General features: G+C 39.0%; 1 protein-coding gene and 2 pseudogenes across 1 annotated transcript; all 3 read left to right on the forward strand.

Moving 5' to 3' along the window:
• The first annotated feature begins 270 nt into the window (after positions 1-270).
• Positions 271-92,208, forward strand: LOC143649239 (uncharacterized). Its single transcript, XM_077119407.1, has 12 exons — positions 271-342; positions 7,435-7,523; positions 8,430-8,556; positions 9,572-9,654; positions 10,231-11,301; positions 65,561-65,742; positions 65,790-65,980; positions 86,871-86,908; positions 87,498-87,624; positions 88,041-88,127; positions 88,588-88,670; positions 89,694-92,208. Exons 2-12 carry the CDS (start codon positions 7,491-7,493, stop codon positions 90,801-90,803), a joined length of 3,132 nt encoding a protein of 1,043 aa, XP_076975522.1. The 5' UTR covers positions 271-342; positions 7,435-7,490; the 3' UTR covers positions 90,804-92,208.
• Positions 24,017-29,578, forward strand: LOC143650736 (EP300-interacting inhibitor of differentiation 1-like; annotated as a pseudogene).
• Positions 92,209-102,935: 10,727 nt separating the features above from the next.
• LOC143649240 (occludin pseudogene) lies at positions 102,936-103,706 on the forward strand (annotated as a pseudogene).
• Positions 103,707-108,100: the final 4,394 nt, after the last annotated feature.

Raw genomic sequence — 108,100 nt, forward strand, 5'->3', positions numbered from 1 at the left:
TAGGTTAAAAACTAATCCAAGTACGCCAGTCTTTGGGTGTCAGAGTTAAGAATCAAATTCCTGCTCTCAAGGAGACTCGGGCTGTGGAGGGAATGAAAAAATCTCCAGGCCCTACCACAGCCCTACCTTCCAGGTTAGGTTATCATCGCCAGCTTGGTCTGAACCCCCTGGAAGGCATCTGCAAGGGAGCAAAACAGTTCTCCCTTTATTCCGCTGGGAGAAGCGCCTTATAACTCCACCTCTCTGTGCCCCGCCCTTTGACCGGAAGTGGCCGTGCGTGCCGTGCGTGCTTGAGGGGCGCGCCAGCCGCCCTCTTAGTTTGCCTTTTCGCCTGTTTGTGAGGTAAGTGTCGCTGAGTATCGCCTGGCCCAGGTGTAGCCAGGACTGAGGTGCCAGCCAGAGGGCGTAGGCATCGCGGGCAGATCCCGCCTCTTGGGCCTCCTGCTGGGGGCGGTCCCCAGCCGCTTTCCCTCCATCGCGAGCTCCATCCACCCTGTCCTCCCGCGCCTTCTGTGTTCGCGAAGTAGCGGCGCTGTCCCGGGGTTGGGGCAGCCGTTCGGGCGCGGGTCCCGCCGAGTGGAAACGGTTTGGCGAAGGCGGTCGGGGGCGCCGGCAGGATCGTCTCTCCTTGTGTCCTACCCTTCAGAAGCGTGCAGTGCCACAGCGATGTCCTTTCTTCTCGGGCTCTCCGGGCCCAGCGCCTTCTTATCACTTACAAGATTCTGGCATTTGCCCATGAGCGCAGGCTATGGCTGTCGGTTATTGAAACTGGATAAATTATATTCCGGTGAAAAGATCAGGTTTTTCGGAAGCACGTATGTCTGTTGAAAGTAAATGCACTAGTGACCGAATGCATATAAATCCAAAATTTTTGAGGGAAAGCTTGACTGATCAGCTTTTTCTCAATTCATCTGTGTCTACTTCACATTTCCAGGGCCATGCAAATCTCTGGAGCTTTATAATATAGAAGTCTCTAGTCGGAGAGAGTATGCAGGCTTATTGATGTTGCTAGAAGAGGTTAGAACTGAATTTACCATAAACCAGATGAGGTTTTCTTTTTTCTTTTTTTGTATGTTGTGTGGCGGGTCACATTTCATTCTTTTCCCATGTGAGTATCCCCGTTATTGCAGCACCGTTTGTTGAAAGTTATTTTTGCTGGTTTCTTTTGTTTGTTTTGGAGAGTGCATGGTCCAGAAATCAAACCGGGGTCTCCCCGAGGCAGGCGAGAATTCTACCACTGAACTACCCTCTCGTGTCCACAAGATGAGTTTTGAGGTGGATTTTCTCCTAGATATTAATTTTGTAATTCTTATTTAAAGGTAATCTATAGCTCAGTAAATGAGCACCTTTAAACCCAATTGTTAAGATTTTGCCTCATTTGTCTGTGCATATGTAGATACGTTATTATGTTGAATAACTTAATGATAAAGTGCAGACATTCAGTTCACCATTTAGTCTTCAGCATGCATCTTCTGAGAATAAGGGTATGCACCTGCCCCCCTTTCCCAAAGTCTTCTTTGTCCCAGCCAAGAATACACACCATCTCCAGTTGCTGAGTGTATTTATTAATACTTTGGGTTTTGGAGCTAGGATCCAACCATGATTTGCACATTTAATTTTGGTTTAGACCTCTTTAATCTGTTTTACACCCACCTGTTTATTTATCTATCAATTTATTTATTTATAAATAGCAGTGACTAGGAAGGTTCTGGGAGAATTATCTTGTAAAATGCTCAGTATTCAGATGTCACATTGTTTTCTCCTGATTTTAATAGATTGTCTCTTTTATTTTTTGTAAAGTGAATGTTGGGTCTAGAGCAGCACTGATACAAAGGTATTATATGTGAATTATTTATGTATGTTTGAAATTAATGACTAATGTCAATATAGAATTATTAATTAAAAGCTTCACATTTCTTCTGTGCAAAGAGTTTGAAATCTGGTGTGTATTTTGTATTTGCTATTTCAGTTTGGACACTAAATTTTCATTGGCAATTTTAAATCTGTGTTTAAATTCACTATTGTAAAAGTAGATTTACAAAAACCCAGGTTGTTCCAAACATATTTAAAAGGTTTTCAATAACTTAGTCAAATTTATTTTTAAACTTTGTTTACATTCAATAAAACTTACAATTCCATTCCTCAGTTGCATTATCTGTATTTCATGGTGCTAGTGGCTAGCATGTTTGACTGAGGCCTATATACTTGAAATTTCCTAGGCAATGTTGTGTACTTCATATTCCTTTTCCTCACAGTGAGTGAGGAGCAAGAGAAATTAGGTATAAAGAGCAGGTGATATGCAAGTGGACAAGTCTGCCAACTTTGTTGTAGGTCCTTACAGATCCACTGTTAAGATTTTCTTGACATTTCTGCCCTTCTTTGTTCTCCACTCCACCAAGTTTTCACTGGGGTAAATGCCCCTATGGAAATGTCAAGAAATTGGTCCCAATTGAATAGGGAGTCCAGCAGGGAAATTAAGCAGTCTAGGCAATAAAGGGTGGGTGTATTAGGTTTACAGTGGGTTGAGCAAAAGCTGCCTACTTTATGTCAACTGACACCCCCCCCACCTTTTCTTTTTTTAACATTTGTGGAGTCATAAAGCAAAGAGACCTCCAAGGTCTTTCCTCAGCCCTGCTCCAAGGTAAAAGGGTCCCTGTCCCTACAGGAGCATGAATTTTTATTGCAGGAGTGATGAATTGCAAAATCACCATAAGGCAGCTACTGTATAGTAATAGTTCAAATAGAAAACTTACTTGAGTGGTTATCTTTTTTATTCCCTGAATAAGACCACTTTACCCTGAACTTCACAATTTCACAAAAGTCAGTTTTGAATATAATTGTAGATTTCAAGGTGAAAGCAAAATAACAAAGATTATAGTCTAGAAGAATATCTTCGTGACTTTTGGAGTTGGGAAATAATTCTTTAAATAATATAAATATTACTATATACAAAAGAAAAGCTAAAGTGAACTGTTAAAGTTGAGATATTTTTATCAAAAATTCCTTTAGGAAAGCCTTATAGTGGAAGAAGAGATTTGCAACAATGAAATGGTAAAGCGCTCATATCCAGAATATATAGGAACTCATACATCCTCAAAAAAGTTGAACGTAGAATGACCATATGAACCAGTAAATCTGCTTCTGTATATGTATTTAAGTAATTGAGAATAGGAACTCAAACAGATATTTGTACACCAGTGTATGTAACAGTATTATTCACGATATTCAAAAGGTAGTACAATTCAAGTGTCCATAAACAGATAAATAGATAAACAAAATGTTATATAACCATAACATGGAATATTATTCAGCCATAAAATTAATGAGGTTCTGATTCACACTATAATACGAGTGAACCTTGAAAACAAGGTTAAATGAAATAAGCCAGACATGGAAGGACAAATATTGTATGATTCCACTTATATGAGGATTTCAGAATTAGGCAAGTTCATAGAGACAGAAACTAGAATAGAGGCTACCAGGGGCTGAAGGATGTTGGGCCATCAGGAATTTTTGCATAAACGGTATAGAGTTTTTGTTTGGGATGATTGTAAAAATTGTAGAAATAGATAATGATGATGTACAATATTGTGAATGTACTTAATACCACTGAATTGTACACTTAAAAGTGGTTAAAATGGTAAGTTCTATATTATATATATATATTTTTTACCATGATAAAAAATTGTTTAAAAGAACTCTTAGTTCAAACATCCAGTAGAAAAGTGAGTAAGAGGCTTGAATAGTCTCTTCAGAAAAGTGATTATGTTAATGGACAATAAGCATGGAAAAAAAAGAAAGTGTTCATCCTTATAGGTAACTAGACAAATGGAAATTAAACCTACGGCACACAGGTCAGAATAGCTAAACTCAGGAAAAGTGACAATACCAAGTATTTTGAAGAGAAAGTGGAGAAACTGGTATTTGCATAAACTCCTGGGGGGGGGGGGGTCTTTTCTAGTTTACTAGCTGCCAGAATGCAATATACCAGAAACGGAATGGCTTTTAAAAAGGGGAATTTAATAAGTTGCTAGTTTATAGTTCTAAGGCCAAGAAAATGTTCCAATTAAAGCAAGTCTATAGAAATGTCCAATCTAAGGCATCCAGGGACAGATACCTTGATTCAAGAATGTTGATGAAGTTCGGAGTTTCTCTCTCAAGTGAAAAGGCACACGGAGAACATGGTTAGGGTTTCTCTCTCATCTGGAAAGGCACGTGGTTAACACAGTGTCATCTGCTAGCTTTCTTTTCGGGCTTCCTGTTTCAGGAAGCTCCCTGGGAGGTATTTTCCTTCTTTATCTCCAAAGGTCACTTGCTGGTGGACTCTCTGCTTCGTGATGCTGCAGCATTCTCTACTATCTCTCAGTCTCCAGCTTTCTCCAGAATGTTTCCTCTTTTATAGGATTCCAGTAAACTAATCAAGACCCACCCAGCTTCACAACCACGCTTGATTGAGTCACATCTCCAGGGAGATGATCTAATCACAGATTCAAACATACAGTACTGAATAAGGATTAGAAGAAACAGCTGCCTTTACAAAATGGGATGAGGAGTAAAATGTGGTTCTTCCAGGGTACCTACATCCTTTCAAACCAGCACAGGGTCTAAACTGGAAATTCATTTTGAAAGACTGTTTTCCAGTATCAACCAAATTTGAACATGGAATATACCTTGAAAAAGCCCAAAATTGAACATGTTTAAAATGTCCATCAGTGTAATAATAGATAAATATATTGTGGTATATTATTTACATTATGGAGTAATCGCCAATAAAAAAAAAGCTACAGTTAAATACAAAACTGTGGATGGATTTCACAAATAATTTTGAGTGAAATAAGCCAGACAAAAGAATATATACTGTGTACTTTTATTAATGTGATGTTCAAAAAAGAGGCATAGTTAATTTATGGTACTAGAAGTCAGGGTAATGCTTCCTTATGAGGAGAGCAGAGAGGGCAATTATTTAGATGTGACAAAAGAAACACCCCAGGGGCGCAGAAATTAATGTTAATGCACTATAAGTTTGTATTTGCTGCATTTTTCAATGTATGCTAATTCCTTAAAGTGATTAAAAAGTGAATTTGGCTGTAATCTCCAAATGTTTGAAAGAAAAACAAAATGAATATAAAGAAAACATAAGTAAGTTAGGAATAAAAGTAAAAGCAAAATTTAATGAAGAGAAAATGAAACTGGTCAGTAATCTAAGAGGTAGCTTTGAGGAAAATAGACACACTATGGGTAGAGTCTGATTGAGCACTCCAGCCACTACATACATTTTCTCTCCACTAAGAACTGGGTGGGAAGGGTCAGACTTCTTATATTGGTGTTTCTAACCTGATCTCCTGTTGAAGCAGATAAACATTTTAAATATATTCTGAGTTTTTCTGTGAACTATGGAATTTGTATTCTAATGTTTGTAATCAAAAGGCGAATGTGACATTTTTAGACAAGCCAAGTGTCAGTCTTGCAGAGATTTTTCTGAATTGATTATTTTCTTTTTCTATCATTATCAATCCTGGGTTTTGAAAGTATAAATGTATATGTGCGTATGTGTATTTGTGTGTCATCTACTTGACTTTTTTTCACAGTTATGATCAATTGATAAAATACATATTTATGTGATTATTATCTTTGGATTGTGAGATATCAAAGGTGGGGGCATTTTCTGTATAGTTCACTGCTTTCTCCTCAATGCCTAGAGTATTGCCTGACATAGAGCCTTTACCACATATTTGTGGAATATATGAAGGCAAAAGCCGGAGGAATTCAGAGATGTCTAAATTCAGAACCATTTGTGTTCAGGATTCCCAAGACCAACCCCAGGCTCCATGATTTGCTAAAACTCACAGGACCAAAAGTTGCTATATTCACAGTTACAGTTTATTACAGAAACAGAATAGAGATTCAGATTTGCAAAGGGAAAAAGACACATGGGGCAAAGTACAGGGAAAAAGACACATGGGGTAAAATACAGGAAGAACCTGGCAAAAGCTTCCAGGTCTCATTCCCATTAGAGCTGCATGGACAGTGCTTTATTCTCCCCAAAACAGTATTAGACAACACATGTAAAGTCTTGCCAATCAGGGAAGCTCACCCAGATGGTATCCTGGGTTTTACTGGGAATCAGTCATGTAGGCATATAGTGCCCAAATGGCTGACCTTAGCTATTCAGACCAGTCCCTGAGAGAACAAATTTATACAACTTGGCCCAAAGTCAGGCATTAAAGAAAACAGGAGTTTACCATAAATTAGGTGTCACACTATATCAGTGTTGCCCAAGGCCACAGGCATGCTAAAATGTTCTTATCAGGCAAGAAATTCCATGGGGTTAGAGGAGCTAAGGGCTAGTCTGAGCAAAGTCTTTTCTCAGAAACCTGCAGGATTTGAGCAACCCAGGCTGCTGAGTTAACCCGTTCCTACACACCATTTCATGACCATCTTCCAGTCATGCTGGGAAATAACTGCTCTAGGGATTTAGGATTTTGAGACAATAACCTGCATTTAAGCCCTGGCTTACCACTTCCTAACTGGGTGCTATGGGCCCAGTACTACTCCTTTCTGAACTTGGGTTTCCTCAGCTATTGTATGACAATAATAATAACTGTTTTGAAGGTCATATGAACTTATCCTATTGCTGTCTCTGGCACACAATTGAGTACTCAGTAAACAGGAGTTGTTAAATTATTTCTGTTCTTACGGTGTAATACTTTGCAGCTTTAATGGTCTTCACTTATGTAACTTCATCTTCTGCAGAGAAATAGCTAATGAATGATTCTGGATGACATTGGAGTAATACCTGGTGCTTACTGATTAGTGATATTATGAGGTAAGACTGTCCAGCATTTCAGAGGACTAGAGATTGACCTATCTTCAAAATATAGACATTGTCCTCAAGAGGCTTTGGGAACAAGAAGTGTTCAAGCAGAGTTCACTATCAGGTTCACAGAATGCCAGTTGTTGATCATTCCCCTTATGGTTAAGTTCTCAGTTTAAGTAGCTCAGAGATTCTGTTTTAGGTAGCCCACACATAGCACAGCAGGTCTTATGATCAGAGTCTAATCCATACTGCCTCATACCATGTAGGAGGTGGCTGAAGTATATGAGAATATCCTGATTTCCTGAGTCTTGAGATTTGGGAAGGAGTAACTAGGAGAGCTTTGTGGGAGATGTGCCAATTAATCACCTTCTGAGTTTAATCATTTTTGGCAAAAGACAGCTTTACCTCTCTGTTTCTTTATGTGTAAAAGAGGACTATTAAACTACTGCTGATCATATGGTCCTAAACCCCTTTTGTTGCTGCAGTTGAGACAGGCCTTTTGGGCATTTTGTGGCAATTATGAGGGTACATGGAGTGGTGTCCAGGCTTGTGAATGTGGAAATTTTGTTATTTTATTTATTTGCCTGAATTTTCACAGCTTAGTTTTTCTTCTTAAGGTCATCTTTCTCAAGATCTTTTCGGTCTTCATGAGGAAAAATCCGAGGAGGAAAGGATGATGGCTAGGTGGCCAGCAAATTGTCCTCAGGTAAGTAGGAGATTGATTTTCTTATATAGTCACATGTCTCTTCCTATGAGGTACACACCTTTCTTTCTAATGGGATGGAACTTCTTCAAGAAACATGCCTGCCTGGAGACTTAGTTCCCAGTCATATTTCCTTAGATCTCAGGGTCTCTCATATTATTACAAAATTATATAAATGAGATAATCCTATTATCCCAATATTTACTGATTCATTCTGACTCTTATCCATCCTGGTTGTATGCTATCATTTCACTGTGATAGTAAGAGAGAGAATCAATGTGTGTTACTCTCAGAATTTGTGCACTCATTGAAGAAATAACTCATTAATCAGCATTTTGGTTTTTGTTGTTTTAATAATGGGAATTTATTAGCCCATGGTTTTGAGGCTAAGATATAGTCCAAATTAAGGCATCATTAAGGTAATGCTTTCTTCCTAAAGACTGGTGTTTTGGGGCTTAGCTGCTGGAGATCCTTGGTCCTTGAATCCTCTGTTAGATGGAGTACTCATGGCAGCCTCTCTGTTCTCTTTGGGTTCTATTAAATTTTAGCTTGCTTCTTGTGGCTTTATCTCTGTCTGAGTTTCATTCTTGGTCAGCATTTTTGAGTGTTTGTGTGCCCAGGACTGTGCTATAACCTTTCTAGTAGGTAAAAATGAGATCAGAAGAACACACGGTCTTGTCTTGTTGAGATAAATCTAGTCAGTTCAAGAGATGCCTTAAAGCCATGTGACTAGGTGAGATCACCAGAGAATATGTATAGACAGAAGGGGAGTGAGGATGAGCAAGCCCTGAGATTGAAGATGAATAACTGTGGAAACTTGTCTACACATTTGGACTCCCTTCCTCCTTCTCCAGTTAATATTTGTAGAGATGGTACTTGGCTGAGGCCAGTCCATGTTTGATTGTTTAGAACTCAGTGACATTTGAGGATGTGGCTGTGGACTTCACCCAGGAGGAATGGACATTGTTGGATCAAACTCAGAGAACTCTGTACAGAGACGTGATGCTGGAGAACTACAAGAATCTGGTTGCATTAGGTAAGGAAGATACCAGTCCTTTGGGTACTTTTTTCCTGAAACAGATATTTCATAAGTAATTATATTTACTGGATCTATGCTGATTAATAGCAGTACAGTGGTAAACAGGCAGGTGTGGTTTCCAGTCTTACTGAATTTATTGTCTACTGTCTGCTGAATGTAAAGATCTCTTCCTTGCACTGACTTTATTTTCTCTATAGAGAAAAGACGGCTTCTTAAATATATATACAAGCTTGAGCCTGGGCTTCAAGGGCAAAGACCACCAATAGTTCTGGGGCCCAATAAATGCATTTGTTACATTTCAGTTTCATTTGAAAATTTACTGATTCATTAGGTTTGGCTTTGGTGTTTTGTTGTTTCTCAAGTTATAGTTGACAGTATGAAGAATCCCGGGAGAGCAGAATCTCTAATGTATGGAAGTTGTTAAACCTTGCATGTTTTTCTTACATCATGCAACTTTACCTGTGAACAGGACATCAACTGTAAAGACCTGGTCTACTCTTACAGGTGGAAAGAGGGAGAGGGCTGAGGATAGTGAAGAGAGTCCTTTAAGATGAGGAAAATATACATACAATTTTTTATGAACCAGTCCAAGTCTATAAGATATGTAGTCCATTTGGAAATGTTAAGTACAAAATTTTATAAGGTGTACTTTTTTTGAAAATGCTGAGACCATTTATTTTTTTAAATTCCTTGGGCTTGGGTAACTTGAATTTCCTTTTCTATCAAGTTTTTTTCCCCCTTATTATGCCTCTTTCTGTTCTCTATTGCTCTTTGTGTTTATACAGTCATTTCTTAGAAAATCACCTATTTGACCATAGGACCTTATCATTGTCAAACTCTTGAAATAGCCAAACTCCTCATCTCTATATTTTCTTTTGATTTTTATCTTCTTTTTTAAATTAAATTTCAAGTAATTATTTGAAATTAAGTGAACATTGGCTTTGAATTATGTACATCTTCATTCAGTTATTTCTTTAGCCAAAAACTTAATTACTTTTTCATTTTATTTCAGAATGGGAGATTTATCTTAATACCAAATGGTCAGCACCTCAGCAGAATACATTGCAGGGGAAAACATCCAATGTGGTGTGTATGGTAAGATTCACAGTGTATAATTCCTTACATTCCACATAAGAAGGAAATTGGAAATTCCATAAATTATAGAAACACAGTAACCCAAAGAGGCATTTGAGATTAGTGTAGTCAGTTCTACGTCTCTGAGTATCATGAATTTGGAAAACATTCTAAACTCAAAACTTATTTCTTGACCGAGTTCCCTCAACTAAATATTTTCATAAATGTAAAACTCAGATAAACTTTTTTTTTTTTTTTTACAAGTAGAGCCTGAAGCATTCGGGTACGCGGTTCCCTTCAGATAAACTTTTTGATAAATATCCAGTCAAAAGCAATTACCAGCTAAACTGTGTAAAATAAGTAAAGAGTATAATAGAAATTTCTGGCAGAACTGTCATTTCATTGTACATGATAGCACTCGGCGCAGGAGCTTATGCATGTATTGAAAATTTGTTTCAAACAGACAAAACACAACCACAAAAATATTCAATCATACTTATGTTTCTGTACATATAACAGAATTTGGGTTTGTGGGGAGAACCTCTGAATGTAATAAATCTGGAGAACTTTTATAAGTCCTCATTAATCTGTCAACAGGAGAGAAACTACATTGGAGAGGAATTATATAACTTTGACCTATGCAAGAAAGCCATGAGTGAACACTCATGCCTTAACACTTACAAGAAAATTTACATGAGAAAGAAAACTTATGATTGTAATAATTGTGGAAATGCCTTCAGAGTGAATTCTACCTTTACCTTGCACGAGAAAACCCATACTGGAAACAAACCTCACAAATGTGATCAATGTGGAACAACCTTCAGCCAAAATATATTGCCTCTGGTACACAAGAAAATGCACACTCAAGAGAAACCATGTGGACAAGATTTTACTTCCTCTTCACACTTTATAGAACATGTAAGAATTCATGGTGGAAAGAAGCTGTATGCTTGTAAAAAATGTGGGAAAGCCTTTACTCGTTCCACAAGCCTTTTTGTACACATGCGAATTCACAGTGGAGAAAAACCATATGAATGTAGTAAATGTGGAAAAACGTTCACTAACTCCTCAGGTCTTACAATACATGGCAGAACTCACACTGGAGAGAAGCCTTATGAGTGTAAGAAATGTGGGAAAGCCTTTGCTAGTTCTGCAAACCTTACTGTACATGTGAGAACTCACACGGGTGAGAAGCCTTATCAGTGTAAGGAATGTGGGAAAACCTTTCATAATTCCACTTGCTGTAAGAGTCACATGCAAACTCACCCTGGAATTAAACCCTATGATTGTAAACAATGTGGGAAAGCCTTTATTCGATCCTCATTTCTTATTCAGCATTTAAGAATTCACAGTGGAGAAAGACCTTTTGAATGTAAGGAATGTGGGAAAGCCTTTAGATATTCCTCATACCTTAATCAACATAAAAGAACCCACACTGGAGAGAAGCCATATAAATGTAAAATATGTGGGAGAGCCTTCACTGTTTCATCAAGCCTTACAGTACATATAAGAACTCATACTGGAGAACGGCCCTTTGAATGTAAGGAATGTGGGAAAGCCTTTACTCGATCTACATATCTTATTCAACATTTAAGAACTCATGGTGGCGAGAAACCATATGCAAGGAATGCACAGAAGTCTTTATTAATTACTCATGCCTTACTGAAAGTATAGACTGTTCACTCTAGAGAGAAGCTTATGCTTGTAAATAATGTGAGAAAGCTTCCATGACTTTCTCACACCTATTGAACATTCACTAATTGTTGGAGGATGTAACCTAATTGTAAGGAAAATGCATAAGCCATCCTTGGTTTCTCAAGTGCTAACGCAAGTTGAAGAGAAATCATATGAATTAAGGAATGTTGGGAAACTTGGCTCATTTCACAGACTTCAATATTCATCCATGTACACATCCTAAAACACAAATTTTAAATGTAAGGAATGTAGGAAAACCTTCACTCAATCATCATTCCTTACTAAGATATTTGGACTGTGTAAAAAACAAAACAACAGTATGAATGTGAGAAAGCGTTCCCTCAAGACTTACTGAACATGTGAGAAAGCACATTAGAATATACATGTATGCTCTGTGGATATAAGGAATGTATTGTAGCCTTTAGCTCTGTCTTACACCTTGATACTCAACTGAGATCTCATAGATGTGAAAATCTTATGAATATAAGAAATATAGCAAAATATTATGCTCATCACTGAAAAGCATGAGAGCACACATTACCAAAAAATCCCGTGAGTAAAGGGGATGTGGAAAATCCTGTGATTGTTCCTTCTCATCAGTAATCATAATTCATGCTGAAGAGGAACTGTGAATATATTTGATATGGAAAAAGCCACATTTAGTTACTATACATATAAAACCTGGTGAGATACTTTGATTCTAAAAATATATGGGAATAGTTTGAGTAAATATACATCATAAGATAGATATGAAAGCACATAGTGGATATTGAAACCTGAAAGAGTAAGGAATTTGGGAAAGTTTTTAGGTACAACTTTTGACTTACTGTACATGAGAATTCCTACTGTAAAGTATAGCCAAATAAATGTTTATTTAGATCTATTTACTTTTCTGTGTATTTTTCTCAAGATAGGCCCTTAGCCCCTATTTTCCTTTTATTATTTGTAATATAAAGCTTCGGTGTTGTAAAAGGTCATCTAAGAATTTTATGTGTATCACCCAAGTTTCGCTTTCAAATATTGTATACTTTTATGATTTATGTATTTATGTATTAAATACATTTATAAATGATTTAATAGGCAATGAAAAAGTATTTAGAGTTGTTTCTTGGTACTGATTTGTAATGTAACCTACTTTGCCAAATACGGGTTTCTTTCTGTTTCAGATTCCTAAATAATTGGTTGGAAAATCATTCTTACCTGGTGGCCAGATTCTAGCTGATTTCTGCCCAATATCTATTTTCTTTTTATTATGAACTGTTCCATGTTTTCTTGTGATTTAGGTTTATTCTTTAAAAAGGTACTCTAGTGCCCTGCCTTTTTTTTTTTCCTTCCTATTATGGGAGGCTGTTTACTCAATTGTGGTTGACACATATGCATTAAGATTAATATATGTACACATCCTAAAACACAAATTATAAACATATTTTGATTATTGATGTAAAGACTCTTGAAGATGGGGATTAGCTCATCTAGCTTCTTATCTTCACCTTTTGATCTTGGCTATTCCTTGTTCTTCTCTCTGTAAATCAGATAATGTACCTCATATTGAGAGTACAGATATTCTATGGAGAGGAAACATGTCACAGGCATTACTGCTGCTGGGAAGCACAAAAATTCTTGTTCCATGTGGTATCTGTACATGCCATTGAATAACTTTCAGGAGGGAAGGAGAGTGACGTTATAGGGAAGGGGCATTCAGTGGTTTCCAGTGGTAAGGAACAACAAATTGTGCTCAACAGCAAAAACCTAGAATACCTAATATAGTAAAAAGCAATGACTTGTAATAAAAACAGAAAATAGAATTTCCAAGCTCAACAAAGTTTTTTTTAACTTTTTTATTAATTAAAAAAATTTAACAAACCATTTAGATATCATTCCATTCTACATATACAATCAGTAATTCTTAATATCATCACATAGTTACATATTCTTCATTTCTTAGTACATTTGCATTGATTTAGAAAAAGAAATAAAAAGACAACAGAAAAAGGAATAAAATGATAATAGAGAAAGAAAAGACTATACATACCATACCCCTTACCCCTCGCTTTCATTTACCACTATTTCAAACTGAATTTATTTTAACATTTGTTCCCCCTATTATTTATTTTTATTCCATATGTTCTACTCTTCTGTTGATATAGTAGCTAAAAGGAGCATCAGACATAAGGTTTTCACATTCACAGATTCTCACTGTGAAAGCTCTATCATTGTTCAATCATCATCAAGAAACATGGCTACTGGAACACAGCACTACATTTTCAGGCAATTCCCTCCAGCCTCTCCACTACGTCTTGAACAACAAGGTGATATTTACTTAATGCGTAAGAATAACCTCCAGGATAACCTCTCAACTCTGTTTGGAATCTCCCAGCCATTGACACTTTGTCTCATTTTACTCTTCCCCCTTTTGGTGGAGAAGTTTCTCTCAATCCCTTGATGTTAATTCTCGCTCATTCTAGGGTTTTTCTCAGTCCCTTGATGCTGAGTCTCAGCTCATTCCAGGATCTCTGTCCCTCATTGCCAGGAAGGTCCACACCCCTAGGAGTCATGTCCCACGCAGAGAGGGGGAGGGTGGTGAGACTGCTCGTCATGTTGGCTGGAGAGACGGGCCACATCTGAGCAACAAAAGAGGCTCTCTTGGGGGTGACTCTTAGGCCTAAATTTTAAGTAGACTTGACCTATCTTTTGTGGGGTTAAGTTTCATGTGAACAAACCCCAAGACTCAGCCTATAGCTTTGGTTATCCACACTGCTTGTGAGAATATCAAGAATTCAACTTGGGGAAGTTGAATTTCTCCCCACTCTCACCATTCCGTGGAGGGGGCTTGCAAATACTTTTCCAGTCACTGATCCAATCATTCTGGGATTCATCGATGGATCACTGTGGACAAACCAACAAAATCTCATGTGCTACCTGAGATTCCAAGTACTTATGCCATTCAATCAAACTATCTACATGAGTTATATTAGGAAATGCTCTAGTCAAAATATAAATTTTGTAACAAATAAACATTTTTTGCTTTAGTCTCACACATAAGGTGACATTTTAAAGTATTAATTATCATCTATTTTCAGCACCCTGCAATAATGACATTCCTTTGTTCTTCCTCATGCCACAACATTTTAAAAATTTGTACATTGTACATTTCACTATTATTATACACTCTAGGCATTCCTAGATTATACCATCTCGATCTTTAACATCTATCTTTCTTTCTGGTTTCATTTATGTCCCCAGCCCTCCTCCCTCTGTCATTCTCACATGCAGCTTCATTCAGTGTTTTAACGTAATTACATTACAATTAGGTAGTATTGTGCTGTCCATTTCTGAGTTTTTGTATCCAGTCCTGTTGCACAGTCTGTATCCCTTCAGCTCCAATTACCCACTATCTTACCCTATTTCTATCTCCTGATGGTCTCTGTTACCAACGACATATTCCGGTTTATTCATTAATGTCAGTTCATATCAGTGAGACCATACAGTATTTGTCCTTTAGTTTTTGGCTAGTCTCACTCAGCATAATGTTCTCAAGGTCCAACCATGTTGTTACATACTTCATAAGTTTATTCTGTCTTAGAGCTGCATAATATTCCATCGTATGTATATACCACAGTTTGTTTAGCCACTCGTCTGTTGTTGGACATTTTGGCTGTTTCCATCTCCTTGCAATTGTAAATAATGCTGCTATAAACATTGGTGTACAAATGTCCATTTGTTTCTTTGCCCTTAATTCCTCTGAGTAGATACCTAGCAATGGTATTGCTGGGTCATATGGCAATTCTATATTCATTTTTTTGAGGAAGCACCAAACTGCGTTCCACAGTGGTTGCACCATTTGACATTCCCACCAACAGTGAATAAGTGTGCCTCTTTCTCCACATCCTCTCCAGCCCTTGTCTTTTCCTGTTTTGTTGATAATGGCCATTCTGGTGGGTGTGAGATGATATCTCATTGTGGTTTTGATTTGCATTTCTCTAATGGCCAGGGACATTGAGCATCTCTTCATGTGCCTTTTGGCCATTTGTATTTCCTCTTCTGAGAAGTGTCTGTTCAAGTCTTTTTCCCATTTTGTAATTGGATTGGCTGTCTTTTTGTTGTTGAGTTGAACAATCTCTTTATAAATTCTAGATACTAGATCTTTATCTGATATGTTGTTTCCAAATATTGTCTCCCATTGTGTAGGCTGTCTTTTTACTTTCTTGATGAAGTTCTTCGATGCACAAAAATGTTTAATTTTGAGGAGCTCCCATTTATTTATTTATTTCTTCAGTGCTCTTGCTTTAGGTGTAAGGTCCATAAAACCGCCTCCAATTATAAGATTCATAAGATATCTCCCTACATTTTCCTCTAACTTTTATTGTCTTAGACCTAATGTTTAGATCTTTGATCCATTTTGAGTTAACTTTTGTATAGGGTGTGAGATACCAGTCCTCTTTCATTCTTTTGCATATAGATATCCAGTTCACTAGGCACCATTTATTGAAGAGACTGTTCTGTCCCAGGTGAGTTGGCTTGACTGCCTTATCAAAGATCAATTGTCTGTAGATGAGAAGGTCTATATCTGAGCACTCTATTCGATTCCATTGGTCAATATATGTATCTTTATGCCAGTACCTTGCTGTTTTGACCACTGTGGCTTCATAATATGCCTTAAAGTCAGGCAGGATGAGATCTCCAGCTTTGTTTTTTTTCCTCAAGATACTTTTAGCAATTTGGGGCAACCTGCCCTTCCAGATAAATTTGCTTATTGGTTTTTCTGTTTCTGAAAAGTCAGTTGTTGGGATTTTGATTGGTATTGCATTGAATCTGTAAATCAATTTAGGTAGAATAGACATCTTAACTATATTTAGTCTTCCAATCCATGAACATAGTATGCCCTTCCATCTATTTAGGTCTTCTGTCATTTCTTTTAACAGTTTCTTGTAGTTTTCTTTGTATAGGTCTTTTGTCTCTTTAGTTAAATTTATTCCTAGGTATTTTATTCTTTTAGTTGCAATTGTAAATGGGATTCGTTTCTTGATTTCCCTCTCAGCTTGTTCATTACTAGTGTATAGAAACACTACAGATTTTTGAATGTTGATCTTGTAACCCGCCACTTTGTTGTACTCGTTTATTAGCTCTAGTAGTTTTGCTGTGGATTTTTCAGGGTTTTCGACGTATAGTATCATATCATCTGCAAACAGTGAGTTTTACTTCTTCTTTCCAATTTTGATGCCTTGTATTTCTTTTTCTTGTCTAATTGCTCTGGCTAGAACTTCCAACATGGTATTGAATAACAGTGGTGATAGTGAACATCCTTGTCTTGTTCCTGATCTTAGGGGGAAAGTTTTCAATTTTTCCCCATTGAGGATGATATTAGCTGTGGGTTTTTCATATATTCCCTTTATCATTTTAAGGAAGTTCCCTTGTATTCCTATCTTTTGAAGTGTTTTCAACAGGAAAGGGTGTTGAATCTTGTCAAATGCCTTCTCTGCATCAATTGAGATGATCATGTGATTTTTCTGCTTTGATTTGTTGATATGGTATATTACATTAATTGATTTTCTTATGTTGAACCATCCTTGCATACCTGGGATGAATCCTACTTGGTCATGGTGTATAATTCTTTTAATGTGTTGCTGGATTCAATTTGCTAGAATTTTGTTGAGGATTTTTGCATCTATATTCATTAGAGAGATTGGTCTGTAGTTTTCTTTTTTTGTAATATCTTTGCCTGGTTTTGGTATGAGCGTGATGTTGACTTCATAGAATGAATTACTAGCTTTCCCTCCCCTTCAATTTTTTTGAAGAGTTTGAGCAGGGTTGGTACTAATTCTTTCTGGAATGTTTGGTAGAATTCACATGTGAAGCCGTCTGGTCCTGGATTTTTCTTTTTCGGAAGCTTTTGAATGATTGATTCAATTTCTTTACTTGTGATTGGTTTGTTGAAGTAATCTAATTCTTCTTGAGTCAAAGTTGGTTGTTCATACCTTTCTAGGAACTTGTCCATTTCATCTACATTGTTGTATTTATTAGCATAAAGTTGTTCGTAGTATCCTGTTATTACCTCCTTTATTTCTGTGAGGTCAGTGGTTATGTCTCCTCTTCCAGTTCTGATCTTGTTTATTTGCATCCTCTCTCTTCTTCTTTTAGTCAGTCTTGCTAAGGGCCCATCAATCTTATTGATTTTCTCATAGAACCAACTTCTGGTCTTATTGATTTTCTCAATTGTTTTCATGTTCTCAATTTCATTTATTTCTGCTCTAATCTTTGTTGTTTCTTTCCTTTTGCTTGCTTTGGGGTTAGTTTGCTGTTCTTTCTCCAGTTTTTCCAAGTGGACAGTTAATTCCTGAATTTTTGCCCTTTCTTCTTCTTTTTTTTTTAGAGGCAATCAGACAACGAAGTCTCTCTCTCTCTTTTTTTTTTTAATGTGGGCAGGCACCAGGAATCAAACCCAGGTCCTCTGGCATGGCAGGCAAGCATTCTTGCCTGCTGAGCCACCGTGGCCCACCCCCCTTTCTTCTTTTTTGATATAGGCATTTAGGGCAATATATTTCCGTCTTTGCACTGCCTTTGCTGCGTCCCATAAGTTTTGATATGTTGTGTTTTCATTTTCATTACCCTCTAGATATTTACTAATTTCTCTTGTAATTTCTTCCTTGACCCACTGGTTGCTTAAGAGTGTGTTGTTGAGCCTCCACATATTTGTGAATTTTCTGGCACTCTGCCTATTACTGATTTCCAACTTCATTCCTTTATGATCTGAGAAAGTGTTGTGTATGATTTCAATCTTTTTAAATTTTCAACAAGGTTTTGAAATGATGTTTTTAAAAAATTCAATTTAATTTCATATGTAAAAAATTAAAAAATTATAAATTAAAATATAGAAAAATACACATATTAATATAGCTGGACTTCCTATATTAATATACCATAGGTTATAAGATATATGTTTTATATAGGTAAAGAATAACAGAAATTTTTAAGTATAGAGAAAGTATCCTCACTGTCTCCAACTACCATTCTCTTATCTCCAGAACCATTCCAATAAAACTTGTCTACACCAGTCCACAGAATTACGTTTTGTCAGGATCACCAATACCTTGCATTTCGCTAATTTTTTTGGTGAAGTTCCAATCTAAATTTAATTTCACTTCTCGAAGAATTGATCACTCCCTGCTTCTTTTGTTTTCATTCAGATTACTTTTAAATTCTAATTCATTGGCTACCATTTTTATACTATTTCTTCTTTGCTCTTGATCTCCCCAAATTCTTAAATTTGGAATTTCTCAGAACTCATATTCATTCATTTAGGTGGCTTTTCTGCATCAGTCAATCATGTGTTTTTCCCCTTTGATGTGTCAATGTGGTGTGTCACATTAATGTTCTTGTGTTGAACCACCCTTGCATGCCTGGATTAAGCCCACCTCACCTAGTGTATAATTCCTTTGGTGTCCCACTTGATTTTGGTGTATAATACCTTTGATATATTGTTGAATTTGATTTGCAAGTATTTTACATCTGTATTCATTAGAGATATTGCTATATAGTTTTCTTTTCATGTATCCTTATCTGGTGTTGGTGTTAGAGTAATGTTGGCTTCATAGAATGAGTTTCCAAATTTTTAGAAGAGACTGAGCAGAATCAGTATTAATTCTCTTTGGAATGATTAATAGAATTCAGTTGTGAAGCCATTCGGCCCTGGGCTTTAATTTGCTGAGAGTTTTTTAATGACTGATTTCAATTTCTTTTAATTTGTTAGTTGAGGTCTTCTGTCTCTTCTGGAGTCACTGTAGGTTGTTTGTGCTTCTAGGAATGTGTCCATGTCATTTTAGTTCATAGTGTCCTCTTATCCCATTTATTTTTGTGGGGTCAGTAATGAGGTCCCCTTTCTCATTTCTTCTTTTATATTTTATCACCTATGTTAGGGTTCTCTAGAGAAATAGAATCAACAAGAGATATATGTAAATATGAGATTTATAAGGTGTCTCATGCAACCATGAGAATGGAAGTGTCCAAAATCTGTAGGGCAGCTGTGAAGCTGGCAGCTCTGATGAAGGATCTGGATGAACTCCACAGGAGTAGCTCACTGTCTGAAAAAGAAGCAGTGAAAAAATCTATTTACTTTCTTAAAAGCCTTCAACTGATTGGATTATCTTGTTGTGGAAGGCATGCCTTAGTTGATCACAGATGCAATCAGTCACAGCTGCAATAAACTGATGATTTATCAAGCAGCCATAAAATATCCTTGCACTAATGGTCAGTCAGGCCAGTGACTGACCATCACTTGGCCAAGTTGATGCCAGAACATAACCATTACATCATCTCTATGTTTCTTTGTCAATCTAGTGGCAACATCAGATTTTGTTAATGCTCCACTGTTTTTAAATTTTCAATTTCATTTATTTGTGCTCTAATCTTTCTTATTTTCTCCTGTTTGCTTTGGGATTAGTTTACTGGTCTTTTTTGTTCCTCCACGTGTACCTTTGTTTGATATTAGCTCTTTCTTCTTTTTTATTTTAGGCATTTGGGGCTATATATTTCCCTCTCAACACTGCCTTTGCTCCATCCCGTAAGTTTTTGTATGTTGTGTTTTTGTTTTCATTCATCTAAAAACATGTATGGATTTCTCTTCCAATTTTTTTCTTTGACCACTGATTGTTAGAGTGTGTTGTTTCACTTCCTTATATTTGTGGATTTTCCAGTTCTCCACCTATTCATTTCCTGCTTCATTCCCTTATGTTTAGAGAAAGTGTTTTGTATAGTTTCAGTCTTTTAAAATTCATTGAGGTTTTTTTTTTGTGACCCAGCCATTGACTGTCCTGGGCAATGATCCACTGGCTTTTGGGAAGATTATATATCTTGCAGTTAGCAGTACAAGTATATTTCTAGTAGGTCTTATTCATGTGTCATATTGTTCAAGGTCTCTGTTTCCTTATTGATGCTCTGAATGTTCTATCTGTTGATGGATGTGGTATATTTTAGTGTCTATTAATTGTAGAGATATCTCTTTCTATCTTGAGTTTTGCCAGTGTTTCTCTGATGTATTTTGGGGCATGATTGCTTGGTACCTAAATATTTATGGCTGTTATTTCTTCTTGGTGAATTTCCCCTTTTATTAATATATCATGTCGTTCTTTGTGTCTTACAACAATTTTGCATTTAAAATATATATTTTTCTGATATTAGTACAGCTATCCATGTTCTCTTAGTTATTGTTTGTGTGGAATGTTTTTCCAACCTTTCACTTACAACCTTTTTGTGTGTGGTCTAAGGTGCAGCTCTTGTTGATAGCTTATAGGTGTGCCATACTTTTTAATTATTCTGCTAATTTGTATCTTTTGTTTGAGGAGTTAAAGCCATTAACTTTCAATGTCATTACTATAAAGGCAGTACTTACTTAATCTTTGATTTTATGTTATATCTTTTTTTGTCTCCTTTTATTCTTTTAGTTAGCCTTCTGTGCCAGTTTGAAAAGATTTATGTACCTTAGAAAAGCCATGTTTTAATCCTAATGAAGCTTGTGGGAGCAACAGTTTCTTCTAATCCCTATTCAGTATTGTATGTTGGAAACTTTAATTAGATAACTCCATGGAGATGTGACTCAATCAAGTGTGAGTATTGAACATGATTAAATGGAGACATGTCTCTACCCATTCTATGTGAGTCTTGATTAGTTTACAGGAATTCTGTAAAAGAGGAGAGAATGCCTTTTGAGAATGATGAGAAAGCCACAACAGAGCCAAGCATGGCCACAAGCCTGAGAGAACCACAGAGTCCACCAACCAGCAACCTTTGGAGATTCTGAAAAAGCAGAGAAGGATGATGGAATGCTGCAGCCATGAGAAGCAGAGAGTTCACCAGCCAGTGACTTTTGGAGATGAAGGAAAATGCCTCCTGGGGAGCTTCATAAAGCAAGAAGCTTGGGGAGGAAGCTTGTAGGTGATGCCATATTCACCATGTGCCTTCCTAGATGAGAGAGAAACTCTGAACATCATCAGCCTTCTTGAATCAAGGTATCTTTCCATTGATGCCTTAAATTAGACATTTGTATGACTTTGCTTTACTTGGAACACTTTCATGGCCTTAGAACTGTAAACTTGTAACTTATTAAATTTCCCCTTTTAAAGGCCATTCTGTTTCTGGTATATTGCATTCCAACAGCTAGCAAACTAGAATACCTTACTAATAATCTTCATTTCTACACTCTCCTCCATGCCTCTCTCTCTCTCTCTCTTCACCTCTCTGTCTGCACAACTCCCTTTAATATTTCTTGTTGGATAGGTCTCTTCTTGATGAGCTCTTTTAGTTTCTGTTTTATCTGTGGACATTTTAAACCCTCCATTTTTGTAGGACAGTTTTACTAGGTAAAGTATTCTTGCCTAGTGGTTTTCTCTTTCACTTCCTTAAATATATCACACTATTCCCTCTCACCTCTGGTTTCTGATGAGAAATTTGCATTCAGTCTTATTGCAGTTCACTTGTATGTGACAATTCTCTTTTCTGTTGCTGCTTTAAGGATTCTTTGTTTATCTTTGGAATTTTACATTCTGATTAGCATGTGTCTCAGAGTGGCCTTTTATAATTTATTCTGTTTGAAGTATGTTGTACTTCTTAAACTTGTATATTTATGTCTTTCATAAGAGTTGAGTAATATTCAGAGATTACTTCCTCTATTCTTTCTGCCCCCTTTCCCTTTTCTTCTCTCTTTGGGACATCCACAGCACTCAGGTTTGCCCGTTGTGCTGTTATTAAAATTTCTGAGAACGTGTTTAGTTTTTCCCATTCTTTTATCTGTGTGTTGTACCTGTAAGATGTCAGTGGTTCTGTCTTTCAGTTCATTCATTCTTTTTTCTGCCTGTCCAAATGTGCTATTATATGTCTATAGTGTATTTTTAATCTCTTACCTTGTGCTTTTCATTTCCATAATTCCTGTTGTGTTGCTTTTCATGCTTTTAAATTCTTCTTCATCCCACCCAGTTTCTTCTTATTAGCCATATTTTCTGTCATCTCCTTGAATTGATTTAAGCAATTTGATTAGCTGTTCCAAATTCTGTGAATCCTCTGAAGTTTTGGGCCATATCTTCCTTTTTCTTAGTATTCCTTGTAATTTTTTTGGTGATATCTAGGCATTTTCTAACCCTTATGAGTTTACTGTGAAGGTCAGTTTCTCTCCTTGCCTAGGGTTTTATTGTTGACTTTGTGTTAAGGCTCTCCTTTGATACTTAGTTCAACTTATTCTAGGCCTTTAGAATTGTCCTTAACTGATCAGATTTTTTTCAGTTCTTTGTTTCTTGCCTGCGTATGTGGTATGCTTTTCAAGATTGCACTATTTTTGGAATTGTTTCTCCTCCAGGAGAAAGCTTCCTTTATTCTGTTTCTTCTTTGTCTTTTCTGTATTTTTTTATTTTGCCTCTACAATACTTTTTACATTCCTTTCATTTCCTCTAGCTGCTTTTGCCTGGATGTTACATTATTGGAGAAGAGTCACCCTGGGGAGAACTTTCCCAAGTTAGTATTTCCCAGTCAAAATAGGGCTGTGTTCCAGAAATGGGGCACAGACCAGCTCCACAAAGCCCTATGGGGGCCATTAAAGACACCAGAAATGGTTTTGATGAGTTCCATAAGCTGCACTTTTCTAGCCTGTCCAGCAGATTGTACCATTCATCAGTCTTTCCCTGCAGATTTGAGGAGGTCTTTACACCTCTACTCCCTCCACCCCTACTGGGTCTGGTTTGAAACAATGGCAGTGGCCATCCCTGTCTAGGGTAGGCTGAAAGAAGAACTCAGGGCCAGGACCCAAATTGTCTGAATTCACCAAAGGCTGTGTCAGTGCTTGGCTCTGCCTCCCTCCCCCATCTCCCATGGGAAGAGGACTTCTACGTCTGTCTCCTTCCATGGTAACTAGTCCAATACTGGACCCAAGGCAGTCTGCCTTAAGAGTGGGTGATGGTCACTGATGTCTTCCATGGAGGTAAGTACTCACAGATGGAGGTAGTACTCACTCTTTACTGCAGTTTTTTTAGCCTCGTTATCTTGTTCTTTCCTGGAGAATATATAATGCTCCCCTGGCCTCCAGGACCCCTGAACTGTTGTTTCAGGCAGTTCCTGCCTGTGCAATATCTGTTTTGAATAGGACCTGGAGGTCCCTATTTAACCATTTTCCCCAAAAGTTGAAAGTGTCTCCATATCTCTTAGTTCCATCTCCTATAACTCAGTGAGTCCACCTGATTCTGTTGTAGTCTGGAAACTCCCAATGCACTAAACTGGGATATTTGTAGGGTTCACCTCATTTGATTTCCATCTCTCATGGATAACTGCCCTTTTTCCTGATGTCCATTGTCTCCCAAACCATTGTTTCATACAGTTTTGGTTCAGGCAAGAAGGTAACTCTAATTCTTATTAATCCATCATGGCTGGTACTTGAAATACCTTGTTTAGTGAATTTTGTGAATTCTTTATATATTTAGGACAAAAGTCCTTTGTCAAGTAAATGCTCTGGAAATATTTTTCCCAATGTATGACTTATCTTCATTTTCTTCAAAGTGTTTCTCAAAGACAATATATTCTTGGTTTAAATGAATCTGAGTTTATCAATGATTTTTTAAAAGTATTTTTTATTGTGAAATATACCATATATGCAGAAAAGTGATAGATTTCAAAGTACACTTTAACAAGTAATTATAGAACAAACTTCAAAGTATGATATAGATTACAGTTCCATAATTTCAGGTATTTCCTTCTAGCTGCTATATACACTGGAGAATAAAAAGAAATATCAATATAGTGATTTAGTAGTCATACTCATTTGTTAAATTCCATCTTCTCTTTTATAACTCCTCTCTCTCATTTGATCTTTTTCTCAGTCTTTAGGGATATTTGGGCCATGACCATTTGTTTTAGTTTGCTAATGCTGCTGGGATGCAATATACCAGAAATGGAATGTCTTGTAAAGTGGATTTAAAATAAGTTGAAAATTTACTGTTCTAAGGCCATGAAAATGTCCAAACTTAAAAACATTCAAAGACAGATACCTTGATTCTGAAGAAAAGGCCAGATGGCATCTGGGATTCCTCTGTTAATGGGAGGCACATGGCCAGAATCTGCTGGTCCTTGTTCCTGATTCTATTGCTTCCAGCCTCTGTTTTCAGTGACTTCCTCTCTAAGCATCTGTGGGCCTTCACTTAGCTTCTCCATGGCAAAACTCTAGGTTCTGGCTCACTTAGCATCTCATGGGAAGGCACATGGTGACATCTGCTGGGCTGTGCATTTCTAAACATCTGTATCAAGACATCTTTCTCTGTCAACATTCCAAGCATCTATGAATGTCTGTGTCTATGTTGGCTGCAGTTCTTGTCTAGTTTCTGTCACCTCTCTCAGCTCTTGGCATCTCCTAGGGCCTCTGACTTTCCAAGTGTCTGTGTCTAAGCTTTCTCCATAATGTCTCCCCTTTTAAAGGACTCCAGTAAACTAATAAACACCCGCCTTGAATGGGCAAATTCACATTTCCATCTAATCAAAAGGTCACATCTGGGTGAAAGATGCTTTGACTGAGAAGTAGACTGGTGGATGTTGAAATATACATATAATCAAATATTGTGCTGCTACAAAAAGTTGTGAGGCATGTAACATTGTGAATGAACCTATGGAACATTTTGTAATGTAAAATAAGCCAGAAGCAAAAGAGCAAATATTGTATGATCTCATTTAGAAAATATTTATAAGAAAACTTTGGCCTAGATTGTAAGTTCTTATAGCAGTCACATTTAGTCCATGGTGGTAATTGTTATTTCTGGATTTTAAGAGGCTGTTTTATTTATGTACAACCTGGTATTTAGAGATAAGAATGAAGCCAATCAGGTTGGGATTAAGGTAATTTAGAATACAGGGGTAAGGAAGACATTGCCTATATTTTAGAACCTCATCTACTCTTTGAAGCCAGAGGAAGAGTTGTTTATTTTGTCCAGATCCCAAATTTGCTATAGCACATAATTTAAGTCAGACCTGTCCAGATAGATATTTAAACGATCCAAACACAGGAAACCCAGAATAGGAATGAAGGTTTGTAATTCTGTATAGCTTAATGTAATGCCTGGATATATCCCAGAGTATATTAAGCCAGATAATCAAAAAGTATTGTCAGAATCTAGACAAGATGGTGACTTAGTTAGGGGTGGAATGTAGTTCATCTCCAGAGTAACTAGTAAATAGCCAGAAGCAGTACAGAACAACTTCTGGGGCCACATCAATGACTGAACACACAGCATATCAGCTGTCTGGACAAGCTAGACCTGCTGGAATCCCATCCAGAACCATGAGTCCCCCAAGCTGCAGAGGCTGGTGACCCCCCCATAGGCTGGTTCCCAGCAGGGGAAGGAAAGAGACTTTACTAACAGCAAGGGGCTGAGCTCAACAAAGCTCCAGTTGTGGAATTAAGAAATTCTGACTAGTAATAATAGTTCCCCAACTCAGCTAAACCTTGAATAAAAGCTAAAGTTACTAGGTTTTGCCCCAGTGCAGAGGAGGCAGGGCTGATGGGGTTGGGGGTGGGGAAAGGTGTTTTTGGATTGGCCAGCATAAAATACTTGAAAAGGTCTGGACCCTAAAAAAAAGAGGGGTCACATTGGACCTGGAAATACATAGAGCAGTTTACCAACTTAAGCTCTTTACTAACAAATCTGAAGAATGGGGGTCCTGCTCTGAAAAGGGTTTTTTTCCCTTTGTTTCTATGGATTAACTGCTGTCAGGCTCCAGCTGCCCTAAGCAAGGGTGAAATTAAGCTTGTCTGAGAGACAAAGGCTGGTCAGGTGAAAGGAGGTAATTCCCTGGAGGCTTTGACTTCCCCAGGAGAGGGGTGGGGCCCAGCTCAGGTGGAATCCCTTCCTCAAGGAATTCAGACCCCCAGGGACTGGAAAACTGAAGCAATTAAAGCCAGCATAGAAGCTCTCTTCTGTCTCAGCCATTCCCCCAGCAGGAAGAGTCTGCTGAAGTTAAAGGCACCACATCACTTTATGCTGGTGGGACCTGCAGGCAGACAAGTGCCACATACTGGGCAGGATAGGAAAAACACGGAGTCTAGAGGCTTCATAGGAAAGTGTGTCAACCTGCTGGATCTCACCCTCAGGGAAAACTGATACAGACGACTCCTGAGAGGAGGCCAGTGTGGTCTGTGAAAATCTGACTAAGGTCTATAATACCTGAGTAGACCCTCCTAAGGGGGAAAAAAAGGCATCATATAGGCAGGACAAGAAACAAGAAAACAAGAACTGAAAAATTCTGATCTGTTAAACAAAACCTATGCTAGAAGTCTGGAATAAGTTGACCTGAATGACAAAGCATGGTTAGAGAACAAGGCCATTCGGCAAGAAAATCCTAGGTAAAAGAGTGAAAACAATCTCCAGAATAAACTAAGTAAGGAAATTAAATGTCTAGATGCCAGTAAAAAATAATTACTTATACTAGGAAAATTGAAGATATGTCCCAGTCAAAGGAATAAACCAACAATTCAAATGAGATACAGGAATTGAAACAATTAATTCAGGATGTTTGAAGAGACCTGGAAAATCTCATCAAAAATTGAATCAGGTCTTCTGGGAAGATGGCCAACTAGAATAGATCGAGATTAGCCCTGCTCCACAGAAAAGTTAGAGAAGGGACAAGAGGGCAACTGAAGTGGCAATTTGGGAGTGCAGTGGATCTGGGAGAGCCTTCTGCACCACAAGCAGCAGCCCCAGTTGCAGAGGCCAAGGAAATAGAAGGCAGAAAGCTGGAGCCTGGCACGGAGGCATAGAGCCACAGAACCATGGGACTGCATGACAGGAGCATGGGACAAGGAAGTGTAACACTGACTTGCTGCCATAGCTCTACACACGCCCACAAATGGCCCTGTGCCTTAGACTAGTGCACACCAGGGTTATGCCCCCCAGACTGGTACACTCACATAGCTACATCCTTCCTGGCCACTGGGCACCCACATTCACAAGCATCAGTATAACATCCCCCAAACTGTGCCCATATCTTCCCTGAAGCAAATCACGATACTCAGTGCTCCATGATGTGCTCTGCTCCCTGCTATACAAGCATCTGATAATACGAGACCTTAAACTACTGAAAGAAATAAACTCCCCAAATAAATCAATCAGGATATTTACATGCCACAAAGACAGCAGAAGATCACTAAGCATATCACAATGCAGACAGATATAGTCCTGCCTAATGACCAAATTAAAGCACCAGAGGAGACACAGACATTGTAACAACTAATTAAAGATGTTCATGCAACTCTGCTTAATAAAATAAGTGGGATAGCAAATGGCATAAAGGACATCAAGAAGACAGTAGGAGAGCACAAAGAGGAATTTGAAAGAATGAATAGAAAAATAGTGGAAATCACAGAGATTAAAGACTCTGTTGACCAAATAAAAACATACTAGAAGCATACAACACCAGATTTGAAGAGACAGAAGAAAGAATAAGTGATATAGGGGACACAATTTTGTAGACTCAAAACAGCAAATAGCAAGAAAGATGGAAAAAATTGAATGGGAACTCAGGGAAATGATAGACAAAACAAAGCACACAAATATAAGAATCATTGGTGTCCCAGAAGGAAAAGAGAGGAGTAAAGGGCTAGGAAGAGTAGTTGAGGATATAATGGGGGAAAACTTCCCAACCCTTATAAAGGACATAAATATACAAGTCAAAGAAGCCCAAAGAACTCCAAACAGAATAAATCCAATAGGCCTTCCCCAAGGCACATACTTATCAATCTTTCAAATGTTGAAGAGAAGCAGAAAATCCTGAAGTGATAAGAGAAAAACAATCTACTACATACAAGGGAACTCAAGACTGAGTTCTGACTACTCATCTGGCAACCTGGAGGCGAGAAAGCAGTGGTATGATATATTCAAGATCCTGAAAGAGAAAGACTTCCAGCCAAGAATTCTGTACCCAACCAAATTGTCCTTCAAAACTGAGGTAGAATCTAGCTGAAAATGCTTTGCTAGTAGTCAGGCAGCTTTTAAGATGTTGGAAATGTCTGTGCTATCTGAACTGTATGAAGAGAGCAGTGACCTGCAGATGGATGTGATACCTGGTAAGAATGATCTTCCACAGATGGAGGTAGGCAGCGGGAGCTGGGAGCCATCACTGAGCCCCTGCTGCAACAGGGCCCCACCACAGCTCTAGGAGGAAGGCCCAATGGAGGATGGGGCCCAGCCAGTGGCGGAGCCAGCAGGAAAACAGAGCCTTGCAACCAGTCCCAATGCTGGGGACTAGCCAGACCAGATTGCAGCCCCAGACTTCAAGAGTGAGGATGGGGGAGAGGAATTTGATGACTGAGAGGACAACTATGACTATCTGGAAGAGGAGCAGCTGAGTGGTGCAGGCTACAGACTGTCAGCAGCCCTCAAAGAAGCCAACAAGATGTTTCTGAGAACTTCCAGAGCAAGAGAAGCAGCCCTAGATGGTGGGTTTCAGATACATTATGAGAAGACCCCATTTGATCAGTTGGCTCTCAGCAAAGAGCTCTTTTCACTTATGGTTGTCAATCATCTAACCAAAGAACTCAGCTGTGATGAGATTATCAATAGAGAGTAGTTAAAAGCTGTTAGAAGAGGAGGAAACTACTTGAGGAGAGACCCAACATACCACTGTCTTTGGGGTTCATTCCAAATAGTTCTGTACCTGTGAAAAATTTGATCTTCAGAAAAAATCTTTTTGTTTCTGTTTTGCAGAATAGAGAATAGGGCAGTGACTGCACAGTTGGAATAAAAGGAAAAAGGATATGAGGAGTGTTGAAACCTCTTTTTAAGAATATCTTGTAACACCTATGTCTTTGAATTTGATATTGATCCCAGATTATATTCCCTGCATTGGGGAAAATCTTTCCCATCTGCTTCACTGTAAGGAATGGTTTTACAAGAATAAGTCATGACTGAGGCAATCTGCCAACAAAGAGCCCACTGATGTTAACTGTGTATTGAAGAAAATATAAACAAAATGTCCATTCTAGGTTTCAAGATGTCTTTGAGTTATCTGGACTGAAAGCCTATTGAGAAAACTTTGAAAATTCCAACTTTGTGATCCATTCAAGTTATAGTTATCAAAAGCTAGATTATTTGTGTAATATAGTTTTCAGTATCCCAACAGGATGAACCAATCCAAAAAGAAATATATATCACATGTGCTGTATCTTTTTTTTAATCTTTTTTTTTATTAATTAAAAAAAGAATTAACAAAACAATTAGAAATCATTCCAATCTACATGTACAATCAGTAATTCTTAATAACATCACATGGTTGCATATTCATCATTTCTTAGTACATTTGCATCGATTTAGAAAAAGAAATAAAAAGACAACAGAATAAGAATTAAAACAATAATAGAAAGAAAAAAAGCAAAAAACCTATACCTCACATGCAGCTTCATTCAGTGTTTTAACATAATTGCATTACAATTGGGTAGTATTGTGCTGTCCATTTCTGAGTTTTTATATCCAGTCCCGTTGTACAGTCTGTATCCCTTCAGCTCCAATTACCCGTTCTCTTTTTTATTTTTTTTTAATTAATGGAAAAAAAGAAATTAACCCAACATTTAGAGATCATACCATTCTACATATGCAATCAGTAATTCTTAACATCATCACATAGATGCATGATCATCATTTCTTAGTACATTTGCACTGGTTTAGAAGAACTAGCAACATAACCGAAAAAGATATAGAATGTTAATACAGAGAAAAAAAAATAAAAGTAATAATAGTAAAATCAAAACAAAACAAAACAAAACAAAACAAAAACCTATAGCTCAGATGCAGCTTCATTCAGTGTTTTAACCTGATTACTTTACAATTAGGTATTATTGTGCTGTCCATTTCTGAGTTTTTGTATCTAGTCCTGTTACACCGTCTGTATCCCTTCAACTCCAATTGGCCATTATCTTACCCTGTTTCTACCTCCTGCTGGACTCTGATATCAAGGACATATTCCAAATTTATTCTCGAATGTCCATTCACATCAGTGGGACCATACAGTATTTGTCCTTTAGTTTCTGGCTAGACTCACTCAGCATAATGTTCTCTAGGTCCATCCATGTTATTACATGCTTCATAAGTTTATCCTGTCTTAAAGCTGCATAGTATTCCATCGTATGTATATACCACAGTTTGTTTAGCCACTCTTCTGTTGATGGAGATTTCGGCTGTTTCCATCTCTTTGCAATTGTAAATAACGCTGCTATAAACATTGGTGTACAAATGTCCGTTTGTGTCTTTGCCCTTAAGTCCTTTGAGTAGATTCCCAGCAATGGTATTGCTGGGTCGTACGGCAATTCTATATTCAGCTTTTTGAGGAACCGCCAAACTGCCTTCCACAGTGGTTGCACCATTTGACATTCCCACCAACAGTGGATAAGTGTGCCTCTTTCTCCGCATCCTCTCCAGCACTTGTCATTTTCTGTTTTGTTAATAATGGCCATTCTGGTGGGTGTGAGATGATATCTCATTGTGGTTTTGATTTGCATTTCTCTAATGGCCAGGGACATTGAGCATCTCTTCATGTGCCTTTTGGCCATTTGTATTTCCTCTTCTGATAGGTGTCTGTTCAAGTCTTTTTCCCATTTTGTAATTGGGTTGGCTGACTTTTTGTTGTTGAGATGAACAATCTCTTTATAAATTCTGGATACTAGACCTTTATCTGATATATCATTTCCAAATATTGTCTCCCATTGTGTAGGCTGTCTTTCTACTTTCTTGATGAAGTTCTTTGATGCACAAAGGTGTTTAATTTTGAGGAGCTCCCATTTATTTATTTCCTTCTTCAGTGTTCTTGCTTTAGGTTTAAGGTCCATAAAACTGCCTCCAGTTGTAAGATCCATAAGATATCTCCCAACATTTTCTTCTATCTGTTTTATAGTCTTAGACCTAATGTTTAGATCTTTGATCCATTTTGAGTTAACTTTTGTATAGGGTGTGAGAGATGGGTTTTCTTTCATTCTTTTGCATATGGATATCCAGTTCTCTAGGCACCATTTATTGAAGAGACTGCTCTGTCCCAGGTGAGTTGGATTGACTGCCTTATCAAAGATCAAATGTCCATAGATGAGAGGGTCTATATCTGAGCACTCTATTCGATTCCATTGGTCGATATATCTATCTTTATGCCAATACCATGCTGTTTTGACCACTGTGGCTTCATAATATGCCTTAAAGTCAGGCAGCGCGAGACCTCCAGCTTCGTTTTTTTTCCTCAAGATGTTTTTAGCAATTCGGGACACCCTGCCCTTCCAGATAAATTTGCTTATTGGTTTTTCTATTTCTGAAAAATAAGTTGTTGGGATTTTGATTGGTATTGCATTGAATCTGTAAATCAATTTAGGTAGGATTGACATCTTAACTATATTTAGTCTTCCAATCCATGAACACGGTATGCCCTTCCATCTGTTTAGGTCTTCTGTGATTTCTTTTAGCAGTTTTTTGTAGTTTTCTTTATATAGGTTTTTTGTCTCTTTAGTTAAATTTATTCCTAGGTATTTTATTCTTTTAGTTGCAATTGTAAATGGGATTCGTTTCTTGATTTCCCCCTCAGCTTGTTCATTCCTAGTGTATAGAAATGCTACAGATTTTTGAATGTTGATCTTGTAACCTCCTACTTTGCTGTACTCATTTATTAGCTCTAGTAGTTTTGTTGTGGATTTTTCCAGGTTTTCGACGTATAGTATCATATCATCTGCAAACAGTGATAGTTTTACTTCTTCCTTTCCAATTTTGATGCCTTGTATTTCTTTTTCTTGTCTAATTGCTCTGGCTAGAACCTCCAACACAATGTTGAATAATAGTGATGATAGTGGACATCCTTGTCTTGTTCCTGATCTTAGGGGGAAAGTTTTCAACTTTTCCCCATTGAGGATGATATTAGCTGTGGGTTTTTCATATATTCCCTCTATCATTTTAAGGAAGTTCCCTTGTATTCCTATCTTTTGAAGTGTTTTCAACAGGAAAGGATGTTGAATCTTGTCAAATGCCTTCTCTGCATCAATTGAGATGATCATGTGATTTTTCTGCTTTGATTTGTTGATATGGTGTATTACATTAATTGATTTTCTTATGTTGAACCATCCTTGCATACCTGGGATGAATCCTACTTGGTCATGATGTATAATTCTTTTAATGTGTTGTTGGATACGATTTGCTAGAATTTTATTGAGGATTTTTGCATCTATATTCATTAGAGAGATTGGTCTGTAGTTTTCTTTTTTTGTAATATCTTTGCCTGGTTTTGGTATGAGGGTGATGTTGGCTTCATAGAATGAATTAGGCAGTTTTCCCTCCACTTCGATTTTTTTGAAGAGTTTAAGGAGAATTGGTACTAATTCTTTCTGGAACGTTTGGTAGAATTCACATGTGAAGCCATCTGGTCCTGTACTTTTCTTTTTAGGAAGCTTTTGAATGACTGCTTCAATTTCTTTACTTGTGATTGGTTTGTTGAGGTCATCTATGTCTTCTTGAGTCAAAGTTGGTTATTCATGTCTTTCCAGGAACCCGTCCATTTCATCTAAATTGTTATATTTATTAGTGTAAAGTTGTTTATAGTATCCTGTTATTACCTCCTTTATTTCTGTGAGGTCAGTAGTTATGTCTCCTCTTCCATTTCTGATCTTATTTATTTGCATCCTCTCTCTTCTTCTTTTTGTCAATCTTGATAAGGGCCCATCAATCTTATGGATTTTCTCATAGAACCAACTTCTGGTCTTATTGATTTTCTCTACTGTTTTCATATTTTCAATTTCATTTATTTCTGCTCTGATCTTTGTTATTTCTTTCCTTTTGCTTGCTTTGGGATTAGTTTGCTGTTCTTTCTCCAGTTCTTCCAAGTGAACAGTTAATTCCTGCATTTTTGCCTTTTCTTCTTTTCTGATATAGGCATTTAGGGCAATAAATTTCCCTCTTAGCACTGCCTTTGCTGCATCCCATAAGTTTTGCTATGTTGTGTTTTCATTTTCATTTGCCTCGAGGTATTTACTAATTTCTCTTGCAATTTCTTCTTTGGCCCAGTCGTTGTTTAAGAGTGTGTTGTTGAGCCTCCAGGTATTTGTGAATTTTCTGGCATTCCGCCTATTATTGATTTCCAACTTCATTCCTTTATGATCCGAGAAAGTGTTGTGTATGATTTCAGTCTTTTAAAATTTGTTAAGACTTGCTTTGTGACCGAGCATATGGTCTATCTTTGAGAATGATCCATGAGCACTTGAGAAAAATGTGTATCCTGCTGTTGTGGGATGTAATGTCCTATAAATGTCTGTTAAGTCTAGCTCATTTATAGTAATATTCAGATTCTCTATTTCTTTATTGATCCTCTGTCTAGATGTTCTGTCCATTGATGAGAGTGGGGAATTGAAGTCTCCAACTATTATGGTATTTGTGTCTATTTCCCTTTTCAGTGTTTGCAGTGTATTCCTCACGTATTTTGGGACATTCTGGTTCGGTGCGTAAATATTTATGATTGTTATGTCTTCTTGTTTAATTGTTCCTTTTATTAGTATATAGTGTCCTTCTTTGTCTCTTTTAACTGTTTTACATTTGAAGTCTAACTTGTTGGATATTAGTATAGCCACTCCTGCTATTTTCTGGTTGTTATTTGCATGAAATATCTTTTCCCAACCTTTCACTTTCAACCTATGTTTATCTTTGGGTCTAAGATGTGTTTCCTGTAGACAGCATATAGAAGGATCCTGTTTTTTAATCCATTCTGCCATTCTATGTCTTTTGATTGGGGAATTCAGTCCATTAACATTTAGTGTTATTACTATTTCGATAATATTTTCCTCTGCCATTTTGCCTTTTGTATTATATATATCATATCTGACTTTCCTTCTTTCTACACTCTTCTCCATACCTCTCTCTCCTGTCTCTTTGTATCTGACTCTAGTGCTCCCTTTAGTATTTCTTGCAGAGCTGGTCTCTTGGTCACAAATTCTCTCAGTGACTTTTTGTCTGAGAATGTTTTAATTTCTCCCTCATTTTTGAAGGACAATTTTGCTGGATATAGGAGTCTTGGTTGGCAGTTTTTCTCTTTTAGTAGTTTAAATATATCATCCCACTGTCTTCTAGCCTCCATGGTTTCTGCTGAGAAATCTACACATAGTCTTATTGGGTTTCCCTTGTATGTGATGGATTGTTTTTCTCTTGCTGCTTTCAAGATCCTCTCTTTCCCTTTGACCTCTGACATTCTAACTAGTAAATGTCTTGGAGAACGCCTATTTGGGTCTAATCTCTTTGGGGTGTGCTGCACTTCTTGGATCTATAATTTTAGGTCTTTCATAAGAGTTGGGAAATTTTCAGTGAAAATTTCTTCCATTAGTTTTTCTCCTCCTTTTCCCTTCTCTTCTCCTTCTGAGACACCCACAACACATATATTTGTGCGCTTCATATTGTCCTTGAGTTCCCTGATACCCTGTTCAAATTTTTCCATTCTTTTCCCAATAGTTTCTGTTTGTTTTTGGAATTCAGATGTTCCATCCTCCAAATCACTAATTCTATCTTCTGTCTCTTTGAATCTTTCATTGTAGGTATCCATTGTTTTTTCTATCTTTTCTACTTTGTCCTTCACTTCCATAAGTTCTGTGATTTGTTTTTTCAGTTTTTCTATTTCTTCTTTATGTTCAGCCCATGTCTTCTTCATGTCCTCCCTCAATTTATCGATTCCGTTTTTGAAGAGGTTTTCCATTTCTGTTCGTATATTCAGCATTAGTTGTCTCAGCTCCTGTATCTCATTTGAACTATTGGTTTGTTCCTTTGACTGGGCCATATTTTCAATTATTTGAGCATGATCCGTTATCTTCTGTTGGCGTCTGCGCATTTAGACAGATTTCCCTGGGTATTGGATCCAAAAGTTTGGAAGATTTTTCTGTGAAATCTCTGGGTTCTGTTTTTCTTATCCTGCCCAGTAGGTGGCGCTCGTGGCACACGTTTGTCTGCGGGTCCCACCAGCAAAAGGTGCTGTGGGACCTTTAACTTTGGAAAACTCTCGCCGTCCGGGAGGTTCGCTAGCCGAAGCGGCTTGAGCCGGCCCGGGGTCCGAACGCAGGGAGGGTTGCTGGCCGCCGCAGCCCGGGAAAGAGCCTGTCCGAATTTCCTAGTCGGCCCGGGGCGACAAGCGTGGAGGGAGGGTGCCAGCGGCAGCGGCCCGCCCGGGAGAGTGCACGTTCCCGGGAAGTCACGGGTTTGGAAGGGGCCTCCCCCACCCGTCACCGTTCTCCGCGGCCTGGGGATTTCCGATCCAATTCTCTCAGGTGGTCCGGGGGGCCGCGCGTGGTGTCGGCGCCAGTCGGGACCGCCTCTCCAGTTCTCCCAGCCGGCCCGGGAAGGGGGAAGGGAGTGACTCCGGCCGCTTGCCCCCCCGCCCGGTGAGGCCCGCGCGCGTCGGTGATCTCACCCGAGCTGCTTCTCTCAGCCAGTCAGCCGTTCCAGGATGGGGTACGCTGTCTTTTTTATCTCTCTGTGCTGTATCTTAAAATGCATTTCCAAGAGCATCTGAAACTTTGTTTGTACTTGTATCTTCGTCATTTGTAAAGCTATGAGCTATAATTCCAGAGATTCAATTGTCATGGCCATTAAAAAAATTAAGACCAATTTGAAATTAAGATGTGTTTAATAATGTTTCAAATGTAAACATTAAAATGTATGTGAAAATACAAAGAAAATAAACTTATTTCTAGCATCATTATATATTAGGGAAAATTTGTTTTGCTTTCTCTATATTTTTCATTTAACTTGACAGGGAAAATATTAGTTGAACTTTATACTATAGGAAATGTTAGTAAAAATTGTCAATAAAAAGAAAGCTGTTCATCTTGAACTGAAGAAAAGACTTTATGAGCAATTTTGCCATCAACATTTAAAGGTTTTAAACCTTCCCAGAAGTTCACTTCAGTATTTACTGTTTCCCTTAGTCTCCTCTCTAATTAAGCTTGTTATTCATTATGCACCAGCATTTGAGATAATAATATTTCTTGTTCTGTCAAAAAAAAAAATTGAAGGAGAGATTAAAGTTTTCACAGACAAAGAAATCCTAAATTTGTCAACAAGAGACCAGCCCTACAAGAAATACTAAAAGGAGTTCTGCCAGCTGAAAAAAAAAAAAAAAAGAAAGGAGAGGGAGGTCTAGAGGAGGGCACAGAATTGAAGAGTACCACTAAGGGTAATTTAAAGAATACAAAAAGAAAGAGGGAAAATAAAATATAGATCTGACAAATAAAAAAAGATGGTGGAATCAAGAAACACATTTTCAGTAATAACTCTGAATGTTAATGGACTAAACTTACCCATTAAAAGATACAGATTGGCAGAATGGATTAAGAAACATAATCCAGCTATATGCTGCTTACAAGAGACTCATCTTCGAAACAGGGATACAGATAGATTGAAAGTGAAAGGATGGAAAAAGATTTTCAATGCAAGTTGTAACCAAAAGAAAGCAGTAGTAGGTATACTAATATTAGACAATAGACTTTAAATGTAAAGACATCATAAGAGACAAAGAAGGATACTATATACCAATTAAAGGGTTAATTCACCAAGAAGATAGGACAATCACAAATGTTTATGCTCCCAGTCAAGGTGCTCCAGAATATATGAGACAGACATTGGCAAAACTGAAGGGAGCAATAGATGTTTCAACAATAATAGTAGGAGACTTCAATACACCACTCTCCTCTATAGATAGAAAAACTGGACCAAAGATTAACAAAGAAATAGAAGAGTTAAATAATTTGATAATGAATTAGAGCTAACAGATGTATATAGGTCATTGCACCCCAAAGCACAAGAGTATACATTCTCTAGTGCACATGGAACATTCTCCAGGATAGACCATATGCTGGGACATGAAACAGGTCTTTATAAATTTAAAAATATTGAAATTATTCAAAGCATTTTCTCTGATCACAATAGGATGAAGCTGGATATGAATAACCACCGAAGACTGAGAACATTCACAAATCTGTGGAGATTAAATAACACACTCATACAACCAGTGGGTCAAAGAAGAATTTGCTAGAGAAATCAGTAGCTATTTGGAACTGAATGAAAATGAGAATACAACTTTTCAGAACTTATGGAATGCAGACAGGTTGTACTGAGAGGAAAATTTATTGCCCTAAATGCCTACATTAAAAAAGAAGAAAGAGCAAAAATCGACGTCTTACCAGGAAACCTGAAAGAACATGAAAAAAACAGCAAACCAACCCCAAAGCAAATAGAAGAGAAATAGCAAAGATTCAAGCAGAGTTAAATGAATGGGAGATCAAAAGAGCAATAGAAAGAATCAATAAGGTCTAGAGTTGGTTCTTTGAGAAAATCAGTAAAATTGATGAGCCAGTAGCAAGACTGACAAAGAAAAAAGAGAGAGGATGCAAATAAACAAAATCAGAAATGACAAGGGATGTGTTACCCCCGACCCTGAAGAAATGAAATCAGAAGAGGATACTATGCACAAGTACATGTCAAAAAACTAGACAACTTAGATGAAATGGACAAATTCGTGGAGACACACAAATAAGGTACACTGTTTTCTTCAGGAAGAAATATAAGATCTCAACAAACCAGTCACAAGTAAAGAGATTCATTCCGCCATCAAAAATCTTCCTACAATGGAAAGCCCAGGGTTAGATGGCTTCACAGGGGTATTTTATCAAACATTCCAGAAAGAATTAACACCAATCCTGCTCAAACTTTTCCTGATAATTGAGAAAGAAGAAACTCTACCTAACTGATTTTATGAAGCTAATATCATTTTAATACCAAAACTGGATAAAGATGCTATAAGGAATACTACAGACCAATCTCCCTAATGAGCATAGATGCAAAAATTCTCAAAATACTAGCAAATCAAATCCAACAGCATATTAAAAGAATTATATACCATGACCAAATGGACTTTGTATCAGGAATGCAAGGGTGATTCAAGAGAAGAAAATCAATTATTGTAATACAGCACAATAACAAATCAAAAGTGAAAAATCACATGACCATCTCAATTGATGCTGAAAATTTTTTTACAAAATTCAGCATCCTTTTCTGATAAAAAACACTCCAAGAGGTAGGAATCAAAGGTAACTACCTCAATATGATAAAGGGAATATGTGAAAAACTGATAGCCAGGATCTACTTAATGTAGAGAGAATGAAAGCCTTCTCCCTAAGATCAGGTACAAGACAAGGATGCCTACTGTCACCACTGTTATTCACCATTGTGCTAGAAGTTCTAGCTAGAACAATCAGGCAGGATGAAGAAAGAACAGGCAGCCAGATTGGAAAGGAAGAAGTAAAACTCATTATTTGCAGATGATATGATACTATAAGATCCTGAGAAATCTACAGCAAAATTACTAGAGTTAATAAATTCAGCAAGGTGGCAGGATATGAAATTAATGTGCAAAAATCAGTAACATTTCTATACACAAGCAATGACCCTAGCTGAGGGTCAGTTAAGGAAAAAAATCCATTTAAAATAGTAGCTAAAAGAATCAAATACTTTGGATTGAACTTTACCTAGAGATGTAAAGGACTTGAACACAGAAAACTGCATAACATTGCTAAAAGAAATCAAGGGCGATCTAAATTAGGTGGAAAGACATTCCCTTCTCATGGATAGGAATGCTAAATAGTTAAGATGTCACTTCTCCCAAAGTTGATACACATATTCAACACACTATCAGTCAAAATTCCAACATCCTACTTTGAAGATTTGGAAAAGCTAACTACCAAATTCATCTGGAAAGGAGAGAGACCCCAAATAGCTTAAAGCATCCTAAAAAAGAAGAACAATCTGAGAGGATTAACACTCCCTGACTTTAAAACCTATCATAAAGCCACAGTGGTGAAAATAGCATTGTACTCGCACAAAGACACAAGCATTGATCAAAGGAATCAAATCAAGAGTGCAGAAATCGACCACCAAATCTTTGGTCAGCTGATTTTTAACAAAACCCCAAATCCTCTGAACTGGGACAAAATAGTCTTTGCAATAATTGAGCATGGAAGAACTGGATATCAATAGCCAAGAGAATGAAAGAGGACCCCTATCTTATACCCAACACAAAAATTAACTCAGAGTGGATCAAACACCTAAATATAAGAATTATCACCATAATGCTTCTAGAAGAAAATGTAGGGAAGTATCTTCAATACCTAGTAATAGGAGGTAGCTTCCTAAATTTCACACCCAAAGCACAAGCAACAAAAGAAAAAATAAATAAATGGAAACTCCCCAAAATTAATGCTTCTGCACCTCAAAAGACTTTGTCAAAAATGTGAAGAGGCAGCTAACCCAATGAGAGAAAATATTTGGAAATCATATATCAGACAAAGGTTTGATTTCCTGTATATTCAAAGAAATCATACAACTCAAGAACAAAAGAACAAAAAACCCGATTATAAAATAGGCTAAAGATATGCATAGGCATTTTTTCTGAAGAACAAATACTGATGGTTCAAAAGCACATGAAGAGATGCTCATTTTCACTGGCTATAAGGGAAATGCAGGTTAGGACTACAATGAGATGCCAACTGGCACCTATAAAAATGTCTCCTATTAAAGAAATGGGAAACTATAAATGTTGAAGAGCATGTGGAGAAACTGGGACACTTATGCACTGTTGGTGGGAATGTATAATGTGCAGCAACTATGGAAGACTGTTTATTGGTTCCTTAGGAAACTAAGTATCAAATTGCCCTATGACCCAGCAATAACACTACTTGGTATATACCTAGAAGAGCTGAAAGCAATGACGCAAATAGACATTTGCACATCGATATTCACAGCAGCATTATTCACAGTCACCAGAAGATGGAAACAAATGCCCACCAACAGACGAGTGGATCAATAAAATGTAGTATATACATACGATGGAATATTATGCAGCAGTAAGACAAAATGATGTCCTGAAGCACATGAAAGATGGATGAGTCTTGAGGATATAATGCTGAGTGGAGGGTAGATAGTGTATGATTCCACTTTGATCACCAGCGTATAGGTATAATCAGAGTCTTATAATAGAGAAGATAGGGGACTTAGAGATACATAGAAGCTATAGATGGGTGAACCATTAGCTAATGAGGTTGAACTCCAGTGTAACAGGATTGATAGAAACTGCTGATTTGAAAGGTTGTATGTACCCTATAAAAGCCACGTTTTTTTTTTTTTTTTTTTTAAGAGAGAGGGAGGAAAGGAAGGAAAGACAGAGAAGGAAGGAAGGATGGAAGGAAGGAAAGGAGGAAGAAAGGGAAACATCTTTAAACATTTTCTTGTTTTATTATATTTTGTTTGTTTGTTTGTTTTTTTTTACATGGGCTGGGGCCGGGAATCGAACCGGGGTCCTCCGGCATGGCAGGCAAGCACTCTTGCCCGCTGAGCCACCGCGGCCCGCCCTAAAAGCCACGTTTTAATCCTAATCCCATTTTGTAACAGCAGCCATTTCTTCTAATCCCTATTCAGTACCTAATGTTTGAAACTAATTAGATCATCTCCTTGGAGATGTGACTCAATCAAGAGTGGTTGTTAAGATGGATTATGGGAGCTATGTCTCCACCCATCTGGGTGGGTCTTGATTAGTTTACTGGAATCCTGTAAAAGAGGAAACATTTTGGAGAGAAAGATATTCAGAGAGAGCAGAGAATGTTGCAGCACCACAAAGCAGAGAGTGCACCAGCCAGTACTTTGGAGATGAAGGAAAATGCCTCCTGGTGAGCTTCATGAAGCACGAAGCCCGGAGAGAAAACTAACAGGTGATGCTGTGCTCACCATGTGCCCTTTCAGCCGAGTGAGAAACCCTGACTGTGTTCACCATGTGCCTTCTCACTTGAGAGAGAAACCCTGAACTTCATAGGCCTTCTTGAACCAAGCCGTTCTGATTCTGTTATATTGCATTCTGGAAGCTAACAAACCAGAACAGGAGCCAAGGTGATTCTCTTTTGGGTCTAGAAGTAGTATTACCATATTGAAGATGAAAAAGATTGACAGGGGTTTTATAGACCTACATGTCCCACTGATTCACACTAGAAATGTGAATGAGTTCTCGTAAGAATTACTTCAAAGATGTGATTCTTCTATAAAGAGTGTTTAAGTCCAGGGTACAGGGAGAAAACTGTTATTGCACGCTATAAGCTATGTTCAAAAGGAAACCATCAGTGCTACCACAGCAATAGCTGAGGTAAATAATGGGATGAGGGACGAGAGTTAAAAGGAGGATTAGATTTCCTATTTCCTGAGGGTGGGTGTATTGCTTTTCTGTCTCTTGGGAACAATGAAATTATCTAAAATGGAGAATGTTGATGGACTGTAAACTTTGGGCCTTCTACATGTTGCCCAATGAATGCAGGAGGTTGAATGATGCACTGACAGAGGTAGATTGGTGAAAATAGTGTATCTTTATGGACAAAGTTTGTGCTGCTACAAAAAGGAACAGTGTTGTGTGAGGCATGTAACAATGTGAATGAACATGTGGAACATTGGGTGAGACAAAAATAAGCCAGGAATAAAAAAACAACAATGGTATGGTCACCTTTAGAAAATGCTTATAAGAAAACAGGGGCCTAGATTGCAAACTTTTAGAACAGACACTTTAAGTCTGGACTGGTGATTATTATTTCTGGATTTTGAGAGGCTGTTTTGTATATATAATCTGGTATTTAGAGATAAAAATGAAGCTGAACAGGTTTGGAGTTAAAGTAATTCAGAACATAGGAGTAAGGAAGACTGTCTATATTTTTGAACCACAGATATTCTTTGAGACCAATAGAAGAAAGGTTTATTTGATCTGGAACTGAAATTTTCTGTAGTGCGTAATCTAATTCAACCTATCTGCATGGCTGATTTGAGCAATTTAAGCACAGGGAGCAAAGAATAAGGAAGAGGTCCTTTAATCCTGTGTAGATTATTGCAATGCCTGGAAACATCCTAGAGTATATCAAGCAGATATTGAAAAAGTATTGCCAAAGTCCCCTGAGGGATGGGAGAAAGAATGTGTAACTATTAAACCTTACCATCAGGGAACCCTCTAATACTGTGTCAAACTTTAGGGGCACCCAAATCAATAGGGCATGCCCTTGATCATGAGGCTTAGTCTTGTGAAGCTTAGGTAAGTAGCAAAGAAACTTATACTACCCATAGACATTCGTAAGAGTTACTTCTGGAGGCCTGCTGTTGTTGCTTGATGTGATCTCAGTCTCTCTAAATCCAATTCTGCAAGTGAAATCATTGCCTTACCCACTACATTGGACATGACATCCAGGGGTGAAAGTCTCACTGGTGACATCAGAGAGAACTCCCAGGGATGAATCCAGAACTGGCACTGTGGGATCAACAATTCCCTCCTGACCAAAAGGGGAAAAGAAGTATTAATAAAGTATCAGTGGCAGATAGAGTTCAAATAGAGTCGAGAGGTTGCTCTTGAGGTGGCTCTTACGTGAGCTTCAGATTGTCTTTGCTACGTGTCATAACCTGCCAATCCCCAACCAGTACCATTCCAGCCAATCCTAAAGGACAGCTAGGGCAATATTAAGATTCCACAAGGGTTCCAGGCACTAGAGTAACTTGCTAGAAACCTGCAACCTCCAGATGGGTCCCTGGTCCAAGTAAGTCCTGAAACCTAGCTCAGCCTCTTCAGAACATCAGATAGTTCCATCACCCTACCCATATTAGTGACAGACCCTTCCAATATCAAAAATTTAGAATTGTCATAGCCCAAACAACCCCAATGAGAGGTATGGAAAGATCAAAGATGATGGTGGAATTATACATAGAAGATAGGACTTAAATGAATATGAATGCTGAATCTTTAAATTGATATCTCTTTTAGTCTCCAGTATTTTAGAGTAGCTCAATGTAAAAACCTAAAATTGTGAAATTGTAACCCATGTCAAAGTCTGAAATATGTTCTAGAACTAATTATGGTGCTGAAAGTTGAAATTTATAACTTTTTTGTATATGTGTCATTGTTCACAAGAAAAAGAGGGGGAAAAAGTTGATTGTGATGGAATAAAAGTATTCAAGCCCTCTAGCCTCCTGTATTCTGGAGTAGTTAAAAGGAAAGATATGAGAGGATCATATGTAGCCCATGACAAACTCTGGGAACTGTCCTGTAACCACTTTTTGAAGAGTGTTTTGAAAACTATTGCTTTTTTATTTCTTTGCTTTGGATATATGTTATACTATGCAATAAAAAAGTGAAAAAATATAAAAATCAATGAATTGAGGGAGAAAAAAGAAAGTAATAGGCAAATAAAAAGAAGAAATTGAAAGTCTGAAAAAACAAATCACAGAACTTATAGGAATAAAAAGCACTGGAGAGGAGATGGAAAAACAATGGACATGTACAATACTAGATTTCAAGAGGCAGAAGATAGGATTAGTGAACTGGAGGACAGGATATCTGAAATCTGACAAGCAAAAAAGTATATAAGGAAATGCATGGAAAAATATAAGCAGTGACTCAGGGAATTGAATGACAACTTGAAGCACACAAATATTTGTGTTATGGGTGTCCCAGATGGAGAAGAGAAGGGAAAATGAGGAGAAAGACAATTGGAACAAATTATCCCAACTCTTGTGAAAGATTTAAAATTCCAGAGCCAAGAAATTTAGCATATCCCAAAGATAGTACATCCAAATACACATACTCCAAGATACTTATTAATCAGAATGTCAGATGTCAGAGAGAAAGAGAATTTTGAAGGCAGCAAGAAAAATCTAATCCATCACATACAAGGAAAGCCCATTTAAGACTATGCATAGATTTCTCAGAAGAAACCATGGAGGCAAGAAGAGAGTGGTATGATATATTTAAGAATCTAAAAGAGAAAACTGCCAACCAAGAATCTGATACCCAGCAAAATTATCCTTCAGAAATGAAGGAGAAATTAAAACATTTTCAGACAGAAAATTCACTGAATTTGTGACCAAGAGATGGTCTCTGCAAGAAAAGGGAATGCTAGAGACAGATAGGAAAAGACAGTAAAGAGATGTGAAGAATGTAGAAATGAAGGCTACTAGTAAAAGTAAAAAGAAGAAAAATTAGATATGACATATAAAATCCAAAAGGCAAAATGGTAGGATAAAACACTACCCTTACAGTAATAATACTAAATGTTAATGGATTTTACTCCTCAATCAAAAGATATAGACTGGCAGAATGGATTAAAAAAACAGGACCCATCTATATGCTGTTTACAGAAGACAGATTTTAGATTCAAGGATAAATATAGGCTGAAAGTGAAAGGTTGGGGAAAGATATTTCATGCAAACAACACTCAGGAAAGAGCAGGAGTAGCTGTACTAAAATCCAGAAATTAGACTTCAAATGCATAACAATTAAGAGACAAGGACACTATGTATTAATAAAAGGAAGAATTCAACAAGAAGACATAACAATTATAAATATTCATGCACTAATCCAGAGTGCTCCAAAATATATGAGGGAAACACTGAAAAGAAAAATAGACACGTATACCGTAATAGATGGAAACTTCAGTTTCCCACTCTCATTAATGGACAGAAAATCTAGACAGAAGATCTATAAAGAAACAGAATTTGAAGAATAGAGTACATAACCTAGACTTAACAGATATTTATAGAACATTACACTCCACAACAGCAGGATACACCTTTTTCTCATGTATTCATGGATTATTCTCAAGGATATACCATATGCTGGGTCACAAAGTAAGACTCAATAAATTTAAAAAGATTGAACTCATACAATCTCGGATCATAAAAGATTGAAGTTGGAAATCAATAACAGGCAGAGGACCAGAAAATTCAGGAATGTATGAGAGGCTCAACAACACACTCTTCAACAACTAGTGGGACAAGGAAGAAATTATAAGAGAAATCAGTAAATATCTGTGGGCAAATGAAAGTGAAAACACAACATATCAAAATTTATGGGATGCAGCAAAGTCAGTGCTAAGAGGGAAATTTATTGCCCTAAATGCCTATATCAAAAAAGAAAAAGGAGCAAAATCGAGGAGTTAACTGTTCACTTAGAAGAACTAGAGAAAGAACAGCAAAAGGAATTTTTTTTAATCCCAAGGCAAGCAAAAGGAAAGAAATAATGAATATTAGAGCAGAAATAAATAAAATTGAGAACATGAAAACAATAAAAAAACTCAGCAAAATCAGAAGTTGGTTCTATGAGAAAATCAATAAAATTGATGGACCCTTAGCAAAGTTGACAAAAAGGAGAAGAGAGACGATGCAAATGAATAAAATGACAAATGGAAGACTAGACATAACCACCGACCCCACGCAAACAAAGGAGGTAACTAGAAGATACTATGAACAACTTTATGCTAATCAACTCAACAATGTAGATGAAGTGGACAACTTCCTAGAAAGGCATGAACAACCAACATTGACTCAAGAAGAAATAGATGACCTCAACAAACCAATCACAAATAAAAAATTGAATCAGTCATTAGGAAGCTCTCCAAAAAGAAAAGTCCAGGACCACATGGCTTCACATGTGAATTCTCCCAAATAGTCAAGAAAAAATTAGTACCAATTCTGCTCAAACTCTTCAAAAAAATTGAAGAAGACAGAAGTCTGCCTAACTCATTCTATGAAGCCAATATCCACCTTATACCAAAGCCAGACAAAGATGCTACTGGAAAAGAAAATATAGACCAATCTTTCTAATGAATACAGTTGCAAAATTCCTCACCAATTTATTGCAAACCAAATCCAGCAGCACATTAAAAGAATTATACGCCATGACCAAGGAGGATCCATCCCAGTTATACAAGGATGGTTCAACATAAGAAAATCAATTAATGTAATGCACCATATCAACAAATCAAAGCGGAAAAAGCTCATGATCATGTTGATTGATGCAGAAAAGGCATTTGACAAAATTCAATATCCTTTCTTGTTGAAAAGACTTCAAAGGATAGGAATAGAAGGGAACTTCCTCAACTCAATAAAGGGAATATATGAAAAACCCACAGCTAACATCATCCTCAATGAGGGAAACCTGAAAGCTTTCCCCCATCATGGTCAGCTTCATGTGGCAAGTTGTCCAAATGGTGGTACCTGTTTGTCTGGTTGGGTAAGTGCTGACCTGTCTGTTGCAATGAGGACATTTCATAGAATTAGATCATGATCACGCCAGCTGCATCCACAACTGATTCCATTGCATTTGTAATCAGCCAAGGGGAGTGTCTTTTGCTATGAGTGATGGTCAATCTAATCACTGGAGGCCTTTTAAGGAGAATTCAGAAGAGACAGGCTTCCTTCCTGCTTTTGCTGGGAACCCTCTCCTTGGAGTTCATCCAGACCTTCCATCGGAATCATTGGCTTCACAGCCTGCCCTGGGGATTTTGGAGTCTGTGTTCCCGTGGTCATGTGAGGCACTTTTTATAAATTTTATATTTGTGAGTGTTCCCTGTTGATTCTGTTTCTCTAGAGAACCCTAACCAATACATCTTGGTACCAGGAATGGTTCTTAAGAAAAAGAATCTTAAACATGGGTTTTTATGAATGGTTTTCTACCCTGACTAGATTCAAAGGAACCAAGGACTCTGATTCCCATCATCAAAATGACACTCCCAATCCATGGAGTGAGTTGGCAAAAGAGAAAGTGAAACCATCACCATTCGATTCTCCTAATGCTTTGCTTATATGAAGCCAGGCTCTGGGGGATAATGTTTTTGACACCTTTACAGAGTTTTGTGGAAATAAGAGGTATAGAGATGTTGGCTGGTTGTTGTTAGATACACTGGCTCCATTAAGGAGTGAAAGGGATGGGCTTAAGGCTTTAAACAAGAAGTTTAAGCGCCATCCGACAGATGTGGACATTTCTGTGAGTATCCTGAAGAAAAATCTTATTTCCTGTAGCCGTAGACTTGAGATCTCTGAAATCAGACTTAGAATCTTATTGTTAGAGTAGCACCTTTACAAATAAACTGAAATCTCAGTGTTGCATGGTGTCTGCTGTTAAAGTGAGGGACTTGATTGGAAAGGAGTGGGACTCTTTAAAACGGGACAGTGATATATGGATTGATAATGATGTTGGGAGTGAGGTTGAAATCCTAGGTCACAGAGTCATCTGCAGATAACCCTGTAATCATTTGCCCTGAGGACATAGCCACCCTACCTCCAACCTACCTTGAGGAGTTGGCCACCCAACCTCCTCCTGAAGGGATTAGCCCTAGAGTGATTAATCCTGTTTCAGCAGATGAAACTACAAATGAAGACCCTGAAGCAAATGGCTTGGAAGATATTTCTAATTCTTTTCATGACCACCCCCCCACCCCTCATTTCTTCCAGACATTTAACTAAAGTCCCAACAGGCCCCTAAAGGTGAGGTACAAAGTATCATGCATGAGGAGATACATTATACTCCAGAAGAATTGTGAGTTTTCCAATTTATATAGACAGAAATCAGGGGAATATGTGTGGCAATGGACTTTAAGGATGTGGGCTAATGGTGGGAGGAATATAAGGCTGGATCAGGTTGAATTTTTTGATATGGGCTCACTAAGCAGAGATTCTACATTCAATGTTGTAGCTCAAGGGATTAGAAACAGTTTCTTTGAATGGTTGGTTGAAACATGGATCAAAAGGTGGCCAACATTACTTGAGGTTGAAATGCCAGAATTGCCCTGGTATAATGTAGATGAGGGGTTCCAGAGGCTTAGAGAGATTGGAATGTTAGAGTGGATTTATCATGCAAAGCCTGCTCTTACAGCCCAGGAATGTCCAGAGGATACACCTTTTACCAGAACAGTGAGAAATAAATTTGTGAGACTAGCGCCATCATCCCTGAAGAGCCCTGTGGTTGCACTTCTCTGTAGGTCAGATATTACTGTAGGAACTGCTGTCACTGAGCTGGAATCCTTAAACACAGTGGGGATGACGGGATCCCGAGTTGGCAGAAGCCAGGTGGCAGCACTTAATTGCCAAAGACAGGGTAGACGTGGCTATTATAATGGACAGCAAACTGAAAACAGGTGTCAAAATTGTATGGCTTGCAGAGATATGGCATTGGCTACTAAATCATGGGGTACCTAGAAATACAATAGAAGGGCAGTCTACTAAATTCTTGTTCGAGCTGTATAAATAAGAGTTCTACATCAAATGAAGAGAAGTCTAATCTGAATTACAGAAACACAGAGTCATGCCCCTTAATCAATTTCCAGACTTCAGACAGTTTATAGACCCAGGGCCCCTTGAATGAAGGGAGGCCAGATCCCTTTTGGGAAGAACCCTGTTACACTGCCATAAATTTATACTGTTAATCTTTTCCCAAGCCTTCCCCGAGGAGACCGATGGCCTTTTACCAGGGTAACTGTGCATCAGGGGAAAGGAAATGATCAGATATTTCAGGGATTATTAGACACTGGTTCAGAAGTGACATTAATTCCAGGGGACCCAAAACATTACTCTGGTCCACCAGTCAGAGTGGGGGCTTATGGAGGCCTGGTGATCAATGGAGTTTAGCACAGTTCTGTCTCAGTGGGTCCACTGGGTCCCTGCACCCATTCTGTAGTTATTTCCCCAGTTCCAGAATGTATAATTGGTATAGTCATACTGAGCAACTGGGAGAATCCCCACATTGGCTCTCTAACTCATGCAGTGAAGGCTATTATGGTGGGAAAGGCCAAGTGGAAGTCACTAGAACTGTCCCTAACCAAATAGTAAACCAGAAGCAATACTGGATTCCTGGATGGATTGCAGAGATTACTGCCACTCTTAAGGACTTGAAGGATACAGGGGTGGTGATCCCCACCACATCTGCATTTAACTCTCCTATTTGGCCTGTGCAGAAAACAGATGGGTCTTGGTGGATGACAGTGGATTATTGTAAGCTCAACCAGCTGGTTAATTCCAATTGCAGCTGCTGTTCCAGATGTGGTATCATTGCTTGAGCTATTTAATACATCCTCTGGTACCTGGTATGCAGCTATTGATCTGGCAAATGCTTTTTTTCTCAATAGCTATTAATAACGACCACCGGAAACAGTTTGCTTTCAGCTGGCGAGGTCAGCAATATACTTTCACTGTCCTTCTTCAGGAGTATATCAACTCTCTAGCCCTATGTCATAATCTTCTCTACAGGGACCTTCATCGTTTCTCCCTTCCACAAGACATCACACTGGTCTATTATATGATATCATGTTGATTGGACCTAGTGAGCAAGAAGAGGCAACTACTCTAGAGTTACTGGTAAGGCACTTATGTTTCAGAGGATGGGAGATAAATCCAACAAAAATACAGGGGCCTTCCACCTCATTAAAATTTCTAGGTCTCCAGTGGTGTGGAGCATATTGAGATATCCCTTCTAAGGTGAAGGATAAGTTGCTGCATCTGGACCCTCCTATGACCAAAAAAGAGGCAAAACGCCTAGTTGGTCTCTTTGGATTTTGGCAGCAACATGTTCCTGATTTGCATATGCTACTCTGGCTCATTTATCGAGTGACTAGAAAAGCTGCTAATTTTGATTGGGGACCTGAACAAGAGGAGGCTCTGTGACAGATCCAGGCTACTGTGCAAGCTGCTCTGCTACTTAGACCCTATGAAACAGCAGATCCAATGGTGCTAGAAGTGTCAGTGGCAAATAAAGATGCTGTTTGGAGCCTTTGGCAGGCCCCTATAGGAGAATCACAAAGCATACCCTTAGAATTTTGGAGCAAAGCCTTACCATCTGCTGCAGATAATGACTCTCCTTTTGAGAAACAGCTTTTGGCCTGCTACTGGGCCTTATTAGAGACTGGATGCTTAACCATGGGCCACCAAGTTACCATGAGGCCTGAGTTGCCTATCATGAACTGGGTGTTGTCTGACTCCCCAAGCCATAAAGTTGAGTGTGTGCAGCAGCACTCTATTGTAAAATGGAAATGGTATATACGAGATACAGCCAGATCATGTCCTGAAGGTGGCCCAAATGCCCATGGTCTCCACTCCTGCCACATTCCCTTCTCTTTCCCAGGCTAGAGCTATAGCCTCTTGGGGAGTTCCTTACAGTGAATTGACTGAGGAAGAGAAAACTCAGGCCTGGTTTACAGATGGTTCAGCACGATATGCAGGTACCACCTGAAAGTGGACAGCTGCAGCACTACAACCCCTTTCTGGGGTGTCTTTGAAGGACAGTGGTGAGAGGAAATCCTCCCAGTGGGCAAACTTTGAGCAGTGCACCTTGTTGTTCATTTCGCTTTGAAGTAAAACTGGTCAGAGGTGCATTTGATTTCTGACTCCTGGGCTGTTGAAATGGTTTGGCTGGATGATCAGGGACTTGGAAAGCCAGAATTGGAAATTTGGTGAAAAAGAGGTCTGGGGAAGAAGTATGTGGATAGACCTTTCTGTGTGAGCTTAAAATCATGAACATATTTGTGTCCCATGGGAATGCACACCAGAGCCTGACTTCATCAGAGGAAGGTTTTAATTATCAAGTGAATAATATGACCCATTCTGTGGATACCAGTCAATCTCTTTCCCCACCAACTCCTGTCATTGCCCAATTGGCTCATGAACAAAGTTGTCATGGTGGTAGGAATGGAGGTTATGCATGAACTCATCAACATTGACTTCCACTTACCAAGGCTGACTTGGCTACTTCCCCTGCTGAGTGCCCAATCTTCCAGCAGTAGAGACCTACATTCAGCCCTTGATTTGGCACCATTCCCCGAGGTGACCAACCAACTACATGGTGGTAGGTTGATTATACTGGACTACTCCCTTCATGGAAGGAGCAGTGATTTGTTCTAACTGGAATAGACACATACTCTGGATATGGGTTTGCTTTCCCAACACACAATGCTTCTGCCAAAACTACCATCTGTGGGCTTACGGAATGCCTTATCCATCGTCATGGTATTCCACATTGCCTTGCTTCTGATCAAGGAACACACTTCACAGCAAATGAAATGTGTGAATGGGCACATGCTCATGGAATTCTCTGGTCTTACCATGTTCCCCATCATCCAGAAGCAGCTGGATTGATAGAACAGTGGAATGGCCTTTTGAAAACTCAATTATGGTGCCAACTAGATGGCAATATCTTTAAAGGCTGGGGTAATGTTCTCCGGGAAGTTGTACATGCTTCAAATTAGTATCTGCTGTATGGTGCTGTTTCTCCCATAGCCACGATCTATCAGTCCAGGAACCAAGGGTGGAAATTGGAATGGTACCACTCACTATTACCCCTAGTGATCAACTAGGAAAACTTTTGCTTCCTGTCCCTGCAACCATGAGCTCTGTTGGTCTACAGGTTTTAGTCCCAAAAGGGAGAGTGCTTCCAGCAGGAGAAACAACAATTATTCCATTGAACTGGAATCTAAGACTGCCACCTGGTCACTTTGGGCCCTCATGTCCCTGGATCAACAAGCCAAGAAGGGGATTCCATTATTGTCTGGGATGATTAACCCTATCAGGGGGAAATAGGACTGCAAGTACACAATGAAGATAAAGAAGAGTTTTCTTGGAATATAGGAGATCCCCTAGGCTGTCTTTTAGTACTACCATGCCCTGTGATTAAAATCAATGGAAAACTGCAACAACCCAATCCAGGAAGGACTACCAATGACTCTGAAACTTCAAGAATGAAGGTTTGGGTCACCTCACCAGGCAAAGAACCACAGTCAGCTGAAGTGCTTGCTGAGGATAAAGGGAACATGGAATGGGTAGTGGAAGCAGGTAGTGATAAATATGAACTATGACCACGTGATCAGTTACAGAAATGAGAACTGTGATACTGTTTTGTTCCTGTTATACTATTTAAGTTGTAAGATATCAAGTTTAAGAATGAATATTACCCAAGGACTTGCACCCTACTCCTGAGAGAGTTACTCTGTTTCTGGTTATGTGCAGGACAGTTGAGTATTGTTAGATGAAAGAAAAAGTGTGTGTTTTAATGTTTTTTATTTAGAAATATAGTATGGTTTAAGGTGATATATATACCTGCCAAGTAGACAACGGGTGGACTGTCATGGTCAGCTTCATGTGTCAACTTGACCAAGTGGTGGTACCTGTTTCTCTTGTTGGTCAAGTACTGGCCTGTCTGTTGCAATGAGGACATTTCATGCAATTAGATCATGATCACGTCAGCTGCATCCATGGCTGCTTCCATTTGTAGTCATCCAAGAGGAGTGTCTTCCGCAATGAGTTATGCTCAATCTAATCACTGGAAGCCTTTTAAGGAGAATTCAGAAGAGACAGGTTTCTTTCCTGCTTTGGCCAGCAAGCCTCTCCTATGGAGTTCATCCAGACCTTTCATCAGAATTGTCAGCTTCACAGCCTGCCCTGTGGATTTTGAACTCTTTGTCCCATGGTCACGTGAGACACTTTTATAAATTTTATATTCGTGAGTGTTCCCTGTTGATTCTGTTTCCCTAGAAAATCCTAACTAATACACCCCCTAAGATCAAGAACAAAACAAGGATGTCCACTTTCACCATTGTTATTCAGCATTGTGTTGGACATTCTAGCCATAGTAATGAGGGAAGAATAAAATTCAAATCATCAAAATTGGAATGGAAGAAGTAAAACTCTCACTGTTGCTGATAATATGATACTATATGTTGAAAACCTGAAAAATCCACAGCAAAATTACTAGAGCTAATAAATGAGTATAGTAAATGGCAGGTTACAAGGTCAACACTTACAAATTTGTAGCGTTTCTGTACATTAGTAATGAGCAGAATTTCTCAGATTAGCAGTAATGGGCAGGATGATTCTATATATTAGTAATGAGCAGAATGATTCAGAATTTTTCTGAATGAGAAAAAAATTCAGAAATGGATAGCCCAATACTACCTTATTGTAGCACAATAATTTAAGTATACTGAATATAGCTGAATGTGAGAAGGATAGAGGGAGGTGGGCTGGGGGCACACGTGAAACCAGAAGGAAAGATAGACAATAAAGACTGAGATGGTATAATCTAGGAATGTCTTGAGTTTACAATGATAGTGACTAAGAGTAGAAATTAAAAAAATATTTTGCATGAGGAGCAACAAAGGAATGTCAGTATTGGAGATGTTGAAAATAGATAGTCATTCATATTTTAAAACTTCAAGTTCTGTGTGAGACTAAAACAAAAAATGTTTATTTGTTACAAATTTTTATTTTGTTTAGTACATTTCATCATATAACTGTTATGGAGAGGTTAATTGAACGCCATATGCACTGAAAGGATTTATGTAACCTAGAACAATCATGTTTTAATCCTAAACCAATCTTGTAGGAGCAACCGTTTCTCTTAAACCCTATTTAGCACTGTATGTTGGAAACTTGATTAGATTATTTTCATGGAGGTGTGACTTATCAAGAGTAGGTGTTAAACTGAATTAGGTGGAAATGTGTCTCCACCTATTCCAGGTGGGTCTTGATTACTCTACTGGAATTTTATAAAGGAAAACAAGAAGAGAGAAAGCTGGGAATTTCAGAGAGAGCAGAGGGATGACAGAACAGTACAGAACCATGAAGCAGAGAGTCCACTGACCAGCAGTTTTTGGACATGAAGAAGGAAAATGTCTCCTAGGCAACTGGAGGGGAAGCTAACAGATGATGCCATGTTCACCCTGTGCATTTCCGGATGAGAAACCCTGACTGCATTCACCATGTACCTTTCCATTTGAGCACCCTGTACTTCATAAGCCTTCTTGAATCAAGGTATCTTTCTCTGGATGCCTTAGCTTAGACATTTTTATAGACTTGCTTTAATTTGGACATTTTCTCAGCCTTAGATCTGTAAGCTGGTTATTTATTAAATTCCCCTTTTAAAAAGCCATTCCATTTCTGGTATATTGCATTTTGGCAGCTAGCAAACCAGAACACCATAAATACATGGACCCTGGAATAGGGCATGATATTTTGTAGGTTTGTCCAGTATGATGCCCTGGTAAATCCCAGACTGACTTTAACAGTGAATACAAAGTATCTGCAGAGTCCCCTTGGGTGGGTAGCAAGAAGGGGAAAATTCAGCTTCCCCATTTGGAGAATTTTTTATATTCTTGCAGGCAGTGGGGGCAAACATATCAATAGGCCAAGCCCTCAGTTTTTGCGTTTATTCATATGAAACTAATCTCCACAAAGGATAGGTTAAGCCTACTTAAAATTAGGCCTAAGAGTCACCCCAGAGAACCTCTTTTATTGCTCAGATGTGGCCTGTCTCTCTCTCAATTAACATGGCAAAGAAACTCACTGCCCTCCCCTTCTCTATGTGGGACATGACTCCTGGGAGTGTAAGCCTCTCTGGCAATGTGGGACATAAATCCAAGAATGAACTGAGACTCAGCATCAGGGGATTGTAAAAACCTCAGCCAAAGGGGGAAGACAGAAATGAGACAAAATAAAGTCAGTGTCTGAGAGATTTCAAATAGAGTTGAGAGGTTATCCTGGAGGTTATTCTTATGCATTATATAGATATCCCCTGTTTAGTTTAAGGTATATTAGAGAGGCTAGATGAAAGTGTCTGAAGCTGTAGAGCTGTGTTCCAGTAGCCATGCTTCTTGAAGGTGAATATATAATGATTTGCGACTATGTGATTGTGAAAACCTTGTGTCTGATGGTCCATATATATACAGTATGAACAGAGGAGTAAAAAATATGGATTAAAAATAAATTAATAATGGGGGAGCAAATGTTGAAAGAAATTGAGTAGATTGAAATACTAGTGATCAATGAAAGGGAGTGGTAAGGGGTATAGGAAAAAATAGGGGGAACAAAGATTAAAATGTATTGGGTAGATGGAAATACTAGGGGTCAATGAGAGGAAGGGGTAAAGGGTATAGTGTATATGAACTTTTTCTTTTTTCTTTTTATTTATTTTTTGGAAGTGATGCAAATGTTATAAAAAATGATTGTTGTGATGAATATACTACTATGTGATGATATTGTAAGCCATTGATTGTACACCATGTATGGAATGTTCGTATGTTAATGTTTGTGCTTGTGTATATATATATATATATATATATTTTGGTTTTTTTTTTAATGTGGGCGGGCACTTGGAATCGACCCTGGGTTCTCTGGCATGGCAGGCAAGCACTCTGCCTGCTGAGCCACTGTGGCCCACCCTTTTATGTTGTTTTGACTTCTCAATTAAAAAAAAACATAGTGGCAAAGTCCCTTGAGGGATGGAATTAAAAATAAGTGGGAACTATTAAACTGTACCACTAGGGAAAACCCCCTGATACTGTGTCAAACATTAGGGACACCCTAGTCAATAGGCCAAGCCCTTGATCTTGAGGCTTCCTCTTGTGAAGCTTGTATATGTAGTGGAAAACCTTAGCCTATCTATAGGTATGCCGAAGAGTTACTTCGGGAGAACATTTTTGTGGCTGGGATGTGGCCTTTCTCTCACTCCAAGCCCAACTCTGCAAATGAAATCAGTGCTCTCTTACCTATATGGGACATGATATTCAGGTGTGAAAGTTTCCCTGGTAGTGTGGGAGATGACTCACAAGCATGAGTCTATCTTGGCACCATGAGATCAACAATGCTATTAGTCCAAAAAGGGCAAAAGAATTGTAACAAATAAAGTATTGGTGGCAGAAGGAGTACAAATATAGAGTGGAAAGGCTACTCTGGAAGTCACTCTTATGCAAGTTTCAATTAGATATTGCTACATATCATAAATTCCTAAACCCAAACCAAAACCATCCCTACCAATCCTAAAAGAATATCTAGGGTGTTATATATAAGATTCTGTAAATGTTCCATGTATTAGGGTAATTTTCCAAAAACCTACAACCTCCAGATGGGTCTCTGGACCAGGTAAGTCCTGAAATGCAGAGGTGCAAGCCTCTCTAGGACATCAACTAGTTCCATCCCCCATACCATATTATTGACAGCCCCTTCCAACATGTACAAGTTAGAATGGGCATAGCCCAAATATCCCTAAAGAGTGGGAGAAAGATCAAAGGTGATGATGGAGTTATATAGAGAAGGTAGAGTTTTACAAATGAGTATGGTTATTGAATCATATTTATATTTCTATTAGTCTCTAGTATCTTAGAGCAGCTAGAAGTAAAAACCTAAAATTGTAGAATTGTAACCCATACCAAACTGAATTCTGTTCTAAACTAATTGTTGTGATGTGATTATTGTTTTTGCATATATGTTATTTTTCACACAAAAAAAGATAAGAACACACACACACAAAGGTCACACCTGCAATTGATTGGGAGAGTCTCCATGAAAACAATCCAGAGATTTCACCTTAAGCAACAGGTTTTTCCCCACATGATTGGATTAGGAAAAGAGCATGGCTTTTCTGGGAGTACATAACAGTTTCAAAGTAGCACACCACTCTAACTTCTTCATGTTGAGAAAGGGTGATGACATTATGGGGTTGGGGGTGCAACTGGTTAATGTTCTTGGAGAGATTGACACCTCTGGGTTTCAGGGCTTCTCTGGCATAGAAACAGTTTTGAAGTTTTAGTGTTCTGCAAATAAACTTGGTGACTCTATTGTAAATTCTCAGATAGAGCCTTGGGCATTCTTAGGATTTTCAGGAATACTCTTGGTTGGGGCTTGTCATACCCTGGTGTGCCAATTTGAAGCTGAAAATGACCCCAGAACAGTCATGTCGTTTAATCCTCACTTGATATTGCTAGGTGGGATTTTTCTGATTATTTCCATGGTGACCCACCCAATTGTGAATGGGAACTTTTGATTAGATCATTTCCATGGATATGTGTCTGTACCCATTCACGGTGGGGTTCCTTACTGGAATCCTTTAAAAGGGAACTATTTTGGAAGATGCTTTAGAGCCACCAGAACTAAAAGAGCCAACAGAATGGACAGAGCTTTGGAGAAGCTGTTGAAGAAGCCCAGAGAGAAAGCTAGCAGACATTGCCTTAAGCTTTCTAGTTGAGAGAGAAATCCTGCACATTGTTAGCCTTCTTGTTGCAAGATATCTTTCCCTGGTTGCTTTAATTTGGACGTTTTTATAATCTTGCCTTAATTTGGACATTAGAACTGTTAACTTGCAACTTGTGAAATTCCCCTTTTAAAAAAAACTGTTCTGTTTCTGCTTGTGCAGGTTTGAAAGGATTTATGTACCCTAGAAAAGCCATGTTTTAATCCTAATCCCATTTTGTAAAGGCAGCCATTCCTTCTAGTCCCAATTCCATACTATAGGTTGGAAACTTGATTAGGTCATCTCCACAGAGATGTGACTCACCCAGTTGTGGGTATTAAACTTGATTAGATGGAGACATGACTCCATCCATTCCAGGTTGATCTTGATTACTTTATCGGAACCCTTTAAAAGAGGAAGTATTTTGGAAAAGGCTTGAGATCTGAGAGCCACCAGAATGATGGGAGAACCACAGAATCCACCAGCCAGTGACCTTTGGAGATGAAGAAGGAGGATGCTCCTGGGGAAGTTCATGAAGCAAGAGGCCTGGAGAGGAAGCTAGTAGACATTGTCATGTTTGCCATATGCCTGTCCAGTTGGGAGAGAAATGTTAAATGTCATTGGCTTTCTTGAACCAGAGAATCTTTCCCTGATACATTTAGATTGGACATTTTAATAAACTTTAATTGGCACATTTCATGACCCTAAAACTGTAAATCTGCAGCTTATTAAATTCCCTTTTTAAAAATGCCATTCCTTTTCTGGTATTTTGCATTCTAGCAACTAGCAAACTAAAACACTGGTATATACATTCCAGTAGCTTTTACATACTAAGACACAGGACATTTTGCAATATGTAACTGAAGCTTTCATAAGAGTAACCTCCAGAATAGCTTCTCAGCTTTATTTTGAAATCTCTTAATCACTGATGCATTATTTTGTTTCATTGCTTTAATTCCTTTTGGTCAAGAAGGCATTGTCAATGCCTAGAGTGTATAATAATAGTGAAATGTATAATGTACAAATTTTAAAAATGTTTTTGCATGAGAAAGAACAAAGGAATGTCATTATTGCAGGGTGCTGAAAATAGATGATAATTAATACTTTAAAATGTCACCTTATGTGTGAGACTAAAGCAAAAAATGTTTATTTGTTACAAAATTTAGATTTTGACTAGAGCATTTCCTAATATAACTCATGTAGATAGTTTGATTGAATGTCATAAGTACTTGGAATCTCAGGTAGGACATGAGCTTTTGTTGGTTTGTCCAGAGTGATCCCCCGATGAATCCCAGAATGATTGGATCAGTGACTGGAAAAGTATTTGCAGGCCCCCTTCGCGGAATGGTGAGAGTGGGGAGAAATTCAACTTCCCCAAGTTGAATTCTTGATATTCTCACAAGCAGTGTGGACAACCAAAGCTATAGGCTGAGCCCCCAGTCTTGGGGTTTGTTCATATGAAACAACCCTGCAAAGGATAGGTCAAGTCTACTTAAAATTTAGACCTAAGGCGGACTTCCAGAGAAGATGGCGGCTTAGTAAGATGTGCGGATCTTAGTTCCTCCTCCAGAACAGCTACTAGGGGAGTAGAAACGATACAGAACAGCTCCCGGAGCCACGACAGAGATAAAAAAGACAGCGTACTCCATCCTGGAACGGCTGACTGGCTGAGAGAACCTGCTCCAGTGAGATCGTCGAGGGGTGCGGGCTTCCCGGGCGGGGCGGCAAGCGGTCAGAGTCCCTCCCTTCCTCCTTCCTGGGCCAGCTGGCAGAATTGGGCAGGCGGTCCCCTCAAGCCGCAGCAGCTGGCGCCCCCACCACGCGCGCCCCCCCCGGACCAACTGAGAGAATTGGATTGGAAATCCTCAGGCCGTGGAGAATGGTGACCGGGGGGGCCCCTTCCAAACATGTGACTCCCCGGTCCAGCTGGGAACAGTGCACTCTCCCGGGCCGCGGCGGCTGGTGCCCTCCCACCACGCTTGGCGCCCCGGGCCGGCTAGGAAATTCGGACGGGCGCTCTCACGGGCTGTGGCGGCTGGCGACCCTCCCCACGTTCGGACCCCCAGGCCAGCTGGCACTCTTCCAAGCCGCTTCGGCTGGCAACCCCCCCCCCACGGCGAGAGTTTTCCAAAGTTAAAGGACCCACAGCACCTTTTACTGGTGGGACCCAGTAAAATAAATAAATTAAATTAAATTAATAAATTAAAATAAATTCAGTTTGAAATAGTGGTAAATGAAAGCGAGGGGTAAGGGGTATGGTATATATAATCTTTTTTTCTCTATTATCATTCTATTTCTTTTTCTGTTGTCTTTTTATTTCTTTTTTAAATTGATGCAAATGTTCTAAGAAATGATGAATATGCAACTGTGATGATATTAAGAATTACTGATTGTATATGTAGAATGGAATGATATCTTAATGTTCTGTTTGTTAATTTTTTTTAATTAATAAAAAAGGTTAAAAAAAAAAAAAGAAGGCATTGTCAATCCCATGATACCAGGACCAGACTATTTCCTGGGAGCCATGTCCCACATTGCCAAGGAGACTTGCTTTGGCTGTCTGTACTCTATAACTTCACCTTCTGAGTGAGACTGAAGGAACCAGATATAGAGGAAGAGTAATGAGTTGGTTTGCAGAATTGAACTTAGAGAGATAGAGGCCAAATCTAATAAACAAAAGAGGTTGTCGGGAAGTAACTCGTAGGCATAATTATAGGTAGGCTTTTCTTCCCTATTACAGAAATAAATTTAATAAGAGCCTGTCTCAAGAATGAGGGCTGGGCCTATTAACTTGGTTGGCCTTAATTCTTGAGAAGGTATCAGGAATTTCCCAGGTGGAAAAGTTTAAGAATTCCATATTTTTTTCTCCAATCCTCGAGGGACTTTGTGAATACTTTTTAATTATATTCTAAACATACTCTGGAATCTATCAGAGCATTACAGTAGGCCATAGAGAATTACAAGATCTCATTCCCTATGCTAGGCTCGATGTTCACATTGTATAAATGAATTGGACAGACAGGTTAAGTCATATTGTGTGTTGCAGAACACTTAAATTTGGGGCAAAATAAACATCTCTTCCTTCAGTCTCAAGCAGAAGATGAATTTATAAAATACAGACCCTATCATTCTTTACTCTGTATTCTAATTTACCTTGGTCCCAGCCAGATCAGCTTCATTCTTATCTCTGATTAATCTCTGATCTATTTTTCAGCTTCATTAACTGTTGCTGTGTGGCATAATGCTGACTTTCAGAGCAGCAGAACTCTAACTCTGAATCTCATTTGTCAGACAGTTTCCCATTGTACTAGGCAAAAACTAGGTTATACATATTGAGCACAGCACTTCAGAATTTAGAGATAACACTTAAAGCTCTGGAATAAATGTGACTGCTATAAGAGTTTATAATCTAGGCCCTGATTTTCTGACAAGCATTTTCTAAACAAGACTGTGTGGTCTTTGTCCTTTTGTTTTTGTTTGTTTTGTTCAACATGATGTCCTTGGAGTTCATTCACCTCGTTGCATGCCTCGTGACTTCATTCCTTTCTGTAACCACACAATAGTCCATCATATGTATACACCACAGTTCACTCTTCCACTCCTCAATTGACATACCCTTCGACCTCCATCCATTGGCTATCGTGAATAATACTACCAAAAACATCAAAATGTTCCATCTCTTTGTCATTTGTTGTTTTGAGTGTTTGAAATCAGTTGTCCTGTCCTCTAGTTCACTTATATCTTCTGCCTCTTCAGAGCTGCTGTTGTGTGTCTCTAGTGTGTTCTTAATGTGGTCTACAGCATCTTTAATCTGTGTGATATCTGTTATTTTTATTCTTTCACATTCCTCTCTATGCTCTTGTAGTATCTTTGATCTCCTTTATGTTATTAGCCATCCCATTTATTTTATTTAGTAGAGTTACATTGATTAGTTGTTCCAATGTCTGTGTCTCCTCTGATGTTTTAATTTGATCATTAGGCTGGGTTATATCTGTCTGCATCATGATGTGTTTAGTGGTCTTCTGCTGTTTTCATGGCATATAAATATCTTGATTGATTTACTTTGGAAGTTGATTTCCTTCAGTAGTCTAAAGCCTTGTATTTGTGGGATTGATGTGGAGCAGGATGCAGGGCACAGAGTAGGGCAGAACAGTGCAGTGATGCATTGTGGTGCAGGTATAACACAGGTTGTGGATGCTACACTGGTGCCTGTGAGCCTGGATGCCCAGCAGTGAGGGAGGATGTGGCTCTGTGGGTGCATGGGTTTTGGGGCAGCGCACTGGAGTGTGCAGGTCTAGGGTGTGGGGTCCTTTGTGCGCTTCCACAGAGCTAAGGCAGTGGGTCGGCACTGTGCCTTCATGGGCTGGGAGCAGATATGTCCTGGCTGTGCAGACAGTGCTTTCCTAGAGCTGGCGGGTGTAACTAGGGGCTGTGTGCACGTGCAAATCTGGGAGTCCCATAAACTGATGTACACATGTGCAGAGCTCAGAAAGGGTGGGGTGGGGCTGCATGACTGTATGTGCTGGGGGCAGGTGTAGCCTGGGTATGGAGGTAAGCATCCACAGCCTTTTTGCACTGGCGACTGCCTGCAGGAGGCAGGAACTGGGAGGTAGGGCTAGGGAGGGGTAGGGTGAGACTGAACTTGTGCAGGAGAGTTGGGGTTGAGCTGCACTTGGGGTGCAGATGTGTGTGTGTGGGGTACATGCATAAGGGGTTGGTGGGGTGGGGTGCTTGGAGTGTGGGGAGTGGGAGCAGGTGATGGGGTTCAGGTTTGTGGGGTTTGGGGTGAGTCACGGGTTGTGGGGCTACCACTGAAGGTAGCAAGTTCAAGGAAGGTGGCTTGGCTGACTTCCTAGTGCCCGTCTTCCCATACATGCACTCCTGAGGGCTCTGGACTTCTGTATTAGGCTGTTTGCACCAGCTGGATGGTCTCCAGTTCTCTGCTTCTCAGTTCCTCAGCTTTTGAAACCAGGACTACCCTATGTGGTGTAGAAGACTCTCCCAGGTCACTTACACCCTGGAATCACTCTCTTAGTTGCCCTACCATTCCTTCTCTAGCTGTTCCTTTGAGCAGGGTTGAACTTGATCTATCTATTCCACCATCTTCCCTGAACTCCTCACCACCATAAACATCAGTATGCAAATTTCCTTTTCCAGCTTTCGGTTCTGAGTATATTCCTAGTAATGGGATTTCCTAACCATATGGTGATTCTATATCTAGCCTCCTGTGGATCCATTACCACAATAGAGGAGGTATACCATTCTACTATCCTACCAACATTGAATAGGTATACTTCTTTTCTCCACATTTTCTCTAGCACTTGAATATTTCTGTTTGTTTGTTTATTTGGAATCTGAAGATTTTGTTGATATGTATTCACATAGCATATATTCTATCCAAAATAAACAGCATCTCACAGTATGTTCACTTAGTTGTACAGTCATCATCACTCTGTTTGGGTCCTGTGTTAGTCAGGGTTCTCTAGAAAAGCAGAACCAAAATGAGAGATCAATACATATGAGATTTATAAAGGTATCTCATACAACTGTGGGGATAGAAGAGTCCAAAATCCATGGGGCAGGCTGTGAAGATGGCAGTTCCAAAGAAAGATCTGAATGGACTCTACAGGAGAGCTTGCTGGCTGAAGAAGCAGTGAAAGAGTTTTTCTTCTTCCTTAAAAGCCTTCAGCTGATGACTTAATACACCAGCTTCCAGTTGAGCAACCAGCCATGAAATATTCTTGCAGCAACAGTCAGGTCAGTGCTTGCCTGACCAGACAACTGGGCATAATCATCTGGCCAAGTTGATACCAGAACCTAACCATCACAGTCCACCCCTTTTCAACTTGGCACCTGTACCTATCACCTTGAAACACATTTTCTAAATAGAACACAATAAGGGACATCTGCTTCACCTAACCATACTCAATCAGCCTGCGTACAACTGGAAGTATACCACATCTCTCCAGGATAGGTCACATGTTCTTAGGTAACACACTTAAGAACTTTTGATGAGACTACCTCGATGAAGATGTGACTCACCTAATTGTGGGTGTGACCTTTGAATAGATGGAGATATGACTTTACCCATTCCCTTGATTAGTTTAAAAGAGAAAGCTCAGAAATGACAGAGCCTAGAGAAACAACAAAAGTGACAGGAGCCTCAGAGCTGATAGAAACTTCACAGTGGAGTTGACACAAATGCAGACACATGGAGAACGGAGACACGAATGTTTGGAGATGCTTGGGAGCCCAGCAGATGTTGTCATGAGCTGTTAAGCAAGCCAGGACCTGAAGAGAGCTAGAGATGAAAGCCAGCCCCATAGATGTAATGTGAGGAACCTCCACAGGAATAGAGGCTGAAAGCAGTGGAGCCCAGGAGCAACGGACCACTGTGCCTTCCCAGTCGGCAGAGATGTTGCAGATCCATCGGCCTTCCTGGAGTGAGGGTGATGTCTTGTTCGTGCCTTAATTTGGACACTTTCACTTCCTTAGAAGTATAAATTTGTAACTTATTAAATCGCCCCCTTTAAAAGCCATTCCAGTTCTGGTATATCGCATTCTGGCAGCTATCAAGCTAACACACATGGCATTTATTAATGCCTGTGAGGAAATATGCTGGGTTTCTACCCTGTCTACTCCCTCTCCATTGCTATGTGGTTTCCCATGAGACAGAAGAACCCAGACACAATTGGCTTTGTGTCAATAATTAGTTAATTAGAAGCCTCAGTGCCAGAGTTCATGGAGACTTCCATAGGAGAAGACTGTCATTAATTCTCAAATGAGACTCCTCTCTCTGGGAAGATCACATCTGATGCAGTAATTTAGTAGAAAAAACTAATCTTATTCCTCATCTCCCATTCTGCCTAGCATCTTGCAGGGATTTTGTGTGACCCATAACAGTGCTTATCTTTGCCAAAAAAATAAAATTATCGCCCCCCCCCCAAGACAATGTGCTTGTCCAGGGAGGGTAGGAATGGTGATCCTGTGAGTGCAAGAGCCCAGCATTGTTAATTGTCAGAAACAGGGAACAAAATCGGTTTTAATAACTAGCGAGACATCCCATTGTCAGATCTTCTGAGTCATTTGACTTCTTACGCTCCTAAACTCCATCCTCACCCCCCCACCCCACCCCCATAAAACAACAACAACAACACTAAGCATTAAAAATGGAATCCATTTCATCAGCCAGTTCTTTTGTCTAGGCTGTATTTCAGTGAACAAGCCTAGCCTCTGCATCCTCATGTGTACTGCCTAGTCAGTTCCCCTGCCCATGAGGCACTGGGGTTCTAGCGCAGAGTGTGAATAAAGGCGGCCAAGGACAAGGCTGTGCCCATGTGTGTGAGAGCTTGGTGGGGAGGCTGGTGGACATTTTACTTTTGCCTTAAAATTTCACAGTTGTCCCCAGAGCAAGAGCTCAGAGTAGTTGGTCAATAAATTTTTTAAGTATCCTCAGTGTTCACCCTTTTAGGCTGTGATCATGAAGTGGTGAAGAAAATAACTTAGCCCCTTCTAATTCCTTATTTATTTTCCATATAGATGGGAAAACCTCCTTTTTTAAACATGGTTCCAACGTTTAAGACTAAAGCCTTTAGCATTGCTATTTGTGGGTAGGTATTTTATGGAGGCAGGTTTCTGTGTAAGGTACAGCCAGGAAAGGATAAGGTTTTTTTTTAATCCACAGACCTCCAGTTTTGGGTAGCTCCATTAAATAGTATTAATAATGATCCTCTTAACCGTTCTTAAATCTTAGTGTCTTTGTGCCTTGGCAGGTGTTTTATTCAGGAAGAATTTCTGAAAAGGGCACAACCGAGGGGGTTTCTGATATATATATATTTTAACATCCTGGTTTTAGGTGTATAAATGAAGTAGTAACTCCAAAGCACTTCACAAAATCCGTCTTTTTCTTTACTACCAAATTGAGATTTCCATTTTTAAATCCAGTTTTCCGATTGTGCAGATGTAAGAGTCAACCCGTCTTGGCCCTGGCAGGATCTCATTCCTTGTTGGGAAATGCAAAGCGTGGACGGAGACCCTCAGTTTTTAACGCACCTAGATCTGTTTTCACTGGAGTATGAACAAAAGAATCCCTGATCTCTGGGGTTCCTCAGGTCTCTGATTAGGGAGAGGCTCCATAGTGGCCTAGAGGCTAGTCTCGAGTCGCTTCTTTCTCGTGACTGCTCAGTCCCCTTTTTGCCCGGAGACCCCTGCTTTTTCCCCTGGGGGTGACCTTATGGAGTCACAGACCTGGGCTCAAGTTCCAGCGGACCACATTTACTTGACTTGCTGTGCCTGCATTGCTTCTACCTTAAGACGAACATCTTTTAAAAGTGTGCTTTCTTGCAAAAATCGCTTCAACTCAAAGCACCTGCTACCTGGCCCCGCCCCCTAGCTCCACCCCTCGCGCTCGGTGCCTCAGGCCGTCAGCGCCCAGTCCCGGACGCTGCAGGAGGCGTCCACCGTCCCTGGTACCCGCGGTACCAGCCCGGAGCCAGTCCCGCAGCCCCGCCCCCGAGGCCGGAAGCGGAAGTGGGCGGCCGCGCTATGGCGCCGTCCATTCAGCGCGCTGGGCGGGTGGGATGGCTTTTCGGGTCTACCCGAGTGGGTCCTTTCCCGCCCAGAGCAGGTGAGGCCCGGGAGAAGGGAAGAGCCCGGAGGGGGAGGGGCGATTCACGCGGCGCGGCGCCCGCCGCTCCCTGCGTGGACCTGCGGCCTGAGCCGCCTCCTGCCGCCGCGTCTCGGTCGGAGTCCCCGGCGCTCCGCCAACCTGTGTGGCCGGGGTTGGGGCCGTGGCTTGGGAAGTCGGTCGGAGGTGAGGTTAGGTGGCAGCAGGTTGCTGCAGGGGGCCCTTTCTCAGCCGCCATGCTCCCCTTTTTAAAAGTCCTCCCCTGGATCAAATTTTCCACAAAGAGGCACCTTGCTCTCTTCCATTAAATCCTGAGAGTCCCTTCAATTAGGTCACGAAGCTCATTCCTTAGAATGCTCTACTGTATGGATGGATATATACCTTGGTCCCCTACTGACAGGTATTTCAGTTGTGGTGCTCTTGGCTGTTTCCGAAGCCTAGCAGTGAATGAAGGTCCTTGTGAAAGTGGACCTGGGTTTTCAGTGTAGACTTTTAGAAATGGATTTTTTAGGTCGAATGTTAGAAGTAAGTGTAACAGTCCTAAATGTTGCCCGAAGCCCCCTCCTTCCATGGGGCTTGAGATATTTTGTGGGGTCTCAGGGTGTATTTTGTAACTAGCAAGCTGCGGACCTCTCTTATTATTAAAATAATTTACCTGTAGATACTTTTGAGTGTTTACACGCACTGTTGTATCATCTGTGCATCAGGACAGGTTTGTCCTTTCTTTATCATCCACCTACCTCTGAGTACATTGGGAAGATAACTAAAAAGTATTGTTAATACATCAAACTTCTAACTTACTATTGACAAGCTGAAAAACCTTCATTCTGGGACTCAGAATAAAAACAAAGATGGCTCCTTCTACCAATCATGTTTTGAGGTCTTGAGCTCAAAACCAGTGCTTTATATTAGCGGGGAAGAAGTATGTGTGTGTGTAATGCTGACTTTCATAGCTGTAGAACTCCAATTCTGAGTAGTAGGTGTCACATACGTACTCAAAGTTCCAGGGAAATACCAGGTTATACATATAGAGGACAACATCTCAGAATTTAGAATTAAAAAGCTCAGGAATAAATGTGACTACTGTTAGAGCTTATGATCTAGGCCCTAATTTTCGTATAGGTATTTTGTAAAAGAGACCATGTAACCTTGGTTCTTTCGTTTCTGGCTTACTTTGCTGTTGCTTCGTTTTGAGTTAATTTTTATATAAGGTGTGAGTGAGGAATCCTATTTCATTCTTTTGGATATGCATATGCATATGATTACTATAAGCGATGGTTTATAATTTTCTGCATATAAGTCCTTTATATCCATGGTTTAATTTATTGCTAGATATTTAATTCCTTTGGTTGCTATTGTAAATGGATTTCTTTTAAAATTAGTTTCCCAAATTGCTCTTTACTAGAATATAGAAACACTACTGATTTTTCCATGTTTATCTTGTATCTCACCACTTTGCTGTATGTTTATTAGCTCTAGTAGCTTTTTAGTAGATTTTTTGGACTTTATATAGGATCAGGTCATCTGCAAATAGTGAAAGCTTTTTTACTTCTTCCTTTCCAATTTGGATACCTTTTATTTCTTTTTCTTGTCTGATTGCTTATGCTCAAACTTCTAACATAATGTTGAATAACAGTAGTGAAAGTAGGCATCCTTGTCTTGCCTAGATCATAGAGGGAAAGCTTTAAGTCTTTCACCATTGCATACAATGTTAGCTTTGGCTTTTCATGTAACTTCTTTATCGTGTGTGGAAGTTCCCTTCTATTGCTGTCTTTCAAAGTGTTTTTATCAAGAAAGGATGCTGGATTTTGCCAAATGCTTTTTCTGCATCAGTCGAGATGCTCATGTGGTTTTTCCCCTTCAATCTGTGAATGTGGTTTATTACATTAATTGATTTTCTTATGTTGAACCATCATATGCCTGGGATAAAACCCACTTGATCATGATGTATAATTCTTTTCATGTGGTGTTAGATTTGATTTGCAAGTATTTTGTTGAGGATTTTTACATCTATATTCATTGGAAAAATTGGTCTGTAATTTTATTTTATTATAATAACTTTATTTGGCTTTGGAATTAGGGTGATGCTGGCTTCATAGAATGACTTAGTATTCCTTCCTCTTCAATATTTTGGAAGAGTTTGAGCAGGATTGGTATTAATTCTTCTTGGAATAGTGGGTAGAATTCACCTGGGAAGGTGTGCTGGTTTGAAATGATGTGTGTACCCTAGAAAAGCCATGTTTTAATCCTAATCCCATTTTGTAAAGGCAGCCATTTCTTCTAATCCTTATTCAGTACTGTATGCTTGAAACTGCAATTAGATCATCTCCCCGTAGATGTGACTCAAACAAGAGTGGTTGTTAAGCTAGATTAGGTGACAACATGTCTCCACCCATTTGGGTGGCTCTTGATTAGTTTCTGGAGTCCTATGAAAGAGGAAACATTTTGGAGAATGAAGAAGATTCAGAGAGAGCAGAGCAGAATGGCATAGCCATGAGAAGCAGAGTCCACCAGCCATTGACCTTTGGAGATAAAGAAGGAAAATGGCTCCAGGGGAGCTTCATGAAACAGGAAGCCAGGAGAAGAAGCTAGCAGATGATGCTGTGTTTGCCATGTGCCCTTCCACTTGAGTGAGAAACCCTGAACTTCATTGACCTTCTTGAACCAAGGTATCTTTTCCTGGATGCCTTTGATTGGACATTTCTATAGACTTGTTTTAGTTGGGACATTTTCTTGGCCTTAGAACTGTAAACTAGCAACTTCTTAAATTTCCCTTTTTCAAGGCCATTCCATTTCTGGGATATTCCATTCTGGCAGCTAGCAAACTTGAACAGAAGGCATCTGGTCCTGGAATATTCTTTGTTGAAGATTTTCAATGACTGATTCAATCTTTCTACCTGTAATTGATCTATTGGGGTCTTCTGTTTATTCTAAAGTTAGTGTTGTTTTTTGTATCTCTCTAGAAATTTGTACACTTCATCTAAGTTTGTTAATTTCTTGGTGTACAGTTGTTCATAGTATCCTTTTTTCTTCAATGATTCTTTTACTGAGATATAATCATCTAAATTGTACAATCAGTGGTTCACAGTATTATGATAAGCCTGTACATTCATCATTGCAATAGATTTTTGAATATTTTCATTACTCCAAAAACAATAAAAATGAGAATAAAAATAAAAATGAAATCAGATGCCTCAACACAAGCAGAAAATCATGACTCATACTGTGCTGCTTTGAAAGGATGTATGTCCTCTAGAAAAGCCGTTTTAATCTAAATCCCATTTCATAAAGGCAGAATAACCCCTATTCAATACTGTATGTTTGAAACTGTAATCACATCATCTCCCTGGAGATGTGATTTAATCATGAGTGGTTGATTAGCTGGATTAGGTGATGACATGTCTCCACCCATTTGGGCGGATCTTGATAAGTTTTCTGGAGTCCTATAAAAGAGGTAACATTTTGGAGAATGAAGGAGATTCAGAGCAGGGAATGCTGCAGCACCAGAAAGCAGAGAGTCCACGAGCCAGCGACTTTTGGAGATGAAGAAGGAAAATGGTTCCCAGGGAGCTTCAAGAAACTGGAAGCCAGGAGAGAAAACTAGCAGATAACACCGTGTTCGCCATGTGCCCTTCCAGCTGAGAGAGAAACCCTGACTGTGTTTGCCATGTGCCTTCTCACTTGAGAGGGAGACCCTGAACTTCATCAGCCTTCTTGAATCAAGTATCTTTCCCTGGATGCCTGTGATTGGACATTTCTATAGACTTATTTAATTGGGACATTTTCTCAGCCTTAGAACTGTAAACTAGCAACTTATTAAATTCCCTCTTTAAAAGCCATTCCGTTTCTGGTATATTGCATTCCGGCAGCTAGCAAACTAGAACACATACCAAGAAAAATGAAGAAATGGCTCAACCAAAGAAAGAAACTAACACCTCAACTGAGATACAGGATTTGAAATATCTAATTAATAATGTTAAAACACATCTTTTAAATCAATTTAACAAGTTGAAGGAAAATATAGAAAAAGACCTGATGAATATAAAGACATAGGTGTTCATACAGAAGAAATCAAAAGCTTGAAAAAACAAATGGCAGAATTTATGGGAATGAAAGATACAATAGAAATGATGCAAAACAAAATGGAGACATACAACAGCCGATTTGAAGAGGTAGAAGAAAGGATCAGTGAACCAGAAGACATCTGAAATTCTACACACAAAAGAACGGATAGGGAAAATAATATAAAAAATTGAGCAAGGTCTCAGGGAACTGAATGACAACAAGAAGCATAAGAATATATATGTTATGGGTGTACCAGGAGGAGGAGAACAGAAGGGAAAAGGATGCAGAAAGAATAATGGAGGAAATAATCAATAGAAATTTCCAAAACTCTTATGAAAAACTGTTCTGGTTTGCTAGCTGCTGGAATGGAACACACCAGAGACGGATTGGCTTTTAATAAAAGGGGATTTATTTTGTTAGTTCTTCAGAGGAAAGGCAGCTAACTTTCCACTGAGGTTCTTTCTTACATGGAAGGCACAGGATGGTCTCTGTTGGTCTTCTCTCCAGGCCCCTGGGTTCCAACAACTTTCCCTGGGGTGACTTCTTTCTGCATCTCCAAAGGCCTGGGCTGAGCTGCAAGTGCTGAGATGAGGAATGCGGAGCTGCTTAGGCTGTGCTACATTGCGTTCTCTCATTTAAGCACCAGCCAGTTAAGTCAAACGTCACTCATTGCAGCAGACACGCCTCTTAGCTGACTGCAGATGTAATTAGCAACAGATGAGGTTCACGTACAATTGGCTTATGTCTGCAGCAACAAAACTAGGTATGCTCACCTGGCCAAGTTGACAACTGAATCTAACTAACACAAAGACATAAAACTACAGGTCCAAGAAGTGCAACATTCCCCAAACACAAAAGATCCAAGTAGACTTATGCCAAGATACTTAATCAAACTGTCAAATATAAAAGACAAGGAGAATCTTGAAAGCAGTAAGAGAAAAGCAGCCCATCACATACAAGAGAAGCTTGATAAAACATTCTGTGTCTCTTCTGAGCTTTTAATTTGTTCCTTTGGGTCATATCTTCCCGTGTTTCATGTGCTTTTTTTTTTTTTTGCCAACATTTGGTAATCTGATTATTTTAATGGGTTTATTCTGAAATTTGGTTTTCTCTTTGTTGTTTATATTAATGCTTTTCTTTGTCAGTTGGATCATCAGTATTTCCCAGTCAAAACAGGGCCTTGTTCCTTTGCAGCAGGTGTATACCTGATCCAGTAGGCCCTATAGGAGAGCATCTGGAAAGACTCCAAAAAGCCCTCTTTATTCCCTGCATGTTCTGGCCTTCCCAGCAGATGGTGCTCTTTGTCTACATATTCTCCACCCTAGGATGGTAGTCTTTTATGGCATGTGCCCATTCCCACACATCATTTGTTGTGAATTGGGTTCTTTTATCAAAAATAATGCTGTGAGAAACTAAGTGGGTGAGACATTCTGTAACTTCACAGAGGGAAGTTTTGGTACAAATACTGCAGGAGAAGAAAACCCACATCTGGAGTAATATTCTACTTAGAACAAATCATTGTCACTTGCATGATGGAAGTGGTCTGATGTAATCAGTCTGCCACCAAGTAACAGGCTGATCACTTTGGAACAACTAACCAAAGACATTCAAACAAAAAGTAAATTCATTGAGATGGCTAAAGAGATAAAGGATGTTAAAAAGACACTGGGTGAGCATAAAGAATTGAAATAATACATAGAAAAATAACAGATCTTATGGAAATGAGAGAAACTAGATAAAATTAAAATGTATTAGAGATTCACAAAGGCAAATTTGAAGAGGCAGTGCCCTAAAACAAACCCAGGTCTTACATGATAGTGAAAAACAGAGCACCACTAGACTTGTTTTACCCACAACCAGAGACATTGCTGTGGTGTCCAGTGCCTAATTCCATCCCTCAGGCAGGTTGCTGTAGGTGCCTTGTTCTGGGGGTAGACTAGGGGGTAGAACAAATCTAACAACTGGCTGGAGAGATTAAAAAACAGGTAGAGAACAAATTCAACCACCTTGGGGGAATAGTGCCATATCAGGGACTGTGTTGGTTTCTGCTGCTTGCAGATTGGCTACTCAGCAGTGCCTGTAGTCAGATTGACCTTGGTGAGTGGAAGTCCATGTTGCTGAGGCCATGCAAAACCTCCATCCCTACCACCATGGCCACTTTGTTTATGAACCCATTGAGTAATCAGAGTGGCTGTGGAAAGAGGCTGACTGGTATCCACTGAATAGGTCATCTTAGCCACTTGATTATTAAAATCTTCCTCAGGTGAAGTCACTCTATGGTAAGCATTCACATGGTATGCAAATATCTTCATTTTTTTTTTTTTGCCGCTCAGGAAGATCTGTTCACGTACCTCTTCTCCAGACATCCTTGTCACCAATTTTCCAGTCATGGCCCTTCCAAGTACCTAACTGTCCAGCCAAACTATTAGCCATGCCCATGAATCAGAATACAATTATATCTCGAGCCATTTCTCCTTCTAAGCAAAATAAACAACCAGGTTTCACTCCTTGAAGTTCCATCCTCTGGGAAGGTTTCCACTCAACACTGTCCTCTGGGGATGTCCTGGGAATGGGCTTTAGTGCTGTAGCTGTCCACTTTCAGATGATATCTGCATATCACATAGAACTATTTATAAACCAGACCCAAGTCTTCTCTTAGTCTGTTGATTATAAGGAACTCCTCAAGAGGCCAAAGATGTGGCCTGGGGAAAAAATGGGTAATGTGGTAGCAGTGGGTGCCATGGCCATTTGGGCCCCTTCCTCATGGACTTACCGTGTTTTCTGGACATGCTTGACCCTTATCTCATATATACCACTTCTGTCTTATGATGGAATGCTGCTGTGCATGTCCAACTTTATGGTTTAATGGGTCAGATAAAACCCAGCTCATGATAGGCAACTCAGGTCTCATGGTAACTTGGTGGCCCATGGTTTAGAGTCTGGTCTCTGCTAAGACACCGTAGTAGGCCCAAGGCTGTTTCTCAAAAGTAGAGTAGTTATCTGTAGAGGTTAGGTTTTATTCCAAAATCCTAAGGGTCTACATTGTTTCCCTCCTTTTAACCGCAATCAGATATACAATTCAGTGCCATTGACTATACTTAATTATATGCTACCAACACTGCCATCCATTTTCAAAGATTTACCTTCAGCCAATGTAGAAAATCTGTACAAGTTAAGCACCAACTCCCCACTCCCTGACACCATTTTGTCTCCTGACATCCTATATTCTAGACTCTTAACTCCATGAGTTTGTCTACTTTAAATAATTCCTAACAGTGAGATCATATAATATTTGTCCTTTGTGGTCTGTCTTATTTCACTCAACATATGACCTCAAAGTTCATCCATGTTGTTGCATGCATCAGGACTCTATTACTTTTTACAGCTGTATAATATTTCATCATATGTATATGCCGCATTTTGGTTATCCATTCATTGTTTGATGGACACTTGAGTTTCTTCCATCTTTTGGCAATTGTGAATAATGCCACTATGAACAATAGTTTGCAGGTTTCTGTTTGTGTTCTTGCTTTCAGTTCTTTTGGGTATATACCTAGTAGTGGGATTGCTGGAGCATATGATAATTCTGTAGTTAACTTCAGAGGAACTACCAAACTGTCTTCCACAATAGTTGCACCATTTTATATTTCCACCAGCAATGAATGAGTATTCCTATTTCTCCACATCCTCTTCAATACTTGTAATGTGATTTTTTTTAAATGGTGGCCACAAAACTTTCTTAAGGTGTTAAAACCACTCTCACCCAGAACTCTGCCTCTTATATACATTTGAACAGCTGTATCCAGTGGTGATGTTTTACATATCTCTAATGCCAGCTCACACCATGGACTATCAGTGCCATCTTGGTTATGGGAAAGAGTCATTAGGGCCTTTGAATATAATCAGACTAGAGAACCAATTCCAAAACCCAGAACTAATTCAGAAATCTCATCCTTGGGTAGAATTATCATCTTAACGATATTTAATCTTCCAATCTATGACTATGGATTGTCCTCCCATTTGTTTAGATCCTCTTTGGCATCTTCAGAAAAGTTTTTTTGTTTTTCATGTATTTTTTTTTTTTTTTTTTACATCCTTGGTTAAATTTACTCCTAGAAAATTGATTCTCTTAGTTGCTATTGTAAATGAAATTTTTTCCTTGATTTACCCCTTACCTTGTTCCTTACTTACATATATAAATACTATTGATTTTTGCCTGTTGATCTTTTATCCCACAACTTTGCTGAACTCATTTATTAGCTCTAGTATCTTTGTTGTAGATTTTTTTTGGTCCTTTTATGTATAAGATCATGTCATCTGCAAGCAATGAAAGTTTTTCTTCTTGCTTTCCAATTTGGACACCTTTTATTTTTTTATTGGCTAACTAGTCTAGAACTTCCAGCACAATGTTGAATAACAGTGGTGACTGTGGGCACCTTTCCTGTTTTTCCTGATCTTAGAGGGAAAGTTGTTGGTCTTTCACTAATGAGTTTGATTTAGCTGTGGGTTTTTCATATATGCCCTTTATCATGTTGAAGAAATTTCTTTCTGTTCCTATTTTTCTATATGTTTTTATAAAGAAAGGATGCTGGATTTTGTCAGTTTTTCTGCATGAGTTGAGGTGTTCAAGTATTTTTTGCCCTTTATTTTGTTAATGTGATTAACAGATTAATAGACTTTCTTATATTGAACCATCCTTGCATGATATATAATTCTTGTATTCTAATTCTTTTAGTGTGCTGTGGGTTTTGATTTGTAAGTAGTTGAGTATTTTTGTATCTATATTCATAATAGAAATTGGTCTGTAGTTTTATTATCTGGTTGTGTCATTATCTGGTTTTGATGCAGGATTTAGTATGAGTTAGAATGAATTAGGTAGTGTTCTCTGCTTTTCAACATTTTGGAGGAGTTTGAGCAGAATTGGTATTAATTTTTCCTGGAATGACTGGCAGAATTCACCTATGAAGCCTATCTGTGAGCTTTAATTTGTTGGGAGGTTTTTGATGATGGGCTCAATCTCTAGTAATTGGTTTGTTAAAGTCTTCTGTTTCTTCTAGAATTAGTGACGGTTGTTTATATGTTTATAAAAATTTGTCCATTTCATCTAAGTTTTCTAATTTGGCATACAGTTGTTCATAATATTCTCTTATGGTCATTTTTATTTCTATGTTCTCCATAATAATGTCCTCCATCTGATTTCTGATTTTATTTACTTGCACCTGCTCTCCTTTTTTTCCTTTGTCAGTCTAGCTAAAAGTTTGTCAATTTTGTAGATCTTTAAAAAGAAGCAACTTTGGTTTTGTTAATGCTCTCTCTTTTTTTATTCACAATTTCACTTATTTCTCCTCCAATCTTTATTTTTCTTTCCTCTTGCTTGTTTTTTTATTTAAAAAGATAGTTTGCAGTTCTTTTTCTTGTTCATTCAGATGTACAGTTAAGTCTTTGATTTTAGATATTTTGTTTTTATGTGTTTAGGGCTATAAATTTGCCACTCAGGATTGCCTTTGATGAATCCCATAAGTTTCGATATGTTGCATTCTCATTTTCATTCTTGTCAAGATACTTACTATTATCCTTTGTAATTTCTTATTCTTCCTACTGATTTGAGTGTTTTTTTAAACTTCCATATATTTTTTGATTATCCAGTTCACGGGTTGTTATTGATTTCCAGCTTCATTCCATTGTGGTCAGAGAAGATGCTCTATATCACTTCAATCTTTTTTAATGTATTAAGACTTGTTTTGTGCCTAGCATATGGTTTATCCTGGAGAATGAGCCATGTGTACACTGTATTCAGGTGTAATATTCTGTATATGTCTGTTAGGTCTAGCTAATTTATCGTATTACTCAAGCTGTCTTTTTTATTATTGATATTCTGTCTAGATGTTCTGTCTTTTGATGAGAGTGGTGTACCAAAGTCTCCATTAATTAATGTAGAGGTGTCTATTTTTCCCTTTAGTTTTCCCTGTTTTTTCTTATGTATTTGGGAGCATCTGACTAGGTGAATAAATATTTGTAATTATTTCTTCATGGTAGATTGTCTCTTTTATTAATATATAGTATCTTTGTCTCTTGTAACATTGACTTAAAGTCTGTTTTCTCTGAGTATAGCTGCCTAGCTCTTTTCTGGTTACTATTTTCATGAATTATCTTTTTGCATCTTTTCACTTTTAATCTATTTGCATCTCTGTGTCCAAGGTGAGTCTCTTGTAGACAGCATATAGTTGGATCATGCTTTTTTATCCATTCTTCTCCAGTCTGTAGGGAGTTTTAGCCATTAAAATTCAGTGTTGTTATTGTAAAGGCAGTACTTCGGCTATTTTGTCCTTTGGTTTTTATATGTCATATCTTTTTTTTTTTAATCACTCCTTTCCTTTATTGAAAACTCTTTTTCTGTATAGCTGATCTTAGTATGGCTTGTAATTTTTTGCTGCTGTCTGGGTATCTGATTATTTTGATATGTTAATCCTTGAAGGTCACTTTCTCCCTCTTGTCCACGATTTTATGGTTGATTGGTTAAGGTGCTTCTTTAACATTTGGTCCACTTTATTCTGGACTTTTAGGGTAGACTATGTTTAACAGTTTATATTTTCTCAGTTCTTCTTCATCTGTTTCTTGCCCTGGATATGCAGTACAATTTTTAAGATTGCACTTTTAGTTTCACCTCCAGGAAACAAAGGAAAGCTTCTTTTCCTTTGTTCCTTCTCCTGGAATCTTGATATGGCTGTGTGTGTGTGTGTGTGTGTGTGTGTGTGTGCATGTGCACATGCGTGCATGTGCATGTGCAGATTTTTCTTCACTCAGTGGCCCCTTTTCCTTATGCTTTACAGTACTGAGACCTGTGCTTTCTTACAGAAGCCCAGTTCCACCCCCACCTTTTTTCCTATGAGGCTTTTCTTTCTCTGTTTTGTTCCCTGTTAGGGTATCTGGCATCTGGGAACCCAGATGGGATCAATCCAGAAAGGTCTCTTTGCATTTAGGTGGTCACCTGAACAGAGACTGGATTGTGTGATTTTACCTCTTGGTGACAATTCTTCCATAGTTTCTTTCTTATTCCTCCCTGGGACCATTTCCCATGTGCATTCCTCAGCAGCTTGTGTATTGCCTGGGACCTCTGAAAACTTTGGGTCCCTGTGCCTGGATATCATGACTGCTGTGGTCTGTACCCATAGCATGAGGGACCTGGACTGTGATGCCTCTGCATGATTCCCAAGTTGTGTGGGACTGAATGAGGGGGAATTGTCCTGACTGGTGTGTCCATGAGGAAAATCTATCTGATCTTGGCGATTATTCCTCTTTTTATTCCATTCAGCATTTGTGGAGTCTTTTTCCAGTTTCTTTCATCCTCCAGAATTCTAAGCAAGTAGGATATGTTTTTTAATTAGGTAATCTGAAGGAAGACTTTCTAGGGGATGTCTTACATTGCCATGTTAATAATGTCACCCCTTTGGATGGGGAGTTTTTGAAAGTGATTGTTGGAATTCTAATGGAAATTATTGGAACGATTGGTGTATTGGTTTCTTAAAGCTGCTGGAATGCAATATACCAGAAATGGAATGGCTTTTTTTTTTTTTTTTTTTTTGTTGTGTAGTATAACATATATACAAAGCAAAGAAATGGAAAAGCAATACTTTTCAAAGCACTCTTCAACAAGTGGTTACAGGACAGATCCCAGAGTTTGTCATGGGCTACCATATGATCCTCTCATAGTTTTCCTTCTAGCTGCTCCAGAATATAGGAAGCTAGAGGGCTTAAATACGTTTTTATCATCACAATTGACTTTTTTCCTTCTCTTTTTGTGAACAATAATATATATATATATATATATATATATATATATATATATAAAGTTATAAATTTCAAAGCACAGCATCACGATTGTTGTAGAACATAATTTTGACTTTGACATGGGTTATAATTTCACAATTTTGGGTTTTTACTTCTAGCTGCTCTAGAATACTGGAGACTAAAAGAGATATCAATTTAACAATTCAGCATTCATATTCATTTCTTAAGTCCTATCTTCTATGTATAATTCCACCATCACCTTTGATCTTTCCATACCTCTCTTTAGGGTTGTATGGGCTATGACAATTCTAAATTTTTGATATTGGAAGGGTCTTTCACTAATATGGGGTAGGGAGATGGAACTATCTGATGTTCTGAAGAAGCTGGGCTAGGTTTCAGGACTTCTCTAGACCAGGGGCTCATCTGGAGGTTGTAGGTTTCTGGCAAGTTCCTCTAATACCTGGAACCCTTGTGGAATCTTATAAATTGCACTATGTGTTCTTTAGAATTGGCTGGAATGGTCCTGGTTGGGGGTTGGCAGTTTATGACAGATAGCAAGGTCTACCTGAATCTTGTATAAGAGCACCCTTCAGAGTAGCCTCTAAACTCTATTTGAACTCTCTCTGCCACTGATATTTGATTAATTACACTTCTTTCCCCCCCTTTGGTCAGGATGTAATTGTTGATCCCATGGTGCCAGGTCTGGATTCATCCCTGGGCATCCTCTCCCATGTTGCCAGTGAGACTTTCACCCCTGGATGTCATGTACATATAGGACAGATTTCACTTGCAGAGTTGGGCTTAGAGAGACTGAGGCCACATCTGAGCAACAGAGGTCCTCCAGAAGTAATTCTTAGGCATGCCTATAGGTAGTCTAAACTTCTATGCTACCTACATAAGCTTCATGAGAGTAAGCCTCATGATGTAGGGCATGGCCGATTGATTTGGATGTCCCTAAAGTTTGACCAGTATCAGGGGATTCCCTCATGGTAAGGTTTAATAGTTCCATAGTCTTTCTCCCCTCCTCAGGGGACTTTGCCAATACTTTTTGATTATCTGCTTAATATACTCTAGGATGTCTCCAGGCATTACAATAATCTATACAGGATTAAAGGACCTCTTTCTCATTGTGTGCTTCCTGTGTTTCAGTTGTTCAAATGAGCCATACAGATAGGTTGAATTAGATTATGCAGTACAGAAAATTTCAGTTCCAGATCAAAGAAACCTTTCTTCCATTGATCTCTAAAATATAGACACTGTTTTCCTTACTCCTATGTTCTGAATTTCTTTAACCCCAACTTGTTTGGCTTCATTCTTATCTCTAAATATCAGGTTAAATATATAAAACAGCCTCTCAAAATCCAGAAATAATAATCACCACTCTGGACTTAATGTGTCTGCTCTGAAAGCTTACAATCTAGGCCCCTGTTTTCTTATAAGCATTTTCTGAAGGTGAACATATCATTATTGTTTTTTTGTTTCTGGCTTTTTTTCATCTCACCAAATGTCCCACATGTCCATTCACGTCATTGCATGCTTCATGACATTGTTCCTTTTTGTAGCAGCACAACACCATCATTCGCCAATCTGCTTCTGTCGGTGCATCCTTCAGCCACCTGCATTTATTGGGCATCATGTAGTAGAGGGCCCAAAGTCCACAGTACATCAACATTCTCAATTTTCAATAATTTCATTGTTCCCAAGAGACAAACAACCATTAAACATAACCTCGTCAAATAGGAAATCTAAACCTCCTCTTAACTATTGTCCCTAACCCCATTATTTACATCTGCTGTTGCTGTGGTAGTGCTGATGGTTTCCTTTTGGACATAGCTCATAGCATGCAATAGCAGTTTTCCCCCTGTACCGTGGACTTAAACATTCTTTACACAAGAATCATATCTTTCAAGAAATTCTTACAAAAACACTTTCATATTTCTATTGTGAGTCAGTGGGACATGTAGGTCTATATAACCCCCTTTCAATCTTGTTCATCTTCAATATGGTAATATTACTTCTAGATCCACTAGAGAATCACCTTCACTCCTATCCACTCCCTTACATTGGAGTTCAACCTCATTAGCTAACAATTCACCCACCTCTAGCTTCTAGGTATCTCTAAGTCCCCTATCTTTTCTATTATAAGCCTTTGATTATACGTTTATGCTGGTCATCAAAGTGGAATCATACGGTATCTATCCTTTTGTTTCTGGCCAATTTCACTCAGCATTATGTCCTCAAGGCTCATCCATCTTGTCATGTGCTTCAGGATGTCATTTTGTCTTACTGCTGCAGAATATTCCATCATATTTTGTTGATCCATGCATCTGTTGAAGGGTATTTGGTTTGTTTCCATCCTTTGGCAATTGTGAATAATGCTGCTATGAACATCGGTGTGCAAATATCTGTCATTGCTTTCAGCTCTTCTGGGTTTATGCCAAGTAGTGCTATTGCTGGGTCATAGGGCAGCTCGATATTTAGTTTCCTAAGGAACTGCCAAACAGTCTTCCATAGTGGCTGTATCATTGTATGTTCCCACCAGCAGTGCATAATTGTCCCAGTTTCTTCACATTCTCCCCAACATTTATAGCTTCCTGTTTGTTTAGTAGCAGCCATTCTTATAGATGTGAGGTGGTATCTCATTGTAGTCTTGATCTGCATTTCCCTTATAGCCAGTGAAAATGAGCATCTCTTCATGTGCTTTTGAGCCATCTGTATTTACTCTTTAGAAAAATGCCTATTCATATCTTCAGCCCATTTCATAACTGGGTTGTTTGTTCTTTTGTTGTTGAGTTGTATGATTTCTTTGTACATACAGGAAATCAAACCCTTGTCTGATAAGAAATCAAATATTTTCTCCCATTGAGTTGGCTGCCTCTACACTATTTTGACAAAGTCTTTTGAGATGCAAAAGGATTTGATTTTGAGGAGTTCCCGTTTATCTATTTTTTCTTTTGTTGCTTGTGTTTTGCATGTAAAGTTTAGGAAGCTACCTCCTATTACTAGGTCTTGAAGATGTTTCCCTACATTTTCTTCTAGAAGCTTTATGATGCTATTCTCATATTTAGGTGTTTGATCCACTTTGAGTTAATTTTTGTATAGGGTGTAGGACAGGGGTCTGCTTTCATTCTCTTGGCTATTGATATCCAGTTCTTCCACGAAAGTAGTTATTGAAAAGACTATTTTGTCTCAGTTCAGAGCTTTTGGAGGCCTTGTCAAAAATTAGTTGAACATAGATTTGGTGGTCTATTTCTGCACTCTCGATTCAGTTCCATTGGTTAGTGCTTCTTTGTGCCAGCACCATGCTGTTTTCACCATTTTGGCTTTATAATCGGTTTTAAAGTCAGAGAGTTTTAGTCCTCTCACTTTGTTCTTCTGTTTTAGGATGCTTTTAGCTATTTGGGGTCTCTTCCCCTCCATATAAATTTGGTAGTTAGCTTTTCCAAATCTTCAAAGTAGTTTGCTGGAATTTTGGTTGGTACCATGTTGAACCTGTAGATCAACTTGGGGAGAATTGACATCTTAACTATATTGAGTCTTCCTATCCATGAGCAGGAAGTCTTTCCACATATTTAGAGCTCCTTTGATTTATTTTGGCAATGTTATGTAGTTTTCTGTGTACAAGTCCTTTATGTCCCTAGTTAAGTTCATTCCTAAGTATATGATTCTTTTAGTTGCTAATTTGAATGGAATTTTTTCCTTAACTGACTCCTCAGTAGCTCATTGTTTGTGTATACAAATGCTACTGATTTTTGTACCTTAATTTTACATCTTGTCACTTTACTGAATTTCTTTATTAGCTCAAGTAACTTTGTTGTAGATTTCTCAGGATCTTCCAAGTATAGTATCATATCATCTGCAAATAATGAGAATTTTACTTCTTCCTTTCCAATTTGGATGCCTTTTATTTGACCTCCCTGATTGCTCTAGTTAGAACTTTTAGCACAATGTTAAATAATAGTGGTAACAGTGGACATCCTTGTCTTGTACCTGACTTTAGGGGGAAGGTTTTTAGTCTCTCTCCATTGAGTATGATGCTGGCTATTGTTTTTTTTCATATATTCCCTTGAGCATATTGAGGTGGTTACCTTTGAGTCCTATCTTTTGGAGTGTTTTTATCAGAAAAGAATGCTGAATTTTATCAAATGGTTTTTCAGCATCAATCAAGATGATCATGTGATTTTTCCCTTTTGATTTGTTAATATGCTATGTTACATTAATTGATTTTCTTGCATTGAACCAACCTTGCATTCCTGGTATAAACCCCACTTGGTCATGGTGTCTAATTCTTTTAATGTCCTGTTGGATTCAATTTGCTAACATTTTATTGCAATTTTTTGCATCTATGTTCATTAAGAAGAATGGTCTGTAGTTTTCCTTTCTTATAGCATCTTTACCTGGTTTTAGTATTAAAATGATATTAGCTTCATAAAATGAGTTAGGTAGAGTTCCTTTTTCCTCATTTTTTTTTGGGAAACATTAGAGCAGGATTGGTGTTAGTTCTTTCTGGAATATTTGATAAAATTCCCCTGTGAAGTCATCTGGCCCCTTAGCTTTTCTTTATAGGAAGATTTTTGATGACTGATTGAATCTTGTTATTTGTGATTGGTTTGTTGAGATCTTCTATTACTTCTTGTGTCAGTATAGCTTATTTATTTGTAGTATCCTCTTATGATTTCTTTTATTTCTTCAGGGTCTGTGGTAACACATCCTTTCTCTTTTCTGATTTTGTTTATTTGCATCCTCTCTCTTTTTTTCTTTCTCAGTCTTGCTAGTGGCCCATCAATTTTATTGATTTTCTCAAAGAACCAACTTTAGGTTTTATTGATTCTTTCTATTGTTCTTTTGTTCTCCCATTCATTTGTCTCTGCTTTAATCTTTGTTATTTCTCTTCTCCTATTTGCTTTGGGGCTAGTTTGCTGTTCTTTCTGAATTTCCTCCAGGTTTGCTGTTAAGACCTTGATTTTTGTTCTTTCTTCTTTTTTAATGTAGGCATTTAGGGCAATAAATTTCTCTCTCAGCACAGCCTTTGCCACATCCCATAAGTTCTGATAAGTTGTATTCTCATTTTCATTCATCTACAGTTAGCTATTGATTTCTCTAGCAAGTTCTTCTTTGACCCACTGGTTATTTAAGAGTGCGTTACTTAATCTCAATATATTTGTAAATGTTCTCATTCATTCTTTGGTGGTTATTGATATCCAGCTTCATCCTACTGTGATTAGAGAAAGTGCTGCGCATAATTTCAGTATATTTAAATTTATGAAGATGTGTTTTGTGCCCTAGCATAGATTCTCAGTATATTCTCCTGGAGAATATTCTGTGAGCACTAGAGAAAATGTGTAACCTTGTGCTTTGGGGTGCAATGACCTATATTTATCTGTTAGATCTAATTCATTATCAAGTTATTTAATTTCTCTGTTTCCTTGTTGATCTTCTGTCTGGTTGTTCTATCAATAGATGAGAGTGGTGTATTGAAGCCCCCTACTATTATTGTTGAAACTTCTATCACTCCCTTCAGTTTTGCCAAGGTCTGTCTCATGTAGGTTGGAGCTCTTTGATTGGGAGCATAAAAATTTATGACTATGTCTTCTTGATGAATTGACCCTTTAATTAGTATATAATGTCCTTCTTTGTCTTTTATGATGTCTTTACCATTTAAAGTCTATTTTGTCTGATAGTAGTATAGGTACTCCTGCTTTCTTTTGGTTAAAACTTGTTTGGAAGATCTTTTTCCATCCTTTCACTTTCAGTCTATTTGTATCCTTGTGTCTAAGGTGAGTTCTTGTAAGCAGCACATAGCTGGATTATGTTTCTTAATCCATTCTGCCAATCCATATCTTTTAATTGGTAAGTTTAGTCCTTAACATTCAAAGTTATTACTGAAAAGGCATTTCTTGCTTCCATCATCTTGCCTTTTTAATTTTATATATCAAATATATATATTCTTTTCTCTGTTTCTTTTTGTGTTCTTTAAATTCCCCTTAGTGGTCCTCTTCAATTCTGTGTCCTCCTCCAGACTCCCTGTCCTGTCTTTTTTTGTTCAATCAGCAGAGCTCCTTTTAGTATTTCTTATAGGGTCTGTCTCTTGTTGATGAATTGTTTCAGAACTTCTTTGTCTGTGAAAACTTTAATCTCCCTCATTTTGAAGGACAATTTGGCTGGGTACAGAATTCTTGGCTGGAATTCTTTCTCTTTCAGGATCTTGAATATATCATACCACTGCCTTCTCACCTCTAGGGTGCTAGTTGAGTAGTCTGAATTCAGTCTTATTTGATTTCCCTTGTATGTGGTAGATTGTTTTTTTCTTGTCACTTCAGGATTTTCTGCTTCTCTTCAACATTTGAAAGACTGATAAGTATGTGCCTTGGGGAAGGCGTATTTGGATTTATTCTGTTTGGAATTCTTTGGACTTCTTTGACTTGTATATTTATGTCCTTTATAAGGGTTGGGAAGTTTTCCCCTGTTATATCCTCAACTACTCCTAGCCCTTTACTTCTCTCTTCTCCTTCTGGGACACCAATGATTCTTATATTTGTATGCTTTGTTTTGCTATCACTTCCCTGAGTTCTCATTCAATTTTTTCCATCTTTTTTTGCCATTTGCTGTTTTGAGTCTTCTAAGTCAATTATCCTGTCCTCCATATCATTTATTCTTTCTTCTATCTCTTCAAATCTGGTGTTGTGTGCTTCCAGTATGCTTTTTATTTACTCAACAGAGTCTTTAATCTCTGTGATATCCACTCTTTTTCTATATTCTTTTAAATTCCTCTTCGTTATGCTCTTCTACTGTCTTCTTGATCGCCTTTATGTCATTTGCCCCCCCCCCACTTATTTTATTAAATAGAGTTGTATGAACATCTTTATTAGTTGTTCCTATGTCTGTGTCTCCTCTGGTGTTTTAGTTTGGTCATTAGGCAGGGCTATATCTGTTTGCATTATGATATGCTTAGTGATCTTCTGCTGTTTTCATGGCATATAAATATCATGATTGATTTGCTTTGGGAGTTTATTTCTTTCAGTAGTCTAAGGCCTTGTGTTTGTGGGATGTTTGTGCAGCAGGGCATGGAGTAGAGCACTCAGTACAGTGATTTGTTTCAGGGCAGGTATAGGCCCAGTTTGGGGATATTATGCTGATGCTTGTGAATGTGGGCACCCAGCAGCCAGGGAGGTTGTAGCTGTGTAGGTGCACCTGGTCTGGGGGGGTGTAACCCTGGTGTGCACTGATCTAAGGCATGGGGCCCTTTGTGCACTACCTCTTGTGTAGAGCTATGACAGCAGTTTAGCGTTATACCTTCATGGATTGGGGGCATATGTGACCAGGTTGCGCAGGTCGGCACTTTCTTAGATCTGGAAAGTGAGGCTGAGGGCTGTGTGCATGCATGGTTCTAGGAATGCTATAAAGTGCAGTGCCTAGAGCTGAATGACATTATTGGGGCCCCTGTGCATGTGTGGGTCTTGGAGTGCCATAAAGGGATGAGCTAAACTCAGGGAGTGTGAGGTAAGGCTGTGTGACACTATGGGCAGGGGGCGGGGGTAGCCTAGGTATTGAGGTTAGTGCCTGCAACTTCTATGTGCTGGCAGCAGCCTGCTGGGAACAGAGAGGGGGATGTAGTGCTCAGGAGGGGTGCAGGAGAAGTGGGTTGGGCGGCACTTGGGGTGGGTGTGTGGGGCAGGTATGTGCACTGGGGGCTGGTGGGGTGGGGGCACCTGGAGAATGGGGAATGGGAGAGGGTGATGGGGCTCATGTGCCTGGGGTGCAGGGTGACTCAGTGGTCATGGAGCTGTGCTGGTGAGGGCAGAGTGCCCAAGGAACATGGCCTGGCTTACTGACAAGTCCTGGACTCTAGTCCCGGTGCTCCCGCAGGCTCCATGGGTCTGTGCCTCTGTGCCAGGCTCCAGCCTTCTGCCTCTCAGTTCCTTGGCCTCTTCAACCAGGGGAGGTGCAGAAGGCTCTACCAGGTCAGCTGTACTCCTGAATTGCCCTGGAATGGATTTTTAAAAAGCAGTTTATTAAGTTACAAGTTTACAGTTCTAAGGCCATAAAACTGTCCAAACTAGGGCATCCAGAGAAAGATATCTTGACTCAGGAAAGGTGATATCTGTCACATGGAAAGTCAAATGGCTGGTGTATGCTGGTCCTCATTCCCATTTCTGTTGCTTCCAGCTTCTGATGCCAGTAGTTTCCTCTCTGTGGGCATTCACTTAACTCCTCTGGGACACAACTCTGGATTCTGGCTTGCTTAGGATCTCATGGCAAGGTACATGGCAATGTCTGCTGGGCTTTACATCTCTAACCATCTGTGTCTTGCATTTGCTCTCTGTTAGCACTCTAAGCATTGCCAAATATCTGCATCTCTGTCAGTTCTGAAGCAGCTATGTTTTTCCAAAATATCCCCTTTTTAAAGGATTCCAGTAAATTAATCAAGATCCACCTTGAATGGGTGGAAGTACATCTCCATCTAATCAAAAGGCCACATTCACAATGGAGTGAGTCAATTTCTGTGGAAACAATCTAATCATAGGATTCCACTCTAAACAATAGGTCTGTCCCCACAAGGTTGGATTAGGAAAAAAACATGGCTTTTCTGGGCACATATCAGTTTCAGACTAACACATAATCAGTGAAAGTTTTCTGTAGCACCATTGTGAACTCATGATTTTATTATATACTTAATGTTTTCAACTGTCTTTTAGTCATTATTTTCTATAAAGTTATTCCATCTTAAGCCAGTAGAAGCTCTTTAAAATTTTATTTTGTGTCCTTGTTTCACTGCCCCAATAGCCATTGATCAGTTCCTTGATTTTTTTTTTAAGTTTCTTGATTTTGGGTTTAAGATGTTCCAAGCTCATCTTGAACATATATTTTTCTATAACGAACTCAGCTACTTCCCCCAGGCATCTCCTAGGTGTCCTAATTTCTTTCATGGAGAAATGACATTTAGAGAAAATTTGACAACTAGAGGGGCTCATTGGTCCTGAGTTATCATTGGTTCTAGGTCTTTCAGTGGCTCAGGCTAGGAGAAGGTTTGGAAACAAAAACTTACAATCTTAACAGTGAACTCATGTGTGTGGTATTATGATTGTTACCCTTAAGCTAGTAAGAGGAAGCCTCAAGGACTATGAGTGTGGAATGTCTGATAGGTCTAGACTCTCATGGCTCTTTCCTTCTCTTCTAGCTCTGCCTTCTGAGGACCCTGCCTGGCCACAAGGTTAAAACACAGGAGGAATGGCTGCAGGTTTGCTGGCAACCTGTTCACAGGTATTCCAGAAGTTATTGTTTCTCCAAAAGAACATTGTTCTTCTCAAAGTATATATTTCTTGCATATGACCTATAGCTTCATAGCCTGACCAGGTCTGGTCTCAGGTTTCCCCAGTTCTCTGAGCTTCTTAGGATGGGAGAGGGATGCCTAGGAAAGGCTTCTATTTGAACATTTGTCAATTTTGTGTAGCTATTCCTCCAGGTTGATGAACTCCGTATTCTGCTGGATAGTATTACATATGGGAAGAAAATTGCTCATTTGCTTCTCAAGTATTTCTCTCATTCCTGTAGGATACTCTGTCTGAATTAAATCTTGAATAAGACTGGAAGAGTGTTCACAACCTAGTTATGGAAAGTTCAGTTCAACCATGTGTTAGTAAAACTGTGAAAGCTGTAAGCCTACATGAGATGGCTGAGGGAGTGGGAGTCAAAGTGGGGAGTTCCAAGGACTGAGCCTGGGACAAATAATGAGAGGCCTCATGAACATTGCTGAACCTCCTATGCCTTGGGTTTCATTCCCAAGTCCTATCCTCCTGGTACACTGATAGAAATGGTCATTAGTTGATCCAGAATGCACATGCTGTTTCAGGATTCAGTGACTTTTGAGGAAGTGTCAGTGGACTTCTCCCAGGAAGAGTGGGCATTGCTGGACCCTGCTCAGAAAAATCTGTACAGAGATGTGATGTTGGAGACTTTTAGGAACCTGGTCTCAGTGGGTAATGCAGACCTCATTTCTTCATTTATTGTTCATGCAGCAAATGTACAATGGTAAACACAAAATTGTTGTGGGTCCCTAGCTTTGTGGGGAAATCATGTTACTTTCCATGAAAATAAAAATCTGTTCATTGTATTGGTTTTATTTTCTCTGTTGTTAAAGTTTTAGGCATGTTTCAGCATGTATTTGATTTTTAGACTAGATTTCAAGGGTCAGTTCTATATGGGGTATGGAGTTTGTGGGTGTTTGCTTTTGGGTTCTTTCTGGATCCTTTGCTCTGATTGTTTTGCTGCTTCTATAGTTGCACTTACCTATCTTCAGAATCATTTCAGACCAAAGAGTTGTCATCAGTTTGTTGGAAAATTTTCTTGTCTCCTACACTGCCATCCCACAGTATTTCTCTTTCCCCATGAGCAGGCTATCTCTCCAAACACAGCCTGATCAAAAGGATGGAGCAGAAAGAGCTGAGCACAGAGGAGAGAATTCTCCGAGGCACCTGTGCAGGTGAGTCCCAGATCTAAAGGAGTCATTGAGTGCAACAGCTCTGGCTGATGAGGGGAACATTAGGGATAAATCAATTAGTACAGGAAAAGAAGGCTACAGCCATTTTTTGAACTTTTCATCATTCTCTTTCACCATCTAGCCATTCATTCATACTTTCCTTTGGCCTCAGAGAAAGAACTCTTTTAATTCCTCTTTAAATTTAACATTTCTGTGAATACTCTTTGTTCAGTTTTCCTTTGTTTTTCAGACAGTACCTTCTCTTATAATCTCAAATCTTCACAATAATTACTAAGTAAAATACCTCTCATTCCACTTCTTTGTAATTGGTCACCTCTTCTCTTTCACATTTTCTTCCTATATGTAATATTGATATTTGAAAACAAATGTGTCTGCTTCCTTTGCTCTTTCATCCCTATTTTTTCTTCCAATAATAAAAAACACCTTCCCTATTTAATTTCAGACTTGGAAACTGAATTTATGTCAAAAGATGTAATTCAAATGCAGAATTTTTCTGGGGGAAAAACTTCCAATGGCATAAAAATGGTAAGAGTCACTGTTTAGTTTTCTAATACTGCTGGAATGCAATATTCCAGAAATTAACTGACTTTTATAAGGGGGATTTATTTAGTTATGAATGCAATATTCCAGAAATTGATTGATTTTTATAAAGGGGATTTATTTAGTTACAAATTTAAAGAGGAAAGGCAACTTGCTTTCTTATGGGTTTCTCTATCACACGGGAAGGCACATGAGGATGTCAGCTGGCCCTCTGTCCCAGCCTCTGAGTTCAAATGGTTTTCCCTAGGGTGTGTCCTTTCTGTATCTCCAAATGTCTGGGTGAGAGCTGCTGAGGTTTCTTCTTCTGATATCCCCTTTTTAAGCCTCTAGCTAATTATATTAAATGTCTCTCACTGTGGAAGGCACTCCCCTTATCCAACTGCAGATGTAACCAGCCATAGATGAAGTTCACATTCTGATAATTTAAGTTCACAGCAACAGAATAACTGTGCACCATTATTTGGCCAAGTTGACACCTGAAGCTAATTACTACATTCACTATCAATGATTAAAGGTACTGTATAGTAGGAAAAATCTGGGAATTACTTGAGTTATTAAAACAGCAGCACATGAACCAGGAGAGACTAGGCAAGTGGCTGTACCAGAAGTAGTGTTTTAGGAGAGAGTTTATAAATCTCAGAAAATTGGAGAAATCTCTAAACCTTGCTTAATACTTCCTTCCTCAGAAAGAATGCCCACAAGTAATCATTTACTTGAATGAGCTTCAAATATGAAGTTATAATACATGCTTAACTGATTGTTCTATCAAGAAAACTTTTTTTAAGATGGCCTTTTGATGGGAATGATTTTGATGGAGGTGTCAGAACATTATCTTATCCAGTGTGAGAGTCTGAGTAAGGTGAAAACCACATATGTGTATCATGTAATGATGGTAAAGATGTCAGACATAACTGTTTCTTATACATGGTAGAATTCCAGGAAGAGAATTCCTATGACTATAATGAAAGTGAGAAAGCTTTTAGTCATTTCCTATTCTTCATTCAACAGGCACCAACTCAATCTGGCCAAAAAACCTTGGACTGTAATCATGAAAAATTCTTCAGAAAAGACTGTCATCTTACTTGTAAAAGATATTGCAAAAGAGAGAAATGCTATAAATACAAAGAATATGAGAAAGTTTTCAACCATCCCTCCACTCTTAGGAATCACATGGGTTATCACACTGGAGAAAAAACTCTTGAGTTTAATGATTTTGGAAAAGCCATCAATCAAGAGTCATTCCTTCAAAAAAACTTAACTCTCATAGGAGAGAAATCTTATGAATGTAAGCAATGTGGTACCTCCTTCAGCCTACACCCTTCCTTTGTGTTACATGAGCAAATACCTCCAGGAGAGAAACTCTGTGAATGTGGTGACTACAGAAAAACCTTCAGCCCAGGGTCTTCCCATAATATCCATAAAGATGTACCTACTACAGAAGAAAGCTTGGAATATGAGCATGGGGAAACTTTGACTGGTCCCTTGTTCCTTCAGAAATTTGTGAGAACTCACACTGGAGAGAAACCTCATGAATGCAGTAACTGTGGTAAAACATTTATTTTTCAGTCTTCCCTTCAGAAACACATGAGGTCTCACACTGGAGAGAAGCCTTATGAGTGTAATCATTGTGGAAAGTCCTTCAGCCAGAGCTCTCATCTTAATGTGCACAAAAGAACTCACACTGGAGAGAAACCCTATGACTGTAAGGAATGTGGGAAAGCTTTCACTGTTCCTTCATCCCTTCAGAAACATGTGAGAACCCACACTGGAGAGAAACCTTATGAATGCAGTGACTGTGGGAAAGCTTTCATTGATCAGTCTTCCCTTAAGAAACATACACGATCTCACACAGGAGAGAAGCCTTATAAGTGTAATCAGTGTGGAAAATCCTTCAGCACAGGCTCTTATCTTATTGTGCACAAGAGAACTCACACTGGAGAGAAAACCTATGAGTGTAAAGAATGTGCGAAGGCCTTTAGGAATTCCTCTTGCCTAAGGGTCCATGTGAGAATTCATACTGGAGAGAAGCCCTATCAATGTGTTCATTGTGGAAAAGCCTTCAGCACAAGCACTAATCTTATAATGCACAAACGAATACACACCAGGAAGAAACTCTGAATTAAATGACCATGGGAAAGCCTTAGGTGATCTTTTACACCTTATTCTTCACTTTAGAACTCACACTGGAAAGATACTATTATAAGCAGTGTGGGAAAGCCTTCAGGCACAACTATTCATTTTTCTTCTACGGGGACAAACTTTATAAATTTTATGGTTCTGTGATTGTCTTTGTACCTTTCTTTATTAGTGAAGTTTTTATCCTTATAGTGCCCCAGCTCTTTAATTTATAAGTATGAAAGTCATAATTCATGCTAAACTCATAACAAAAATTTTGGTATGTAGTATTTTCATTATAACTTAATTCTAAATATTGTCTGATTCTCATTGACTTCATAGGCTATTTATAACTATGTTTTAAAATATGCAGATCTGACATATTTTAGTTATCTTTTAGTTCAGATTTCTACTTGAGTTACATTGTGGGCAGATTTCATGATGAAGATTCTACATTATACAGAGTCAAACAGAAAATTGTTTGAGACTTGCCATGTGGCCTAGCATGCTGCATATAACTAGTTGCTATCTGAGTATACATTCCTCACTTCCTTAAACTAATAAAACCACAGTTTTGTTCAAGTTGGCAGTATGGACAGTTTTTGAAAGTCATCTCCAAGCTTTCCTTCCAGGATGAGTGTTCATGTGACCACAGTACTGGCCAATGAAAAGTGAGTGGAGATCACTGTGTGAGGTTTCTAAAGAAGCTAGTGGAAATAGAAACATCTCACCTTGCATCTTTCTTTCACCATTTGCCCTCCATCTTATACCTTCTTTTTTCCTAGACTAAGAAGATTGCAGTCAAAGGCTAATGTTGATAAAATAGGGACACTCAGGTATTATCTGGCTGCATTAGCCCGGGTCTCCTTATTTCATGTTACATGAGGAAATTATACTGCTAACTGGTTTGAACCATTCTTGTGGGGAATTTCTGTTATTGATTCCAAGCTGAACCAGTGCATCTCATATGTGATCAGTTGTATGAATCCTTCAAATGTGGTTGAAAACAATGTGTATTCTCTAATTACTGTCTATAATAGGGTCCTCAGTGTATTTGTTGAATAAATCTTACTTATTGTGTTCCAGTTTTCTAAGGCTGCTGGAATGTGACATACAGGAAATGGGTTGGCTTTTATAATGGAGACTTACTAACTTACAAATTACAATTCTTAGGCCATGAAAATGTCACACTCAAGGCATCAACAGCACAATACCTGGACTAAAGACAGGCTGCTGGTATCTGGGACACACCTCTGTCACATAGGAAGGCACATGGCCCACAACTGGTGGTCCTTTGCTCCTGGGTTTCATTGCTTTTAGCTTCTGGTTCCAGTGGCTTCCTTTCTGAGCTTCTGTGAGTCCTCTCTTAGTTTCTCCATGGCTTTTCTGAGCACTCTGGACTTTTAATGGGTGTCCCCAAGAAGGGGATTAAGACCCACCCAAAATGAGGCATGTTTCATCTCAATTGAAATAGCCTGATAAAAAGGTCCCACCCACAATAGGTCTACATCTACAGGAATCTACATCTACTATGGACTTAGTTCTGAGTACATAACAGCTTCAAACCACATTGTTTTTGAAAATAATTTAAACTTTTATTTCCTGCTGTGTCATACATTGAGAGAGATATGTTAAAATGCTCTACTGGCTCTGGGTTGCCAATTCTTTAAAAATATTCTGTCTCTTTTATTTTAACTTGGAGGCAACATAATTGGGTATATACAAATTTATATATTTTATATGTTGCTGGTAAATTGTCCTTTTATTCTGTCATGGCCATCTTTTTTCCCTAATAATAAGTGCTCATTAATTTACTTGATATATACGTGAGTGCCTCTTACATGCTAATTATTGTTTTAGTCTCTGGCTCTACAGTGGGGATGAAAGCAAAGTTCTTGCCCTCATGGGACTTGCTGTTGGTCAAACAGATGTGACAAACACAAGCATGTAAATATTTCAAATATTGGTAGGCTCGATGGAGGAAAATAGTATATGATAAGGGACATAAGCATTGTAGAGATGTGGAATTCGCTAATTTGTATACGATTATCATGGTTGGTGTCTTCATTAAGGTGATACCTAAAAGAGGTCTAAATGAAGTGGAGGAACCCTGTGGATATCTGGGGAAAGAGCATTATAGGCAGTACAAATGCTCTGAAGTACAATTATGCTTTAGATGTAAAAAGCAAAAACAACAAGGAAAATGATTTGGGACTTTAATGGTAGTAGCAAGAAGGAAGAGTGATAAAAGATGAGAGCCAAGAGATAGGTAGAGACCTGATCATGTAGGTCATGAGGTCTTTGGCTCTCACTGTCACTGAAGTAGGAAACCCTCAGAGTTGATGTTTTCCAAAACAAATATGGTTCTTTATGAGATGGTGTTTATATCAACACTTGCCATAAGTCAAGACATCATGACCATGATTTAACTTTCTGGGTCTTTGATGAGGATATAGTTTATAGAAGAAGCCTCAATCCTTCGATAACTTTAAAATAAAACTCTACTTTTACTATGGGAATTTTCAGAGTACATCTAAATAGAAACAATACTACAATGGAGCCTGTGCTGGTTTGAAAGGATTATGTACCCTAGAAAAGTCATGTTTTAATTTTGATCTATCTTGTGAAGGCAGCCATTTCTTTTAACCCCTATTCAGAACTGTTGGAAACTTAATTAGGTTATCTCCACAAAGATGTGATATGCCCAATTATGTGTATTAATTTTTGATTAGAGGGAGATGTGACTCCACCCATTCTGGGTGCATCTTGATTAGTTTACTGGAATCCTTTAAAAAAGGAAATATTTTTGAAAAAAAGACAACCATAAGAACTATGAGAGCCCATGCAGCCAGAGACCTTTAGAGATGTAGAAGGAAAACACCCCTGGGGGAGATTCATGAAACAAGAAGCCTGGAGAGAAAGCTAGCAGATGTCGCTATGTTCACCATGTGCCTTTCCAGTTGGAGGATAGAGACATGGATGTTTGGAGCCATGAGATGTTAAGCAAGCCAGAACCTGGAGAGAGCAAGGGAAGCCAAGAGATGAAAGCCAGCCCCAGAGAAGCAAAGTGAGGAGCTACTGCAGGAACAGAGGCTGAAAGCAATGGGTCCCAGGAGTAAGGGACCAGCAGATACCAGACATGTAACTACCCAACTGAAAGAGGTGTTCCTAACACATTGGCCTTTCTTTCTTTTTTATTTTTTTGGTGCATGGTCCAGGAATCAAACCCGAGTCTCCTGCATGGAAGGTAAGCCTTCTACCACTGAACCATCTGTGCACCCACATTGGCATTTCTTGAGTGAAGGTAACCTATGTGCCTTAATTTGGACTCTTTCACTTCCTTAGAACTGTAAACTTGTAATGTTAAATTCCCCCTTTTAAAAGCTGTTCCAGTTTTTGGTATATCACACTCTGGCAGCTTGCAAACTAATGCAATAATTGTTCCAGTGCCTGGAGAAACCACTATTAACATTTTGCTTCACAAGTTCAGAATTTTTTACTTACAAAAATGTTAAATGCTATCAAATGATACTTGGTGTGTAACATCTTTTTAAAACTACAATTTAATTTTTTTAATTTTTTTCCAATTTAATTTTTAACTTTAATTTTGAACTTGACTTTTAAATATAGTTGTCAAGATAGAAGAAAGGATTCACCCTGATTCCCCAGATGTTAATATCTTATGCCATGACAATAAAATTAAAAATTTCAAGACATTACCATTGTCCAAAACAATTTCTACTCAGGTAAAGTCTGAATAGTGATTTTCTTTTTCCTTTCTTCTGTCTACTTTGTCTAATTGTTCTTGTATTGTAAGGAATAGCTTTATTTTCTCCTGTTTAATTATCAATTACTTATGTCAGTATAGAGTCATGAAGTAATATTATTTTACAGTTTATGACTCTATTTATTTTCTTGCTCAAATTGTCAAAGATTTGGCCTCCAGAAGCCTCTTATGTTGACCCTTATACTCTTTCATCATAGCTCCATCACACTTTGGACAATTCTTTACTTTCTGGCACCACAGGGTATTCCAGTCTTATCTTGTACTTTCCTTGTCTTAGCCTTCAAATGAGTCAATTCTCCAAGATGACCTGGTTCCTGTAACTGCAGAATGGTATCTAGAATCCAGATTTGGGCACTAGATCATCTCATCAGTACTAGGATGTCACTGCTTCTAAGCTGTCTCATTGGCTAGACCTAGAAAGTATGTGTATGTATATATACACAAAATCACATTATTTCTTTATCCATTGTCATGGTCACATTCATATGTGAACTTGGCCAAGTGGTAGGACCTGCTCATCTGGTTGGGTAAGTGCTGGCCTGTCTGTTGTGATGAGGATATTTCATAGAATTAAATCATGATCATGTCAGCTGCATCCACAGCTGATTCCATTTGTAAACAGCCAAGGGGAGTATCTTCTGCAATGAGTCATGCTTAATCTAATCACTGGAAGCCTTTTAAGGAGGATTCAGAAGAGACAGGTTCTCTTCCTGCCTCAACTGACGAGCCTCTCCTGTGGAGTTTGTCCAGACCCTCCATTGGAAAGCTTCACAGCTTTCCCTGTGGATTTTGGACTCTGTGTTCCCACAGCTAAGTGAGACACTTTTATAAATTTTATATTTGTGAGTGTTTACTGTTGATTCTGTTTTTCTAGAGAACCCTAACTAATACATCTTGGTACCAGGAGTGGTTCTTGAGAAACAGAACCTTAAAAAGGGGTTTTTGGAATGGTTTTCTACTCTGACTGGACTCAAGGGCACTAAGGACTCTTATTCCCATAATCAGAATGACATTGCCAATCCACGGAGTGAGTTGGCAAAAGAGATAGTCAAAATATCACCATTCAGTTCTCCTAATGCTTCACTTGTATGAAGCCAGGTTCTGGGGGATAATGTTTTTTGACAACTTTATGGAGTTTTTGTGGAAATAAGAGATATAGAGATGTTGGTTGGTTGTTGTTAGATACACTGTATACATTAAGGAGTGAAAAGGATGGGCTTAAGCCTTCAAATGAGAAGCTTAAGTGCCATCTGACAGATGTAGAAGTTTCTATGAGTATTGTGATAGATTCAGTTGTCAACTTGGCCAGGTGAAGGTACCTAGTTCTGTTGCTGTGGACATGAGCCAATGGTATGTGAACCTCATCTGTTGCTCATTACATCTGCAGTCAGCTAAGAGGCCTGCTTGCTGTAATGAATGATGTTTAATTTAATTGGCTGGTGCTTAAATGAGAGAGCTCAATGTAGCACAGCCCAAGCAGCTCAGCATACCTCATCTCAGTACTTGCAGCTCAGCCCAGGGCTTTGGAGATGCAGAAAGAAATCACCCTGAGGAAAGTTGTTGGAACCCAGAGGCCTGGAGAGAAGGCCAGCAGAGACTGTCCTGTGCCTTCCCATGTAAGAAGGAACCTCAGTTGAAAGTTAGCTACCTTTCCTTTGAAGAACTAACAAAATAAATCCCCTTTTATTAAAAGCCAATTCATCTCTGGTGTGTTGCATTCTGGCAGCTAGCAAACTAGAACAAGTATCCTGAAGGAAAATCTTATTTTCTATAGCTGTAGACTTGAGATCTCTGAAAATCAGACTCAGAGTCTTATTGTTAGAGTAGAAATATTACAATGTAAACTGAAATCTCAGTCTTGCATGATGTCTGCCATTAATGTGAGGGCATTGATTGGAAAGGAGTGGGACCCTAAAAAATGGGATGGTGACATATGGATTGATAGCGATGTTGGGGGTGAGGTTGAAAGACTAGGTCATGCTGAGTCTGCTCTGGATTACACTATAATAGTTTGCTCTGAGGACATAGCCTCCCCACCTCCAGCCTGTCTTGAGAATTTGGCTACCCAACCTTCACCTGAAGGGATTAGCTCTAGAGTGTTTAATCCTGTTTCACCAGATGAAATTGCAAATGAATGCCCTGAAGCAAATGATTTGGAAGATATTTCCAATTCTTTCCATGACCTACTCCCCACCACTCCTCATTTCTTACAGACCTATAACTGGACTGAAGTCCCAACAGGTTCATAAAGGTGAGGTACAAAGTATCACACATCATACTCCAAAATAATTGTGTGAGTTTTCCAATTTAAATAGACACAAATCGGGAATATGTATGGCAACGGATTTTGATGGTGTGGGATAATGGTGGGAGGAATATAAGGCTGGATCAGGCTGAATTTATTGATATGGGCCCACTAAGCAGAGATTCTGCATTCAGTGTTATAACTCAAGGGGTTAGAAAAGGCATTAACAGTTTGGATGGTTGGTTGAAACATGGATCAAAAGGTGGCTGACATTGCCTGAGGTTGAAATGCCAGACTGCCCTGATATAATGTAGATGAGGGGATCCAGAGGCTTAGAAAGATTGGAATGTTAGAGTGGTATTATAATGCAAAGCCTGCTCTTACACCCCAGGAATATCCAGAGGATGCACCTTTTACCAGAACAGTGAGAAATAAATTTATGAGGGTAACACCATCATCCCTGAAGAGCTCTGTAGTTGTACTTCTCTGTAGGTCAGATATTACTGTAAGAACTGCTGTCACTGAGCTGGAATCCTTAAACACAATGGGAATGATGGGATCCTGAGTTGGCAGAAGCCACGTGGCAGCAGTTAATTACCAAAAACAGGCTGGACATGGCTATTATAATAGACAGCAAACTTAAAGCAGGAGTCAAAATAATATGACTCACAGAGATTTGTGGCATTGGCTAGTAAATCATGGAGAACCTAGAAATACAATAGATGGGCAGTTTACTAAATTCTTGTTTGAGCTGTATGAACAAAAGTGTTCTAGGTCAAGGGAACAGAAGGCTAACCTGAATTACAAAAACACAGAGTCATGGCCCCTTAATCAATTTCCAGACTTGAGTCAGTTTACAGACCCAGAGCTCCTTGAATGAAGGGGAGGCCAGGTTCCTTTGGGGAAGAACTCTGTTACACTGCCACAAATTTATACTGTTACTCTCCCTCCAAGCCTTCCCCAAGGAGACCAATGGCCTTTTACCAGGGTAACTGCATTGGGGAAAAGGAAATGATCAGATATTTCAGGGATTATTAGACACTGGTTCCGAAGTGGCATTAATTCCAGGGGACCCAAAACATCGCTCTGGTCCACCAGACAGTCGGGGCTTATGGAGGCCAGGTGATCAATGGTGTTTTAGCTCAGGCCCATCTCACAGTGGGTCCAGTAGGCCCCCAGACCCATTCTGCATTTATTTCCCCAGTTCTAGAATGTATAATTGGTACAGACATACTGAACAACTGGCAGAATCCCCACATTGGCTCTCTAACTCATGCAGTGAAAGCTATTAAGGTGGGAAGGGCCAAGTGGAGGCCAATAGCACTGCCCCTACCTAACAAAATAGTAAATCAGAAGCAATACTGGATTCCTGAAGGGACTGCAGAGATTACTGCCACTCTTAGGGACTTGAAGGATGCAGGGGTGGTGATTCCCACCACATCCCCTTTCAACTCTACTATTTGGCCTGTGCAGGAAACAGATGGGTCTTGGTGGATGACAGTGGAATATTGTAAGCTCAGCCAGGTGGTAATTCCAATTGCAGCTGCTGTTCCAGATGTGGTATCATTGCTTGAGTAAATCAGTATATCCCCTGGTCCCTGGTACTTGGTATGTAGCTATTAATCTGGCAAGTGCTTTTTTTCTCAATAGCTGATAGTAAGGACCACCAGAAGCAGTTTGCTTTCAGCTTGCAAGGTCAGCAATATACTTTCACTCTCCTATCTCATCAACTCTCCAGTCCTATGTCCTAATCTTGTCCATAAGGACCCTGATCATTTCTCCCTCCCATGAGGCATCACACTGGTCCGTTATATTGATGATAATATGTTGATTGGATCTAGTGAACAAGAAGTAGCAACCACTCTAGACTTACTGGTAAAGCATTTGTGTGTCAGAGGATCGGAGATAAATCCAACAGAAATACAGGGGCCTTCCACCTCAGTGAAATTTCTAGGTGTCCAGTGATGTGGGGCATGTCAAGATATCCCTTCTAAGGTGGAAGATAAGTTGCTGCATCTGGCCCCTCCTATGACCAAAAAAAGAGGCACAATGCCTAGTTGGTCTCTTTGGATTTTGGTGACAACATATTCTTCATTTGGGTGTGCTACTCTGGCCCACTTATTGAATGACCAGAAAAGCTGCTAATTTTGAGTGGGACTTGAAAAAGAGGAGGATCTGTGACAGGTCCAGGCTACTGTGCAAGCTGCTCTGCCACCTTGACCATATGATCCAGCAGATACAATGGTGCTGGAAGTGTCAGTGGCAAATAGAGATGTTGTTTGGAGCCTTTGGCAGTCCCCTATAGGAGAATCACAAATCAGACCCTTAGGATTTTGGAGCAAAGCCTTACCATCTGCTGCAGATCACTACTCTCCTTTTGAGAAACAGCTTTTGGCCTGTTACTGGGCCTTAGTAGAGACTGAATGCTTAACCATGGGCCACCAAGTTACCATGAGACCTGAGTTGCCTATCATGAGCTGGGAGTTGTCTGACCCATAAAGCCATAAATTTGGGCATGTGCAGCAGCACTCTATTGTAAAATGGAAATGGTATATATGAGATATGGCCAGAGCAGGTTCTGAAGGCACAAGTAAATTACATGAGGAAATGACCCAAATGTCTGTGGTCTCCACTCCTACCACATTCCCTTCTCTTTCCCTGACCAGAGCTATGGAATCTAGGGATTTCCTTACAGTTAATTGACTGAGGAAGAGAAAACTCAGGCCTGGTTTACAGGTGGTTCAGCACAACATGCAGGTACCACCCAAAAGTGGACAGCTGCAGCACTACAACCCTTTCTGGGGTGTCCTTGAAGGACAGAGGTGAGGGGAAATCTTCCCAGTGGGGAAAACTTCAGGCAGTGCACCTGGTTGTTCATTTCACTTGGAAGGAGGTGCATTTGTGTATTGACTCATGGGCTGTTGGTAATGGTTTAGCTGGATGGTCAGGGACTTGGAAAGACCATAATTGGAAAATTGGTGACAAAGAGGTCTGGGGAAGAAGTATGTGGATAGATCTTTCTGAGTGGGCCAAAAATATGAAGATATTTGTGTCCTGTTGTGAATGTGCACCACAGGGTGACTTCAGCAGAGGAAGTTTTTAATAATCAAGTGGATAAGATGACCCGTTCTGTGGATTCCAATCAGCCTCTTTCCCCAGCAACTCCTGTCATTGCTCAATGGGCTCATGAACAAAGTGGTAATCGTGGTAGGGATGGAGGTTATGCATGGGCTTAGCAACATGGACTTCAACTCACCAAGGCTGAGCTGGCTACAGCCACTGCTGAGTGCCTAATCTGCCAGCAGCATAGACCCACACTCAGCTCCCGATATGGCACCATTTCCTGAGGTGACTAGCCAGCTACATGGTGGCAGGTTGATTACATTGGACTACTCCCTTCGTGGAAGGGGCAGCAATTTGTTCTAACTGGAATAGACACATACTCTGGATATGGGTTTGCTTTCCCTACATGCAATTCTTCTGCCAAAACTACCATCCGTGGGCTAACAGAATTCCTTATCCATCGTCATGGTATCCCATACAGCATTGTTTCTGATCAAGGAACATTCACAGCAAATGAAGTATGGGAATGGGCACATGCTCATGGAATTCTCTGGTCTTCCCATGTTCCCCATCATCCGGAAGCAGATGGATTGATAGAACTGTGGAGTAGCATTTTGAAAACTCCATTACAATGCCAACTAGGTGGTAATACCTTGAAGAGCTGGGGTAATGTTCTCCAGGAAGCTGTATATGCTCTGATTCAATGTCCACTGTATAGTGCTGTTTCTCCCATAGCCAGGATCCATGGGGCCAGGAACCAAGGGGTGAAATGGGAGTGGTACCACTCACTATTACCCCTAGTGATCCACTAGGAAAATTTTTACTCCCTGTCCTTACTACCCTGAGCTCTGCTGGTCTACAGGGTTTAGTTTCCAAAAGGGGGAGTGCTTCCACCAGTGGAAACAACAATGATTCCATTGAACTGGGGTCTAAGACTGCCACCTGGTCACTTTGGGCTTCTCATGCCCCTGGATCCACAAGCCATGAAGGGGATTACATTATTGGCTGGGGTGATCGATCCTGAGTATAAGGGGGAAATAGGACTGCAACTACAAAATGGAGGTAAAGAAGAGTTTTCTTGGAATATAGGAGATCCCCTAAGGTGTCTTTTAGTACACCATGCCCTGTGATTAAAGTCAATGGAAAACTGCAACAACCCAATCCAGGAAGAACTACCAATGGCTCTGAAACTTCAGGAATGAAGGTTTGGGTCACCCCACCAGGCAAAGAACCGTGGCCAGCTGACCTGCTTCCTGAGGGTAAAGGGAACATGGAATAGGTAGTGGAAGAAGTTAGTGATAAATATGAACTATGACCATGTGATCAGTTACAGAAACAAGGACTGTAATGCTGTTTTGTTCATGTTATACTGTTTTTGTTGTAAGATATCAAGTTTCAGAGTGAATATTACCCAAGGACTTGCACCCCACTTTGGAGAGATTTAACGTTATATGTAGGACAGTTGAGTTTTGTTAGGTGAAAGAAAAAAGGTGTGTTTTATTGTTTTTTATTTAGAAATTAGGTGTGGTTTAAGGTGATATGTATACCTGCCAAGTTGACAAGGAGTGGACTGTCATGGTGAGGTTCATGTGTTGCCTTGGCCAAGTGGTGATACCTATTTGTCTGGTTGGGCAAGTGCTGGCCTGTCTGTTGCAATGAAGACATTTCATAGAATTAAATCATGATCATGTCAGTTGCATCCATAGCTGATTCCAGTTGTAATCAGCCAAGGGGAGTGTCTTCTGCAATGTGTGATGCTTAATCTAATCACTGAAAGCCTTTTAAGGAGGATTCAGAAGAGACAGGCTCTCTTCCTGCTTCGGCCGGTGAGACACTCCTTTGGAGTTCATCCAGACCCTCCATTGAAATCATCAGCTTCACAACCTGCATTGTGGGTTTTGGATCCTGCATTCCCACAGTTAAGTGAGACACTTTTATAAATTTTATATTTGCAAGCATTTCCTGTTGATTCTGTTTCTCTATAGAACTCTAACGAATACATCCATCTATCAGGATTTCATACTGATTCCTCCAACCCCAATACAACAGCATGAATTCTTTATAGAATTGCCCCATTCCTTATCTCCAACTCCAACTGTGAGTAGGACCTTTTGAAAAGGTTGCTTTGGTTAGGGTTTAGCTCATCTAAATCAGGATGGGTCTTAATCCTATTACTGGAGACCTTTAGAAGCAGAATGAAATTCAAAAACAGTGAGAAGGCAAGAACTGAGTCAGGAACAGAAAGGTTAGATTAGGAGACACTGCCATGTGCCCTGCCATATGATAACTAAGGTCACCAGGATTACAGGCAGCCAACCCCCAAATGCCACAGTCTTTGGGGAGAAAGCATTACCTTGATGATACCTTGTTTTGGACTTTCTTGAACTCCTCCCAACCATAAGCTACTGAATTACCATTGTTCAAATCAATCTATTTATGGTATTTGCTTAAGCAGCCAAAGAAATTTAAATAAGTAATATATAATGTGAACCAGGAATATCATCTGGAAAAATTAAGGGAATGATGAAACACATAGTTGTTTATTATAAGAAGAGAGTTTTCTGGCAAAACATAGGCCAGGTGGAGCATCAAAAAGAATAATGGAGGTGGTGTCATCAATATGGTGACATAAGACATCCTGTGGAAAAGTCTCCCCTAAGAACTAACTAATAAAAGGACAATTTCCACTGCTTGGATCTCTGGAGGGACTATGGAGACTACAGAAGGACTTCACAAATGTTGACTCAATGAATTGGAAAATAATTTCTAAGAACAGGGAGGTCATTTCCTTCCTGGACCCACCAATCTTGATCCCTCCTCCTTACTTGGTCCCACAGAGCTTGGGAGTCACGCAGAGGCAGCACAGCCTGGTACTCCCTGCTGTGATACAGACTCTACAGCCACTCAGAGCAGCGAGTTAAAATCCCATGCATGGAGCACCAGTTGTGCCGGCCAGGTTGGCTTGTCTTGGGAGCTGTGAGGGGTTGCTTATCCTGAACATCAGGTGACCATTGACATCTGTCATGTCATTGAGGCCTTTTGAAAGTCCACTTCCTTACAGACCTAATGATTGCCTTTGCCTTTGTGTGGGGATTCAAAGGTATTGTGGCTTTTGATTTAATCATTTTCTTCATTATGAAAACTCAAACAAAGATGGACCAGTATGACCAGCCAAATATTTTGTGGGACAAGGAATACATTCTATGATGAACCACCATCTAATGTCAAAAACATGGAGAGAGTTGAGAATTCCATGACATACGCTTCCAATGGATGGAAGATGTACAGAGATTCTTCCTATTAATCAACACTGGTGCCCAAAGTGGCTCAGGAACTTCCAGTGATTTCACTGTGGATGGCTTCAAGGAAGCTTTTTTACAGCAGTAGTAGTAACTATGAGACATCTACAAAAAGAGCCCCCACAAAGGGAAGAGGAGGAAAGTAAAAAACACAGATCACTATTAAACTACATGCCTGGAGGCAAGTCATGTGTTGAGATGGAGGCCTGGATCAGGAGATATCCTATCATTTCAGATCAACAAAAGCAACTATATGTGATAAATTTTGACATTAGGCTGCAGAAATACAAGAACTTATAGGCAGACCTTGATGAGATCAGTAAAGAACTCATCTGGATAAAATATTGGCTATAGAGACGATTAGAGTTCATGGCTGCTGCTGAATACAATAGACTGAAGCAAGTTAAGGGATTTGCAGATTACAAAAGTAAAAAGAGTTACTATAACCAGTCAAAGATAAATTGTCACACCTCAGGGAGATGGTTGGAAATTATGATAGAAGGAAAATATAGAAGAGAGATGTCACATTGTTTGAGAGATTAAGGTGTATTAGTCTGACATCTCTTCAGTGTTCTCAGAAAGTGAGTGACTTTGAACTCCAACCTGGGGGTGGTGGGCACATCTTTGTGACCATTACAAAGTTCTGATAGCTTTAATGTCAGTTTAATATCAGCATCACAGCACTTTTAAAATAGCTTTTGATAACAACTGGGTTAAACACTCCAATTAGGGATTTTATGCCTTAAACATAGGCCCCTGTATTAAGAACTACATTGTTTGAGGATTTTAACTTTAAAGGAAGGTCCCCATGTGAACTGCACTTCGCACTTTCACATCCTGGACAATGATGTCTTAATTATAGCAGAGTGTCTTCATATATGTGATCTCATTTTATCCTCCTAACAACACTTCAGATAACTGTTATTTATAATTTTTTTTTCAGATAAGGAAACTGGGTCCCTGGAATGAAGTCTCTGAAGTGAAAATTGCTTGTTTCCTAGCTTGAAATTTGGTGAAGTCTGTTTTATGACTCCACTTTTCCTTTCAATTTTGAGCTACTACATAGCATTTTACTAGCCTCCGTATTGATTTTTTTTTCTGTGTTTACATGGTTAAGAAAGTACCTTTTATTGTTTCTCATGGTCCTAATAATAAAACCATGTAAAAATAACAAATATGTAAAAATTAAAGATTGTAATTTTTTTTTACAATTTAAATTTCTTTAAGCAAGTAGGTAAATTTATTAAGTACACATGCAGAGAAAAGGAGCATGTGGGCACTCTCATAAATAAAGATGTAGGGCTATTTGCTTTTGCAGATTAGCTTCACTTATTTCACTCCCCCTTCCTTGTTGCCAGGACAGTGCTTGTTGGTAGATAGTCCATTTGGGTGGATCAGTTGGTTCCACCCTTCTCCATAGATGATGCACTCAGGAGAGGGTCATTTTGTTTCAGACGGATTGGCAGCTTTTGGGTGTTTCCTATAAGTGGGTAGCCCCTGGGCAGGATGTCTGTGCTGGACATGGGAGGGGTCTTTTGGCTTCAGAGGGATCAGTTGCTGCTGGATGTTTCCCATAAGTGGGTGACCCCAGGGGCAGGGTGTCTGTGCCAGACAGAGGGCCTGATGGCCTTGATTAACCATCCTTGTTCAAGGGCTTCTTCACAGTTTTCTCTCCCTTCTCTCCCTATTCTAGCCCGCCTCAAATTCCTCCTCAGAGAGTTCTCACTCCTTAATCTTTAGGGGTGCTGTCTTTTGCAGATGCTTCTGACTGGTCAGAGGATGTAGGCCCTGCTTGATGGGGCATACAACTCTCTGGCTATCTCATTTTAGAGGAGAGGAGTCTGGAGGAGTGGTTGGAACAGCTGAAAATATTTGCATCAGCATTGGTTTAGTGTGAACAGTTTTTAGTGTGGAAGAAATAAACTTGGTGAAAAGTTTAAAAATGTAAGGATCAATTAATAGCAAGAGGATAGAAATGAGTGGGCCTGGGAGAAGCATTAGTTAAGTGAGACTGGGGAAGAGGGAAGGAAATGACCATCTTTCAAGTCCAAGAGTGAATCTTGGCTGGACTGCTCATTCCTGCTTAATTGGGAAATAAGAGGGTGCATGTTTATGTTAAGCGGTACAAGAATGAAGCTTAGAAGTGCTTGATTGGGCTGTGGCATTTGCTGCCATGTCAACCTGGTTATTCCCTCAAGAGTTGTTAGTATTTTGCTGATGATCAGGGCAATGAATAACCACTATTTTTTTTTTTTTTTTTTTTTTTTGGTAAGAGCATGGTTAAGTATCTCTTGGTGGGGTTTAATTGGGAGAAAGCTTTATTCTTTCTTCACTGCTGCAAGAGCATGCAGGACTAGAAAGGCACAGCTTTTTTCCTTTTCTTAGTTTTAGAACTTAGGTGAGAACAATTAGTTTTGCTTTCTGAGCTGATGCTTCTTGAGGTAGGGTTTTGCTTGTTAAATTGTGAGCCCTCACTGCTTAAGAGAATAGAATTCCCCGTGGGGAAGTTTAATAGTGTTATGAGTTTTTTTTTTTTTTTTTTAGTTTAAGGGACTTTGCAAATATATTTTTATTTTTTGCTTAAAATACTTTTCTCTTTTTTGATCTTACACAGAATTTTAAATTTTAGAATATAGACAATATATATTTATTTTAGTTCTAACTACATTATCATCCTTTACATATTGCTGTATGGAGTAATGGTGACTCTTAGAGCTGGAGAACTTTAACTTTGAGTCTTAGGTATTACATAGATACTTAAAGTTCTAGGAAATTAGTAGGTTATATAAATAGAAAAGCATTTCAGAATTTCAAACAGTTAAAGCTTAAGAGTAAATATGATTGCTGTGAGACGTTACACTTTAGGCTTTACTTTTTATAAGCATTTTAAATGAATTTACTTTCAGATATAAAAAACATTTGATAGTTATTTTAGATTGGGTTTACTGACTATGAGCTATAGTAGAAGTTTTGTCCCTGTTTTATTTTACACATTTAATAGGGTTAAGTTAGTTAATAGGTAGAGCATAGTTTGTATACTTGCCTTGGTTTTCCTTTAATGTTCTTTTTGTCAAAGATGAAATTTTGATGTATATAGCTGGCCACCTATACTTTCAGAGAAAGTTTAGAGTAAAGTAGTTCAACTGTTAAGTAAATTTGGTTGTTATACAGATAATATCAGAATATAACAAGACAATGAGAACATATTAAGTTTTAGGAATTTTTATAAATTTTTAAGTATATGAACAATATTTTATCTATGCAAATTTAGCTGACAGAAGGATAGAAAAATTTTAAATTATTGCAATATTTCTTAAACACTTTAAATGTAATACGTTATTTGATTTTAACACCTTACTTTTACAAGATGAGAGAACAAATCTTTTGTAAGTTTTCTTTTAAGAGTGAGAAGATTGTTCCTGAAATAAAGGATGAAAAGTTTAATATAAACATTAAGAAAGGATATTAACCTGTTTTTAGGATCTCAGATGGATAAGAAAAGAATTTTTTATAAGCTTTCATTAAAAGAGTTTAACTGACAGCAGTGTTGATTATGGCAGGCAAAATTCATTTTTGTAAACTTTCTATAATTTTTTGTAGTTAGCAGTAACTATAAGAAAACTTACGTTTTACAAATTCTTCATCACTTTCCACATCATTTCAGGACTTGCAGTCAGTAATGGCTACAAAATTCAGTTTCATAAACATTTACTTTTACATTAGGAATATGTGGGTTTACAAAGTTAATATATTGCAAAACTGTACTTTGAGGTATTTAGAGGTTAGTGAGGTACACTGCTAGGTATTTTTTTTTAACTTTTTAAATTGTATAATATAACATATATACAAAGCAAAGAAAGAAAAAGTTAGCTGCCTTTCCTCTGAAGAACTATACATTAACTAAATAAATCCCCTTTTATTGAAAGCCATTCCATCTCTGGTGTGTTGCATTCCAGGAGCTAGTAAACTAGGATGAATATGAGTCACTGAAGAGTGCTGCAGAAAAGGGGCCCTTAGGGAATGAGGGGGAAAAAAGAGTCTGCAAGAAAAAGGCTAGTAAGAATTGTTGTGACCAATCCAGTTTGTCAGCTGCACCTAAGGCAAAGCAGACTTTTCTGAAGTAACCCACCTTTCTGGATTGACTCCATCTAACTGCCAGGGATGGGATAACCAAACAGGGAAGAAACTACAGCAAGGAAAGTTTCATAAAGGAAAGAAAAGGGGAGATAAAACTTAACTGCTGTAAGATAGTGACACACTAGATGCCTTCACCTGACCAAGTTGACACCTGAATCTAACTACCACATATCCACCCCTTGTCAACTTGGCAACTACACGCATCACCTTAAACAGTATTAAAGTGCAAAAAATTCTCTTCTAGCTGTGGACCTATGAATCTCAAAACAAGTTATCTGGTGCCAATATGCAAAGGAGGACATTCATAGAATACAGGTTTTCATTTCCATAGTGAGAAACTGGAAGGAACACAGGAGTCACAAGACCCAAACAGTTCTGAAAACCTGCAGGGCAAAGACTATTGGATTTCAAAATCTGAAAGTCATTTATCCTTTGGCTTTAGAAAGTGGCAGTTCCAACCTTTCCAATTGCCTATGAAGTGGCTTGCCTCTTTCTGAATCAACCTCAAGGGACATTGAGGAGACCATCTTTTTCTTGGGTTCACCCTCTCCAGGCATCAGGGCCACACCTGGGCTCTCTGCCACTTCCAGGGCACACGCTCAACCCCTCCATGTGGTGGCAGCCAGGCTCTCCCCAGTCCCCAAGGAGAATGCCATACTTTTTCCAAGGCCTGAGGCAGCACTACTCTTTCACTGCAATGAGGCGTGAGACTCATCCTCTCCATGTATATGGGTGGGTCCATTCTCTTGGCCGAGGTTTCTTGGCTTCA

The sequence above is a fragment of the Tamandua tetradactyla genome, chromosome 11 (genome assembly GCF_023851605.1).
Source record: "Tamandua tetradactyla isolate mTamTet1 chromosome 11, mTamTet1.pri, whole genome shotgun sequence".
Lineage (NCBI taxonomy): Eukaryota > Metazoa > Chordata > Mammalia > Pilosa > Myrmecophagidae > Tamandua > Tamandua tetradactyla.

Excerpts from the sequence above, each read along its gene's own strand:
- LOC143649239 (XM_077119407.1), top strand. The coding sequence starts at position 7,491 with ATGATGGCTAGGTGGCCAGCAAATTGTCCTCAG. Across the intron at positions 86,909-87,497 it reads TGCTGGCAACCTGTTCACAG|GATTCAGTGACTTTTGAGGA; the intron begins GTATTCCAGAAG and ends ATGCTGTTTCAG. Across the intron at positions 87,625-88,040 it reads TAGGAACCTGGTCTCAGTGG|GCTATCTCTCCAAACACAGC; the intron begins GTAATGCAGACC and ends CCCCATGAGCAG.